The sequence below is a fragment of the Balearica regulorum genome, chromosome 25 (assembly GCF_011004875.1).
Source record: "Balearica regulorum gibbericeps isolate bBalReg1 chromosome 25, bBalReg1.pri, whole genome shotgun sequence".
NCBI classification, from domain to species: Eukaryota; Metazoa; Chordata; class Aves; order Gruiformes; family Gruidae; genus Balearica; species Balearica regulorum.
In genome coordinates this window covers 1,328,999-1,452,232 of record NC_046208.1, presented here as the reverse complement: position 1 = coordinate 1,452,232, position 123,234 = coordinate 1,328,999, and the positions used below count along the sequence as shown (strand labels likewise).

At 52.2% G+C, this 123,234-nt stretch overlaps 6 protein-coding genes across 9 annotated transcripts; 3 read left to right on the top strand and 3 right to left on the bottom strand.

Annotated features, from left to right (window-relative positions):
* Positions 1-1,617: 1,617 nt before the first annotated feature.
* Positions 1,618-24,695, bottom strand: ST7L (suppression of tumorigenicity 7 like). 2 transcript variants are annotated; one of them, XM_075776025.1, is made up of 16 exons: positions 24,381-24,693; positions 23,270-23,352; positions 21,559-21,718; positions 20,957-21,011; positions 20,167-20,282; positions 18,542-18,620; positions 17,488-17,642; positions 16,850-16,947; positions 16,095-16,209; positions 14,437-14,509; positions 13,672-13,774; positions 10,425-10,575; positions 10,187-10,279; positions 7,255-7,394; positions 2,391-2,460; positions 1,618-2,154 (listed from the first exon to the last, which is right to left on the bottom strand). In XM_075776025.1, exons 1-15 carry the CDS (start codon positions 24,577-24,579, stop codon positions 2,407-2,409), a joined length of 1,674 nt encoding a protein of 557 aa, XP_075632140.1. In that variant the 5' UTR covers positions 24,580-24,693; the 3' UTR covers positions 1,618-2,154; positions 2,391-2,406. The 2 variants fall into 2 exon arrangements, with proteins under 2 accessions (XP_075632140.1, XP_075632141.1); XM_075776026.1 differs by lacking the exons at positions 1,618-2,154; positions 2,391-2,460; positions 7,255-7,394 and adding an exon at positions 9,964-10,091 and having other exon boundaries at positions 24,381-24,695.
* Positions 24,696-24,849: 154 nt separating this feature from the next.
* Positions 24,850-36,704, top strand: CAPZA1 (capping actin protein of muscle Z-line subunit alpha 1). The gene is made up of 10 exons (XM_075776027.1): positions 24,850-25,004; positions 29,682-29,745; positions 30,007-30,058; positions 30,901-30,964; positions 32,182-32,388; positions 32,803-32,882; positions 33,307-33,385; positions 33,881-33,952; positions 34,547-34,609; positions 35,169-36,704. The coding sequence occupies exons 1-10, from the start codon at positions 24,966-24,968 to the stop codon at positions 35,307-35,309; spliced, it is 861 nt and encodes a 286-aa protein (XP_075632142.1). The 5' UTR covers positions 24,850-24,965; the 3' UTR covers positions 35,310-36,704.
* Positions 36,705-38,785: 2,081 nt separating this feature from the next.
* On the top strand, positions 38,786-46,248 carry MOV10 (Mov10 RNA helicase). The gene is made up of 22 exons (XM_075775991.1): positions 38,786-39,032; positions 40,136-40,232; positions 40,355-40,488; positions 40,581-40,819; positions 40,899-41,139; positions 41,389-41,511; positions 41,618-41,771; positions 41,853-42,007; positions 42,150-42,326; positions 42,404-42,551; positions 42,642-42,803; positions 42,898-43,001; positions 43,222-43,319; positions 43,412-43,531; positions 43,617-43,719; positions 43,951-44,074; positions 44,156-44,347; positions 44,490-44,564; positions 44,679-44,804; positions 44,993-45,081; positions 45,252-45,373; positions 45,588-46,248. The coding sequence occupies exons 1-21, from the start codon at positions 38,899-38,901 to the stop codon at positions 45,364-45,366; spliced, it is 2,910 nt and encodes a 969-aa protein (XP_075632106.1). The 5' UTR covers positions 38,786-38,898; the 3' UTR covers positions 45,367-45,373; positions 45,588-46,248.
* A 260-nt stretch (positions 46,249-46,508) lies between these two features.
* Positions 46,509-56,629, bottom strand: RHOC (ras homolog family member C). 2 transcript variants are annotated; one of them, XM_075776004.1, is made up of 6 exons: positions 56,466-56,608; positions 55,098-55,171; positions 48,366-48,523; positions 47,973-48,093; positions 47,532-47,662; positions 46,509-47,363 (listed from the first exon to the last, which is right to left on the bottom strand). In XM_075776004.1, the coding sequence occupies exons 2-6, from the start codon at positions 55,102-55,104 to the stop codon at positions 47,190-47,192; spliced, it is 591 nt and encodes a 196-aa protein (XP_075632119.1). In that variant the 5' UTR covers positions 55,105-55,171; positions 56,466-56,608; the 3' UTR covers positions 46,509-47,189. The 2 variants fall into 2 exon arrangements, with proteins under 2 accessions (XP_075632119.1, XP_075632120.1); XM_075776005.1 differs by lacking the exon at positions 55,098-55,171 and having other exon boundaries at positions 56,466-56,629.
* Positions 56,630-58,478: 1,849 nt separating this feature from the next.
* On the bottom strand, positions 58,479-67,775 carry PPM1J (protein phosphatase, Mg2+/Mn2+ dependent 1J). The gene is made up of 10 exons (XM_075775892.1): positions 67,472-67,775; positions 66,083-66,209; positions 65,228-65,551; positions 64,596-64,708; positions 63,047-63,131; positions 61,363-61,481; positions 61,068-61,131; positions 60,782-60,889; positions 60,481-60,632; positions 58,479-60,185 (listed from the first exon to the last, which is right to left on the bottom strand). Exons 1-10 carry the CDS (start codon positions 67,714-67,716, stop codon positions 60,038-60,040), a joined length of 1,485 nt encoding a protein of 494 aa, XP_075632007.1. The 5' UTR covers positions 67,717-67,775; the 3' UTR covers positions 58,479-60,037.
* A 7,657-nt stretch (positions 67,776-75,432) lies between these two features.
* Positions 75,433-95,538, top strand: TAFA3 (TAFA chemokine like family member 3). 2 transcript variants are annotated; one of them, XM_075775683.1, is made up of 6 exons: positions 75,433-75,586; positions 82,438-82,522; positions 82,824-82,939; positions 90,954-91,103; positions 92,094-92,218; positions 93,592-95,538. In XM_075775683.1, the coding sequence occupies exons 3-6, from the start codon at positions 82,825-82,827 to the stop codon at positions 93,601-93,603; spliced, it is 402 nt and encodes a 133-aa protein (XP_075631798.1). In that variant the 5' UTR covers positions 75,433-75,586; positions 82,438-82,522; position 82,824; the 3' UTR covers positions 93,604-95,538. The 2 variants fall into 2 exon arrangements, with proteins under 2 accessions (XP_075631798.1, XP_075631799.1); XM_075775684.1 differs by lacking the exon at positions 93,592-95,538 and adding an exon at positions 93,070-93,297.
* Positions 95,539-123,234: the final 27,696 nt, after the last annotated feature.

The following is a 123,234-nucleotide window of genomic DNA, read 5'->3' as shown; positions in this document are numbered from 1 at the left end:
TATTTCTCTGGTATGGATGAGGTGGTAAGTCCCCACTCCTAAGTGGCAAAGGAATGTTCCTATAAAGCATGAACAATCCTGCTAGGAAATCATAGAGCGCTCCTCCTTCCTCAAGAATCCTGGCACTTCTAGAGAGACAGGAAGATTTTCATTACATAGGCTGTTGCCAGCTATACTTTCAGCATAAGCCCATCCCCTTTCTCTTACTGTTATGTCAGGGGAGGACAGTGAAAGAAAGCAGCTCTTGGGATGATACATGGGAGGCAGCGCTTCATTTATAACCCCACACAAATGCTGGAAAATGTTCAACTTTAAAAAGCATTAGGTTGGTTACCTTATGGGCCCCTGCGGACCAAGAAGTGAAATTACATGAACACAACATATCTATTAATCACCACAATGATTCCACAGCCCCAGTGGCATACGTTCAACTGGAAAGAACATTGAGAAAATTACCTGCTCGTAGTTAGGCAACTCAGAAAAATTTGGTAGTACCTTTCTTCGTTCTACCTGACTCCTCAATGAATTCGAGTAGTTAACTTGGATTAAAGCCCAGTCGACAGAAATATACAGTGGAGAGTAACAATGGCATTTCTACCTAAACACGTGTGTTTCAGCCAGAGTTACAAATAAACTACGCTTATATGAGATCCATAGGTGACCATCCGCTTCACAGGACTTCATTTACAAGGTGAAGAAGGATTTGGAAAAATAGGAAAAAAACCCCCAAACATTCTCAGTTTTCTGTGTCAAGAGAGATTACAGATCAATTCAAATTGACCTGTAATTGATTGATTTAGGTATTATTTCAGAGAATGGAGTACGCTACAGCAAGCTTCTTCCATCCAGGATTTAGAAACCAGAATAATTTTCACCACCCTTGAAAGAAGCCATCAACATCATAGCTTACACCAATCCTTCACATAGATTAGTGAAGATTAAACACGTAAAATCTCCCTAGTTACTACAGGTAAGTGTATGTGTTTATCTGTAAAATGTAAGACGATGGACCACCTTTCACGTGCTCAGAATTAGCATTTATCCACAAGCCTGTGCTATTTTTATCACCTCCACCTTTAAGAAGCATTGGCTAACATGACTCACTCTGCTTCCTCAATACCGAGCAGCAGACCCGCATGTGAAAAAGTAGACATTTTCTCTAATGGGGGAGAGTGGAAACGGAGGTCACACCAATTACCTCAAACCACTTGGCTGCCACAGCCATCTTTTCACCTTTGCAGTAAACAAACCCTTGCGGCTGGTCCGTATATGAAGCTATTCCTTTGAAGAGCGGCTCCACATCTTGGTTCTCTTCAAGTCTGGATATCAACAACGACAGTACTTTGGAATAACACTTGAAAGTTTAGGTCTCCCAAAAAGACTCCCATGCAGATAGCACAATCGCTTTTGGCAGTTTCAGGAACCATCCTGTTCTTCAAGGTGAAGTGGTTTGAAAGACAAAAGATGCACAATTAAATCTAAAGAAGTAACAATATGAAATAGAGGAGTTTATACTACCATTTCCTTACATAATGCAAGCTTATAGGATACAGAAGAGCAAATCTGTGTTTGCGCACTATAATCCATATTAAACAGACGCTTAAGAAGTCAACAAACTCAATGTGTTAAAAAGCAACCTTTTAATAAAGAAAGCAGAACCATACTTTGCTGTTAACAAATATTTTGAAAAAGGCTTATAAAATTAAATCTAAGCCAATTATCTGGTGCATCTGCAGCTGAGAAGGAAGTGTCAATACTCCAAACATCTGCTCAGTGTGTGTCCTCCCCTTTCTTACAGAGGAAGTGCTAGCTTCCAGTTGTACAAGCAATTAAGAGAGCAATAAGATATCGCTCAACAAAAACTATTTTCTTAGATGATTATAGACTAAGGCCAAAGAAGAAATTCATAAGTTAAGCACCATTACTAACATGGAAGCCTGTCAAAGACACCAGTTTGAATAGCACAGCTTTCTTCCTAGCCCCCACACCTAGGGGTCAGCTAACCTCTGGGGGGAAGGCTCGTGCCAACGACGAAACCAAACCATCATGGACAGCACACTCCAGTCACTGGAGTCGGCTCATGCCAGAGACTGGACAGCAGGAGGACCTCGATGTTTCCCATAGCAAAGCTGAAGGCCAAAGAGTCCCAAAGCACTGGAAGAAACAGAATGCAACAACAAATCATTTCAGTTTCAAAAATGACGTCCTTTCATAGCCTCAAGGCACGAACAAAAAAACACCCTGTATCTTTCCCACAAGGCAACAGAGCTACGATCCCCTCATCACTGACGCCACGCAACAAGCTTGTAGTAACCATTAAATATTAGAAAAGACACACAAAAGGAGAAAAAACCCTGTGGGAAGCCACGGCTCCAGCCTTGTCCACTCACCCCCGGCACGGTCTGCTCAGCTGGAGGCCAGAACGCTGGGAGCACTCACCGGCCACAGCACCCGCAGCACCTAGGCAGAAGCAGGGTGGGTTAGGAGGGCGTTTCTCTGTGCTACACCTCTTCCAGCTGCTCTGAGCGCTGCACCTTCACTGTCAAACAGAATGGGAGGAGGGTAGCGCATTTTCTTGGATATTCAGGCATGGATTATTTATAGGTCATCGACTGAAATGTGTGAAAACTGAACAGACCATCCACCAAGACACCGGCCTGTGCTTCCAGACAGGATCCATATTCTAGATGCCATCTAAACAGTTCCAGAAATAAAGATTAGGCTAAAACAAATGGTGCAAACTCCCCTGCACCTTCTCAACCCATCCCCCAAGTATTCCGCTGGGACTCGTGTTATCCTCGTACAAACTCTCTTTTCATGAGGCAGCAGTGACAGGACTCATTTACTTTGAGGGTTTTACTTTGGCCCTCCTGGCTTATATCATAACCTGAAATATTACATTAAAAAGGCTTTTAAAACCTAACATTCACAGCAGCGCAGGAGCTTTTCATTGCAGCTAGCTTCTTCCCTGCCTGTTTGCGTGTGGCACCTTCACATTAAGTGCATGAGTTAAGATGTAGATTAGCAAGGCAAGAAACCTTTGCCCTTGGCATAGACACTCAGCTGTGACAGGAAACTTCAGGCTTTTTTTCTATGAAGTGTAGAACCACTCATTACACATTGGCAGGGAAGTGCACATCTCCAAACTATACACATTTTCTCTTAGATAAGCAAAAGACTCAAGTGTTTATAAATATGAAAAGTTCAGCAGCTGGCTAAAAAGTTAATTCTCCAGTCTCACTTAATGAGCTTTGGGGAAAGTGGTAGGGGGATTTGTTCAGAAAGTAAAGCAGAGTGTCACAGAAAGCAGGACTTGCCAGACAGGGCTCTGTTTAGTCCTACTTTCTGTCTCTAGATGGCTGCTATCAGCAAAATGGCAAGGAATCCTCTAACAGGGAGCTATGGAACAACCAGAATGAGAAATCTTTTCTCCTAATCTTGCAATCATAAAAATTAGCCGATTTTTAATTCAAGTCCCATGACTTCTTTCTTTGTTGTGAAAATATCAAGCAATCCATATCAAAGCACTTTGGAACATGGACTGTCTTCAGATTTTGTCCCATTCCCTGAACAAGGAAGTTGTTTTCAGTAGGATTCAGCAGGAACACTGCTGCCATATTTTTTCCAATACTTTAGTATTAACTAATAGTCGTCTATTCCAATAGCCTAAGGTTTGGACTTAAAAAATGGGACTGATTTCCTCGGAAGGTAAGTACGTTGGCTGTTCTCAGGAACTTCTGAGCAGACTACTGACAGTGCCTGCTGTCACTCTGCATCTCTAGTTTTCCTGAAGGCAGACTTCTCGGTGTCTTTATAAGATATTACAGAAGGAATTGTGCAACATTGCTTTTGCAAGATAATACACAGCTAACCAATTCTCCACCTGTGTCATTATTAAAAAATAAAAATTCATCCTGAATGCAAAAATAATGACACCCTTTTGTCTGCAGTTTCAACAGAAGTTGTTTTATGTGACAGAATATTTTTCAGCTTGCTCAGTGAACTGTCTAGATTATTGTCATCCCTTTTACATACCTCCTCCCTTCTGTCACTTATTGAGAAGATTCTGAACAGTAACTACTTAAGAAACAGAGCTGTCTCTAATGATCAAGAGCAGAGTGATTCTCCAAGAGATCAGAAACAAACAGCAAGGCTGAGCTCTTACTCACTCGTACTGCGGGTTACACGCAGCTGTCTACCACCGCCTATTCCACTGTGCCCCCCGGCACTGACTCACGGTACATCTTCCCTTCCTCAAAGAACGTTAAAACTCCGAGTTGCACAGTTGGCTCTAAGCGGAGCAACAAATGCTAAGGACTTCTGCCAGCATCAGTCCCTAGAGCCTGCAAACCCTTCCACCTGCGCACGACAGAACGAAAATCCCTCTGGCGCCTGGTCCCAGGGCCCGGCAGCGCGGAGGCAGGGCTGCCTCCCCTTCCAGAAGGAGCCGACTCGCAGCCGGTGCCAGGGCTCGGCTCTGTTGATGGTGTATTACGCTGTATATGTTGGAACTAGTAAATGCTTCATTGTGATTTTTGGCCACTTGGAATATTTTTAGCAATTTGCCAACGTTTACCCTGTGATTTATTATGGAGGAAACAAACTCAAGCACTAACAAATGAAAATATGTAAACTCTGGCTTTTCAAGTCAATAGAAAGGTATTCAACTTCTTAAAACCCTTTAGGAGGCATGCTGTTTGCTGTAGATTCAATTGCTGGAAACAAGAGTTTGATTAAGAAGCAACTGAAATGTAATCTAAGTAGTCATATCTAAGTCTCTTAGATATTTATAGTGAAAAAATCCATATACACAATACTTTCCAATTGTCATTCCTAAAACTGTGTTCTAGATTTGCTGGAAATTCAACAATTTGTTGGAAATATATTTTGTATTGCTTTCTCACTAAGGCCAAAGCACTCCAGGTATCTACCATCTAGAACTTTACTATCTCAAATTACTACATTTAATAAGTTAAATCAAAGCATCATGAAAAAAGAACTGAAATCATGAAATACACAGGGGAAAAAAATCATTTAGAAAGTTTAAAGCACTGGAATTACCTGCAGATATAACAGTAGATACAGCAAATAATTATTGTTTTATTACAGTATTCTTGGGTAGAGAGGGAGGTGTCATTAAAGAGAAGGTAAACTTCCATTTTTAGTATGAAAATCCAACTAGATGCTACTGCCACATCCCTCCAGAACACAAGACAGAATGCTTTATAAAGTGCTACCAGCCATCACAGAGTTATCTATAGTTGAAATACTGAAGCAATCTATTAATAAAATCATAAGTGTTAGTTTGATATTGAATAGCATTGTTTCTGACAAGTTTTCTGAAAGCTTCTGAAAACATCAGGAATGGGACCAACAGTACAATAATCTAATAATTAAAATAAGGAACAATATTAGTCATAAGAGTATGATTGGAGTTACCATTAATTCTACCTAAAATAGCAGAATACTGAAGATGGTATTTCCTTCCTGGCCGTCAATCTTGAGAGATTAAACAGACAAGAAGTGAATTCTGCATTACCTCAACACACTTTTGCAGTACAAAGCTGGCAGAGTGAGTGGCAAGAACCCCTCTGTGCCTGCCACCACCGTGACTTGGTTGGCAGAATGACGCAGTGACATGCATGCTTTTTGATCAGCTTTTCAGCTGAACAGACACTATCTACCCTTCCCTATAGAAAATAAGTGATATAAACATACTGTCAAATGACCAAACCCTGGGAGTTTTTTCCCCACATTTGGACATGTCACTTGGCATTCATAATGCCATTATGCAAAGCCAACTAACTCGTACAAAGTCTTTTTTGGTTCAAGAAACCCAGCAGAGAGAACTTCACCAAGCAATTCTTTGTTAGCATAACATTTGACCTTGTATCTCTTTGGAAATCATACAACTTTGCTAATGCAGTCCTTACAGAATTAATCAAGCAGATAGTTAGATCCTAGTTACTATGAACCCAGCCAATTATGAGCAGCACTGAAATTTGTCACTGGCATGTCCAACATTTTCCAACACAAAGATCAACAGAACCGTGTGGAAATGAGGCCCCACTCTCAGACCTGCATGATTTGGACATTGTGGACTAGAGTCGCTAGCAAAGCCAATGCTTTTAGGAACAAACTATTCTTAAGAGAAAAGGCTTACCTCCTGGGTCTCCATTACCTGCTGCATTAGAACAGCAAGAAAGCATAACGCCTTTCACCCTCTATTTTGACTAGTAAAGCTAGAATAAGTGATTCATTGAGAGTTCAGAGCTCTTTATGTGCTGCTCTGCTCTACTGCATGATATCCACAGTTCAATAAAGGCCAAATAGACTGCACGGCTTAGTGGCGAGGGGAAGCTGCCTATGCAGTTTCTTCTTCTGTTGAAGTAAGACAGCACAGCTTTCAGAGTCCAGGGAAAGATGACAAGGTTACAGCCAGCAATGTTGACAGATAAGCAAGGAAAAGAAACCCTAAAAAGGGCAGAGCAGAGAGGAGGAGGAAGCAGATGGGCACAGAAGGCACCCACAGGAGCAAACGGCTCAACAGCACCTATTTAGATATATTTAAAGCAGCACAGATTAGAAACACATCTAGCTAAAAGCCATCACCAAGTCCAATTTCTGCCCTTGAACAGGTACTCCAATGACAGAACCGTGGTCACTGAACACGTTCTCCAGCTAGTAACTGGAACCAGATGAGACATAAACCCATTGGTCTAGTTCCCAAAAGGTAAGTGACGGCTAAATAACTTCTGAGCCTGGCTTGGAAGTTAACAGTTACTTTGCCTCTGTTCTCGTCTGTTCCATTCACATCATACTACTAGCTTCCAGCACTCAGCAAGAGATCTGTTTTTCCTGCAGCCCAGCCTGCCTTTTACTCACTTCTCAAAATCTCTAGGCAACAAATTTATTTTCTGAGGTTCTCACACTGCAGTCTTCCGCTTCTATGAGAATAAAATCCATGTGCTCTGTGGCAAAATTTCTCTGGTGTTGAAATGCTGCACTCTCACCATAAGAGAGCAAATTAAAGCCATGGTATGTTATAGTAATAGTTCACCTTCTTGTCAAAATAGACATTTTGCCCAAATTTCAACAAGTGTTTGTCTCCAACTAGATTCTTACAAAAGGGGATAAAAGAATCCATGCTCCACAAGCACGAGACTGACTAGAGCCTACTTCACCATGGACCTCAAACCTCCCAAAGATCCCCCAAGTTACCTAAGCAAGCCCCATGAGAGACAAAATACTCACAGCTTTAGCAAAAATGACCATCAGCTCGGGGAACTGGTGCGTGAGGAGGGCAAGCATTGCCGAAAAAGAACATAGGCCTGCTGTGAAATGGATGAAAAAGGGAAGTTCCTTCTGTGGGTAAACGGAGACTTCGTGAAATGCTGAAAGGCAAAAAAATGAAGAATATTCACATTTGATAATCCAGGACAGTTTTCTGAATTATTTACACAGCCTTGTAACTCAGTTCTAGACTTCCAGGAGGAGTAAGTGTGGACTCAAGACTATTGTGCAGCAGATGTTAGGTCCCAGTACTTAAACTTCTGAAAATGTTTCCCCTACATTAAATGCTTGTCTTCATTATTAATAGTCATTACATCTTTCTCTTCCCAATCTTCCTTTCACTTGCATGGGCTTTATTTTTTGAAGCAGTTCATCAGGCTTAGTTTTTGGTAACTACTCTTTATTCAGGACAGAGGGAAGCACTGTAAAATTCACAAGCTATCAAAATCACCTACACCAATTGAAACAATTCAGGTGTTTCCAACCCTCTGAAGCAGAATCCTGTTACCTGAAGAGCACATCTCCCCATCCTATAAGAAGCTCAGCAAGTATAAAACAACCATCATGGCGCATATATATATACACACACGTATATGTGAGGTAGCTCCTTAATACTTTCCAAAGATTTCTGGTTGGTAAGCTACAGTAAATTTTTTCAGAGCAGCTGACATAGTAGACCTCAAAGAAAACAGTACCAGGACTAGGTTATAAATTCTGTACATAGCAGCTCCTTGCAATTTCCAACCTATGGTAACAAAATCAAAAGAAGGTGATTAGACGGGCTAAGGGCTGGCATATGGAGCTTTCAGCACTCCAGACACTACTACTGGTTACTAGCCGAGGACTTGTTTGGTGAATTTGCAATTACTTACTGGCTCTGAATACCTGCAGCTCTGACTTTTATCCAATGGTTTTAAAGGGATTTTAAAAGAAGAAAAAAATAGTTTCTGTAGACATAAGTAATTATGAAAGGGCTGCACACTTCTGACAAGCTGTTTTTAAAAATCTAATAAAAGCCTCAAAATGTAAGTACGCCTTTTTGTAAAACAAGAAAATACAATTGTATTCATTTTTAAACTTAAGTTTGAAGAGAAAAAAGACCCTTTACCCTCCCAGTTACTGTTTCTGAATGCTGGCAGATGAAACTACCATTACAAGACCAAGCCCAGCAAAAGTGGCTTGTGCTGTTGCAACTCATTAATGGCAAAGCGCTTGGAGTTCGGTTTGAAGTATATGATTTTGGAGCAAAACTAAGTAGATCATACGAAGTTCCATGTCTAACGCCCATCAGAGATGTTTATTTTTATCCCAGAGATTATCAGTTCACCTTCTTAATGTGCAACTAGCCCTGCTCGGCCATAATATAGTACAATAGTGACACACTGCACTGAGCAAGCAAAAAAACCACTTGTCTACTAAGGAACACTGTTATGCTCTCATCCTATGTAGAAACTCACCTGATTTTTAAAACATGGAGCAACATAATTTAGGAAAGGTCCCAACATAAGCTAAGAAAGTGTGGAAAAAAAAAAAAAACCAGGAAGGATTCTTTTTGCACTAGTTTTTCCCCTACATTGGGAAATTAAAATGAAATCTGAAACAGATAAGGACAACTAAAGATAATTCTATACGTTCACAGCCATTTGAGAATTGTTACTCGTCAGACCAATTTTTTGAATCATTACTTTGGTCAATGTTATTTTAAATAGATAAATTTTTAAAAAATTAAGTGTCAAGATTTCACGAGGAAGTACTGCAATAAAAGTGTTAAGATGATTTTATTTATGGGTTATTTTATATTTAAAACATAACAGGAATGCGCGAGTGATCGTGTTGAAATATCTGCATGTGTTGGTGTTTAATTATGCTGGGAAGTCTACAATTTAGGGTTAGTCGCTAACCAAGGAATTCCTTGTGCAATATCCTGCATAAGTGAGAAATGAGTAATTTAAAGCAGTCTGGGGGCAAATTTAAATTACACATTTTAAATATAACTTCAGGCTTTTAAATAGAAACACGTATGTGTAGTTTTCCTTTCCACAGCTGTGGTCTCAGTGGGTCTGCTGGTGCTTTTGCAGTAGCCCTTTCCAGTCCCGTGGGACTTGCATTTCTTCACAACGTACAAGTTCACCCCCAAAGGAATTCTATTAACATGTACAATTAACAGTCCAATTCTAACCGAAATTAATGCTACCTTCAAAATATGATGAGCACAGGCCCTAATGATTTAGTTTGTTTGCCTTACCTAAAGAAAAAAAACATGCAGGCTCATAATTGCACAAAGCAATCTTTAAGTAACGGGCAGCTGGAAAAGACTTACCGTTCAGTGTCAAGTGTTAGTATAAATCCATAAAAATACCTACATGGATAAAGTGTCCCAGGAAGAATACTGTCCAGCAGACTAATACGTACCAATGAATTAACGACAGAAAGCAATACATATTCTATGAAGCTATAGATTAACCAAGGATTCTCTGTCAGATCACGGACAGGTTCTGCTAGATACCTGAGCACAGGACTGGAACCATGCATTTATTCCTTGCTAAAAGGAAACAGCTCTTCTACAACAGTAGTCAAATCCATGACTGCTTTTAAAAGTACTTCAAAGAACTGGTCCATTTTGTTGTTCTCGAAGTTGGCCAAACTTAGTCTGAACGTACCACACACAGACTTCATCTTTGAAGGACTTACGTTATTACCGAATCAAGCTAACATGTACCACACACACGTCAAGTGCTCCAGGATCGTTTGGGAGGGACATCAACAAATAGCTCAATCCCCTTCACAGGAAGCTCAAACTAAAAAAATCACAGTAAGGTAAATACAGAATACCACAAACTGAACATGTCCTCAGCTTATGTTTTATTATCATTACTGCTTAGAAACCACTTACTTGGCAACAGTTCTCTGTCTGCTGTTTCTGTGCAACTCGGATAGGGATAGAAAAGATGACCTTTCTCTAACGGGTATGGGATCATCCTAAATGCTGAAAAAAGAGTGAGTGATGTTAGATCTGTATCTAAATCAAGTGACCAGCTTCTCACAAAGAGAACCAATCGTGTTTGAGGTGAATAAAGGCAGAGAGATTAGTCTACTGTACAGAAAAAAAGAAAACGAGGAGAGATACTTACTGCCTTCCCACGTACAGTGTAGCAGATTTAGAGCCCCTTCTATCCTCTTCCAATGCTGGAGGTGAAAAAAAGCATATGCTACTGCCTCACTGTCCCCTCGTTTCAGAATATGCTCTGGAGGTAGCACTAAGCTTTTCATTTCTAGCAAATACTGAAAGAAAAACGGGAAGCACGCTCGGTTACATGGAATATTCCAAAATCTTTGATTGTGAAACATAAATGATCATTTGAGGAATAACTGAGCATACCGCAGAGGGGCCAAATTCTACCTGTTTCTTCAACAGCCCAATCCTGACACAGTGCATACAGCCTGCACTCACATAGGACGTGAAAAGTAGCAAAACACACATCCGTGTATGACTTTTAAATTGTGGGTTTCACACACAACATATCAGGAAAAAATGCATCTTCAGTAAGACAAAATAAAAACATGTTCTTGAGGAATATACCTAAAGTATAATGCCACAGGTATAATACCAATGAGCTACAAGTTTGGGCTAATAAAAAAAACCCCAAACCAATGGTATTTTTGCTCATCATTTAATCACTGAAAGTTTCAATGTAGGAGGCTAAGTACTTGTTAGCTCTCAAGTATGAGTAGCAAACCAGAAAGTGTCAGTATGCTAACCAAAGGAAGAATAATAAACCAAACCCAGGAAAATCTTATTATAATGTGGTTTTGATGGACTACCACAAAGCATCTCTGATTTCAGATTTTTTCAATTTCAGTCTTCTCTCTACATCAGCAGAATATCTGATGCACAGAAGGGTCAAAGAACACAAGGATTAATCATCTTCCATTTCCCTTGAAACACAGGACATGCAATTTTGTTTTCTCATGGTACATTGAAAAAGGACAGGTATTCATTTTAACTTAGCTTTTAAAAACAGATGAGTAATTTTTACAAGAATGAAATGACAGTTTCAGCTCTAGTATTTACCTGCGAGTTGTTCTCTCCTAGCATGTAGTGTCTCATTCAATAACAGCCAAAGTTAATCCACACCTTTGATCAATGTAGCTGGCAATTCCTTTGACTGTCTCCCAAAGTGTAAGAATGCAGCTAACTCACCGATTTATTTCAGCAGATGCCACAAACTATGAGATTATTTACTAATCCAGTTTGAGGACTTAACTTTTCCCATTCAGATTCTTGAAGGAATGTAGGAGGGGTTGTGCCCCGGCCAAATAAAGCACATTTACTGCCTGGCTAGGTTCTTCTCTTAGTGCCTTGGGCCTACACTCCAGAGGGTAATATTCTTGCTAATCCTCTCTAATCCTCTTCAATTTTTTTTAATTTTTTTTTTTTTTTAACACAGTAAAGGATCACTCACACAGGGCTGCTGTGGGAAAATGGTCTCAAATATCTGACCCTTGACCTGACTCCTCCTGCTCTCCGCAGCACCCACTTTTCAACGGTACCAACTGCGCAGAGCAAGGCGAGACAAAGGCAGCAGCGGTGATGAAACCCCACTGCAAGCATTGCCACAACGTTGAACTCCACATTTCAGCTGTCTCTGCACCCATGTTACTGCATAAACAGAAAAATTCCACAGCTTGGCAGCTTTTCCTGTCCGTGCTTAGCTATAAAACAGGCAAGGTATCGGTACTGAAAATATCTTGGGTTTTGCAGATCTAAGAAAATTTTTATACACAATTTGTAAGATGTTCAGAAGATGACTGGAAAAGATTGTTGCATGCATTACCAAAATGTAATTACAGATCTCTCATTTTGAAATGACTTAATAGTACCAGTGTTCTAGCACTGTAAAATGCCTTCCTAACTTTATAAACAAAACAACCCATCCTTGTAAGAGCATTAACTCAGAGCAAAAAGAAACAAACGCTGCTTTATTTTCCTTATGCAAAATGCTGTTATGTGCAAAGACAACCACTTTCATCAGATGCAAAACAAAGGGCTTTCTGCTTTACATACTCATTATTTTTTAGTCCATGGGACAGAACAGACTGCAAATTCAAAACCCAGCTTTTCTTGCCCACTAATCCACTGTAACCCATCGGGCAAGTTACTTCAGGTGTTTGGACCCTTGTTCACTTGTTTGCTTTGACCATGAGCATTTCAGAGCTCTAGGTAGCCAGCAGAAATAAAATTTTGCCCTACCATCTAATAAATTGGTGTTTCAAGGCAATATTGTAACAAAAAAAATCATGAAGAAAACTGGATAGGTATACAACTAGAAGAGAAGATCAAACCACTGAAACCTGGAATCAGTTTCTGTTATTGTCTGTAGAACTACAGAACATATTTTGCAAACAGCTCGTTTGAAATGATATCTAACTTCTTTAAAAAGGTACATGAGGGTCCTGAAACAACTGGAGGATATACAATATAAAAGAACTTTTAGATAATGATAATGCGCTATAATCTTCTTCCCCTAAAGGCAGAGGCTAAAGAACAATCTGTCTGAGACTGTCTGAAATGAACTTGCTACGCTCTTGATCAGTCATGCAAACAAGCAGCAATTTCTCCGAGCAATTAGCTTTCTCAGTGCACATTCTATTAGACTGGACAGGCAGACAGAATAGAGCGGCTGGATAATTCGAGCCTTCACAGCAACAGTCATTCGGACTCCACGATCATTTGCAGAGGATTAGGTCCAGGACTAAGCCAACCTTCTGCATTCAAGGTTTCAAACCGAATGCATCACCAATACTAGGACAGTAAAAATATTTTATTTTTACCCAATGCTCAGTGGAATCCATATCCTGGCCACTTCAAGTAATGCCAGACATTAAATTACTGTAGCAATACTGACTTTTAATCTTGTTTACATGTGGATGAAGAAAATAAGTAACTGCAGCTCCTTCGATGACCAGAGTTCTGGAGCCATGCTTGGAAGCACAGCAGAAAGAAGTATTTTCAAATACTCTGAGTGGTTATTGTTTGGAGAACTTAATTTGGCTTCAGGGATTTTAAATATCTAAATTTATATTTACTGATGCTTACCCTTACCCAATAAAGGGCCTTCATTAATACATTACTGGCTTTTCCAGCAAGTTAGAAAATTTTGAGTTTGAGTATTTTTGATCATCCCCTATTGCAAACTACTAATTCGGGCCACCAAACACTTATGATATAAATACCAGTGTGTTTAACAACTCAATGGCTGGAGTTATAACCAACTTCAAGAAAACATGAGACTAGAAAGGCTCCAATAACAAGATGATAACGGGACTTTTTTCAGAAGACAATAAAAAGTAGTCCAATAGGAAATAAAATACTCTTACCTTTGGAACATGTGGGTTAAACTCCACAGCTCTGTGAATTGCTTCCACAGCATTAATTTCTGCTGTACTAAGCCCTCTTTTGGAGGCAGTTTCTGGGGAGAACCTGAAGGGAAAAAACCATGCTGAACAAAAGTAATAAATGCTAACCAGGTGTTTATTTGCATTGTACGCTTGGAGTTCATTAAAAATTGACTGATTTATCAAGAAAGATAAACAAACCTTTCCAGGACACAAATGTTCATGTTAATTTTGGTATCTTGACTGTCATCCATGCCCCTCTGACAAAGTTGTGTTTAACTTTTTGAAACTTCCTGTCAATCAGGTAAGGTAATTGAGTGCCCAGGCTTTTGTAAGACAGTTACAACATCACCTACTCAGAGGTAAAGCTCAAATCAGCTGTGCAAACAGACCACAATGAAAGTGAAATGCCAGCATGAACTACCACAAATATCCTGCACCCAATCCATAAAACAAAGAACTGCTGAACCTAACAAGACACTGAAAACAAAATTTATACAAAGGCCCATGTGCATACATTGGCTCTTGAAAAACATCTTCACCTGTATTAACTTTATGGATGCTTAGAAGGAACTTTAAGGTATGTTTAACTAAAAACACACACACACATATATACATATATAAATACACTTAACTTGCTCTTGGAAAGGTAACTGTGACATACTGGATTTAGATTTTTTTAATTCATATTTTTGAGCATAACCCAAGATTAGCAACAAACCACTTTTCAGAAATGTGCTTGCTTACCTTTCTGAAACAGCTCTGGCTTTTAACAGGGCTGCTGTGTAACATATTGCTGCTGATTTTGGAAGACTGATATCTATGATAAAATAAAATAATTAAGCTGTAAGATTCTAAGGCAAGACAAACATTTCAAACCCACATCCTTTGAGCTTAAAGATTTTTACTTGGGCAGACAATGAATGTAACATCTGGAACATTTCAGCTATGATTAGAAACTTTGAATTTCTTTGCACAGTCGTCTTTCTGGTCACCAGTCAGTCTGAGATTAAAAACTCAGAGTTGTAGTTAGGTGGTAAAGAATAATTCTTTTCTTCTAAACCTACCAAGACACTGAAACTGAATTAAAAAAAGAAATGCATGTATAAATACACACTTAAGAACAGTGTACTTTTTCTGTATTAACCTACAAAGGTTTAAAATCAGCTTCTAATCTTTGCCTAATTTTGCAACTGTACCTTAACACAGAGTTTTACACAATACTGAGAGACTGACTACATTTCAGACAGGTAGACAAATTTTAATGAAAACGCAGTTTCCATTCTTTTCCAGGTCCATGGGGAAAAATTCTATTAGTTGTAGGTTTTGTAGAACATCTGAAGCCAAGTTTGAGCTGACAATTATAGATTAGAAGGTTAGCACTCCACAGTACAAGTTTACTTTAAAAGCAGACAAAGTCTGGGGTCTAATTCCCAAGTACCATGTTGTGTATAGTCAGATGGCTCTTGCTTTTTTTGTAAATCCCATCCTGGGCTTGTCCATCACTTACTAGAAGTCTGGCTGTCGTGTCAAGCAAAACACAGGGGCGCTACAGAGAGTTTGAAGCTCATGCTCATTTTTCCAGATGCTTAGAAAAAAATCAGCAACTCTTCCTTAAGGAAAAGTGTTGCAATACCTGATGTTAACATAAAGAAGCACCAGGAAAAGAGCAAATGGTTTTGTTAAATTAATAAGAAACACAGAAGAATTACACAGGAGAGTAACAGGAGCAGGCTGCTAGGGTGGCCACACACAAGGGGCAAAACTCTGAGGACAATAAGAAAATAAGTATATACATTATTAACCTTTATTTGGACTTGCACAACACCTGAAACGTATGAGCTGAGATGGAAAGTGAAAGACTACTGCCATTTAAAGGACCGAAGTTTGCATGCCACTAAATCTCTATGCACTAACGTGCAGCGTGCTTGTACGTTGCTATCTCTGGCAAGCAACCGCAGTATTACAGAATCACGAGGCCAAGCCTGGAAGATGACAAAAGGGAAAATGACCATTTCGAGCTTATTTACATCAGTTACTTAGGGGGCTATGCGCTGACTGAAAAAGGCTGATGAATTTAGGCATAACCAGGGATGTAAGAGAGATTAAAAAATTAAAATAACCCTTGAATTGAAGCAAAGTGAGCTCCAAGATATCTTTACAAATTAGAAGTAACTTAAAAACATAAGGAGTAATTTGTATGCAATTTAGCTTGCCTAAATTTGACCTCATCATTCAAAACAAAAACTGACTTGCACTCTGAGAGCTCCTATTGGTTGCCGATGAAGGGAATCTAGTCAACTAGCTGAGATCATGGGCAGACGTCTGCTTCTGGATAGGCACACCTTGCCCACTTCTCTACTCCTAGGCGAAAACACCAGTATTTCCCAACGGACACCACCTACCATCATACTTTGCTAACACTGCCTGGACATCTGCATAGGCCTGTAACTCCAGCAGTGCCTCCAGGAGGTTTTCATGAATATTCAGCATGCTGAGAAGTGGAAACTCTTTCATCAGCTGCAAATGAGAAATAAATTGGGCACATACAAAATTGCACTTGAATCATGAAATATTAGCAATCAGTACAACAATGTAAGCTTTTTCAATGTTCCGTTCTTCCACAGTGTTAGAAACTGGCGTGTAAGCAGCATGAAAAGAATTGCATCATTTCTACCTTTAAGGTATCGCTTTTTTTTCCTATATTCACCTACTAGAAAAGAAGGATACTGAGGTTCATACAACATGCTCTCAGCCCAAATTTGCACATCTCCCACAGAGAGTTCTTTTGGTCAGTAATATTTTCCTATGCAAAAATAGCTTATGATACACCTTGAGCAAGTGAAGAAAAAATGACGATAAAGTATAAAGTTGGCTATTTTGACAAGTTAGTTGTTGAGGCAATCATGAAGCAAACTGGACCACAGAACTGTGAACATATGACATTATATTATATAAAAATTTAAAATGGAGACGTAGAATGTAACTAGACATAACTAGAAAAAACTGTTCTCCAGAAAAATATCATGAATTGTGATGTGCAAATTTCAGTGGAAAATAATTCAATTAGAATAATTATGATGCCAAGAAAGGAACTTTAAACCATCAATTCAGACAATGTGACTGAAAACAACAGCAGTTGCTTGCTTTTTTTACTTACATCTCTCATCATTTTTACTGCTTCTCGTATTCTTCCAAGTTTTCTTGCACACATAGCTAGTCTTCTTTTCACATATACCAATACATTGGTGTCTCTTCCTGATTAAAAAGACAAAAATATTAGTCTATCAGTTTCAATCCTTACCTCACCCTCCCTCTCTCACCACCCTTCCCAAAAAACAAACAAAAAAAACAAAACACCACAGACTTTTTCCTAACCACATGTAAAAGCACAAAATAATTACTACTGCTGTCCCAATCAAGGCCCATCCAGACCAATGCCAGCAACTTTTAACCAGGTCAAATGACAAAAAATTCTGGTTTTTTTCCACAATGTTGGGTGGAATGAAAGAAGGTGCTACTGACACACACTAATTGCTTCATAAGCCTGCTCCACCTATTCAACCTTCCAAGACAATGTCAAGAGACAACCCACAATGAATACACAGCGGAATTGCCACTTCTTTGATTCACCTGGGTACTACAAAGGATCACAGAGCACACCATGCATAAGCATAGCTAAAAGAGTAGGAACTGCCTCACTGAACTGGGAATCAAACTAGAATCACTAATTAGAACTTTAGTTTCACATTTCTGCTCACATAAAACCAAGAATTTATGTGATTCAAAAGTGCTTACTCAGCTGTGCTTCATGCTGGGGACTTTGGGAATGGCAGTTCTGAGACTTTCTGTAAATCATTTCTCCTGCTTTCAGAGCCTGCTTGAAATACTTCTCAGCGTCCACAATAGTTGTTGCTTCTTCCTCAGCAAGGAGGACATATGCAGTGGCACAACTGTAATAAGGAAAAAACTCACTCATTATTCAAAAAATATTAAACTGTCCCTCAGAATAAGTGCTAAAAGCATTAGAAATGGACAGTTTTCACTTATGTTTAATATCTAAGCTTTGACAATATTAAAGTACCAAAATATGGACTTGAGTTCAAATGGTGAGTTTCAGAAAAACAGAGACCGCTACCATTTTACAGAAAACACACATGTTTTGAGAAAGATCAAAAGAAAGAATTGGCAAATTATTTTCCTTGAAATATTAAAAATGCTCTGGAATTGTGTGGAGAGATATTTTTGTGTTTGGTTTGCTTTGCTTTTTTAAAATCAATGGTAGACATTTTACACAAAAACAACAAGGCTACACAATAAAACAGTCACAGAAGTGCATGAAATTCTTTGGTTTGCGTTATAAGAGTATTTTTAAATCCCTTACAGGAGTGGCCCCTGTGTATCTGTGAACCCCAAATACAGTTATTACCACAATGCCATCTCTGAAACACAGATGATCTCATATCCAATTTGGACTGTTCCAAGGCTGAGTAAGCAATTTGTTATTGCTACTGATACAAAGATTTTTTTTAAATCTTCCCCAAGAAAAAGGGAGAATAAAAGCTATTTTTAATAGAATAGTTCAACACTTCAGTGCAACTGACAGCCCCATGTGCAATTCTCACAGCCCCAGAAGTCCCCCTTAAGCTAGTCAGAACTTTGCTAAAAGTAAATTATTGGAACAAGAAACTGATAGCGGGCTCAGCATCACCCCACTTCATCTTTCACGCTAGAAATACAGCAACTTATACTATAATAATACAACTTATAGAGCCTGCTTGAAATACTTCTGTATACTTATAATACAACATCTTTCACACTAGAAATAATACAACTTATACTCTAAACCTACTCATTGTTCAACTCCAAAGCTTGATAGGCTGCTTTAATCCGGGCTTGCGGGTTTCTCTCTCGCCATGCTTTCTGCATAACTGTTGCAAAGAGATTGAAAGGCTGGTGAGGGACAGAGACACCGGCGAAACACCTGGGAGGCACCGAGGCAAGGCTGGCTGCTTGTGCCTCAGCTCTCCATTAACATTCACTTCCATTTTGCAAATTCCTGCTTGCTATATGATTGTTACAGGGAAGAGTAAACAAGTGATTTAATTCCAGCACGAGTTTATACCACAATCAGCAGAATCTTGCAACTTCTCATTACACCCCAAATTTAATTTAAGAAAGCAATACCACCAGGAAGATTATTCAGTGACCATTTCAGAACTCCTACACTGAGAAGCAAAGACAGCTTACATAACCAGGCAGATGTACAATTTCTAAATTGCTACAGATTTTTGGAAACATATCCCAAGACTTGTTGAAAGCTTGGCAGGAGCAATTGTTAAACACAGGTTCTTGCACGGACCTGCACAGAATTTTAATTTAAGCTTTCAAACAGAACTTCAAAGAAAACAGTGAAAGAATAAGCTGTGTCTCGCACAGGTATAGTTTCATACTTATGTATTTAGACAACTACCAGACCATAAAGGGTTAAACAATTTCTTTTTAAATTTACAAAGCACAGTTGAGTGGCGTAACATGGCAAAGCCAATTCAAGATATACTATAATAATTTATCACATTACTAGAAAGTATTCTAGGAAACCATTAAAAAGAATGAAATCTATCTATTCAAAAGGGTCATTTGAATTACAACTTGGATTGAAAACCACGGTCAGATAAGGAGCAAACAAAAGGTCAACGCAGTGACTCCAAACCCCTCCCCACTCTCCTTCCATTGGGGAAAAATGGAAATCCCAAACTGAAAACCAACTTGTAGCAAAAGAAAAACAACATACTCGGAGCTACCATGTTCTATGCAGAACTAATAGCTTTCACCCTAAATAACAGTTCTGAAAGAACTCCAAAACCTTACGTTCATGGAGTTACATCTCTGGCCTATCTCAAGTACGATAAGAAAATTGAAGAATCTATACATGTTTCTTTTGGAACAAACCCCTCTGCTGTCCAGCAAGAATAACGTGGAAAAATGTTCAAGTTTTCTTTTGGAAACAAAATATTAGTCTTGGCTTAGTAAGCGAGACAATACACTCCATTTGTGAAGCAAAACCACATCGTTCATATCAAGCATGTCACAGCCAAGTAACGCTCCCGGAACTTGACAAATTGACAATAGTTTGCACCTAGTCTGACAATAACCAGGTAGAGAAAATTTTCTGCACAAAATATGTGGAACACAATGAAAACATTCTGGAGACTGCACTATTCATTACTAAGGTTTAACTGAGACCACGTCTTTGGCTGCTGAGAATACAATCAAGGTTTTCAATATCGTACTGTTAATTATTTGAAGTGTGAGATCTTAAAATATGTCAGGATCCTGACAACCTTAAGTCAGTGGAGAAAGCACAGGGTAAAAAACCCCATCTTTTGACATAACTTGGGCTACCTCAAAGTATATAAAAAATACCCACTTCACGCTCTCCAATAGTTATACACGTTATGCATAGGACATTGGTACCTGTGTCTGAGGGCCGAAGGGCATCTGTATCACACGTGAAAAAGTTCTGGTGATCTTGAGCAGACAAATTCATGTCATAGTATGTAAGAGGCTCCTTCCCAGTCACCCACATGTACCTTTAACGGGAGAAATTTCAGTAAGAGGCGCTCCTAACACATAGTAACGCTGATACCAAGGGGGATATCTGATGTGCCTAACAACTGAAGCTAGTGCAGCAATTTCGTTGTTAATAAGAGACTGGAGCTACTAAGCAGAAGTTTTCAAGTACTACTGTTCCATAATCTGTACAGGCTGCCAGAAGGCTTCCTGCAGAGGGGAAAAACCAGTCTTTTTGATCCTAAAGCTCTAAACAACTTAGGAACTGGCTTTCTAGGAAGCAGCTTTTCCTATGAAATAATACAACGAAAGTTACAACACAGCCATATCGGTTTAATAAAAGAGAATTTAGATTCAGAATCAGTCTCAACCTCTGAATAAAGTAATAACAGCTGTAAGACCACAACTTCCATAGAGTTTTTTAAAAGAGGACGAAAGAATTCTGGGAATATTTTTCTCCTACTTTACTCTCAAAAAACCCTGATGATGTTACAGTAATATTTGCATTCTTAACATTGAAACGGCTAAAGCTTGGATAAGTGCCTTTTAAACACAGGATTGGCATCAATCACCCCTATAATCTTCCAAGTCTCAGCTGTCTCCCCGTATTACTGGAGCAACCTCTGTGAACAAGTCACGTGTATGCTCCCAATTAGTTTTAAAAATACACAATTGAAAGTAAGATAATTAATACCTGCTATACTCTGCCCCTCTGAAAAGATTGAGAGGGTTTCGCCATACTTTGCACTCTGGAGAAAAAAAAAAAAGTACTTTTTGAATTAAGAGCACAAGAAATACTCCCTTGACTTTAAAACGCAGTCATGCAAATGCAATTTTACTTTCAAAAGCCACTTCAATGATATTTTTATACAACCTGAGCATGATCATACGATCTTCTTCTTCATAAACTTCTGCCATTCCATAAATATTTTTGCTCCCCAAAATTGCTGGGGTACAAAAGCACATGGTGGAAAGATTAAACACTGCCATTTACACTTACACAATGTTTATCTTGCTCACATTCAGAATAGAAAACATCTAATCTTACTGAAACAGTTTTAGCTAAATGTGTAATATATTTTCTAAATCTTATTTTTAATAATGAACGTTTTCAATCAAAGATACATTATTATTTAGTGTGTTTTTACCATTATTAATAAAACACACTGTAACACGTAGGCCTTTCTCCAGTTCTTACAAGCACTAACGCAAGTCTCAAAGCCCTTTAAAAGCCAGTTCATGTGAACCAGCCACCTTGAAGCTTAGGGAGAGCTGCTAGGACACATCAGCCATCACCTGGCATGTTCTGCCTGCTCGTCTCATTCTCTCCAGCCGAGAACGCTGCTGGTGCTGGAGGGCTGTTTTCCACTCCGCCGATGAGGGGCCTCAGATGACTCACAGAAACCTGCTCAATGAAAGACGTGCCGTATTTTCGGAAATGCCACCACTCAAACACCTGTCACAGGAGAAAAAAGCATCAGAAATTTCCTTAGGCAACATCCTTCCAACATAAACATCAGAGACGAAGCCCAGTTGTTCACAGCAAGGACATCGCCTTGCAAATCACTATAGATGGAACTTATCTACATATAAATCAACACTAATTATCTGGTTTGGCCTGATCGCCCACATAACATGAAAGAGACTGAAAAAACTAGTAAAATTTTAGTCAAACATACATTCCTCCCTCCCCAACTCATTAGGGTAACTTCTAAACCCTTTTAGAAAGGGCCTGTATAGGGAAACTGTGCACAGAGGCAAGAACTGCAGGACGGGTATTGTTTTGCCATTTCACAAAAATAATCTAAAAAACCAAAGCACAAAATGGACAGTTATACTGACATGTCCTGCCCGTCAGAAAAGTCCAAAGACGAAAGGCTGAATTAACAGCAATTGAGTTCACTTACTAGAAATTTTGGGTCAGGAGTATTACTGTCTCTGATGCTATTAAAAATACCTGTGTATCACAGTCCTCAAGCACTACGCCATACGGTCAGCCCCAGAGCAACTTACCTGAGTATTTTCATGAGGATACAGAAAGGAGTGATGCTTAGACAAAGTGTATTCTTTGTAAAGGAGCATAACTATAAATAGTGGCTGACCAACAACCACTTTTGTCTCTTAAGAGTAAACCTACATAAAAGACCTATTACAAGCAGAATGCCTCTCCTTATATGACTTTCCTCCAATCCCTCAAACAAAACCCAGGCAACGTTACTTACAGCAAACAAGTTGTTTCTGCCACATAAGACACTTTTTTTTTTAATATTGGCTACAAGAAAATCACCTACAAAATAGATTTTGCATATTCTGCTAACAGATTTAATTGAGAAGAGACATTTTCTTTAGCTTTTAATACTGAAAATAAAGATTAACTCAAAAGATTTGTATGCAATACCACAGCCTGCATCAGGGTCAGACAATCGTCACGGCGGAAACAGCTGCGCTAGCAGAACCCACCATGCAAGTATGCTCTGCTCATTTCACACAAAGTCAGGCACATCTGTGCACTCTGTCATCTGAAGATGAGCTCAATTATTGCCTCATTTTCATGCTGAAGTGGTTAAGATAATGATAACACATGTGTAACACCCACCCACCACCACCACCACCCCCCCCAAAAAAAAATACGGTGGGAAGCTACATTCTTAACTATCTAGTTTAAAAGAGAGAAAAATCTCAGTTTTCTTTAGACAGAGAGGTCTGGAGAGTTTGTGTATTTCACATTTTTCTGTACACACACACATTTATGCATACATACATATGGACAGATATGCCTTAAAACAAGCCTGAGTTATTTTCCTTAGGCTCACCCCAACACACAACACGCATAGCAAGAGAGTACATACAATACATCAGAAAAGCTACTAAATAACAAGTTCCTTCCTAGTACAAAGGCACCCTCTAGAGTCAGATCAAAAAAGGCTGATTGCATCTACCCCCAATAAAAGCATCCCAGAGGTGCTAAAGTTATTTTTTTTTTAACAAAAAAAAGTGGATTACTTACAAATATCAAGCCAGATATAAAAGATGAAGTCACTGTAAGGGCAAAGTAGAATTTTGGAGTCAAAGTGCTTAAGAACACAGTCACTGTTAAGAGAAACAAAACCAAAGACTTAACAAGCAGAACCAAAAAAAAAATACCTTTTTATTAAACAACATTGAATGAAACATTGTGCAAATAAATAATACAACATAGGCCCAGTAACTTTACAGATAGTGCTACTTTCTAAGGGAATTCTTTCTATATGTTATTTTCTGTTTGTAAGCATCTGTGATAGTGAATTAGGTTATATACCCAATATAAAAAATTCAGTGTGAGCTCTTAGACAAAGCACCCCCCGGTTTCAACCACCTCATGGCTGGTGGACACCAACCAAAGCAATTAAACTTTTCATGGCTGATGGACCTCAACAAACCAGTGTAATGTATTATTTCATTTTAATCTAAAAGGGAAACGTATTGTTTTAATGCAGGTGTACGTTCAGTGTTAAGGACATACATTTTCCACAGAACTCTCCTTCCCGGGATTTACGGCCCAAGGCAGGAAACACAGTTTTCTAGTGCTACCCTGCCCGTGAATTTGACCCAAACCGCACACCGCCTCCGTCACCCGCCGCCAGCCCGGGCCGGGCGGGAGGGACCCCGGGCACAGCGGGCAGCCCGGCCGGAGCGCCAGGCCCAGCCCGGCCCGGGGGTGCGCGAACCCCGCTGCCGCGGCCCAGCCCCGTTCGGGGCCTCCAGCCCGGCAAGAGGCCCCCGGGGCGCGGAGCGGGTGTCTGCGGGGACACGCAGCCGGACACGACGTGACAGGCCGTGGGCTGGGGCCGCGGCTCAGATCCCCCCCCCCGGGGCACCGGGCGGGCAGCAGCGGGGAGCACTCGGGCGGCACCGGGAGGGCGTCACGGGGCTGCCGAGGCCCGGGCTGCAGCCCCAGACACCGGGGTGTCCCCAGACCCGGAGGCGGCGGCACAGCGAGAGCCCCGGGGCCTGTCCGGCCCACACCGGCGGCCCCGCAGCCCTTCCACAGGAGCGCGGCCCGGCCGCATCCAGGGCGGGTGGGGACAGCCTTTCCCCCGGCGAGCCCTCAGCCCCCCGGCGCGGCCCCCCGGTCTCACCGGCCGCCAGGCTGTCCCGGAGCCGCAGCGGCACCCGCAGCACCACGTAGAAGAGGCCGAAGCCGGCGGCCATGGCCAGGAGCCCGCGGGCCCACGGCGCCGCCGCCGCCGCCCGCCGCCGCAGCTGCTCCCAGCGCCGCAGCGCCGCGGCCGCCCCAGGGCACGGCGGCCCCCGGCCGCTCCCGCCGCCGTCCGCCATGGCCACCACGGGGGGACGCCGGGAGAGGGGCGGGCCGTGCGGCGGGGCGGGGCCCGGTGGGCTCCGCCGGCGCGGGCAGCCCGGTCCACGAGCCCATCACCGCTCCCCCGCTGGCGGGGCGCGGCCCGAACGTCCCCCCCACACCGCGGCCCGGGAGGCACGAAGGCCTCCGCCTCGCCCCCGGCTGCTGCGGCCCCACCGGCGCGGCGCGGCGCAGCCCTCCCCATCCCGGGCGGGCCCGCCCGCTCCCACAATGGCCACCGCCCGGCGTCTGCCCACAGCCGACATGGCGCTGGCCGCGCTTCCGGCCCAGCCCAGCGGCGGCGCCCAGTCGGCCGCTCCCGGCATGCTCCGCGCGGGGCCGGGCCGGGCCCAGAGCTGCCAAAATGGCGGACTTCGAGGACCGGGTGTCGGATGAGGAGAAGGTAGGGAGCGGGCTGGACCTCCGTGTGGGCTGGCACCCCTGTCCCCGCAGCACCTGCGGGAAGGCAGCGGGCGGGGGGCGGAGGGAAGGCTCGGCTCACCCGGTGCCGGCGGGTCGGCCTGAGGCCTGGCCTCGCCTCCCGGGGGCGGGCGGGCCCCCCCAGACCGGCCAGGCCGCCGCTGCCCGGGTGAGAGGCCGCCGGCCAGGGATCAGCGGTTACTTATCAACGCAACGCTTTGCATTTCGATTTCCTTATTGCCTGGGTGCAGCTGAGCTGCCTCGGCGCGTCTTTGTACGTGAAAATACAGGTTTTGCTCTTCGGCTTTCTCTTCCCAGGCTAACAAATTTAGCAGCATCTTTAAAAGGTGCTGGGAAACCTACTCCGGTCCAAAACACCTTCAGAGCGTGTTTTCACGTTTTCTGCTTGCCCTAGCTGCTGACAGCGACTTTGATGTAGATTCTACAAATTATACTGGGTGGAAGGGACTAAGCAGAAGCAAATCAAGCCATATTTTTTTTAGGAAATGAAGAAATGAACAGATTGTTTCTCTTGCATAGGAATGTGGGAAAATGACAGTCTTACAAGCAGCGCTGAGTTTCATGTAACAAGCAGGTAGCATTTTCTGCAAGTCTGTAGACACTAGATACCTACAAACGGTAGTTAAAAATCCACCGCTACTCCTCCTTACATCATAAAAATATTATGCGTAGCTTTTTCTGAAGTGAGGCATTAAGGCTTACAGATCTTTAAGGGTCCTAGAGTTTGGAGCTTGCTTTCATTTTTCTCTCAAACAGCCAATTTCAGCATCGTTACAGCGACAATCATTGTGAAACAAGCAGACAGAGCTTTAAAGGTGCGGTTCATCCTTTAGTTAATATTTTCGATTACATGAGTGTTGTTTGAAATTAATATTCCAGAACAGAATTCATACAGTCTTGAGCACATTACTGAAATCTACCTAGTGCTGTATAAACCAGTTTACTCTGTCATTTGGCTAAATTTCATTTGAACGTCTAAAATCAAAGGCATTGTTACAGTTGATGGGAAAACTAAAACACAAATAAAGCTCTATCACGTTGGCAGTTAATAGTGGTACAGGTTTGAGAGCAAAGGAGGTGAAGTAAATCGGTAATCTAGTAAGTCCGTAACAGAGCTGGAAGGAGAAGTGTAGTCCCTGTTTGTAGCCTGCACTTAGGCTGAGTCTGAGGATGAGAGTCAGTGTTGCAAGAACCTGGGGTCACTAGGCATTTTTCTCCCGCTGCATTCACCTGGAGTCTCCAGTTCTTTCAAAGCACTTGTGGAGAAGACTTGTCCTTCAAGAAGAGGCCATGCAGATCTGCGTGTGCCCAAGTACTTTGTTTGGCGGAGTAGATGGGATTTTGCTTGAAATTGGAGCCTATGTTCTACTTCATGTAGGCAACCTCGATTCAATGTAAAGTAGCTCCATGCCCAGCACAGGTAGAAAAGGATAATCGTGGGTGAGGATCTGAAAAAGAATCATGCAGTTAAGATTAGTATCCATTTTATAACCACTCAGGTCTAGAACTTCCTTTTTTAAGTCTGAGTTTACCAGTGCTTTAAAATAAAACAAAGAAATGAAAAAAATCAACAGAGCAACAAAATTAATTCATTCCACCCGCCCAAACATCACTTCTTTATTCTCTATAGGCATATTTTAGGTAAGCTAAGGGATTCATTTTAGTTTAAGGTCTAGTGCAATGTTCTCTGTTGTCTATTTCAGTTCATTCTGCCTCCATTTTACCAGCTTAAACTAATGGTTGAGCAGCTTCCCTCTCAGACACTTTCCCCATTTTAGAAACAGGAAGTTCGTTTTGCTAGTGTGCTGCGAGCTACCTGAAATGGCAGTGATGGCCAGGAAGTAGGTCAGTTTGCAGAAAGTCTTATTTTCGTGCTTCTGCAAACGAACATCCTGCCACTTTGCTGACACCACTTTGAAACAAATCAACTCTAAAAACCAACAGCAACTCAAATGCTTGACATTTAGAATTAATTACCCTGCAGCCGGTTTCCTGCACTCCACTCCTGATTTCAATAGCTTGAGTTAAAGGCTTTGCATTTTATTGCTCCACAGGAGAGGCAGGGCTAGGGATACTTCATAAAAATGAACATGGTTGCAGTGTTTCTTGTTTATGGCTGGCTTTGTGATAGCATTTGATTGAAATGCAGAATCCCTTCTGTGTGGATTTAATTTTGTTCACCCTTCCAAGTGGAAGACTGTAAAAATCTCTCCTGTAATATTTGTTTGGGTTTTTTCACAAGGATCTGTTAACGAGAACCCATTGACCTAAAAGCCTATTAAAAATGGTCCCTTTTATGAGGGTTCCATGTACCGTACAATTCTGCAGCCACAATATTGTTGGATGAATTTATAAGATACTAAATGTTACAGCTTTTTAGAGGCCTTATTCTTCCATCTGTTGAAACACCTTATAAAAGGAAATCTGTTCATCTGGGGAGTTAAATTGCAGGATGTATTCTGGTGCAATCCTCCCACTGAGAGGCATCGCGGCATGAAGTGGTACGTAATTGTAAGCGCTTTAGCACAGCGATATGCCTGTAGTAGTGCTTACTCTTGCACTTTCTTAGAGTAGCACATGGTGTCATTTCAGAAGTCTTTTCAGCCATTTAGGGCTGGCTCTCAGGAAAGTCCACAGAGGATATGAAGCAGCAGTGTCCCTCTTAATTACTGTTAGGTTATCTTCATCACCATCCCAAGTTTCTGATAGTGAAATCTAACAAGGTTATGGCAGCAATGTATCCTAATTACAGTTCTTTAAATAGTGAACATTTTCAGACAGAGCTAGTTTTAGGATTGCTGTATACTTACCAACCTTATCTGAAAAGCAGAAAATTAGGAAAAAGTGGTTTGACATTCTGTATTGTATCAATTACACAAGTTACAGACTTTTTAGTTTTCCGTTTACATTGTGTAATTAAAGGCATAAAGAACGTATTTTTTTAAATAGATGCTAATTGGGAAAACGATCTATTTTTATCTGAAGCTCAATCCATTTAAGGCAGAGTTGTTACTTGATACTGTTGGAATAAGGCAGTATACCCTTTGTTTGGAAAGGTGTTTACTTCCTTCCATGGCTTGCTTTAAATCATTATGCGGCAAACAATACAAACAACGATTTCTAATTAAAACGAGGAAGACTGTTGAGAGAAGCAAGTTACTTCCAGCTCTGGCAGTAATTCAGCTGAAGTAGTTCTTTGGTTTACTGCTCAAAATGAAAAGTAGAAAAAGTAATCAGAGTTGTAATGAGCATTGTTCTGCAGTCATCTTCAATAAATGTCTAGTTGAGCAAGAAAGGCTTATTGCACAGCTTTGTTAGCTGTGCTTATTGGAAGAAGTGTGACGTTTTTATTATTCTAAGGGAGAGGTTTAATTTTGTGACATTTCCTGTTTCAAGTCTTCCAAGATGATTCGATTCCCTTTGGTCCTGTAAAAACCATAAAAGATTTGATTATGAAAACCATAAATTCTTACTAATTTCAACAGAATCAATACCTAGACCCCCTAAATTCTAACAATCCAAGACATGTACATTGGATTTCAGAACACAGTGCAGTTTTATTACTTTTTAGAAGAGAATGGGTTTTTCTTCTGTAGCTTCAAAGTTTGCAGACATTCAGGTATTTTTGTGCCCGAATTCTTCCACTACCGTGACACTTCATGTCTGGACTGCAGTACAGTTTCCAATAAAATACTACTTCCAAGATGAGAGGAGTAACATGCCACAGAATGGCACAGGTGGTGTGTCTGCTGCTCAGGGTTAGAAGTAACCAGGGCAGCATTAGAGAATCAAGGGGGGGAAAAAAGTAAATCCCCTGCTGAAATTTGGATGGTTTCATTTGGAGGTTCTGTCTGACTTCCTGGGTTCATTTTGGCACTTTCCATCACCCCCATTTTTGTCAGTTCCCAGCTTTTCACTCTGTCTCTCCATACCGCCTTCTGTGCTCTGAGCACATCAGTGGCTTTTCAAAGTCTGTGAGGCATAATTAACTCTGGAAGCAGTCCCATGGCAGTTGATGTAATTGATTTACTGCTCCATTTCTAGAGGGATCAACCTCTCACCCTTCACACGCTGTTTGCTGTGAAGCAGCGGCATCTCCTTCAGCCACTCCACTCATCGGCAACAAACAAGTTGCATCACAGGGAATAACAGTGTCTTGCAACATATGTCAGACACTCCTTAGGGATGTGGTTGTGCTGTAGGTTACCATCTAGTTACAGTGTCACTTTTACTGCAGCTGTTTCTTATTCTTTATATACCTTGGCATTTAGGTTTCTGATTACTAGCAAGCATCAGGAAAAAACATTGTTTAGGAATGTCACCAAGAAGGATGGCTGGGCAGCATTCATATTCATTGAATAGATTAGTACTATGCAGATTGAACAGTTCACGTTTTTACAGGTGCTCATGTGAAGTTTGCACTTCTTCCTGATTACACGTGGAATTCTTCTGCTCGGTTACACTGAGTCTTGTGAGACTATTTCCATTTTGACAATGTATGCCTAGATTTCTCCGTAAATCTGGCGCTTTCTATGACTGTCAGAGTTGGTTTTGTTGGTGAATTGCTTCAGTGCAGGTTGCAGTATGTATGAACTCAGTAAATTGTGTTTAGTTTAATTACTTTTCTGCTTCATTGTAGGTGCGTATAGCTGCAAAATTCATCACTCATGCACCCCCTGGAGAATTTAATGAAGTATTCAATGGTAAGTAAATAAGGAAAAATGATCAGTGGTGTTTTCTTCATGTTTCATCTATTGTAAGAGTCTACGGCTGTGTCACAATATACTGCTTTTAAGGTTAAGAAGTGGTGAGGGAAAAGCATGCTCTCATTCTGTGACTACATGTGCTTAATGAAATGATTTAATCATTTTAATGTTTGCATTTGTACAGTTGAAAGTGAAATGCATAAAGAGAAACATTTGATCAAAAAATCCAATAACCTACCTGAACACTCTCTTCTCCAGATGTCCGGTTATTGCTTAACAATGACAATCTTCTCAGGGAAGGAGCAGCACAGTAAGTACTAATATTTCAAACACAAGTCAAATTACCATCAGTCACGCATTTGTTTTCTTACACCCATCATTCTGTGACAAAGCAAGCCATTTGTATTGAGAGCAATTTTCTGTAATTCCTTATCCCCCCCAGCAAAATACATAATGGAAGGCATGGGTGATTCTTTTTAAAAGCCCTAAATTGGAATTTGTGCTGTAGAGGCCGTGTAAAACTGACAGGAAGGCACTCTGCCAAGAAGTTTAACTGCAGCAGTGGGAATGTCTGATCTTGTTGAAGCATGATTTGTAAAGCAAGTCAAGCCTAAAATACTTAGTAATCCTTAGCCAAAGTTTAGAAAAAGAACTGCACTCAAAAAAAAAATAAGAAAAACCTTTTAAAATAGCTTGTTTACTTGCACAGGCTCATCAGTAGGTGCTTAAAGGTTATGCATACAAGCTTTTTGATGTTAAGATTTTACTTCAAGCTAGGTGACATGTCAGTCAGCAGGTCTTTACATAAGAAAATTGTTGTAAATAATAGTCTACTCATTTGTTTACCTTGCTGCTGTCTCAATTGTAGCTGAGGTGTTCCTGTTTTGCCTTGGCTTGCTCATATTCCCCCAGGCTGCCTGCTGTTCTACCTTTGAACTCTGTACTTTCCTGGTCATCACTAAATAAACCTGGCTTTAGACCTGGGTTTTTATAGCTATCGTCAATAAAAGGTATTGAAAAATCCTTTGAGTGCTTTTGTGTATTATTTGCCAAATTAAGTTGAAATTTTCTGTAATATAAATATCACCATGTGCTTATTCTTGAGTCAAAATGAATGTGCATGTACAGCTAAAGTTCATGTTCTTTTCACAGTGCATTTGCACAGTATAACATGGATCAGTTCACTCCGGTGAAGATAGAAGGGTATGATGATCAGGTAAGAAAACTTTTTACACTTGATGTTTGTATTACTACACTGTGCAAAAACAATAAAAACAACAAGATACTGACTAGTTTCATTCTACTCACAAGTTATCACCTCTCCTCCTTCCCCCCCACGTCATTACATTACCAAACTTTTGTTCTTACAGAGGCAGCATAGGTGAAATGTTCTCTTAAAGTTTTGTCTGATACTACCTAGTAACTCTAATTCATTGTTCCTTAAGTAAAGCTCCATGCTGAAGTCATTGGAGTTCTACTTAGAGTAGGAATGATTAAAGATTACTGTTTATTTAAAGCTCACTTATGAATCCTTATGTTGCTACCTGCTTATAGTTCCCACTGACAATCGGTAGTAGATTTTTAATAGGTTGTTTGGTTTGGGGTTTTTTATTATTATTTTTAATCCATTCCCAGCGACCCTAAAAGCCATATTGTATCTTTGATTATCTCAATCTAATACTATCCAGTCTATGCCAGCAAAATTATTATTTTTTCTTTGGAGAACAAGCAGCAAGTCCTTCAGGAGATAGAAAGCTGGCCTGACCATCTGTTCTATTCTCTGAGCCAAGTACTGACCTAGCTTTGCTGGTGTCCCAGATATGTTCATGGGAGGCAGATATTTGTAAGAGGGCTGTCCATAGAAGTAACTTTGACAAGAGAAAGTTAGAGTACAACCTGAGAAAAAAAAAAAGTTTGGGATGCTAGAGAATTATGGTGAATAAGGCAAAGGAGAAGGAAGGTACAGTACTGCTTTGCTGTGTACTTTAGTTTGTGGAAGCAGCCACATCTGTATACCCTTCTTGACTAGAAGGGGAGCTATTGCAACATGGAGCATGATAATAAATGGTAAATTCCAGAGTAAAATTCTTTATTTCCTTTAGAAATGGGGAAGGAAAACAGCAAACGTACCTTTAAAAGCAAACCCACCTCTTTGTAGTGTTATGTTACACTAAATATATACGTTATTATAATACTGCCATTTCTGGGACAGAAGACTAAGTGCAGTATTACTGTGAAGAGCAGAAAGTTTACCTACAACCTCCCTACAACTACTCTTAGTTGAAATTATGACTGAAAAATCCTTGTTTCTTTCTGTGATATAGCTCAATGAAGTAATCTGTTGAAACATTGGTATGTATTCAAATAGTGAAAACCACAAAACAGCACAGTTACAGCAGCATAAGCGTATCTTAATTTCAACTTATTTTACAGGTCTTAATCACAGAACATGGTGATCTGGGCAATGGCAGATTTTTAGACCCAAGAAACAAACTTTCCTTTAAGTTTGATCATTTAAGAAAAGAAGCAAGTGACCCCCAGCCCGAGGACACGGAATCAGCTTTAAAACAGTGGAGAGATGCCTGTGACAGTGCACTGAGAGCTTACGTGAAAGACCATTACCCCAATGGCTTCTGTACTGTTGAGTATCTGTCTTGTTTCACTGAGAGGTCACTGCTCCCTGCCAGTCAGTCCCTTGAGTGGACTTTGGGCTGGGCAGTGCTGTTTGAATTCTCCATCCTCACTAGCCATTTTGCTAACTTTGGGATAATTTCCAAAGAGGGTGCAAATATCTTGGTATGCACGTGATAGTAAAGATGTATTAGATACTACTTTTCATCGCTGTGACTGCCAAGCACCTCAATGCCTGCAGTTAATAAAAAGGGAGGCATCATTTGCACATATGTGCAAATGGAGGTGTTGGGCAATGTCATTTGTGGTGCATGTTGCCAGTGAGATACCACAGTAGCAAGCCTCCACAATGCTGCTGAGAACAGAAATTAAGAATGGCTTTCTTCAGTTCTTGGGCCTTTTTAACTCTTTTTCTAAATACAGGTTTATGGTAAATCTATAGATGGGCAGCAGACAATTATTGCCTGTATTGAGAGCCACCAGTTCCAGCCCAAAAACTTCTGGTAAGACTATTTCAACATAATGTCTTTTCTTCCTTTATTGGTCCTCAAACCCATCCCCTGTCTTCTGACACAGTCTGAAGGGCAAGTAGTCTTGGGCTTCCCAAGAAGTTCTGCTGCTCATGCTGTAGTGTGTTTTCCTTGCACTTCCCTAAAGCCTTCAGTGTGGCTCAGTGACCTATCCAGAGAGAAAGGCGTTAGCAGAGCTAGACAGAAACCCTCTTACATGTTCCAGAGCACAGGCACGCTGGAGCTAGTCCGTACTGAAGCTGGTTATATTCAGCTGTGCTTCAGGAATTTAATTCAATGCCATGTAAGGCACTGTAATATCGGTCATAAGACGACAGCAGAAACAACTTTTGTTAGTTTGGTTCTTTCTGTAGTTAGAGCTTTTTGGAAATAGTTTTCATGCTTTGATTGTTTTTAGGAATGGTCGCTGGAGATCAGAATGGAAGTTTACCATCACACCACCAACAGCTCAAGTGGCTGCAGTGCTCAAAATCCAGGTGAGTCACTTTTTCTGGCAATGGCAGGAGAAGCCATGTTGTGCTTCTCTTACATGTGCATTCAACTCAGAATGAGATGCTGAAATACAGCAGAGATGTCCTTCTCAAGTCAGGATGCTGTTAAACTATACAATTCAAGAAATTAATTCTTAAAACTAGTGTTTTGGACATCATCTACAATCTGGCCTGTGGCTTATTATATAGCATTACCCTATATGCCTCCAAGTCTGCTTCACTGTATAGGGCTAAAACCTATACCATGAATTCTTTTATAATTGCTCTTATTTCAACTCTAGGCGTTTACTGCATTAACATAATCTTGAACAGTCTTGACAAAGAATGAAACCTTTTAGAAAATCCATCCTGCTTTTAGTCTCCACGTAAGCAGAGAAGACTGGCACAACAGTGCTGTTGTGCCACTCTAGTAGCATTTGGGGGCTCTAGGGATTATTAAGTGAGTGTTAATGATAACCTGCGTTTTGTCTCTTCGTTCAGGTTCATTATTATGAAGATGGCAATGTTCAGCTGGTTAGTCATAAAGATATCCAGGACTCCATACCAGTTTCAGTAAGTATGCTAAAATATTTGTTATGATAAAGCAGCTATTTTATTTCTTAAACATCTTGTGAAGCATGCACTTCTATAACTACATTCTCTTGACTTTAATGTAATTTTAGGGTGACTAGCCAGTGTAGTTGTAGTGTTTAGAGTTACATGGGAAACCCAGATTCTCAGTTGCTTAAAATTAGACTGTATTAGAAAGTACAGTCTCTGTTGGAAAGCTTATCTTAGGAGTTTCAGTGAAAGAGGGCAGAATACGCTTTTCCATCTCTGCGCAAGGGAAGCGAACAGCAAGAGCAGTGTACTAAGGGAAAATAACAAGTCCTGTAGTACAGTAGAGGGAGCAGTCACAAAATCTCTATCTATACCATGAAGGTCTACTTCCTTTGTGCTCACTAGGGTGCAGTCCTGTTTCAGTTTGGAGCACAAGCTGTAGCCAACACACAGCTCTATCTTGAACCTCCCAGAGACATCCCTAGCGAAAGGAACCCAGCTATGCAACCTGCCATGTTAGCCACTTTATCTGTTCTCAGAAATCAATTGTGTAGCTGTTGCAAGTTGCTCTTAAACATACAAAAATTTATTTTTTTCCCTTTGTAGAGTGATGTCCAGACAGCTAAGGAATTTATTAAGATAATAGAAAATGCAGAAAATGAGTACCAGGTAAGATCAGTGGTTGTTAAATAAATGTGGAATCCTATCAGTGTCCATTTACAGTTAATGGAAACACGGAAAATTGACCTCTGTTTCTGGCTGAATCTGGTATTGACTGCAAGAATTACATAGAAAAGGACAGTAGTATTTGCTTAAAGAATATAGTTGTAAAACTATATGGAATTAATAATCATATAGTGACTTTAAAGGGTTACAAATGGTGCCTGGAACAAGCATGGAAGGGGAGTGGGTGAGTCTAAATATTTTCCTCTGTGACAGTTAAAAATACTGAAGAGGAAATCTGTTGGACAGCTTTTTACATTGTCCCAGCCTCTGTGCCAGGAGGCTCGCTGCAGACAAGTCAGTGAAACACCTAAGGAGACACTGCTACATTCACAGGGGAAGATTAATCAAAACCCTTTTACTTGCACACAGAGTGGTGACTGCGTTATTAATTAGTTAATAGCGTGCCTTCACCTTGCAGAAAGGGGTTTGTGGCTTTAACACCGAGTCATGCTTTCTCAGAGTATCTTCTTAGTGCCGTAACTGAATCTACTTGCCGTTGCAGACAGCAATCAGTGAGAACTACCAGACTATGTCAGACACCACTTTCAAAGCCTTACGCCGGCAGCTACCCGTCACCCGCACCAAGATCGACTGGAACAAAATCCTCAGCTACAAGATTGGCAAAGAAATGCAGAATGCTTAATGCGGAAATAAGGAGATTTACAAAATGTTTGTGTGCAAAAAAACAAATGTGGTCCTATGCCAAGTAGATGGTTTCTAAACCAGTGCAGCATTTTTCTAGGGCTTTCAAAGTTAACAGGTTTTCTAGCCTCAGAGAGAACTGTGGAACAAATAGCGTTGTCTTTGTGTTCTGTGTTTCTTGCCGCATAAACTTCCTATTGTGACTGCATTTACTGGTAGGTCATTTTAATGAAGCCACATTCATGGTTCAGAAGTATAGCAGTTTTCAGTCACTGATTGTACCGGTTGGAAAACTTCCTAGCTGGAAAAGCCCTATTGCAAACACAGCTGAGGGTGCAGAGCATTCCCCTTACCCATATACAGCACGCCAGGTACTCCAGTAAGTTTGTCAAACCTGCCAACAGCTCAAGGCGCTATGCTGCAAGATAGAATAAATGCAAAAGACAGTAAGTCTTCATATATCCTTATTACTGACCTCTACAAAGCAAAAAGCCTGCAGGCTTAGATTTTACTGTATAAAATGAGTTTACAAGATCCTTTACAGAAATCCCTACACAGCTAGCTCTTCCAGGGACGTAATTTTTTTAATCTGAAGATTTGAGCCATGTTCCCTTAAAAGTGAACATTTTTTTGCTCTCCCTTCCCTCACATATGTACGGTTATCGGACATCTGCATTTTTACAGAACTACAAGTTTCTGTGTTGAGTCACTGCTGATCCATGTAGGCTGGATGGTGATTAAAAATGCAAATGTCTATGGAATAATAGGTATGTTGTGCTTTAATGCTTTGTGGCAGGTTCATAGAATTTGTATCACAGGTGTATGGATGGATAGTGTACAAAATAAATAAACTTGCACCAAAGTGAGAGAAAAACCCTCTCCATTTTGTCTCAATTGTGGCCAGTTTTTGTCATACTTAAAGGAGATTTTGGAATTAATCTTTTCATTGCTCTCAATGCTTGCTCTATGTGACTTTGTTTTTCTTGCAAATCAAAAATTGCAGTCCTGAGGGGAGGATGAAGAGGCATGCGATTGCCTTCTCTCAGTCAGAATTCAGAACATGGATGCGCTGCAAAGTGAAACCCCTTTGGTGAACTCACTTTGCTTTCTTTGCACGTGATTATCACTGGGCCTTCTTGCAGGTTCTGGTTTTTAAACTGGCTGGTGTCTTCCTGTTTTTAAATACATGAAGCAAGGGATTGGGAAGAGAGGGATTGGGCTGCCTGTGCAGTACACTTCAGGTACAGTAATTCCACAAAACAAGCGTGTCTATCCTTTGTGAGAAGTTTTGTCTAAATAAAATATATTTGTATTTGCTGTTGAGACTGACCATTCATCCTACAGGCATCCTCTGTATCGAATAGTCGCGTAGAAATACACCGGTCTTTGTTTTAAAGCAGTTTGTGTCTGTTCTTTCATGGTCTCGCTTCTGTTAACTCCTGCTGAAGGCAGATCTACAGGTCACACCCCGAGAGCAGGCGTGGTATTGCAAGCCCACGGGTGATGCTCCCAACCTTGTCCAGAGACCAGGGAACTGGAGGCCAAAGAACTTTCAAATTACAGTCACGCAGCTCTAATGAAGCGCTTCGCCCAGGGAAAACAGCAGACAAGGTTATTCCGCTCATCGTCCGGGTCTTACTCTAACACCTACCTCGCCTCTTCTACTCGGCTTGTGAAACACTTAAGTGCCGGGTGCGCCCTACGCTGGACAATGCAGGACCATCTTCTGGAGGATTTGCATGCCACTGTGCAAAGAGCTGCTCAAGGACAGCTCTGCTGCCAGCCGGTGTTTGTGGAAAGGGTTTCCTCCCTGCCCACAGCGCCCGGAGGAGATGAAAGGTTGTGTGGATGAGCACCTACGGTGCTGTGGCTGTGGTCCCATCCAGACAAGCACTGCAGCAATTCCAAGAATGTGAAGCTGAAGCAGGGCTGAGATAAGGCTGTGCACACAACCCAGCTTTTATCTGCCTCAAGGCTAGTCTTTTCTCGCTCTGGGTTAATTACACTGCAAGTAGTTCACCACCACTTGTTCTAGCCTTAAGACCGTTTCTATCTCTATGTCCTTCTCCAAATCTTCAGCTAATCATCCTTCAGGCCACCTCATTCCCTGTCTACCTCCTGGCACTTCTCCCCCACCAGCCTTCTCTACAGCAGGCTCAGCTGTCCCAGTCCCAGCCCCTTTCCAGCTCCTATTTCTTCCTTGGAAAAGCAGCACTTGGCCTGGCTCACCACCACTGGGACACTAAGCAAGTGCCAGCCCAGGAGGGACACATGCCCAGAGGCATTCTAGTCCTTAAAGCCATCGGCTAGTGTCTGCTGGAGACCAGAGGCTCCAGTGGAAGCTGAGGCCAGCCCCAGAGATTGTTGGGCTAGCTCTGTTGAAGGGTACAAAAGTCAAAGCCTGATCCCAGATGAATCACAGTGAGCCAGGGAAGGCAAAGCCAGCCCAGCCCAGAGCTGCAAGGTCCTGCCAGCCCAGAGACAACAGCCAGGCTACCCAGCTGCCCCCCCATGGAAAGAGCTTTCCTACCTGTTTGCACAATCAAAGCTTAAAGTTCCAGGATTCTGCCTGCAATACATGACAGGCTTACAAGCAACTTCTCCAAAGGCAACATCCCCACTTTTCAAGCCTCAGAGCCCTCCCACAATCTGCAAGGGGCCCAACACCATCACAATTTTATCAGGCACCTCCAGATGGTGGCAGGTCATTAGCAGAACTTGGGTCAGAGGAAGAGCCACCCAAGCTAAGGAGGGAGAAAACAGCAGACTTACCCCAACATCCTTAGCCACAGACAAGGCGAAAGCAACACCATGAGCAGCGCCAGGGTCTTGAGCCATTTTACAGAAGCAGATCAGGGATCAGCATCCTCACTGGGCAGGTTGGAGGATGAAAGCACAGGGAACCACAGACAAACATGGAAACCAGCTGCTGCTGCTGCTGCTGCCCTATTTATAGAGCAGCGGTGTGAGCTCCAGGAGCCCCTCATCATTGGGTTCAGTGGTGCAAGGCACCTGGGCACCTCTCCTGCCCTGACAGCAGCGCAGGCAACGAGCCGGCAGCCTCTGCTCCCTCCCCGGGGACGATCAGGGCTGCAGGCCTGGGGGCACCAGACCCTTGACACTCGACAGCTCGGCTCCCCCCGGTTTGGACACATGTCCGTCACTTCTGGGGTAGGCCTGCGAGTGGGGGGGGGGGGTGTGGGTGTGCACCCCTCGGGGTCCCGGGCTGGGCCAGCCCCCTCCCCCCGCTCCCTCCCCGCACAGAGCCAGGGCAATTCCCGCAGCCGGGACCCCCCGTGGGGCGTGGGACCCCGGGCGAGGCTCCCCCCAGCCGGGCACGGGGCGATGCTCAGGGCGGCGGGGCCGGAGGCACCGGGCAGGAGCCGCCCCCCCCCAGTCCCGGGCGGGCGGGCCCGCAGGGCGCACGGCCCCTTTCGCTTTCGTTTCTCCTTGCGGGGCCAGTCTCGGCATAGCCCAGCCCTGCCCTGCCCTGCCCGACACGGCACGGCACGGCACAGCCCGGCACAGCCCAGCTCGGCACGGCACAGCACAGCCCGGCACGGCACAGCTCGGCACGGCACGGCTCAGCCATGCCACGGTTCAGCGTGGCGGAGGCCAGGCGGTGGGGGGATCAGTTCGTGCAATTCCTGCAGGACACGGGCCGGGAGCAGGAGAGCCGGCGGGACACGCTGCGGAGCATTTACACCCAGGAGTTTCGGGGCAGGTGAGAGCCCTCGGCCAGACCCCGGGCAGCCTGGCCTGGGCCAGTCTCCCCCCAGCCAGCAGCACCCGTTCCCCCGGCCAGCACCACTGGGCCCTGGCCAGCATCACCCGTTCCCCTGGCCAGCTTCACTGGTCCGTGGCCAGCACTGCTGGGGCTTCACGGGGGGGGGGGTGTCAAGCCAGCTCCAGGCAGGAGCTGGGTGTGAGGGTAGCACTGGGGAGCAGGTGGGGGTCTTCAGGGGCTCTCCATCCCCTGCCGGGGTGGGATGGAGGACCTTGTGCTTTCCGAGCAGCTTGGAGACACCTGGACCAGTTAAATTAAACTGCAGGGGCTCCGTTCTCTCCAGGCGTGGGGAACACAGAATGGCATCATTGCTGGGGCAGTCCATGTCCCACTGGGCTGTGGGTACAGTGAGTGGCAGAGCTGCCTCCCTGGACACCAGCCCTGCGTGCCCCCAAGCCCCTCCATCTCGCCACAGCCCTGCTGGGATGCTCCCTGCCTGCAGGGACTCGCCGGGAGCCGTTTGGGCACAGCCTCGGGCACCCACTGCCCATCATGCTCCTCGCTTCACCCCACTGACATTGGTCATGCTGTCCCCTGTGCAATGTCACCACTGTTAATCATTGGCAAAGCCGGGGTTCAGCCCACTGCAGGCTGCAGGAAGTGCCCTGGGGTGCAGGAGGAGGCACTGTGGTCAGAAGCACTGTGGCTGTGCCTTGGAGGAGCCCCCATTTGCACCAGCTCAGGCCCTGAAGGATCTGGGGACAGGGATGCATCCCTGCCCCGCTGCCACCTGCGTGCTGGCAGGGACTGCACAGCCAGACGGCGATGCTGTGGCACTTTGAGTGACCACGGCACACCTGGAACAGCCATGCCACAGCACGGAGTTGCTGGAGCATCCAGCAGGGATCTAAGATTTACATGGGGCCAGTGAGAAGCCCCAGTCCTTCTCCCTCTCCTGGTGCAGAGGGGAGTCATCAAGTGCCCCTCACCCCAGCCTCGGTGCACCCTCTCTTCCCACTCGCCTCCTCTCAGCTGCCTGTGCCCCGGCAGCCCAGCCGTGCTCCACCCCACGTAGAAACCTCTCTCTCTCATCTGTGCAGGACTGATACAAAAATTCCCAACTTCGCCTGTGTCTTGTACGCGCTGAGGGTGACCCGCTGTGCCCAAGTGCGCGGGGAGTTAGTGCACTTCAAGAAGGTGAGGGAAGCCCCGGGCTGGGGCAGCGCAGCAGCTCCCACACCCACCGGGACCGGCTCCGCGGGAGCCCCCAGCCCCTGGCAGGACTCCGGGGCCACACTGATGCTGGCTGCTCCTTGCAGGAGAAGAGGCGTGTGGTGGTGGCAGACCAGTACCGGAGACCCAGAACGAACACGGAGGTGTTGGTGTCCTCATCTGCCTCAGACCAGCAGCCCAGCTCTGATCCGCAAGTGCCCCAGAGCCGTGCCAAGAAGTGGTATGACTGGCAGCACCCTGCCCACACCTGCCCTGGCACGGCCCCGGGGACCCCCACCCCAGCTGGGAAAGCCTGACCCTCCCTTCCCGCAGGGCTGAGTTCATCCGCGGGAAGCATGGGGTGGAGATTGTCTCAGAGCACGACCAGGACAATGGGCACATCCGCTTCCCGGTGGTGCCCGGCGAACCCCGGACGGTCACCATCCTGGTGCAGAACCACGGGGCGGAGGCCGTGACGCTGCGGCGGTGCCAGCCGCGCCAGCAGTTGCGGGAGCTCTCCTTCGTGGACAAGCAAGGAGTGACGCAGGGTCAGGACCTGCTGCTGCACCCAGGTAGGGTCCCGTCCCCTGCCCCGCACCCTGCCCCACCGGAGGAGATGCAGGACCCAGCTCTAGCCTCTTTGTCTTGCAGGTGCCATGCACCCCATCCAGGTGCAGTGCCTGGCCACCTGCAATGGGTATTTCTATGCCGTGGTGGTCTTTGAGTTCACCAAGGAGCCGGACGAGCCCTTCAGCATCGGGCGCTCCATCGCTGCCATCGCTGAGAGCCAGCTGGCCAAAGACCTGGGGCCCTCGGCGCCTTTCCGGCCTTACCAGGCCAGCCTCCAGCGCCCTGTCACCGTCATCACCGAGGACGGCATCCCCCCTGACAGGTACGTTGCAGGGCTGCCTGCTGCCATCCTGCGTGGAGGGCCCTGGCCTGTTCTCCAGCTGGGACAAGGCTCAGCTCCTTGGGACCCGGCTGTGGCTGTCCAGCACCCCGGGACAGTGCTTCACCCCCGTGCGATGGCTAGTGATGGCAGGGTTGGGGACACCCTGCTTGCCAGGGCCACGGGTGGTTGCAGCCCCGGGGGGGAGCTCAGCCCTGCAGTCCCTGCGGCAGCACTCTCCCCTCTGCCCAGCTCCCTGAAAAATGAACTGGAGAGGGAAATCCCCCTGGGCACCTACCAGTACCCGAAGAGCCTCAAGGACACGATCCTGCTCGGACCCAACGCCAGTGCCAGCTCCAGCTGGGCTGCCATGCGGTGAGTGCCGAGGGGTGGGGGTAATGCCGCCCGGCCCTGCACCTCCCACCCGCTGCCCCTCGGCCGAGGTGTCCCCTGGGCACGGTGACGTCCCTGCTGCCCACAGGTCGCTGCTGGAGGCTCCTCTGCAGGCTGGGAACTATCAGGAGAAGTTCCAGCTCCTGTTGCACCTGGAGGAGATCCAGATGGAGGTGGACATCCGGCGCTACGACATGCAGGACGTGAGCATGGTGCAGGACAGGGCGCTGCTGGTCCTTGATGTGCGTAGGAGGAACTGGTGGGGTAGGAGGGGTGCTGGGGCTCCCAGGGGTGCCCAGCATCACACCGGCGATTCCACACAGGTGCCCGGTGTGGCCGAGAACCGCCCGTCCGTGCTGAAGGGTGACCACCTCTTTGCCCACCTGAGCAGCGAGCGGGACCACTCCCCGCTCATCCAGTACAAGGGCTACGTGCACGGCGTGGAGCTGGAGAAGGTCAGGCTGGGCTTCTCCTCCAAGTGAGTGGTGTCTGGCCCCAGCCAGGCTGGTGGGGTCCCGGCAGCCCCGCTCGGACGCGCCAAAGGCTGGGCACGGGCTGGGAAGGGCCGGGGAGGGCGTGGGGGAGCGTACCCATGCCCTGCTCACACTGCTCCTTCCCAGGCTGCAGAAGAAGTTTGTGAACAACCTGAAGTTCGACGTGACCTTCACCTTCAGCCGGCTGCCGCTGCAGGTCCAGCACCGGGCTGCAACCCTGGCCATGCGGCACAGCTTGTCCAGCCTCCTCTTCCCCTCTGCCTCGTGCCACAAGTCCCTCTTCACAGGCACCTTCCAGCCCCGGTGAGTCCCCGTGCCTGCGGGGCGGGGGGGTTCGGGAGGGCATGGGGACCCGGCACGCTCAGCCGTTGCTCCCACAGATGGTTCGACCGCAAGCTGCAGGCGAACGAGGAGCAGTGCAGAGCCGTGACGCACATCGTGACCGGGATGTCCAGGCCAGCCCCATACCTCATCTTTGGCCCCCCTGGGACTGGCAAGACGGTCACCGTCGTGGAAGCCATCAAGCAGGTGAGTGACCGGTGCCCAGGTCCAGCCCTGGGCATCGCTGCCCACTCTGGCCCGTGGGGCTCAGCACCATCACCCCCTCCTCCCACCTAGGTATGGACATGCTTTAAGGACGCCCGGATCTTGGCCTGTGCCCCTTCCAACAGTGCCGCAGACCTGCTGTGCCAGCGCCTCATCAAGGACATCGCGCCCCGCTACATCTACAGGCTCATGGCCAGCTCCAGGAGCTACCAGGATGTGCCTGCTGATATCAGGGTAGGTCCCCACCCCTCCATCCCAGTACCCCACAGCACGTCTGGGCTGGTGGCGCCCAGGGAGAGCAGGATGCCACCGAATGCCTGTGTTTCAGCCCTGCTGCAACTGGGATGACGAGCAGAGCTGCTACGTGTATCCGAGCAAGGAACACCTGGGGCGCTACCGGATCCTCATCACCACCCTGGTGACAGCGGGAAGGTCAGAGGACCTGGGATTGTCCCCACCACCCACAGCGGGTGGACCTGGGGCCTGCCTTGCAACCAGGCTGAGGGCAGCCCTGCTGGGGTGCGGTGGGGGAGAGGGGGTGCGGAGGAGGGCGGGCAGCGGGGGGACCCCTCCTCTGCAGGAGGACAAGGGGAGGAAGGACGGCCAGCCAGGGCAGGGATGCCGAGGCAGCCTCACTCCACCTCTCTCCCAGGCTGGTGTCAGCCAACTTCCGCCCAGGGTTCTTCTCCCACGTCTTCATCGACGAGTGCGGCCAGGCAGTAGAGCCAGAGAGTGTGGTCGCCATCGCAGGTGAGTGGTGCCTGGCTGCTGTCATGAGAACCGGTGTCTCGCCATGGCACGGGGACCCCCCTGCCCCCCCACTGAGCTCTTCCTCTGCCCAGGGCTCCTGACTGCCATGGACCAGGAGACCAACCCCAACGGGGGGCAGCTGGTGCTGGCAGGAGACCCCCAGCAGCTGGGCCCTGTCCTGAGGTCGCCGCTGGCCATCGAGCACGGCTTGGGTGAGCGGGGAGAGGGGCAGGAGAGCTGCCGGCACCTGGGGGCCAAGTGGCCTTGTGGGGAGCCACAGGGTCTCGCTGGGTGCAGGCACCTCGCTGCTGGAGAGGCTGATGCTGCACAACCCCTTGTACAAGAAGTCGAGCGGAGGATACAACCCGCAGTTCGTCACCAAACTGCTCTGGAACTACAGGTGGGGATGGTGCCAGCGTGGGGACGGGCACAGGCAGGGATGGGGCTGCTCTGCTGAGCGTGGCTCCATGCAGGACCTGTGCTTGCACCCCGGGCTCCAGCTCCCCAGAGCCTCGTAGCACCCCAGCCGGTGTGGGAGAGGGGAGCGCACCCCCTGTCCTGGATGCACGGTACCCGGGAGGGTGCTGGGGCCTCGTGACACCCACCCTGGGCACTGTCCTGCCTCTGCCAGGTCCCACGAGGCCATCCTCAAGATCCCCAACGAGCTCTTCTACGACAGCGAGCTGAAGGCCTGCGAGAGCGACGAGTTCGATGTCCGGAGTCTGTATTGCGCCTGGGAGGAGCTTCCCAAAAAAGTGAGGGGGGCAGCAGGGAGGGGACGCGGGGAGGAGCCCTGAGCCGCAGGTGGAGCAGAGCCCAACGCTCTCGACCCCCAGGGCTTCCCCATCATCTTCCACGGGGTTTGTGGGGAAGATCGGAGGGAGGCCAAGAGCCCCTCATTCTTCAACACGGCTGAGATCGAGGTGCTGGTCCACTACCTCAAGAAGCTGCTGCAGAGCCGGGGCAAGGGGGGCTGCCCCAGCGTCTCGCCCAAGGAGGTCGGCATCATCTCTCCCTACAGAAAGCAGGTGAGGGGCACGGCTCTGCAGGCAGGGGACGGGCAGAGACGTCCCCAGGGGACAGGGGGCACTGGGACGGATGGGCAGCCCCGGGGCTGGCGTGCGAGGACAGCTCTGTGGTGGCTGGACCATGCTGCATGCCTCCCCCCAGGTGGAGAAGATCCGGAAAGCCATCACCTCCCTGGACCCCGTCCTGCGGTCGCTGCGAGACATCAGCCTGCTGAAGGTACGGTCCTGGGCGCGGAGGGGAGAGGAGCTCACCCCACTGTGGGCAGAGGGAGCCCCGCCAGCCCCAGCCCCAGGGTGCTCCCCGGCCCCTCACCTGCTGTTCCCACCCCAGGTGGGCTCTGTGGAGGAGTTCCAGGGCCAGGAGCGGCGCGTCATCCTCATCTCCACCGTGCGCAGCTGCAGCGAGTACCTCCAGCTCGACCAGAACTTCAAGCTGGGCTTCCTCAAGAACCCCAAGGTACCGCTCTGCCTTGAGCAGACCCATCTCCCTTGGCACCCCCCGCTCCCCTCCGGTGCCCCGCAGACAGGCAAAGCTGCTGCGGGTGCTCGGTGCCGCGCCAGAGCTGCCTGCACCCAGGTGAGGCTGGGGAGGGGGCTGAGAGGCGCCGCTGCAGAGTAAAGCCCCCACTCTTGTTCTCTTTTCAGAGGCTCAACGTGGCCATCACCAGGGCCAAGGCTCTGCTGATCGTGGTGGGTAACCCGGCCGTGCTCAGCAAGGACCACCACTGGCAGAGGTGAGCCTTGCCTGGCCTGCCTGCCCTTCCCTGCTGCCTGCCTGCCCTTCCCGGTCCCCTGCCTGCCCTCCCCTGCTGCCTGCAGGCAGCGCCAGGCCATGCCCAGCAGTACGGAGGCAGTCAGGCCAGTGCCACCTCCTGCCCACGCTCCCCTCGCTCTGCACCCGCAGGTTCCTCAGGTACTGCAGGGACGAGGGCGGCTACACGGGCTACCCCTACGAGGACGACAGCCCAGCCGAGGATGGCCTCGCTGCCGACCTCCACGCGCTGCGCCTCGACAATTAGCAACGCGGTGAGCAGGGCTGGGAGCTGCCGGCGGAGCCCCCGCAGGAGCGGGGTGAGCGGGGTGGCATAGCTGGCCACGCTCCACCAGCACCCTGGGGCAGCAGCACGGCCACGGCCGAGCCAGGGCGCGGGTTCGTGTGTGCAAGGGGTGCAGGGAGGTCTTAGGTGCTGCGTGTCCCCTCCCGAGTGAGGGCCAGCTCTGCCATGGGGTTTCTCTGCAGGAAACCCTCCTGGGAAAGGAGGAGAAGCCCCGTGGAGCTCCAGCACCCCTCAGCCCGCCTCTGGCCCGCAGCAGCCGCCTGCTCTCCCCCTGCCTCGGCCCCGGGGTGCTCAGCGCGCTGTGCATCCCTACAGAGATGGGGCTGAGCCCGCCGGCAATGGGGTCCTGCAGGCCTTCGCTGCCAGCGAGAGCCCCAGCATGGACCGCAGGACAGCCCGGGGCAGACGCCCCCCCCTCGCAGAGCGGGACCATGCCGGCGCTGGAATGGGACCACTCTCCCTTTTAAACATTTTTTGGCACAGCTGTGGAAAGCCCATTCTCTGTGAATGGTCTCACCATTCAATGAGAGTCCGGCCTCCAAAGAGCATCACTGGGTGCGCAGGGCAGCTCAGTGCTGCCGCAGTGGGTGACTGGGGTGCAGGCAGGGACCCAGCCAGGTGCAGGGCGGCCGGGCTCCCCCACCAGGCAGCTGCCTGGCCCGAGAGCTGGCACGGCTGCACGGGCACACTTCACTTTATTAGCCCAAAATAAATGTTTAGAGAAAAATGTTGTATTGATGTCAAGTCCTGGGCTCTGCTACCACAGCTGGGGCTGCCGGAGCAGGGACGGGCTTGCTGCAGCCCTGCTCTGACCTGCTGCAGGATGGGGACAGAGGGGGACAGCTCTCACGGTGACTGCGGTGCCTGTTGCGCCAGGGCTCCGGCAACACGGACCGGACATGGCCAGGGAGCTCCTGCCCAGCCCTTCTCACCTAAGCTGCTCCCAGGCTCTTACCCAAGGACGTGGTGACGAGCCCTGAGGCAAGAGGGGCTGGGGGCCAAGCAAGCCCCCCACCCCACAGCGCATGGACCCGGCCCCCGGGCAGCAGCCCGGGCCAGCGCAGGGGCACGAAAGACAGCCAGAAGGATCCACGTGAGCAGAGTTACAATTACCGAAATACCAGTTTGCATTTATTCTCCCAATTACGCAGTTCAATTTACTGGTGCTAAGTCTGTGACCGATGCAGACTTGAAGAAGGTGTTGCTGGCAGAGCTGGGCAGAGGTGCTGCCCCAGCGCAGGTCCCGGGAGCAGAGCGCTTCGCTCGGTTCCCCAGGCAGGCGGCTGAGCCCGGCTCTGCACACAGACGGGGCTGAAAACTGCCCTGAGCAAGTCTGTATAAAAAGCTGGTGTGTGCTGCCAGAGGGGAGCGGGCAGAGCACCCAAGGGCCCAGCAGACCCCATGTGCGAGCTGCGAGCAGCAGCCAGCGGCACCTCCTGCTTCTGCAGCACCTGCCCGGAGCTGGGGAGGGAGAGCGAACATCGCGGCAGTCCCCGTGGGAGAGGCGAAACCAGGGAGGTCAGTATAAAACGGGGTGACACAGAGAGCTACGCAAATGCCCGGCCCATAGAGAGCAGCGGGGACTGAAGGCACTGGTCCCTCATGGCCCTGGGGTCACACAGGGACACCCCACGGGCTTGGGTGGCAGCTCTCGTGCGGAAGGTTCGGGGCAGGTACTGGCACCATGAGATCCCGCTTCGGCCGTCTGCCAGCGCTCCCTCCCTGCGCGGCGCAGGGCAGCCGGGTGCCGGCGCAGGCAGCTGCCTCCTGGCCTGCCAGGCTGCTCACAGCAGCGGGCAGCCTCTGCGCTTCTTGTTCTTCCGGACCTGCAGGCCTGCGCGGGTGGCCATCTCAAAGACCTCCCGCACGCCCTCCTTCGTCTTGGCCGAGCACTCGAGGTAGCCGAAGGCATTGATCCTGTTGGCCATGTCCCTCCCCTCCTCTGGCTTCACCGGTTCCTAGAAAGCATTAAAAAAAAGGTGTTCAGGAGCATTGCCAGAAAACAGCAGCAAAAAGCGCAGGGACTGCCCTTGGGGCATCCAGCACGGCAAAGGGGAGCCCCAGCGAGGCGGCGCGGGGAGGGACGGGTCGCTGGCCGAGGCAGCAGGACCCAGGGCTGCCCCCACCTGCTTCATCTTCGCCAGCTCCCGCCGCGTGTGCTCGTCGTTCCGCAGGTCCTTCTTGTTCCCCACCAGGATGATGGGCACGTTGGGGCAGAAGTGCTTCACCTCTGGCGTCCACTTCTCAGGGATGTTCTCTGCAACGAGCACGCATGGACCCCCTGAGCCGAGGGGCTGTTCCCCCCTCCCCAGCTCCCTTGCAGCTGCAGGAACCAGTATCAGGCTTTTCCCACAGGAAGGGGGGGGCTCGCCCTCCTCTCCCATCACCTCCACCAAGCCAGCAAGTTCCCAGCATTTTTGTGAAGCACACACAAAGCCAGGAGATGGAGGGGAGGGACTGGCATCCCCCAGAGGGGCAGCACGGGGGCTTCCCGGACCCCCGGGGGGTTTAGCAGCAGCACCCGGTCCTGCAGGAGCCCCAGGTCCCCCCTTGCTCCCTGTTCCTACCGAGGCTATCCGGGCTGTCGATAGAAAAGCACATGAGGATAACATCCGTGTCCGGGTACGAGAGCGGCCGCAGCCTGTCATAATCCTCCTGTCCCGCCGTGTCCCACAGGGCCAGCTCCACCTGGGAGGGGACAGGGACGTGGCTCAGCAGCTCGCAGACGGCTTGGCAGGCCAGGAGCGAGCAGGTTTATCTTCCTCACTTAGAGCTCCAGCCTTCCTCAAACCAGGGCAGGGTCAGGGTGACCCAGAAACGCGGGAGCCGCGGGGCTCCCCCAGCACTGCAGGCGCACCCGAGCCGTGCGGAACAACCCACGCGGCAGCGCCGGGCGGTGGCACTGCCAGTGCGGGAGCGAGGGGATGGGAAAAGCTTCGGCAACCCGCGATGGTCTGTACCTGCTTCCCGTCTACCTCTATGTCGGCAATGTAGTTCTCGAACACAGTCGGTACGTAGACCTCGGGGAACTGGTCCTTGCTGAACACGATCAGCAGACACGTCTTTCCGCAGGCACCGTCTCCCACGATCACCAGCTTCTTCCTGATGGCCGCCATCGCTGTGGGGACAAGAGCGGATGAGCAGGACAGAGAGCCGCAGGCAGCCCATGACCCCGGCCCCTCCTGCCCCCCCCCCGCGCCCCACAGTCTCTTGCACAACTGCCCGTGAGGGTACCGGCTGCACACACCCGCACACGCCAGCGTGAGCAGCCGCTGACCAGAGGCTCTCCCAGCTCCCCAGTGGAGCTCCCACACCTCCAGCGCCTGCACACCGGCTCACAGGCACTGCAACAACCAGCCCGACCGGAACCGTTTCCATCCATCACCGCAGCCGCGACCAGGAGAACCGTCACACCGACGCCCCAGCCACGGCACGCGCCGGTGGCTGCACGTAGGGACCTCCTGCAAGATGACGAAGCGCTCTGCCTCACCCACCCCGGCCAGCCCACCCCTCCCGTGGTGGCTTTCTCGCTGTGCCACCACCCCAGACAAACGGCTTTTCTGACGACCTCGGAGTCGCACACACCCGTTGGTTTTATTTCAGATTATAAATTCTTCACGGCAGAAACTGTACTCCAGGTTTCACACAGGCGCGCTCACCGGCTCCCAAATAATCCGATCAGCAGCAGGAACGCGCCAAGCCGAGCTCTCGGAGGTCCGGGCAAGCGTGACCTGCGCATCTGGCACCCAGTACCGGGCTGGCCCCATCCCAGCCCGTCTGACAAAGGAGCCTTTGCCACATAACCGCTGAGAGCCGACGCTGGCACCGGCGGCGGGAGAAGCTGCCAGCCATCACTCAGCTAACAGAGCCAAAATCTCGCAGTAAAGTGGGCTGCTTTCTGCCCCAAGTGAAAAGGATGCAGTCCTGCAAGGAAAACTATGCCTTCGCATCCTCGAGTTTCAAAAGGAAATTACAGCTGAGCCTGGGAATTGCCCGGGACGATGCCACGGAATGCCTGCCGGGGCGTCTGAACGAGGCACGGGAAAATCAGTTGTGGTGGGATCACATCCCTCCCCAGGCCCAAAATCTCTTTCCCATCCCCAGTTTCCCAAATGCTTCAGTCCAAAGAGCCCGACGCACTCCCTACGCACCCGCAGCACATCAGCAGCTCTCCATCCCTGCAGAAATCCCGGGCAAGATGCACGACGACAGCTCAGGGTTTAATCCCTGGAAAAGCACACGCTGCTCCGCGGGCTGGGGGAAATTACAGGCGACCAGAACACCACTCACGGAGGCAGGGATGCTCCACGTCCTCCAGCCAGCCCTGCCCGTCTCCAAACCCCCTCTGCGCGGGGCGGCAGGACTGGAAGGGGCGGGTTGTGCTTGAAGCATCGGGGAGATTCAGGGGAAATAACCGTGCGGGAAGGATGCACGCGCCCGTGCTAATGCACCGAGCTGCAAGCGCGGGGAGAGGATCACGCCGGGGATGCCCAGCCATCGCAAGCTTTGCATTTAACCGGGGCGCCGACGCTGAGCCTTAATGAAGGCCTTGGCGCCTGCCCTCTCCCGGGGCGATCACACGCGAACCCTCCTCTGAAATAAAAGGAAAGAAAAGAGAAAAACCCGAGTAAGGCTGCATCATAATTAGCTGCAAGTGAAGGATTAAGAAATTAGACTCAGTAGCTGACTTGCATTTCAAAAGCGGGCTGAAGAGAGCTCCTCTCATCTGCATACTTAGCAGGTCACCGCTAAGCTCCTGCCTGGAGGAAACCTCCCCAGGGCTGTCACACAAACCCCCCAGGAAGTTTCATGCACCATCCCAGCTCTAAAAAAAAAATCCAACCGCCAGACTGTGTGGCTGGGGCAGAAGAGAGAAAGGTTTCACCCAAATCTGGAGCGGACCCGCCACAGCCCCGGATCTTTGCAGGTTACAAGCAGAAGCAGGAATGGTTGGTGGCCGCTGAGCGCTGTGGAGCCGTTAACAAAAATAGTAAGCCGGTACTTGCAAGGTGAGAAGAGCGAGGATGAAGGGCTGCGCCGGGCAGGATCCGGCACTCCTCACCCAGGAGCCTCGGCGGTAAGCACACATCCCGGTGCAGCAGCCTGTCTAGATACAGGGCGAGCACATCTCTGCAACACTGAAGTTGAAGAAAAAACTCAAGGTGTCCAAAGGGTCCCGCTGCCAGGGGCTGAGCAGGGAGGGGAAACCCCCGGCACGGCTCCTGTCCCCGTTCTTTGGGCCCTCCCACCTGTCCCAGCTGGGCCAGGGACACCCGCAGCCCCACGCACGGGCAGCCGGCCGGGAGCTCGTCCCAAGGAGACAGGACGTTTGTGTTATGGAGGCAGAAAAAAGGGGCTGGAGGAGTCTGCTGTCTCCTGCCCACTTGAGGAAGGAAAGCTCTCGAGGACATTGTATCCCTGGGGACACAAGAAATGCATCACCCCTGTTGCAAACCATCCTTCTTGTCTGACCAAAGGCTCATCCTCTCTCCAGCCACCATCTCCACAGCACAAGGAACAAGGAGAGGTCATGGGCAAAAAAATCTATTTACTTAGACAGAAAGTTCCTTTGCCCACAGCAAAAAGTGATTTGCTGCTTTGCAACTCCGTATCTCAAAGGCAAACGGGGGAAGAAAGGTGGTGTGGGACGCGCCGCTATCTAATCCACACAACGCAGGAGACACATCTGCAGCGCAAGGAACAGCGGATGCCCGGGGAGACAAACAGCCCGCTCCCAGCCAGACATGGAGACCTGCCCGTGCCCAGTCTGCCAGACATCGCACCTAAACAAAAAACAACCGGAGCGGCAGAGCGCGGTGCTGCAGCCAGCCCCGCAAAGCTGCCAGCTCCCCGCTGCCGGCTCCCCTGCCCGCACGCCGTCCCGGCGAGGGGGATGGCAGCTGCCTGGACTCTTGCTGCAGAGGCAGCCAGGCGGGGACGGGGCGGGAGGAAGCAGAGATGCTCCAAATCAAGAAGAGTCACCGCACTCAGAGCTCCTTCCCGTGGCCTCTGGCGTCCACCCTGACCTGGGACGGCTCCGGGACCCGGCAGCTCCCGAGCCCGGCGTGATGCCAAGTGGTGACTCAGCAGGCAGAGGCACTGTCCCCACCCGAAATCTCAGCACAATTCATTCCATTACTCACGAGAGCGGCCCAGAAATAGCCCATTACTAATCTAGAGCCGGTGTGCAAAGGCGAGCGGGGAGAGGAGGCTCTGAGCACCGTGTGCCTCGGCGGCCGGCTGGGCTGTCCCCATCCATGCCCTCGCCCCGCGAGCCAGCCGGCATGACACCAATGCCAGATGCCGGTGGCACTCTGCTCGAGGAGAAATTATCTCCTCTGCCAGGGGATGCCCTGTCACTCAGCAGGACGGGGCCAGTCCCTGGGACACGGGAGCCCGATGCAAAGGGCTTTGCGCTGTTCCCAAATTGCGAGTGGATAAAAGACGGTGGGAAACGTGAAGACAATTTGAGGAGGATAGCTTTACTACAACTGACAGCAGGCCAAATGATTAAAAGGACACAGCTGCCCACATCGGCCATGGAAATTCCAATTTTAAACTCTGCTGAACGTTAACCACCCTGAGTTACGGCAAAGGCTGCCCAGCCACGCTGGCAATCCAACCCGGCCCGTACAGCAACCGCGGTTTTCGGGCGTGAGCAGCCCTTTGGGTGCCTCACTGGAGATGCCTCCTGCTCATTCACGGAGATAACAAAAGGGAGCAGCAACCTTATGCCGGCACCTCCCGCAGAGCGGCACTGCCAAACCCCGCGGGGCTCCCGCACCCGACCCTGCACCCGCTGCTGCGGGGCCGCACCGGGACGGCCGGGGGTTTGCTCTGCACCACCGCCGGCAGTGTCCACCCTGATGGCACCAGCCTAATCCTGAGCAGGCAGCTCCTTCAGCACACCACGAAATAGCAAAAATGAGACCAAATTGCTCTGCTCTACTTTCCAAGCAGCTACTCTAAAGCCATCACCATAAAACCAGCCAGGGCTCCAGGACAGCCCTTGCGTTATTGGCCTCTCCCAGCTTTGTGCCTCAAAATGTGAAGTTCCTGCTGAGCAGGAAACGGGGAATTCCTCTGGCAGCAGGACGCGTCCATCAGCTGGCGTCTGCCACGGGATCTCAGGAAATGGCAGAGAAAGACGTTAACGCTTTGAAGAAGGGCTCAAACTAGGACAGCAATCTTTCAATGAACCTCCTCGGCGAGCCTCGAGCTCCCCGAGCCTACAGAGGGGTTTTGTTCTAAAGCAGAAATTCCCAAGCGCTGCTGCTGATGGCCCCACCCCGGCTGGAACCGTCACACCACCTATCAGCAAAACCAGCTGAATTTCTGCTCTGCCCGCAGCCCTGGCCGGAGGCGCAACCCCGAAGGCTGGGCAGGGCAGGGCTGGTGGGGACGGAGCCGTGCTGGGAGCAGCCCTTTCACGGGGACACCCCCAGCGCTGCCGGCGTGGCAGGGCCAGCTCCCCACGGGCCCCGGGCACCCCAGATGTCCTAGTCGAACAAAACCTCATCCTGAAGGAGCAGAGGAGAGCGGAGCAAGGAGGAGGGTCAAGCCTTGTGCAGCTGCTAGCATTGCCCTGCTCCTCTTGGCCAGAGCCAGGAGAACAGAGCTGGGACCCCTGTTCCTGCCTTGCAGAGTTGCCACCAAGCGTCTCCTTACAGGCTGCCTGCCAGATGATTAGAAAATATTTCTCTGTCCCAGCAGCTCTCCGGTCACTCCCCTCAGGCTGGAGGCTCAGGGAACAACCAGCCCCTTGCACGCAGCCCCGTCGCCCGCCCGGACCCCCTGGCATCGTGACACAACCACAGAAGGAAAAACACCTCTTTGAACAGACCGAGATCTTCCTGGCATTGCTGTGGCTCCGGCTTTGCTAAACTTTTCAATGGTTTAACAAACAAAAGCATCCGAGTGCTCAGCTGGACTGTTTTGATTTAACTCGCTCGGGAAGGAGCTGGGCTAACCCAGCACAGACCGGGCTCAAGGCGAGAACAGCCACGAGGCACGTAAAAGGATTTCAAAAACCCCAAAACGCACGCCTTCGGCTCAAGCTGCGCAACCTGTAACACACACAAGACCTAAGGCAGCTCGCAGCATCCAGAGAGCACAAAACACCAGCAGGCAACACAGAAAATGTTTTCTAACCAGCGCAGCCAAGGACGAGCTGTCTCCATTTCTAAACATGGCCGTGTGTGTGCACAGGGCTGCCGCCACCGCCCCAGCACGCCAGGCGAGGGCACCTCGGGACAGGGCCCCGGAGAGGCACCGCCGGGCAAACAAGAGCCACTTTGGACAGCCCTGGGCCACCACGGGCACTGCCAGAGCCCCGGGGGTGCCCCCCTCCAGCACCCCCCCGGAACAGCTCTCCTCCCGTCCCACCACCAGGTCACGGCTCCCATCACCACAAGCAGGGTGTCCCACCAAAGCCTGTGTCCAGGCCACTGCCGTCCCCAAGCTAAAGTAACGGGAAGGGGGTTGGAGGTGTTTGGGGACAGAACGACGGAGGCGCACGGGCCATTTGCAGGCATGGCCAGCAGAAAGCCCCGCAGGGGTGGTTCACAACAGAAATGGTTTTAGCTGGTCGGACCTGCTGGCACAGCTGGTGCAATGAAAAAGAAAGTAAACTTCCAAATTAATACCTGACAGGTATGCCCATCGAGGGGAATTTAATTTGCTGAGACATCTAAACCACAGCCAAGGTAGCACAGGACAAACGTCCTGGCAAGTGTCTCGGGTATCAGAGGGACTTTTATACAGAAGCAGAAGAAAGTTCCAAAAAGGGCTTGAAGCGAAGAGCAACGCCAAAGGGAAATGCAACGGCCAGGGCAGAACTCAGGCTCCGAGCTCCTGGGCGGATCGCAGCTCCAAGACGATCAAAGTGGCGCTGGTTTTGGCACAGCAGCATCTGCAATTTCACGCTCGCGCAGCCCCCCGGGCAGGCCAAGCTCCGCGTTTCTGCGTAGCGCAGAGGAGACCAGCCTCCAGCCCTCGCTCGCGCCAACCTCCATCGCTGACACCCAGAGCACGACCCACACCCACCAGCAACGCCGGCTCCCGCTGCTCAGAGCCTCCTCGTCCCACCGGCCACCGCTGCCAAAACTACCCAGCACGGAGGAAACTATATTTATCCCTGGCAAAACTGCCTGAAACCTTCTTAAAACCTAGACCTGCCGCATCCAAATGACGAGCCATCATCAAAAAGGAGCTCAAACTCAGTGCTTAAGTTTTAGATCTTACCTTTTTTTTTTTTTTTTTCTAAAACTGTGAGCTATTCTTGGGGTTACGGCACGCTGCGGCACAGCAGCAAAATGCAACTGCCCAGACCCGCAGCAGAGCAGCCAGGCTGGCTTGTTTTCATTGCTAAATCCCACAAAAACATCCACAAGGAAAACAGAGAAAGGGACATGGAACAGAAGAATTTCTAAGCCTAAACAAAGCTTGAACCACAAGTGCTTGAGCTTTGTGGGAAAACTCTGCCTGCCCTTACCTCCTTTTCCAAAGGACATCATGCCATGTTCTTATTTTACCTCCCGCGGAAGTGACAGCCTCCCCAGACTCACGGCAGTACAAGTGTCTCGCTGAAAGCTTCAAATAACACACCACAATCTCAGCAGATGCCTGCACTTGTGCAATGCCTGACTGCCGCTGCCCCAGGGCCAATCAATATTTGCTAATACATTCCTTACTTTTCATGTCAATACGCCTCTCCAGTGTAAACAGCAAGTTTAGGAGGTGAGCCTGGTTAAACGCTCCCGATAACCTGTTGGAAGACAGTGACTTGGCTTATTTTCCACTTAAAAAAAACCCCAAACGTTTCCCTGGGGAAGCTGTAGCCATCAGGAACATGGATTCAATTGAAAGTCCATCAAATCTCACGCAGCCTCTACCTATTCTACTCGTAGCTGAGAAGGAGCTGAACATAAATTGAAACTGGTTTTGATGCCAAAAGGCACTTGGAAAAATTAAAATAAAATGCAACTGGTCTCAGTGAAATACAGACAGCCAAATCCGCTACCTCCTCGTCTCCGGTTTCACCTGAACACTTTGCTGGGGATGTGGCAGCGCTGCCGGATTCCCGCTCCCAGCCCACCCCCCCGTCCCCCCGCACAGATGCGCCCCGCGAAGCAACCCCGGGGATCACGCTGCCGTTTTCACGGGGGGGCGTCAAGAGGCTGATGCCGGATTTAGGGGGTTTGGCGGCCGCTGGGAAGACTTGGCTGCCAGATTGTTAGTGCTGGAAAGGGCCGCGCAGTCATGGTTTTGGAATGCTCCCTTGCTCCTAAGACATTACACAATTATTTCTCCTCCCCGCAAGCCCCCCTAATATAAATGTTTAAAAATGAGCTCAGCAGTAAGCAAAGGGAACTTTTTTCCTTCTTCTGAAAAAAAAAACACAAGAGCGGCCGCTCCGCGAGCAAGGCTGCGTACGGGGACGTGCTGGAGCGGGGGCTGCGGGGAGGGATGGCGGGACGGGGCAGCAGCCCTGGGCTCTCACCGCAGCCTGGCCCGGGACAATCACTGGCTGGGAGGCTGCGGGGAGCCCTGTCCGGGTGACACCCGTGAGTCGGGACCCACAGCCCTGGGCCGCCCTCAAGGGACGACCGCAATGGCTGAACCACCGCTGACCCATCCCTGCCCCACGCCCAGGGACCCCCACCCCATCCCAGGCACACCCATCCCGTCCTGTCCTGCTGCACCCCTCCCAGACGGCTGGGGCATCGACTCCCCATGCCCTGCACCCCCAGCACTGCTCCGGACCCCACCCCAGCACCCACCCTACAGCCCAGTTCCCCCGGACCTCACCAGTAACCCCACACCCCAGTTCCCCCAGACCCCATCAGTACCCCCAGCTCTGACCCCGCACCTTACCAGTACCAGTAACCCCACACCTCCAGCTGCCCAGACCCCAGCACTGACCCCAGCCCCCGCTCCCTCCCATCCCAGCACTGACCCCACGGCCCCATTCCCCCCGCTCCCAGCAGTGCCCCCCCCCCGCCGCCCCGCCGCTCAGCTCCCCCAGACCCCCCGCACCCCGAGCCCAGCCCGGCCCGCACCTCTCTCCGCCGCTGCCCAGGTCCCGGTCCCAGCTCCAGCCCCGGCCCCGGCTCCGCAGCGCTGCTCGGGCGGCACCGCCCCGTCCGGGGGCCGCCCGCGGAGGGCGGAGCGGGAGCGCTCCCAGCCGACCCGAGCCGAGCCAACCCGAGCCGAGCCGACCTGACCCGAGCCGTGTCGACCCGAGCCTAGCCCACCCGAGCCTAGCCGATCCGAGCCGAGCCGAGCCGAAAGGCGGTGCCGGGGCCGTGCCCCTTCCCCGCGCAGCCCCCGTCCCGGCTCCGGGGACCCCCGGGAGCTGCCGCTGCTTCCCCGCGGGCGCCATCCCCGGGCTGGTCCCAAGCCGCCGGGCAGGGAGGTGCCGCCCGCCTCAGCCAGCCTGGGCTCCCCGAAGGGTTTTGTCCCGGTTTGGGTTACCGACGCCAGGCAGGGAGAGGGGCGATCCCGGCGCTGCCAGGAAGGGCTGAGCTGCTCCCAACCCCCCTCCCGGGTCGGCCCACCCCGTGTTTTGCCCCCCAACCAGGAATCCTCCACCATCGGAGCGCTCTCGAGGAGACGCCTTTCCTCCATGAGCATCAGTTATGGCAGCGCCAAGAGCCACCGCTGGTGAGGGAAGGCAGATCCCAGCGGGGCCCAGCAGCCGAACCCCATCGCACCCCTCCTGCATCCCCCGCGTGCTGCCCACGCGGCTGCTCGCTCCTCGAGGAAGGCCCCGTTTCCCACCACAACAGGCACAGCGGGGGACGTGCCCCGTCCCCAGGATCCTGAGTCCCCTCTACAGGGGCAAAGGGGGGCTGTGGCGCATCGGGCCCCGCGCCGAGATGACCCCAGTGCCGCAGGCAGGGGCTCGGGCTCTCCTTGCTCACCGCAGGCAGCCGACAAGGGAGGATGGGGTGGCTGCTCCCCCCACGACGCCCCAGCTGCAGGGCTGAGTCCCTGTCGCTCAGTCAGGGAAAGGCACCCCAGGGTCCTGGCCCAGACCCAGGCTCATAAACTGCTGCTATTTTAACGGCTCAAAGAGAATTTTTCTTAATTTATCAAGCCCCAGGCCAGGAGCTGGTTCCAAAGGAAATGTTTCCTTAGTAAAAAAGGGAACCACAGAGGAAGCTTTAAATGGAGCCTCTGCCTCCCTGCCTTATGCAGCAGCTCCCAGGCAGTGACCTGGAAAAGCAGAGCCAGTTCTCAGCCCCCGGCACGCAGAGCACCGTGCCAGGGGAACAGGGCTGTGCAAACAAATGTGGGGGGAGCTGGGGTGTGGGGAAACCGTGTGTGAGTGTCAGGAGCACCAGGGGTACCGGGTGGCAGTGAGGGGGACATGGGACAGCAGGGATGCTTCCAGCAGGCAGCCCACCCTAGAGGCAGTGGGTCGCTGCTCCGGGATGCCTGAACTCCCAGAGAGGGGCACTGCCTCTCCTGCGCAGTCACGTCCCTGGGAGCCACAACCTGCAGAGCTGCACCCTCCATCCACAGCCCACCCAACTCCCCGAAGGAGGGACCCCAGGGACAGGGCAAACCATCAGCCTTTCTTCCCCTCCGCTCCCTGTCTGTGTCCGGGTACTGCCTGCCCCGGGGAGCAGCCGGGGGGGTGGGGGGGTACCCAGGCGGGCACCTGCTGGTTTTCGATCCTCATCGGAGCCCAATGCAGCGCTCACCAGCCAGGTCCTGTTTCAGGTTACTGACCCACCCTGCGACCCTTCCCCACGAGGCCAGCCATCCCCGCTGCCCCCAGGCAGCCCGGGGAGCTGTGACCCCCCCGCCAGCCCCAAACCCAGCCAGCAGCCCCCAGGCAGCACCCCACAGAGACCGGCAGCACGGCAGCGGTTCCCACTCCCCGTGGGCATGGGAGGGATGTTCCGTGGGGTCTGGCCAGTGCCAAGGGCAGAGGGACAGCAGCTCACATGGCTCTGCCCGGGCCTATTTGCTACCAAGCCTGCCTACATAAATTAATCAGAGCTAATTGGCTTTTAGGTAAGTCCTCTTTGCAGGAGCTCTGCAAGAAAGACTTTGAAGTGGGATTGCAAGTGGCAAATTCTTTATTTAAACACACAGTGCTACGCGAGGACAGGCTCGTATCGCCCGGTATCGCTCCCTTCTCCCTTCAGCACAGAAGATGTCAATAGGTTAAAATCTCGCTGGATAACTTTCACTTCCCATTAAGTGCACCCAGTTTATTTACATCTCACTGATTACAAGAGACAAACAACATTCACCAGAGGTGACACTTGACAAGAGCTGACTGCACCCAGCCACAGCAGGACACAAACCACCGGTGCCACAGAGTCTTTCCAAAACAAGGGACCACGGCCCAGCTCTCCCCATAACCACACTGCCAGGATGGGACCATCCCTCCCAGTTTGGGAGGATGCAACGCTCTGCAGAGGTCCAGAAAACGCATTCTCTGGGTCAGAGGTGTGTGTGATGCAAAATAAGATCCTGTGCAGAGATCAACTGTGGCTACAGCTCTGCTCAGCACCAGCTTTGAGATTATTAAGAAAAAGGAGGGAGTTGTCTTCCCCCCCCAGTCACAACCAAGCTGCTTTTATTGTGGGTTTCCAGCCCTCAGCTAAGCAGATCCATGCAGCAGGTTTAAGCTGTTAAGCTTGGCTGAATAGGGCTGCTCTGTGTGCAACTGCTGCTCAGCAGTGGCCAACTTCGAACCGCTCAAAAATATAGACATACATTCCCATCGACTCCCCACACCAAGAAAGGATTTAGACATTTTCCAGCTCAGCTCTCCAGTTCATAATAAATAATTGGCTCCAGAAACACAGCAGTGATCCAAGGCATGAAGAGGGGTGGGGGCAGAACCCGTGGCGCAGCCAGTGCAAGCGCAACAGCTCATTCCTTCGCAGGGGCTCTTGGTGCGCCGCAGTGACCGAGCACTGCCCCATCCTCCCAAACCAGAGACTAAGACGAGGTACGTGGCTGGGACGGAGGCCACGCAGGACCACGAGGGGCCGGAGAGGGCAAGCGCAAAGATGGGATGTCAAGTGATGGGGCTCGCCCACCGCCACACCATCCACAACCAGCTGCTGGCAGGGCTTCACCCCAGGCCACGGCCCGTCCTAGCCCCAGCACCCAGCCCCAACAGCAGCTTTGGTGTCACTGGTGCGAGTGTCACAGGGCGGGGGGGGATGACAGAGGAGATGATTGCAGCAGCAAGCACACGCTTCTCCAGGTACGAGTGCCCCCACCAGCCCAACGGCCATCGCACGCTGCTGGAACCAGCGCACCCGGCTCCAGAGCGAGGGGCAAAGGACGCACTGAGAAGCCAGGGAGGATTTTGGCTTTTCACAGCAATCAAGAAAGTGGCAGCACAAAAAAACATCCCTCGACCTCAGTCCCTGCTCTCTGTCCAAGGCTTCTCCGTCTCCACCCAGGGCTGGGATGCAGCAGGTGGAGGGGGATGCTCTGGGCAGGGGCTGGGGCAGACAGAGGCTCCAGGTTTCTTACTCTGCTCACGGTCGGCTCAGGAAACAAGTGCTTGAGGGAGAGATGGCTCTGAGGCAGCACCGGTGTCCTGCTCGTCTCCGTCCAGGCAAGGCGAGCCCCTCTGCCCCAGGGTCTTCGGTCATCACGTGTAGTTGCCCGGACCACCCAGAGGGATCACGAAGACAGAGATGTCATCGCCGGAGCCCAGCTTGTCGTTGGCCAGCCGCCAGCCCCGCTCCTTCAGCACGCCCCTGGACCGCACCACCAGCTCCTGGGCCACCATGGTGTACCTGGGGGGCAGAGCACAGCAGCTCAGCAGCGACCCCAGATCCTGCAGACTCCCTGATGCAGCATGCTGCGGGCCCTGGCAGGGAAGAAGCTGGAGGAGCTAGAGGTGCAGGAAAGGGTCCCTCAGAGAGGAGAGACCTGAGCTCAGACACGCACGTCCAGGGGAGCATTGCACGCTGTGAAGGAACAGCACCAGCCCCGAGGCCAGAGAGACTTGTGGCCACAACACTGCTCCAAGGAGCAAGGAAGATGGTACAGAGCAGGACACGCTTGTCCCCCTGCCCGCTCTTGGCTCACCTGCATGGGTCGTTGGGCTCATAGCTCGTCAGCACCTCCATCACCACGCTGGCCACCTCCTTGTCATCAGTGACATCCCAGAGCCCATCGGTGCCCAAGACCAGGACATCGTCAGGGCAGTGCTCGTACTGCGTGAGGTCGTAAACCCTGACCTGGCGAGCAACAGGGCAAGACGCGAGGGTGAGGGGCAGAGAGGCAGGAGACTCCCACTGCATTGGGTGCACCACGGATCTGGTCACCCCGACCAGCTCTGGCCGTTGCAGAAACCCCTGGGCATGGAGCGGCCGGCAGCCAGGCTCACCTCCGGGAAGCAGGACAGGAAAGGCTTGATGTGGATGTTGGAGCTGAACACCTTGAGGTCGTGATCTCCCAGGCCACGTGTGACCCCAATCGTGGCCATCACCCGAGCCTGGAGAACATCAAAATCAGAAGAAAACTTGAAGCCACTTCATCTCCACCTCCATTCCCAGCTGAGAATGGGTGGCATTGGAGCAGTGACAGCACTAGCAAAAGTGGGCTGGAACCCCCCAATTCAGCAAGGGCAGGCGGGAAGCGATCCCCACACAGCTCCTGCCACAGGACTTCACCTTTTTGCCTTCCCCATAGATAAGTGGAAACTTCAAATCATCCTCTTCTATCTTTTTGTAAGCCCTGGTTAAAATAAGCCAGAGACAACGTGTCAGCACGTCAAGGCTTCCAGCACCTCCCCTGCCCACTGAGGACACAGCATCCCCCGGGACAAGACCCCTTCAAGACCGGGGTACCCAGCGTGCCACAGCCCCCGCCTGCGGGAAAGGATGCTGGAGCTGGGCAGCCGGGCGCAGCGAGACCCCAGTGCCCCCCGCCTCGGCACAAAGCCTGCCAGGCGGGTTGGGGGGTTACCAGCCATTCATGTTTTGGTCTCTGTACAGCATCTTCTTCCCCAACTCCTTGGGCTGAATCCTGCGGGGAAACTCGAGGTGCGTGAACTCCTTCCCCAGCAGCTCAGGCCTCAGGAACGCCTGCGGGAAGAAGCGGCGGCTCAGCCGCAGGGCTGGGAGAGCCAGATCCGTGCAGCATCGCCGGCCGGCACCGCCTGCAAATGCCTCGCCGGGCACTGCGGCACGGGACCCGCCAGCCTGCCGGGACCTCGGCTACAGCATTTCACAGTGGGGATAACATCGGACGCTCCGCTGCAGCTCGAACAGGAGGTGGTAAAGCAGCTTCAAACCACTGTCTGTGCTATGCCTGAAGGGGAGACGAGCTGAGGGCAGCCATGCCAACATCCAGCAAAAAGGTGAAGCTTTTGCATGGAGAGTTTTGGGAAATAATGATCTCCAAAAGGGATCAAAACCCAGCAAATTCCAGGAGAAGCTGGAATTTGCCCAGGAGTCAGAGCTGCAAACCTCCCGGGATCCCAGGCTCAGCACAGGGCACTGCACTCGCCCGAGGAAAAGAGCCGATGGGTCTTTTCAGAAACCATGTCCCGGCTGCGGCCACAGCGAGGGAGGAGAAGCAGCACCGGCAGCCCCAGGGCCTCCTGGAGCACAGCGTGCAGGGGACCAGGAACAGGGACAGCCTTGGAAAATGCAGATGGAGGAAGAAAGAGCTGAAAGAAAGGAGGAGATCCCCTGGGAACAAAGGAGGGTTTGGTGCAGAGGCACAGAGAGCCCCGTCCCGCTTCGGGGGGGCTGACCGTGGGCATCGTGCACCAGAGCAAGCGTGTGCCTGGCCCCCTGCCTGCACCCTGCCCATCACGGCCGGCTGGAGTGGATCCCGCTCACAGCAGTTTCCTCCTCTCGGTCATTCAAAAATAGATTCAAGAAAAAAAAAGGCCTCAGTGTTTTTCCAAGTACGTTGCAAGCCAGGAAATCGCATCCAGCAAGACCTCCTCCAACACAAACGCCTCCTCCTCTGTGCTGCCGTCAGAGAGGTCTTTATAACCTTAAAAAGTCTCCCTGTGTGGCACACGGGGGTTTGGCCAGACCAGGCAGGAGAGGAGCTTTCAGGAAGAAAGCTAGAAACCCGCTGGCACACGTCAGCTCCCTGCCTCCCCAGGGAGCAGCTGGGGAAGAAATTAGGACTCGGCGTGAGCGCTGCGGCTCCTTCAACCGTGCGAGGGAGCACAACGGGTGGTGGGAGCAGAGCCGCGCTCCTCCCGGTCGCTGCACCGGCCAGCCCCGTACTCCCGCAGCAGCGGCGGGCGGGTGCCCACCCCGGGCAAGTGATGCTCCCCATTCCCCAGGCAGGAGCAGGACAAGATGGACCAAACTGGCTCTGTGCAACCGTACCAAACCAGCCCCGTGCCAAGAGCCCAGGATCTCCAGGTCGTGGCCAGGCTCGCAGGCAGGGCCCCTCACGCTGACCCCGCAGCAAACCAGGGCTCCACCAGCCACGAGATGCCCCAAGCCGGTGAGCCAGGGCAGCTCCCCGTGTCCCAGTGCCTCTCCCCAACCCAGCGAGCTGGCTGGGATGGACAAGTGCCGTCAGCAGGTCCCAGCCATGGGGCTGCCCTCGGCAGGCAGCGAGGGGGGGGGCTGGGAGGGTGGTTCAGCAGGAATGAGGTTAGAAGAAAGGTCTTTCTTACTAAAAACTGCAGCCTCTGCCTCTCTGTCTCTGGAGTAAACTCCCTGGACATTGGAATGATTTCCCCATTACGGATGATAATGGCCCTGCAATGAAACATGGAAGGATGAGATTAGCGGAGAGGAGACGTGGTGAGGGAGCTAAGCCCAGCTCTCTGGGGCCGATTCCCTACCTGGATGCCCAGGCAGTGCAACCCCTTCCCCCCCGCTGCCTGCCTTCTTCCCAGCCCCAAGCTGGGGGTCGGCTTGCTGACTGGGCTGCAGCTAACCTCCCCCAGCAGCAGGGCATGCCTCCCTCCTGGGCAGGGAGGAAGAGAAAATGGAAGAGATGCGTGGGGCAGAGGGGAATGAAGCAGAGGAAACCAAAGGACAGGATATGGTTAGAAAAGGAGCAGCACAAAGGTGGCGAACCCTCCTTTAGAGGGGAGTCGCACACGGGACAGGCAGAAACGGCCAGCAGCAGGACATGGGCGCAAGTGCCCAGTGCACACCAGCACTGTGGCTCGCTGCTGAGGCCGGTCTGATTGTTCGATGTGTAAAAATAATAAAAGTCTGATTATGAGATGTTTCTGAAGGTCATGGGGGGATTGAAGATCTCCAACACTGGTGGTCCAGCCTAGGGCTGCAGGTCTCCTCCAGGGACATAGGACCTGGCTGAGCCCTGCTCTGGCAGCGTCTGGTGCTCAAGGAGGGGACACAGACCCTCACCCAGAGGCACGGTTACAGCCTCGGGACCCTGGGCATGCTGCCATCCCGCAGGGACAATGCCCAGCTGCTGCTGCCATGGAGGGACCCCGCACCTAAAAGTGGAGGCACAAAGGATCGCCTCCTCCTCCTCCTCTGTCCAGAGCTGGAAGCACGTCCTCCAGCCTCAGACAATTTGCAGTGCCTGTATTTGCTGGCCTGACACCGCTGGGGACAAGCTAACCCTGCAGTAAATACAGGGCAATTCAAACCAGCTTCAAGCTCGGCTGAAGGTGGACTTGCCTTCCTGCCCTTGCTCGGGGGGGTGTATGAACACACCCAGGTGCGATTACAGCAACACACCCAAGGAAATGCATGTATCAGCCAAAATCCTTGGGCTTCAAGTTCCCACAGGACTCATCTGCACATAGATTTGCGTGTCCTTCTCCTGAAACAGTTCACAGTATGAGGCATGCCCTAAAATGACTTCCTGCACATTTTTGAAAGCTTTGCTGAGGGCAATTTTCACTCCCCAACTCACAGCCCAGGCCAGCGCTGATCCAGAGCCATCTGGGAAGCAGACGGAATGCTGCCGGGAAGGAAGGGAGCAAAGTCCCAGATTTTGGGAGGTGATTCTGCAGCCCCCACCGTGCACCAGGCAAACACAGAGATCACAGCAGGGCGTGCAGGCAGGCAGGCAGGGGGTGGCTCTGCCCGCTCCTGCTGCCTCTGCCCTCCCCAAGACAGCCCAGCCTCAGGGATGGAGCCGGGTGCTCCTCACTGACCGCGCCTCCAGCATTGCCCAGCTCTACCAGGGTGCTCCCCAATTACCGGGCAAAAGGTGGGAGCTGCCCAGCGGGGCCGTACCTGCTGTCACCTGCGTTGGCCACGTAGAACTTGCCCAGGAGGTAGACGGCAGCCAGGGCACAGCAGCCCCCAGACAGGTGCTGGGACACCCGCTCCCGCTCGATCTGGTCATCCTGGGGAGACAGAGAGCAGCTCCAGGCAGGGCAGGCAGCCCCATGCCAGCAAGCAAAGCTGCAAGCAGACAAAACCAGCGCCTGGCAGCACCTCGGCTGCTGGCCGAGCTGAGACTCTGCCCCAGGTGGGGAGCAGCGGCCAGCCGGGGCCCGGGCACCTCTCCCCACGCTGGGCGAGGGTCCTGCAGGGCAGCTGGGGACATGGCTTCACCGGGGCAGGGGAGCAGGCAGGAAAGAGCAAGACAGGAGGGGAGCAGCTGGGACTGCTGGAACAAAGTGTAATGAAGCCCTCTGCGCCCACACAGGGTCAGAGCCCAAAGCCTCTGCACCCTGAACCCCCCAAATACGGGACAGCATCGCAGTGCCCTCTCTGAGGCTGTCCTGCTGGGAGCCCTCCTGCAGCCCCCTCCTTGTTGCAGAGCTGCCTTTTGCCAGAGGGGACAAACCAATGCAGACACAGACAGCGAGAGATGCTCTCGGGCGATACCTGGCCATCCCCGCAAGCGGGGATTCGCTCACCATGTGCTTAAAGGCGTTCTCGATGGCACCGATCACCAGGCTCTCATGAGAGACTGCTTTCTCCAGGTGAAACCGTGGCACAGCATCATTGGGGACCTCCCCGTTGTCCTCGGCGAGGGGTACCCGGCTCGGCTCTGCGGGGCCAGCTGTCACATCATGTGGGAGGCAGATGGGAGGTGGGGAGGGGTCCTGCAGGATGTCCACAAGGTCCCGGAGCTGCTCACAGATGTGGAGATGGAGCCTCTTGGATGCCATGACAGCAGCACTGCTGCCCGCATGGCCATCAAACAAGGCCCAGTAGTGGAAATAAAACCCCTTCCTGTCCTGTGGGGAGAGAAAGGAAGGTTAAGTGACCCTGCGAGGAAGCAGACGGGACGGGGAATTCAGAGCAGCTGGGGTCACCAGCTGAGAAGAGCGACATGGGGCTTTGCCTCCGGCTGGCAGGTCCCAGCCCAGCGCAGGCAGGAGCGACGTGGGCAGCTGATCAAGGGTGTCCCGACACGGCTGGTCCCTGGCTCGAGCCCAGCCCTGCGTCAGACACCTCGTGCTGCCAGCAGCACGTCCCTGGCAGCCGTCTCCTCCAAAGGAGAGGCGTGACGGGGCCAGCGTGGCAGCCACCTCCACAGCCCGCCGGGGCAGGTGGGCCAGAGGTCTCCTCGGGCCAGCCAGCCCTGGGGTAGTCCAGTGAGGATGATGGTAGGAGCTGGCAGGGAACAGGGGCAGTCGGCCCAGGAACCAAGGGAATCCGCAGGGAAGCGGTGGTTTGCACACATCGCCACACGCCCCATCTCACATCCTGCCGCTGAGCATCCTCCCTCTCACGTCCCTGCCCGCGCACGCCGCCCTGGCTCTCACCCTGTCCAGCTCCCCACCGCCTTCCCTGGATGGCAGCCGGCCCCTCGGGCTGGGCCTTCTCTCCACAAACACCACCTCACAGCATGCCTGGTCCTCGTTGTGCTGGCTCTTCCCTGCATTTATCACCCTGCCGAGAGGAAACAAGATATAAACGCTCTTTCTTCCACACCGCGCTCCAGCAGAGGCCACCCCGCAGCACCTCGAACCCCTCGACCCTCATCCGTGTCCCCGGGGATGCTCTCCGCAGGTCCCAGACCAGTTGCACGGGTTGATCTGGGGCTGGTGGCAGTACTCGCTCCCATCAGCACAGCTGGGTCCAGGGGAGAGCGGCCATCCAGGCACCCACCGAGGGAGGTGACCAGAAAAAGCTGGTTTTGCTGAAGGTCCCCACCATTGCCCCGAGCAGAGCGATTGCCTGAAAACCTGCACCAGCCTCAACGCACACGCACCCAGCCGGGACTCACAGCCTCATTCGTGTCCCATCGCACTCAGCACCTCTCAGAGGGAGCAGGTGCCTCAGAGAAGAAGGGGAGAAGGAGATGAAGATGAAACCAGCAGAACTTTTGCAAAAAGATTCACACTAAGTTTTCACAGCCTGTGCCGGCACAGCAGATTTCAGGCGCAGATTGCAAAACCCGCTCATGGGAGGACGCTGCAAACATGCACCACAGGGTGACCTCTTTGGGCACAGACTTTTCAAGCGATTTGCAGAAAGAAGCCTTGGGAGATGGAAGAGAAGCCTTGCTGCTGAGCAGAGGGTGGGTTTTGCTCCGGGTGCTCCTACCCTAGTACCTCCTGGGCCAAATCAACATCTCAAAAAGCTCCCTAGGATATCAGGAAGATCAGCTCGTGCAAGGGATGCGGGAGCGGACTGACAGCACTGAGCTGCAAAGGTGGTCTTCAGAGCCTGACCTTCCCCACCTGCCTTCAGTTAAGGGTGAAACTTGCAGTGAGTAAAAGGAGAAGAGAATCAGGCCCTTGAATGGGAAGTCGAAATCAGGTCCCAGTCCCAAGACAGCTTCAATTCCCTCCTCCCCCCCCGAGTCCTGCGAGAACCGCAGCAGTTCCTTCACCCCTCGGTGTCAGTTCCCCATCAGTGACACCGGGTATTGTGCAGATAAGCGCAGAAAACAAAAAAAAAAGAGTAGCTTGAAACCCTCGGGGATGGGTAAGAGCACAAACCCACGCTGCCGGCTTTCCTATCAGCAGGCATTTAAAGAGCAAGCTGCCTATCTGCTACTTCTGAAGAAACAAACGCAGCTCACCGCCGGCTGGCTGCGACCCAGTTTAGCTCCCAAGGATCCCGCTTACGAGCCGCTGCCAGTCCCACCCTCCCCGGGCCGCAAAAGCGTCCAGCCCCGGTCCCCAGGGTCCCCCGGCCCCGCTCACTCGGCGTAGCCCGTGCTCCAGGGCAGGCGGCGGCGGCCGTCGCGGGGGCTCTGCACCGCCCGGCCCCCGTGGTCGTCGGCGCGGCGGAGCTCCTCGGCCGTCAGCTGGAGGAAGGCCGGCCGGCAGAAGGAGGAGTCCGCCGGCGACCCCCCGTCCCCGCCGGGCTCCGCGGGGGGCTGCCCGCCCGCCCCCGCGCCCAGCCCCGCCACCAGCTGCGCCACGGCGGTGCGCACCCGCAGCAGCATGCCGAGCCGAGCCGGGCCGTGCAGAGCCGGGCCGTGCAGAGCCGAGCCGGGCCGTGCCCGCCGCCCCGCCCCGCGGCCCGCCCCGCTCCCCCGCGCCTTCCGGGGGGGGAAACGACACACAGACACCGCCGGCGCGGCACCGCGTAGCGCATCGCCCCGCAGTCACTCGGTGCGCAGGCTGGGACGGCTCCCGGCCCGCCGTGTCCCCCGGCCCCAGCCCGGGCGCAGGGACAGCCCCGAGGGGAATTTCCCCGAGGCGCCGCCGGGAGCTCGCCGCTGTCCGCCGCAGAGGGATGAGCCAGAGCTGCGCGGCGGCCCGTGAGAAGCGGCGCTGGGAAAGACTTTTACCGGCTGCAGGAGGCAGAGGGGAAGCAGGGAGATGGGTCTGTGGGAGAGACAAGGCTCGCCCTGTCCACGCGTGGCCGTTCCCCCTTCCTGGTGCTTGGCCGGCAGAGGAGCAGATGCGTTTCCTGGCTGGATCTTCGCAGGGCTCCCGCAGAGCCACCTCCTCTGCTAGAACATCCCCTTCCACTGACAGGGGCTTTGTCACTCTCCCTGCGCTCATCAGCAAAACCCAACCCACTCGCAGTCATGCCAGGCTGTTAATAAATAGCCAGCCTGCAGAGGAGCAAGGAGTTAACGTGAGGACCGAGAGCTGAATTTCTCCCTTCCACTGAGGCTGCTGTACTCCGGCACTGATGAGGATGCAGATTTAGCTGACCCAGAACAACAGATTCCCCACTGGCTGGGAGGAGGAGATCTGGCAGTTTAAACAGCATCACTCACACAGCCCGACCTCAGCACCTCCCTGTCTCTGGGTTCCTATGACAACAAAAAACACAGTGTGTGCCTACTGTAAAGTAAAATTGAGGCTGTTTCCTAAGACTTGTGTGCCCCGGTGCTCTCAGCTCTCCAGAGGAGCCATTCATTCCTTTCCACACGGGGCTTTTGCACTGTAAAGGTCCAAGCAGAAGCAGGGCTCTTACTACCAGCTCTATTAAGCCCTCCACGCTTTAGCCACCTTCTTCACACAGAGCTCTTTCAACTGTACCAGACTATTAAGATGACCCTATTGAACCTATCCAGTACTCCCTTTATTCCCAGCTTCAAGTTATTCAGCAGCCTGCCTTTTTTCAGGTCCTCACACCTCCAAACTCACATCTGCTTTCCCACTCTGCTTTCTGCTGCCTGCTCGCACGCCCCTATTTGAAGCTGCTCCCTCATTTCCTGCCTTGCCTTGCACCCCCTGCTCACCTGCCTGGCCCAGCTGTTGCTCGGTTCTAATTAAAGTGTTTCCTGATAAATATGTCCCTGCTCCCCCACTATAGGTGTTATGGGGCTGAGAGTTGGAGAGTGTTAGTGCTGACCTGTACTACTTTACATTGGAAGCCTCAGTAAGATGCAGGTAAGTTTATTAGCAAGCATGTGTACATTTCTTTATTGCGTTTCATGTTAGTGGGTCAGATTCTCATCATAGCTTCTTGTCATTAATTGTAGTGATCCCTGAGCTCCTATGTAAGCTGCTCTGTTGCCAGTACCAAGCTGCCCAGGTAAGAACATCTCTCTGTTCAGGGCTTTTGTCCTTCTGCCCCCTCACAGGGACTGTGCCCCCTTCCCCAGTAGGAGCTGTGTGGTCTTGTGCCCTGGGGTGGGCTGCAGCCCCCTCTCTCCTCCTCTAGCACCGCCGCCCTCCAGCACCCCTTGATCCTGCTGCCGGGGTCTGCCCAGGGGTGGGCGGCTGGGGGGTAGGAAGGTGGCCGGGGACAGAGGGGAGCTGCAGGGAGCCGAGGAGGCGCTGGATGGCGACACAGGCTGCGCTACGGCCCCGGGAGCCGGCCTGTCCCGGCTGCGCCCGAGTCCCCGGGAAGAGCCGGGCCGTGCTGGGCAGGAGAAGCTGCGGCTGAGCGGACAGGCCAGCCCGCCAGCCCTCCTCCTGCCCCTCTCTTGTGAGGGGTGGCAAGGACGGAAAGTTTAGCTGCCTCGGAAATAGCCGAGTACAAATCGTTTCGGAATTCAGCTCAGTGCAACTCCCTGTAAGCTGCTCTGGAGTTTCTCACCGTTTGGGGGGCCAGGGAGACCCGTGGTTTGGCTGAGTTTGCAGCCCTGGTATGTGCATGTGGGTTACGCAGCTTCACATATTTCTGGCGCTGGCTCCCCATCCTTCTCCTCATGGCTTTCTGGTGTGTGTGTGCTCTGGCAGCCTGGACCCCTGAGGGGCTGGGGCAGTTGGGAGCCCTGGGGCTGCCCCAGTATAGCTGGGAGCAGCTGTGCCAGCCTGGGGACCAGCACCCCTCTGGTCCCTCTCCAGCAGCCCTGAGTCCTCTCCCTTGGCTCCAGATGCCTTCCCCCTTATGGCATCTCTGCCCTGCTGCCAGTCATGCAGGGGGGTCTCAAATATTATGATTGCAATATCCTTTGTATTATTAAGGTTGAAAATCACCGGATACTGCTGGGAATGTTTCTCTCCTCTGTAGGGCTGCCAATCTACCCTGTACTGCTGAGTCACCAGGATGCTTTCCTTGGAAAGAAGGAAATGGCACTTTTCAAAATGACTTCTGGGTAAGACTGATCCTGTTTTGTATTTGTTGTTTCCATTATGTTAAGCAAAGTACAGAAAGAATGGTCTGACACAAAAACACACTGCAAGAATGCTCCCTGAAACAATGCAGTGCTGATAACTGTTTTCCAAGAATGAGGGCTATACTTCCTCCTACTCATCCTGCTTGCCAGTTCAATGGGAATTTTCCCGGTCTGGTGCTCCCCTTCATGAGGCTGCCTGGCACAAGACCTGTGCAGGTCATAGACTGAGTCAGACTATGAGCTTGTGGAGGCAAATGCCAGTAAATGGCTACTTCAGATGCCAGTGGCACAGACCTTGCCCCTTCCCACCCCTCTAGGCTTCCTGCCTGTGATGCCTGTACCTTCCCTGCCTCCCCATCTCACCCAAAGGGTCCCTCCCTGCCTGAGCACGGGGCCAGGTGCTCACCCTCCATGGGAATGGCTTCACGTGAGCCTTCAATGCTTTATTTGGCAGACTTGCTGTCTGGTGTGATGCCTACCAAAGCCCACCAGCTTTCTGTTTCCAAAGTCAGCCCTTCTCCCCCAGGCTGTGCTGAGGTCTTTTTAGCAAAATTAAATTGCAGCAATTCCCCTCAATTGGGTGCAAAGCTGGGGAGACTTTCTCCTGCAGCCTCCAGAGCTGTTGGGATTGTCAGGCTGACTTAAGCCCGGGGTTTGTACGTAGCTCAGCATCGTTTGAGGATTTCTGCTGGACTGGACAGTGGGGTTGGTTTCTCCCTCTTCAGCTGGGTGCTTCCCTGCCCCACAGCTCCAGGGAGAAGATGAACTCTCATGTCCTCCTCTCCCTCCTTAATCTCTGAGAGTTTGCCTATGCAGAATAGAGGGGATGTAAGGTTATGACATCATCTCTGTTTCTAGACAAAGCTATGCAAAAATGGTAATGAAAATTATTCCTTTTAATCTCTAGATGGGGACCAGAGGAACAATTTTCAAAGCCCTTTTTAAATGAAACGCTTTATTTCAAAGGAGTGGATATCTTAATTCCTTTCAAAAAGGAATTTTTCTTTGAGAAGAGCAGCCCTTTTGCTGGTTCTACCTGTCTCTGTGCAGGACAAGAGGAGCTGAACACCCCAGGGCAGCAGCCGTGCATGTGTGAGAAGGCTGTGCGTGGGGAGTGCTGGCACTGGGACCAATAACCCCCTGCCAGCCTCCTGCCATGATAAACACAGATTAAAAACTGGTAACACAAGAATTAGGCTTAACTTACCCTATTTTGCTTCACTTCTCATGCAACTGCTTAGCATTAAAAAAAGCCTTTCTAAGTTTCGTCATCTGGCTGTGTTGCTGAGCCCCAAAGGAGGTAGGATGGAGCCAGGGATATTTCTTTGTGAAAGAATGACATGTTGGTGGCATTTAAGCCAGAACAGAAGTAAATTAAACATCTAGATCATAAAAGTACCAGAGGATGTTTTAAAATAGGCTCTTTGCAATGGTGCATTAGTTGGCTGCACAGCTTTACTGTGTAATGAGCAATATATTAATTTATAATTAGTGTAATACAGTGAAGCTCAGCAAATAGCTCTGTGCACTCTGGATAATTCATCAACAGAAGCAGCAGCTCTTAATGGTTTCCAAGGTTTGCCTGTCCCCTGTAATTGGGAAGTTCAGAATTTATTGTTATTTCTTTTAAGGGGTAATTTGATTGCAACCACACATCTTTATTCCATGTCTGTTCCTGCTTGAGTGCAGAAAAGCCTTTGGAGCGTTGCAGCTCAGGGTACGTGACCTCTCTGCAGGTTGTTGTAGTTGGTTTGCAGACCAGATGACCTGGTGGTGGTGCAGATTTCCTGCAGGCTTTTATCCTCCCTGCTGCAGAGGGGGAGGTCAGCAGGTTATAACCTCCTTGGGTCACTTGGCTTGTGCCCCTCTGCTGCTACCCAAACTGCCTTATCCCTTTCACATCGCCCGAGGGATCTCCATGCTGAATTCTGCTCTTCATGGGTCTCCTGTTCTCATATAACATCACCTGACAGTAGAAATACAGAAGGACAATAATAGATGTAGGATAATAAGGCTACTTGGAATTTATGGAGCCTTTGGGGATTTTATTTTTCAGTTTGGAAGCTCAGACTCACATCCCAGAGGGTGCAGGGACCCTGAACAGGACTTGTCCCTGCCTGTGCAGCAGGCTCCCCCGAGACCCTCCCTCCTGTACTGCTATTATCAGGCTGGGAATCTGCACTGCAATTCCCTGTTGTCAGCGAAGTTCTGAAAAGAGAACAAAATCCTGAGCTGGGGACTCTGTGCTGAGACAGCCTGGAACCGGGACCTCGTCAGAGGAAGTGGATAAATAAGCTTGAATTTTAATTCACTGAAAACAGAGTGGGACAAACCTTCCCCAGGAATACAGTGTTAGGAGTTCTGCTTTTTCTAGCTTTAATAATTTGTACACCTCTGCCTATTAACAGCTGCAGAGAAGTCGCTCGCACTGTGGATTTAATGTCTCCTGGTGTGCCTATCTGCCTGGGCATAGCCATCTAACCCAAGCCCTTGTCACAAAACAGAGTTTTCTTCCTGAAGAAAAGTGGGTTGGTCATCTAGAGAGGACAGAAGGGTTCCAGGTATGTTGACAGGCATCCAGTCTAAGGGGAAATGAGTTCTTACGTGGTAGCAGGAGTGTTTATCACTAAAATTTTTCTAGTGCAGTTCCTTTCCTTGCCAAACCTGTTTTCTTAAGGATACTAAGAACTCGGGGTTGGGGTTTTTTTTATTCTTCCCCCAGTAAAATAATGGGCTCCTTGAGGAGTCACAGCCAGGGAAGAGCAATGCTGAAGGCTGCTGTGGACAGTCGAAGAAGTCAGGGGGAAGGAGGAATTTCCATGTTTGCTTCCAGTGGAATTTAAATGAAACCACTTTTACTGAAGTCTTAATTCTTGCCCTGCATTGAAAAGCTGTGATCTGGAAAGCAGCAAGTTTGTATTTCTGTACCATTACATCAATAAAGAGCTTGATTTTTGTAGGCTTCCTTATTGAATAATCTGGCCTAATTTAATTGGAATTTGGCTGGTGTGAAAGGTAGTTTTGATTGCATTTGCTCTTGATCATTTCCATTAAAACTTTGTGATCTGAAGAGTAATATGTTTGTATTTACTTATCATAGCAACAGAGACCTGAATTGGCAGACTCTCTATCAAATTACCTGATGAGTATAAACAGTGGATTTAATTTAGTTTCATATTGATTCTTGCCATTATTATTAAAACCCTCTGATCTGAAGAATGAGGTGCTTGTATTTTCTTAATATCTTATTACTGGGGTTTCAGTTAATCTTGCAGAGCTTTTCCCTTTTCTTTTGAGCAACCAAGTCTAATTAACTGGAATTTTACGTATGGGGATTTTGACTCTAAAAAGGGGGAACAAGAGCTTGGTTCCCTCAGATAAAATAGCAAAGAAACCTATTCTTATCACAGGCTTCTTAAAACCAGGAGTACTTTCCCCTGGCTCCTTATGTGCATTTTGGGGTGATTCTTCCCTGGGGAAGAGGCCAAAGTCTTGGGTCCCCAAGGAGCTGGTGGGTCACCTCGGGGTGTTTGCCGTTGGGTCTGGGGGTGGCTGTGCCAGGAGGGACCGTGCTCAGGGGAGGCTGTCAGTGGTTGGGCAATGCCTCTGCTTTCACCAGCACTAATTGTTTTTACTGATCTGAACTACAGATGTTATAAATCAAACTAGGATTAAAGAGGGACAAGTCTGGGCTTCTGCTGTGGATGCATGAAGGGAAGAGAAACCTTCCTTGGGGAGGAAACCTGTCTCTGCCCTACATCCTTTCCCAGAAAAAAAAAAAAAATCAAAACAGCTGATGTGAGGTGCTGAGAGGCTGTGGTTTGCTCTAAGTGGCTTGCAGAAACTGGCTTGGATCAGAGGAAGGAAAACAGGTCAGAAGATGAGGCTTATCAGAGGTGTGGAGCACCGGAAGAGCAGGAGCCGTGATCTGGGAAGCAGGACAGGCTGAGACCTGGCCTGTGCCAAAGCCATGGGCGAGGGCCCTAGGTGACAGCGAGAAGCCCGGCTTGGTGGTGGCCCGCGGTGTCCCTGGGCGCACAGGGAGCGAGCTGCTGCTCCAGCCACTCTACGGGGCTTGTACGAACCTGGGGGCCGGTGGGTGCCTGGCGAGGGTGGCCTGAATGTGGTGCTTTGGTGGGGCTTTCAGCGGAGCCCTTTCCAAGGGCTGGTGCCCGGGTGAGGAGAGGGGGATGCATGAAGGCTTCAGTGATCTCATGGAAAGAAAAGGGCTGGGAGATTTGCAAACTGCCTGCATGGGGTTTGTCTGAACAGCTGCCATTGATCTGTAACTCAGTCTGGTCTCAGAAATCGTTCAGTGCTTCCAGCCGAGTGGTGGCTTGAAAGGCCCAGGAGTAAACTGTGAGCCCTCTCCAAAAAACAAAGCTTTCATCGATAGGCAAACAGTTTTGAGTAAAGCAAAGAAAATGAGTTCTATGTAATTCCAGCCTCTTGCCTCAGCTGTCCTGGCAGCAATTGTTGTGAAAATTCAACCCTTGCTTTTGCTGTTTGTTGGCATTTTACAGCCTGTTGCTGCCCGTTGTCACTGCAGCATGTGCAGAGCCGTGTCCTGGGGTGCCCCAGGAGGGGTTTGTTGGGCCGCTCTACAGCTGCTCCGGGGAAACAACCGTCCCAGGCTGGACCCGGTCTGGGTCCCTGCGTCAGCCTTGGGAGTCTCCTGCGGAGCTGGGGCCGGGTCAATACCGGTATTTCAGCAGTTCTTGGCTCCGGGAAAGCTACGAGTTTTTGGGGGGTTGACACCGAAGCCAGGCTCCTGCTTTGAGAAGGGGAGCGCTGCAGGAGCCGGGCCGGCAGGCAGTCTGTCCGCCCGTCCCCGCACACCGCTCGTTGCTTGCCGGGGCCATCACGCCTTTTTGGGGGGAGAAAATTGGTTTTCAGGTAAATTAGCCGTCTGACCAGTCCTCCCTACTGGCAACGTTAATGAGCACCGGGACTAATTAGGGCGGAGCAGCGTCCTTCCAGGAGGGATCGGCGGTGGGGTGGGTCGGTGCCGAGCCGGGTACGAGCCGGTTCCCGGTCCCGGGGCGGCAGCGGGCGGCAGGCGGCGCTGCGCCCCTTCCCGGGCACCGGGGCCGCTCGGCTCCGCGCCCGCCGCCCCCGCCCAGCCCAGCCCCGCACCGAGCCCCGCCGAGCGCTGCCGGCGCCGCCGCCGCCCGGCGATGCCAGCGGCCCCCGGCCGCAGCGGCCCGCGGACGCGGCGCTGATCCGGCGGAGCGGGCGGACGGCGGCCATGGGCAGCGGCGGCCCCGGCCCGCACGGACGGCACCGGCAGGTACGTGCGGCCCGGACGGAAAGTTTGGGGAGGGCGAGGTGGGACGGGACACCCCCCCCCCCACCTCCCCGGGCCGGTGCCGAGCGCGGCTCAGCGGCAGCGCCGTCGGGGCCCCGTGTCCCTGCCCGGTCCCCGGGCCTGTGCGAAGGGACGTAGCGCCCGTCCCGCTGCGGGCTGAGCCCGGCCGGGGGCAGGGCCGTTACCGGGCGGGGAGCCGGAGCGGGGGGAGCCGCCGGGCTCGGCGTGCCCGCGGGCAGCGGCGGCACCGGGGGCGCCGGTCCGGGGCTCCGCGACGAGGGGTGCTCCTGGCCCGGCCCTGCCGCCGCACCGCGCTGCTCGGGTGCAGCGTGTCCCGGTCCCGTATCGCCCCCCGGGCGGTGCGAGGCTCCCCGGTGGGGGGGGGGGGGGCTCGGGCGGGTCTTTGCAGTAAGTTTCTCCGTGTCGGCTCCTGCCGTGTGCTCGGTTACAGGTGACTCCAAAAGAAGAGGTCACCTCTGCCCCCTGCCCACCCTGCGACGGGGGGGGGGGGGGGGGGGGGGGCAGCGCCCGCGGGAGGGGGTGCTCGCCCCGAGGGGGGCCTGGGTCTGGCCACTGGGTCTGGCAGGATCCTGCTGCGGGGCTGAGCTCTGGCCAGGGGTGCTGTTTAGTCCTGGTGAAGCAATTCTGCCAGCCCTGCGAAGCCGCTTGCGGTTTCAGGAGGCAAAGCGCTGCCGGAGAGCTCTGAGGTTACAGCGGCCAAAAACGCTTCTTCACCATGGAAAGGGAAATCAAGACCAACCATTGCCTGCCTTTGGTGCAAGCTGTCCCCTGCAGCCAAAGCTTTAGGCAGGATGGGATGGGATGCAAGGTTCAGTCTTCCTCTACTTGGTTCCTCTCTGCAGTAACCCCTTTGGTTGGGGTGGACTTGCTTCTGGCTGATGCCAGGCTGGAGTGGGGCAGGGGCACTGGCATCCTGCTGCCTCGTGGCGTGGCTTGAGGGGTGCAGGATGGGGAGTCGTTTGCACGGGCTGGGTGTCCCCCTCACCTGTGAGAGGAGGCTCAGTGGTCCGGAGGACAGCATGACTTGCACCAGTCCCATTCTGGAGAGAGGCAGGAGCAGATCCATGCCGTGGTGTTGGGCAGGGAGCAGGAGTCCCCTGCTCCTGCCGGTTAGCCATCCCTTTTGATACAGGCTTGGGAGACTGTGCAGTGTGCAGGTACCTTTGTCCTGGGAGAGCTCGTCTGTGCTAGGCCACCCACCGCCCAGCAAAGAGCCTGCACAGGTGAGGTGACGTATCTCCTGGGGAAATAATTTGAGCTGTCAAGTCCTCTGCTTTCCTTCACTGACAAGACTGAGCTGCTGTTGACCTTGGGTTTCAATACCCCTGATGAGTGGCCACACGCTGCCAGAGAGAGCGTCCTGGCACTGCGCGAGCCTGAGGCTCAAGCTGTCAGCAGAGCTGACCCTCAGAATGCCAGCGGCGGTGGGGCGGTGGGATTCACCAAGCGAGGGAGCAGGAACAGGCCCATGCTTGGGTGGAATTAGAGTTAAAAACTCTCCTGGTCACCTTGGCTGGGGAGAAAACGCTGCAGACACTGGAGGAATGAGCAAGGAGCCAGAAAGAAATCCACATAGAGGAGAGGAGGAGAGAGCATGCTTGGGGGAAGGAGTCCTCTGCATTTCTGTTTGCTCCCCTGCCATCTTTTTGCCAGGTCGGAGGGCATATGCCTCATGTTGCCTTCACTAGCACATCTGTGGGGCTGGACTGCTGTAAGTGCACCCTGAGTAAGAGCTAAAATGAAGTGTGCAAAAGGACTCGGCTCAACCTGAAGCTCTGGGGCTCGGGCCAGGCTTCCCTGCGGTGGGGTTTCCCTTTGGGGAGGAGCAGTGCAGCGTTCAGGGCAGTACGGAGCATAGGAGGGTGCAAGAGTTACTGCACGAGGCTCCCATCAGCGCAGCTCCGAGCGGACACGCCAGCCTCTTGGGTGCTGCCCCCAGCTCTGTGGTCGCGGTAGCTCTGACTTCCCAGTTCTGCCTGTGCTTGAGCATCCTCAGTGCCGCGGAGGGAGCTAGGAGTTAGCCGGTCTGCTGGCCTGCACTGCTGAACCCCAAGGTGCGGAGGTTGCTGCTGTTGTCAGCTTGTGCTCAGAGGATGGCAGCATCTTGCTGACCAGCTTCCCCAGGGACCCAGAGCCGCTCACAGCTTGTTCCCGGGATGGGCAGCAGCAGAGTGTCTCGGAGGCGCTGGGCCCATGCTCAGCCCGTGCATGTCTGAGCGTTTCCTCCCCTGCCCGGGGTGGAGGATTCAGCACTCAGCTGGTTTTCCAGCCTTGGGGGAGAAGGGAGATGCCCTCTGCCAAGCCTGCCCTGCTGCTTTTGCCCTCTCTTCGGCTGCTGGAGGCAGAGCCGTACTGGAGCTTGTGCCGTGCCTTCCTGGGGGAATGTGGGGGTGTCTCCTTGCTTGTCAGGATCTTTCAAGGAGGCGTCAGCTTCTCGGGAGACTCAGCAGCCTCTCCGCGCTGTTGCCATTGCCTGTGTGCAGCCCACGGAGCTGTGCTTCGGGGTGAGGGAGGGACACAGAGCAGGCAGGGTGGTCTGGGGGTCCAGGACCCCCTCTCATATGAGGTGGGGGGGAGTCGGCTCAAACACTGCTGTTATGAGGTTTGCCAGGTAGCCGCGCAGCACGCGGGGATGTGCAGGATCGTCACGGGGCTGGGGCGTTCAGCCTGTTCCCCAGTCCTGCGCAGTGGGGTGTTTGCTGAGAAGGTCTGACTTTTCGCTTCAGGGAAGTATTAAAACAAAATTGCCCCCTCCAACAGGCAGTGTGACTTCCCCAACATCATGGGAAGGTTTGTGTGCCCGCTGGGCTCTGGCCAGGTTTCCTCCCCGCTCCCGGCACTGCGGACCCCTGGATCGTGCTCTGTTGCACCAAAGCCTGCGCCTCTTCTTGCACCAAACGAAGGTGCCCGAGTTCCCAGAAGTGCTGAAACAGCAGCAGTATGAAAATAGCTTTCGGAAAACTGGCAGAACTGTAGGGCCAGATGTGCACAAAGGTTGACAGTGTTGGAGCTGCGGCAGGGAGGGCTTGTGTCGCTCAGCACAGAAAACCAGCCAATTTGCCAGCCTCCCCCACCTCTCTCAGTTTCTTTTTTGGGTGGAATTCTGCTAACTATAATTATCCAGCTCACACGGACCTTTGCAAACAATGCGCCAGACTTGGAGGACTTGGAGCATAATTTGGCATGACAGAGAGTCCCTCATTAGCTCCGTGGGGCACCGGGCTGCTTTCCAGCCGAGCTGCGGAGGAGCAGTCTTGGCTGGAGGGTCGCAATTTTACGTGTGGTTTTAATGAAGAAGGAGGAAGAAGTCTCTAGCTCCTGTGATCGGCAGAGTGGCCGGGGTCTGGGCTGGTCCCGGTGTGCCCGTGTGTCTGGGGGAGCCCCCGGTGCGGGGGATGGCTTGTGCCCCTGGGAAGGATACGGGCCCGTGCAGAGGAACAGTCATCTCTTCCATGCTGGCTACAACCAAGATTTATCTTCGGAGAGATCCAGGCACTTTGCAGTTACCTTGGGTCCCAGGTCAGACCCAAAAGGCAGAAAGCAGCTAACAAAAAATATTAATGAAAAATCTGCAGAATTCCAAGCAGAACATAACAGAAGAGAGAATGCTGATATTTTCAATCAAAATTAAGTGCTTTGACGTGCCAGAACGCCACTCTTCATTTCAAAATGACATTCCGGGCTGAAAAATTTCAAGTCAGACCAAACATTTGTAGTTGGAGTCTCACGATGATGGAGGTTGATAACTGTCAAAATAACAATTTCTGCGAAGCTGTGTGTTCTAATGGGAGTGGGCGTGTGAGTGGGAGCCCTGAGTGCCTGTGCCGGCATGGCTCCGGGGAGGAGCGTTGCTCCGATGGCCGCTGCCGGGGATGGTGCCTCTCGGCCTCGCGCTCCTCCGAACCCCGTGCGCTCTCCCCAGCCGCCGGCTCGGCTCCCGATGCTCGGCGCGGTGGTTTCCCTTCTGAGTGCGCTGCGGACGGTGCGGGCTGCATTATTGATAACTCTGTGATTTATTTATGCTTCCTTGCCTATATCAAACAGCTCAGCCTTTCCGAGCTAAATATAGTTTGCAGCGGGACCGTGTCCCCGTCCTGTGTGGGATGGAGGCGGCCAGCGGTGCGCCTGCTTTTTTGGTCCAGCTGAGAGATCCGGGGACGTCTCCTGGGGCTTGGCTGCTCTGCTGGGAGCTGCACGGGACGTGTGTTGGTGTCAGGGGCTCATTGCTGCAAGAAAAGCAGAGGCTGGCGACAGCCTCGCGTCTGCTGTCCTCACATCTGGGTTGCCAGATGCGCTCCTTTGTGGGGCAGGACGGATGTGTGCGGTGGCACGTGTCCCAGCCCATCCGGCACCCCCCCACGGGGTGTGGGGGGGTGTGTGTGTGTACACGGGTGTGGAAGGGCATCGCGCCCCGCTCCTGGCTGGCTGCAGTGCTGATGGCCGATGCACGCTCTGCCCCTGGATTTACGTGAAGGGCTGAGCACCCCTAAGAGGGCTGTTGACTTTTTCATTGAGGAAATAGTACGTGTTTTAAGATGGCATCAATATTTACGTGATGGGCTGTGACATCTCTGAAGGGACTCCGACAGCGCAGGCTGTTGTGTGAAAATCGCCGTTCTGAGGAAGGCTCTTGCAGAGCAGATTCTGCTGACAGCCCCGCCGGAGATCGCCTAAATACGGCTTTTACGCCAGGAAGTCGGTGCAGTCTTGTCACATCAGCTCATGCCCGCTTCAGGGAGCGCTGGTTTTCTTCCACGTTAAGCCATCTCGGGTTCATCCTGGTGACGCAGTAGCTCGGGGGGGGGTTTGGGGCTGCCTCTGCCCCGGGGCGGCGGTGCAGGTCTGCGCAGCTCCTCCGATCCCCGAAGCACGGGGCGCAGCCCGAGTGAGGGTTGTGCCGGAGCAGGATCGGTCCCTTGTCACCTGGCAGGCAGGGATGGAGCCAGGAAAGGGGAGCAGGACGCCCACGTGTCCGTGCCCTCCCCGACCACGCTTGAGTCTGCTCCTGGCCAAGCTGACTATCCCGCAGCGTTAATTAGGAGTATTTTCTTACCTCTAAATTTCTTTGCTAGCAAAAAATATGTGTTTCTGTCATATACCTTTCTTTTTTTCTGGGCAAATGTCAACACTTTTGGTGACATTTTCTGTTTGTGGGGTTTTTTTCCAGCTGGGAGAATCAAAATGGAAAATATCATTTTAAATCAGCATTTTGGAATGAAACATTTTTCATTTTGAAATGTCAGTTTAAAACGGAACAATTCATTTTGAAATGCTTCAAAACAAGAAATGCCCTTTTACCACCTCAAATCACTTTGTTTTGATTAAAAATGTCAACGTTTTCTGCTCTGGCACTTCATTATGAGTCTGTTTCACTGTCTCAGCCTGGTCCAGAGCAGATAGAAATCTAGAAGATGGTTGAAAATTAAAGATTTCTTCTCCCAGCAAGCCCAGGTTTGTCCGGTGCCCGGCTGGCATCCCGCGCTGCCCTCTCTGCCTACGTCGGTCCCGGTGGGTGCAGGCAGCGGGGCCGGTGCAGCGAAGCTTTCCGGGGAGGGGACTGCGGGTGCGAGCCTTGCACAAGGCAGGGGCAGCCCAGGCACCCACCCCCCGGCCGTGCTCCCGAGCCTTGGCGGCGTCGCCGCTTGTCTTCGTGGCCTCTCGTTAATAAATTATGATCCGGCACTGAAGTTTTATGGGGGACACGGTTATTTGCCCTGGACCCGGTTAGGTTTCGGCAGGCGATAACGGAGGCCGGGAGGTCGTCGCTTCACCCGGCAGATGCCGAGCGGAGACGTTGCTGTCGGCGCTCGTGCTGCTGCCTGCAGAGCCCCGGAGCCGTTTTCAGCTGCGGGGCCACAGCTGATAAATAGAACAGAGAACATATAAAGCAGTCAACAGTAAAATACCAAGTCTTTGAGGATTTACATTTTTCCTTAAGGGCTCCAGGTGATGTAAAACTCGCCTCCTTGCCAGCACATCCTGCGTGGGACGGGGTGCCGGCAGGCAGTGGTGGTGGCACGTGGCTCTGGTGTGCACAGAGGTGCCAAGCAGAGGTTCCTGGGGGACCGGGTGTGTTCAAAGGTAGCGGACACAGTTTTGCATCTGTGTGATTTATGAATTTTGCAGCCGTACTGAGAGGAGAAGCAACCCCAGAACAAGGCGTTGCTCTGGGACAGCGGGGTGCGTGTCCACCCAGGCATCGGCTGCTCATCCTCATCATCCTCAGCTCCCCGTGCAGCGCCGGCCCCGCCGGGCAGGAGGGTGGCTGGGCCCCGGGACAGCCCGTGTGGTCCGGCCGTCTGTCGGCGAGTGGTCTGAGAAGTGCCCAGCCCCTGCGAGCCAAACCTCGGGCGTCACTGCAAGGGACCTCGGTGACGCGAGAGCGATAACAGCACGTAACCGCACACGGGGAAGGCGATACCTGGCATGACTCACTGCTGAGTTACTCTGGCTCTTCCCACACGCCCTGGGTCTGTATTTGGTATTTGTGATCTGCGTTAACAACGTACTAATAACGTACTATAACGGGCCCGATGTTGCGCTCTCAGTAGTAAAAATCAGGAGCAGCTCCTCCGAAGCGGATGGAGTCACGCTGGTTTTAAGGGGGTGAGCAGGGTTACGGGCTGAGTTCCCGGAGAGCTTTTGGCGTGTGCGACGGGCAGGCGTGTGCTCCTGTGCACGAGAGCGCGTGCGCTGATGTGGGGCCAGCCGAGCCCCGGGGCGTCCCCAGCTGCTCCCAGGGGACTCAGCCGTTCGCACCCCCAGGTCCTGACGGCAGGTATCGCTACCCGTGTTTCTCTTTCTCCTTTCAGATGCGCTGATGTCTGCCCCATGCAAAGCCCTGACCCACCCGAGGTTGGCAGATACGCAGGTGTTAGTGTGAAACCCCAGTAAGAGGTAACTATCGCTCCTCTGTGCTGCTGCTGCTGCGATTCCTTTCTGTCCTGCTGCGATGGCCCCTGCTGCTGAAGAAGTCCGAGCCCGTCGACGGGCAGCGGGTGAACCCCGGGTGCGTGCCCTGCCTCCCGGGGCCGCGTCCCCACAGCTGGGCTACCCCGGTCCCCGTGACAGCACGTGTTTGGGGGCCACACCGCTGCATGCAGCATCGGTGTGTGGGGGCTGCACCTCCCAACCCTCCTCAGCCTCTCTTCCTCCGCGCATCTCTTCTTTTTTTTTTTTTTTTTTTTTTTTTTGATAGAATGAGTGAGAGAGACATACAAAGCCTGAGCAAATGGGTTTTCGTGCTCACTCTCTGCCTTACCACGCTGTGGGGAAGACTGACACTGGCCTCCACCCATCACCGAAGCCATTCAGGTAGGGGAAGCCACATCCTCGTTGTGCGCGTCACGCTTCTGTGCAATCGCCCAGGGCACCCGTAACGCTGGTGGTACCTCGGGGTCTCCATGGGATGCCCAGGGTGGGGGTTACGGGGGGGCCGAGATGTTTGGTGAGGGTCTGTCCCTCGTTCCTGGGTGGGAGGATGAGCGTAGGTGGTCTCGGGTCGTGGCGTGCATCTCTGGGGACCACAGGCTGATGGCCCAGGGGACCTTGGTGTCCGTCCCTGTCACTGGGGTCCAGGCGGTGAGGAGGAGCGTGCCGAAGGCGAGGGGCAGAATCCAGCAAGCAGATGCCGAGAGGCACCGCTGTTTTTTCTCCGGTGCCGCTGTGGCGGCTGTGGGATTTGCATTTCGAGTGTCCATGTGTGCAGGAAACTCCCGGGGCTGCTCCTCGGAGACAGGCAGGAACCTGGAGCCGTGCAGCAGTAAAGCTGTTCCTTGGAGTTATGACTTGTAAATACTTAATATGGGGCATTTAAAAACTGTTGCTTGGTGAGTCTAGCTGGTCTGAGGAGCTGAAAAGCGAATTTCTTCATGTCTGTAGTAAAACCTGAGACACATCTATGTTTTCAGGTTATTGCTGAGGTAATTCTTGGTCTGTGAGCAGCCGAGCCATAACTCTTTCCGTCAAAGTCTCAATGAGTGTCACAAACCACACTTACTATGCGATGGATACTCTCCATTGTAGGCTTTCATTAGAAATACAAATTTTCAGCCCTCTGGTCGTGAAGACCGTCTTGAAACATGGAACAAGTATAAACTGATGTAGAACTGAAAGTCTCGCTGGAAAGCACAGCCTTGTCTCGGGGGTGTTAATTTGTTATTCCCAGCGGTGGCTTCGAGATCCCCCTCTGTGCGTGCGCGTTGGAATGGAGGTTACGTGAGCCCGCGGTTGAAGTTGATCTTTGGAGAAGAGAAGCGGCGGTGAACCCTTTGTACCCATCCTGCCTGGCGCGGGAGCCCGACGGGCCGTGCTGGCGTCGGGTGCGGGGGGGGAACGTGGTCCTTCTCGTGGGGTGTGGGGGGAGGATGGCGTGGGGGGAGCTGACGTTGCTGCCGTGCTGGCGGAGTTGGGCGGCAGAGGCGAGCGCTCGGCATACGGAGCGATCCCGGGGAACGCGGCGCCTGTGTCTCGTGCCTGTGTTTGCAAAAGAAGGTATTGGAGGGTTAATTGGAAACTGGCGGTGCTCTTGCCTGACCCCACACCTAACGCTGTCCTATTTCTGTCATTTTTGCCTGACAGTTAAAGCAGTTCTAATCCTGTAATCCCCATCCTCATCGCTTAAAACCAAAACGTGTCTTCCGGCGTGACTCCCTCAACCAACCAGTCAGCGGTTACCTGCCTTACCCTCTCTCTAACCTGTCGCAGGTGCGTGAGAAGATAAAACTCCTCAGTCATCTCTGGAATGAGTTTTTGGTGCCAGCTCAGGACTCCCGGGATACGGGCTCGGGCACTGCCCGCAGCCGGGCGCTCGCCCGACCTGCCCGGTCCCCGGCAGGAGCGGTTTGCAGGTTTGAGTCAGACCTGGCATTAATAAAGCACCGACTCACCTAGGTTTAAAGTGCAAATGCCCAAGTGTCCTCGCGGGGTGTGAATGAGGTATAAATCTCGCTCCATCCGGGAGGAGACGGGCTCGTGGATTCACGTGCTCGCAGGCAGATTGCTGGGGATTTTTTGCTCACGCAGACTTATCCGCAGTGGACCAAATCTCGTACTTTTTATTCAAGCAAATTCTAACCCACAGCAAAGAGGGGGTTCCAGGAGCAAATACTTAAAAGTTCGACCCCGCTCTGTGTCTGTATGAACATGGTTTCTCTCTGGATTTCCGTCAGCTCAAAGCAGGAATTCACAGCCTGCTTGCTGAGTTCATGGGCTTTATTTTCCTGTTGTCTGCCCTGTGCTTTTGCTTCATTTGGGACAGTTTTTGGTAAAGGTTATGTTTGGAACGCACTTTCATAAGGTTGCATTCCCAGTTGCAAATGATGTTTTTGTCCTAGGAAGCCCGCAGTTATATTTCTGGATGCGGAGTTGAACTGGAGGTGGGAGCGGGGATAGCCGTACCGCTGATGCCTGCCGGTGACCCCCAGAGTCAGAGATGCTGATGGATTGTGTGCAGAAAAGGGCAGGCACATCCAGGGCTTGCGGCCATTCAGAGCATTGTGTTTATTCGCAGCTAAAACCAGGCACGGCACTCAAAAATGAGGGATAGCAGACAAAGATCTTTAATTGTAACGATCCGGCCACAAGGTTTCAGAGCCCCCAAACTCATGAATTTCTTGGAGAGAGAGCCTGGGTGCAGACCCTCTGTTAGCTGTCCAGGGAAGCCCTGCCCTGCGAGCATCTGGCTGCAGAAATGAGATTTAATCACTTGTGCTGCCCCAGCACGTGGGGAATGCTAATGTGTCCCGGCAGAGTGGTGCTTCCCGGGGTATGTGGTTGGATTTAAATAGCCACATGAATCAAGTGCAGAGATTAAGTCATTTGGAAATGGAATAGGAGACTCCTTGGTGAAGAATGATTCACCAGCAATTTAATCCCCCGTATAACGTGGTGAGCTCTACGTGATGAACAAGGCTTGCTTGTCTGGATACAGCTCTTGCAAAGGTGGCCCCAGCATCTTCAGATAAACCTCTCTAATGCTGATAATCAAAGTGCCATCTTTGCCTTCGTTCACTTTCATCACTCATCCCGGAGCAGAAGTAAAGACATTTAGTCAGCTGGGATTTGCTTTTGGGAAATGAGGTTCTCTGAGTGAATGGAGAGCACTGATTTCTGATTATCTCGTAAGAAGAGATTTGCTGGTCAGCATGTCGCTGCTTGGAGTGAAGACAGCAGCTCTGTGGCATTTATTTGTGAGATGCTCCTGCGATATTCCCTCTCGCCTGGGGAAGCGTTGGTTCCTCCATCATGCGCAGCCTTTACATCAAGATGGAATATTTTCCTAAGCCACCTTCTCTGGATGAGGCAGAAGCTGCGCTGGGTGTGTGGGAAGCACCGCTCGGTGCTGCGGAGGAAGGCAGGTTGTTTGGGGGGGGGGCTGTATCCCCTAGCCGCAGCGTGCCCGTACAGGTTCATCTGTCGCACAACGGCAGAACGCTGTCAGCTGCTCTCGACGCAGTCCGGGCATTTGTTTTTCTGCCTTGCAAGAAAAGTGAAGTGATGGGATTTGCACGAGCAGTTCACAGATGTGCAAACCCCCCCCCCATATGCAATGAAAGGGGGACAGAGCATGATCTCGAGTCTGGAGGTGACAAGGTAGTAAAAAAATCCCAACTGACGCGCAGTGATAATGAGCAATAAAAACAAGCCCGCTTCTCTCCAAAACCCTCTTAAATAATACATACATCTAAGGCAGTAGTGATTTTGGGACTTTAATTATTTAGTGAATATTAGTAGTAGAGTTGTTGCGGAGCCCGGAGTACAGATCGCTCACACCACCGGCTGCCGGGGGCTGCCTGCGAGCCGCTCGTCCCCCGGTGCCCCCGAGGCTGTGCTGCCCTCCGAACAGAGTCCCCGCCGGGCACGGGACCTCTACCTCCCTCCCGGGTTCTGCGGGGTCTCTGCTGTGCTGCTCAGGGCACCTGCACCCATGTCACGCACAGCGTTTCGGTGCCCAGGAGGAAGGGGGTTTGATGCAGAGGGTTGGGCATTGCCTGGCAGTTCCATGCATTCAACTTCTCTTCGTTTTACAACTCTCCACCAGCAAGCGGAGCGATATTTTACGCTGAACGTGTGGAGCAATGCCCATGACATACAAAATGTGTCATTTCACGTTATGCCATAAAAAACCCGTGTTCTGCTGCTCACTTAAAGGTCAGCCAGAGTAGGACAGCTTTTTTACTTTATTTTTGCATGCAGGATTCAAAAGCCTTGTGCTCTTACAATGCTTTTATGGTTCCATGAGATAAGATTTTATTTTTAAAAGGGTTCCAGCGGGGAAATACCAGTTAAATGGGAGGGAGAAGCGTGCCAGAAGCGCTGGAACTTATCCCAGGCTCTCTGTGGCTTTCCTGCTCTCAGTGTTAATCACACCATCCATCCGATTTGCATTTTCGGTCTTATCTGGTACAAAGTTTCCTGCTGCTCAGCGAAAGGAGCAGCACCCACGGGGAGCTCCGGAGGAGCCCATCGCTCTCCCTGCGCTCAGGCTCCAGCTCCCTCCTGGCTCTTCCCAGACGTGTGACATAAAAGCCCGGTGTGGCAGGGAGCCCCTCGGCACGGGACCGCTCCTCTCCTCTGCAACAAGGAAAAAAGCAAAGTCTCTTGCTGAAGTCCCGGGAATCACCGTATCCCATGCTGAGGGATTCCTTTGCGTCGCTCGGATGTCCGGGTCCGTGGCACTTGTGTCTGGTGCGGGCGAGGGGCAGGAGAGCGGGTGAATCTGGTGCGTAGGGAGCCGAGATGCTTTACGCCAAGTGGGGCGGCTCTTGCTCCTCTCTCTGTGGGACTGACCTGCTCAAACACAGCCCACAGCTCTGCTGCGAGCTGTCGCTCAGGGAGGGGACGCAGGGTGCCCTGCTGCCACGCTTCCCGCTGGGGCTGGTGCCTGGAGGGGTCTGCACTGGAGAGAAGCGCCTGGGGCAAGTTCCCAGTGTAATTGTGCCCCAGGGCAGGACATCGGATGCTCACAAGACCTGTAGGCAGATGAAGGGACCGGGTCTGGGGGGGGTCCACGCTGCTCCCCCCCAATTCTGCCGTCAGCTCCGCTGCGGGGCTGTGCGTCCCCCCCGCCCCGGGGACTGGGGGGGGCTGGTGCCTTGAGCCTGCCTGACCTCCGTGGTGCGTCCATCTTTGAGCTGCTCCCAGTTTGAATCCCAGAGCAGAAGCAGGCGGGTGAGCTGGGACCAGCCTGCTCCTTGGCGGCAGCTCTTCCCGGGGCAGAGGCGGCTGCTCCTGGCGCTGCGGTTTACTGCCCGACCCTGCTGGCAGTAGCTGCCGGGGCTCTGACTGGCTCTAAGCTGTATGCTTTGAGGGAAAACAAAGACTTTCTGAACCTTTCTCTTCGGAGGCTCGCAGCTGCCCTCCGTGCTCCCTGTACAAGGGCAGACCTGCACCCCGGGCTGGGTCCGACAGGGCTGGAGCACAAAGCGAGAGCATCTCTTGTCACCCATGGGTTTTGCCTTCCCTGGGTGGCCTGCCCGCGAGCTGGAGATGGACCGTGTCCGTCTGTCCTGGTGGGAGCATCTTCCTTGTGTCTGCAGGTCTGCCGAGACAGCTAGGGTCCCTTGGTGTGACTGGCAGGGACACGATGGGTGCCCACGGGCTCCGAGGCTGCGGGTCCGGCACCGCGCTACCGCCGTGCTCAGCCAGCTGCAGTGAGGCAGAGGAGAGGGGAATTTGGCTTTATCTCCGTGCTGCACCTTTTTGAGCAAATTAAAAGGGCTTTGGCATGTTAGCAAACTCTTGCTGCATGGCTGTAATGAGCGATTTCTCAGTTCTGTCTGGCTCTCCCTTGGCTGAACCTTTTTAAATTAGCTGAAAATGAGAAGCCGGAGAGCAGAAGTGAGAGGGAGCAGAGGGGTCGTCTGGCCCTTCCTCCTGGGAAGAGCTCTGCTAATGAAGCTTTGCAGGGAGGCTTTTATAAAAACGAGTCAAACCCACAAAGAGGCGTGAGCACTGAAGTTGGAGGGGATAAAATCCCCCGTTGCGGGGTGGAAGGGGGTGTCTGTGTCAGGGTGTGTGGGGTGGGTGAGTCCTGGACCACAACGTGGTGGGAATGTGGGTTCGTGGTCAGCCAAATCCAAGGACCTCTGCTTATTCCTCAGATTATTTGAAAAATCCCATTAACCATAAAACCAGGGCAAAACAGTCACATTTGTTCTGTAATGAGTTGCTTTCCTTCTCACTTTCACCAAAGTCTACCATTTCTGCATACAAAGAGAATGGAAATTATCATTAAAACTGAATTATGATGGCATTTAAAAGGGAGGATAAAATTTATGGCCAGAGATGCTATTACAAAATACTTCCAGGATAGGTAATTGTGTAATTATTATGGGCAGAAATGAAAGTGATGGTTCATTAAAAGAAAATGACCATGAAATAACAATAAATAAAGCCAAATTAAAGCCGTGGTAATTGCATGGCCCATCCTGCCGGCGTGCCGGCGGGTGCAGGGCACAGGGGTGTGTGGTTTTCGGCCACGGCTCCCGACGGAGCAGACCACGAGGGACGAGCAGTGTTGTCACTGCCCACGTTCACATGAGGATGTGATATTCCTGCACAGTCACGAGTGCGTCTCTGCTCTGGCCCCAGGTGGGCATCGCTGGAGAGCGGATCCTGGGGCAGCTCCTCGGGTCCTGCCCTCCTGTCTCCCGGCCGGTGCTCACACGTGGTGGGAACAGGAGAAGGACGAGCACTGCTTTGGCTGGATGCTGGCACGGCCGGCACAAGCCAGGAGGTTGCACTTGGATCAGCATTTCCCAGCAGGGATGTGAAAAGGCGACTGCAAGGAAGAGGGATTTCCCCCAGTGCCTGGGGAGAGATCTCATTTCCCTCGGCTTTCATTTGAGAAGGTGAAGTGGCGGCTTTCCAAAAGCTCCTGGAAGGCAGGCGGTGTTTGCTGGTGAGCACGGGTACCTGCTGCCTCTCCCCGGGGACCCACGGGAGCGCTCGTTGTGTGGCAGGTCAGCCGGTCCCCTTCGTGTGGCGGTCCCCGCAGAGCCGGGCAGGGGACGCTGGCACAAACCTGCGGCACGATCTCCCTGGGCCAGCCACCTCGCTTTGTGGGGTCGGGGACCCTCCTGGAAGCAGAGCTGGGAGCTGAGGCTGGACGGGCAGGTCGGCAGCTGTCGGTCCGAGCGACAGGCAGAGCCGTGTGTGCTGCGAAGGGGCTGAGGGTGGGCTTGTGCTCCTGGGTACCGCCAGCAGCACGCCACGCTGCTCCCCACAGCCCTGCACGTCCTGCTCGCACCCTTTACCGAGCCTTTCCTCCCGTGGCTGCCGAGGGCTCCCGCACGGCTCTTGCCCCCATCCCGGGGTATGGAAGGGGCTGGGGCTGAGCTGAGGACACAGAGCAGCCGGGTCTGATGCCATGATGGATGCTCGTCTGCATGCTTGTCGGGATGGCACGCTGCAGAAACGCAGCTTCTGCATCCTCTGCGCAGCCTGGCTCCCGCTTGCTGCAGAAATAAAAGCCTGCTCCCGGTGACCCAGGGGATGTCTCGGTGCGTGGCTCCGCACTCGCGCCTCCAGTGCTCATTAAACAGGACCTGCAGGGATCACCCGCTCTCGGGTCATGGCACTGAAGTCTATCCAGCCCTGTTTCGCTCATTTGTATTGTGCTTGTGTGGGCCATTACCTAGCGAAAGTCATTGATTTGCGATGCTAACTAGCTTCTAAACCTGGATCCCAGGGGTGATAAGCCAGCACATTAGTTTTCTTTCTTCCTTAATATTTTAATGGGACTGGGAGGAGGAACAGCAGAGCAGCCCGGATTTCTGATGAACACCATGACATTTCTGTGTCACTGCAGGGTGGCAATGCCTGGTCCTCCCTTCCTCCAGCCAGACGATGCTGTGTGATGGTGAGATGGGAGCGTTGGTTTTAGCTGAAGTTGCAGGTGGTGGTGCTCTGTTTGAAGCCAAAGGCAGCACAAGGCACCATCCCCTCTTGTAGCAAAGCGTGCATCTCATTGTCAGCTGCAATTAACTGAGGCGCTCATTCATTTCAATAAAGCTCTTGGCTTGGCCGTGGCAAGAGGTTATTAATTTGTTGGGTGGGATGGGTGTGAGGGCTGTTAGGAGTAAGAGCTCAGGTGCTGGAAGCCTGGAGCAGGACCAGTGCTTCTCCTTACGGGTAGGTTGGGGAGATGCTGGGCAGAGCTGCATGTATATCAGCAGCAGCCCTGGGGCAATTGCTGGAGTTCGGGCTCTCCCGGTGCCTCGGTCGTGGCACGCACCGGCAGTGCTGCCCGGGGCGGTGAGCAGGAGGTGGTCTGGGGGCTCCGGGGCGCAGCCCTGCGTGACGGCGGCTGTTTCTCCTCCTGCAGTGCACGTAGAGCCCGGCACGTGCGAAGTCATTGCAGCTCACAGGTGCTGCAATAAGAACAAGATCGAGGAGCGCTCCCAGACGGTGAAATGCTCCTGCTTCCCGGGGCAGGTGGCAGGAACAACGCGGGCGGCTCCCTCCTGCGTGGACGGTGAGTACCCCGTGGCTACAAGCCGGGTCCTGTGCAACCCCCCGACTGTGTCTTACCGGTCAGTCCGGCTGGTGTGGGCTTTCTGAAGAGAGGAGACCTGCCCAGGGGCTCCTGCAGAGGGGGAGAAGGAGCATTTTGAGGACACTCTCTGTTAGCACAGCCGCGTTACCCCGCTCCGTGCGGCCCCGGGCTGTGTGCGCCGTGGGTGGGTTGTGGTGCTCCAGCAGTTCAAGCTGCTCCATCGCTGTGCTGGAGCCAAGCGCTGCAGCATCGGTCCCTGCGTGTCTGCTCGCCACACTGCTGCAGCCAGAGGCAGGGACGTGACTCCAGCCGTGCAGCACCATCACCTGCGAGGAGCACTAAGCAAAGCTCAAGCCATGTATATTTTATCGAATGGCATCATGTGGCATCACCGAAGAGCTGATGGGAGCAGCTGCAGCTTCTGCCAGCGCGGTATCGATTTGCTTGACAGCCGGTGTCCTGTGAGCACGTTTGGGTGTAAGACCAAGAAACACCAGGATGAATTGTCAGGGAAGGCTTTCTTTGTCCCAAACGGTTTGTGTGTCACGGTTCCCAAAGATAGGGGAGCCCCCTCTGTTACCCACATCGGGTTACAAGAGCCTAACAAAGTCGAGTAGCAGTAGACGGTCCCTTTGCCTCTGAGAGAGGAGCCTGCAGTAGGTTAGTGACCAACGCCGGTCCCCCTGCTCTGGTGGGGACTGAGGACGGGGCTGTCATCGGGTGGGGAGAGAAAGCAGGGTGCTCCGGAGGCGGGGGGAGTCAAAGGATGCCGGGCAGGCGACCAGCGGCTCCTCCGCAGTGTCGCTGCCAAGGTGCGTCGTGCCAGAGAGGGGCCGCACCTCCCGCCCTGCCGTCCCGCACCTCCCGGAGCCAGGCAGGGCTGGCAGCCTGTCCCCCCCGCTGCCGGCCCAGAGCAGCCTCCCCAGGGTTCTCCGTGCCCCGCGCCACTGTCGCCCTCCTCTCCCCCAGCCTCCATCGTGCTGCAGAAGTGGTGGTGCCAGATGGAGCCCTGCCTCGACGGGGAGGAGTGCAAGGTGCTGCCCGACCTCTCGGGCTGGAGCTGCAGTAGCGGCAACAAAGTGAAGACGACCAAGGTACGTCCCCTGGCAGGGTGCTGGGGGGAAGCCCGGGGCAAGCAAAACCCAGGAAAGCGTCCCCGAAGAGTTCTCAGGGGAAAGGGAGAGCCTCGGCTTCTCCAAACCACGCGCCGTTTGTTTCGGATGCAGAGCTGAGGGTCTGGGCTGTGCTGGTGTCACCGGTGCTGGAGGGGCCGGCGGGGGTAGCGCAAACCCCGAATGGGTCCCACGGCTTTGCTGATCGATAACTCCCACGGGGAGGCTCGGGAGGAGGGGGCTGTGTGGCTCAGCCCGTGAGCAGACGTGTTGGGGATCTTTCCGTACGAGCCCAGGGCTGCTCTGCCGTCCTGGCTGCTCCCCAGCATCTCCCCGCTGCTCCGGGGCAGCAGGTGGCTCGTCCCAGCCGAGTGACACAGCCCTGAATCCGTCACCGCTCCTCCGTCTGAGGCAATCATCTGTGACAGAGTGCTACATGATTATTATTTTCATGGCTTGCTGAATGCCCCAAAGAACAAGGTATAATTAAAATTTTATCAAACTCATTAGTAATTACATATATGCCATGGTTAATCAGTTGCATAATTTTGTAATCATTGTTCATACTGTTGAGTGCAATTATTCCTTATGCTTTAGTTTTTCTCACCCCACATCCCCTGCCATAAAATTATCGTATTAAGTGATGTTGGGATTTTTTTTCATTATTGCTATTATTTTTGTGCACAGAAAGCACTTTCATGCTCAACTGTTTTTATGGATGTCCGAGAGGTTCCTCTGGCCCTGGGCATCCATCATTGACTCCTAAATGCAGCACTACGTTTAGCTCATTGTCTTTTTCCCATCTTAATATCGTTTATTTATTTGTCCCCCAGCTGCTGACTTAGCCCAAAGCCTCTGCTCCGGCTTTGCTGTCCTGGGCTCTCACTGGGGACCGTTCCCGTCTGCAGGACCCCAGGGCGTCCGCTCTCCTCCCTCGTCCAGCAGCCCCGACCTCCGTGGCCATCCTCCCAGCACCCCTTTTGGCTCCCTTGCCATCCCTTAGGCAGGCAGCGTTTTGGAAAGGCAGATTTATGTTTTCAAAAGGACTTTGGGTGATTTTGGGTGACTTTGGGTGCCCCCTTAAGAACTATGCCAGGGGATTTGCCCCTCCCAGACCCCCAGTGGAAGCTGTAGCCAGAGCACAGGGTTCACAAACAATCCATAAACTGAAATTTGGAATGACCACCCCATTAAACAAATGCAAAGAGCAAATCGGATTTGCATCTCCTGAGGCTGCTCGCTGACAGTTTGCGGACGGGGGAACGGGCTGGATGTGTTGGGTAACTCACCCCCTGCAAACAGATTGACCGTTCCCATCAGCAGGCGCCTGCCCCACTCTTCTCCTCTGCCCGCAGGTCACACGATAGCCTCCGTGCAACTCGGCGGCACGGACCAGCCTCCGTGCGGGTCCCCGGTGCTCTGCAGAGCCGTGAGCAGCAGGATGTGGCCCAGGTGATGCCTGCAGAGTCAGGATGCTCCGGGGCTGCTGTCCTGTGTCTGCTGGCGGGACCATGCCAGGTACCGGATCAGAGCATCTGCTGAGCGCTGGCTTCCTTGGAGGCTGCAAGTATGGGACCCCGGCAGAGCTGCAAGACTCCTGTCACTCCACGGTCCCCTCCTGCCCCGTGGCCACACTCGCTGACCAAGAAACGGGCTCATTTTCCCATCCTCTTAAATAAAATACTCCAGTCATGTAAGAGCTGTTGACAATACAGAGACAGACAGACAGCGGTCCTCCAAAATGGGCTTTATTCTGAAATAGCTGAAATTATTGCTGTGAGTCGCCTTTCCCCATCTCCCAAGACGTTGAATCAGGGTCGCCGTCAGGAATTGGGAAGTCAATGGTTGTGTGAACCCTCCGGTTTGGCTCACGGCTCCTGGCCCGGTGGGTTCCCAGGAGCGGGCACTGAGCTCCGGGCCTGACCTGGAATCGCCCCGGGGGGCTGCTCCGGCCCCGGAGCGTTGTGCTTTCCCTGCCCCACCGCCCGGCTGCTGTGACCATGTGTGGCTGACGCGGCGGCGTGGCCGGGGGTGTCTGACACCCCGTCAGTCCCCAGAGATGGTGAAATGTCTCCATGGAGCATGCTGCTGGTTTCTCCTTCCTCAGTAATTGCATTAATCAAGCTGCGAGTTTAATATCTGTTCTCTACTGTGCAAGTCCCAGGCACCAAGTTACTGCTTGTGTTTGCAATCGAATTTCAGAATAACGTGCGGGGGAAGCCCTCTTCTGCCTGCGGGTCTGGTGTGCCTGACACTGTGCAGATGCCCAGCCAGAGACCCAGATCGAGCCAGGTTTTGTTGCATTCATTCAAAATAAAGAAAAATGTACCATCTCCTGGCCCTGAGCTCGTGACCTTCTCCAGGATGCACCGTTTCCCCTGGCTGGGCAGCTCGAGGGGGAGAGGATGGGAGCCCTGAGGTCCCGGTGTCGGCGGGGCTGGGGACACCGGGGCTGCCGCACTCGCGGGGCCAACGGCACGTGGCCTGAGCAGGAGCATCGCTGCGGGGAGCGGGGCCAACGCCTCCCCGGGCACCCCAGCTCCGTGACCCGCACAGGGGGATGTGCTGGCTCAGGAGGGACGGGGGGGCTGGAGCCCGTGCTCCGGCTGCCACCGGCAGGACTCATTATTTAAATGTTTTTGTAATGGGGTACGTCATACCTGCTCCAGATGTGATGTAAATAGCGGACTGTGAAATAATAAATTCATTTTAATCTCTGCAAAGGATCTTTTCATTCAGCAGCGAAGGGAGGCTTCGGGAGTGCTGCTCTTGCCCACCAGATCCGAGGCGGAGGGGCTGGTGGCTCTGCCCCGGCCGTTCTAATCCCAACCGGCTCACGCGACGGCAGCCGCTCTCATTACTCCTGCAACTGTCTAATTCTCTGGCTCAATAAAACCTTTTGGCTGAGACTTTACACTCTCTAATTACACGTTGCATTAAAAAGGCATACTCTTTCATTTAGCCAAACCGCAGAGGAACAGTTCAGGTGATGCTCAACGGGCCGATTTTCGTCTCGATTTCACTGACATTGCCGCAGGGATGCGTCTGCCCATGTCTCTCCCGTTTCCACACGCCGAGATCTGATCGGTGACAACCTTCTTGGGCGGGCAGGTAGCTGTGCCTCGGGGCCGTGGCTGCTGATGTGCTGCCGGCGCGGGCACAGCGTTCGTCTCGTCGTGGCCCCTGCATGGCTCAGCTGCTGGGTTACCCAGCAAAGGGCTTTCATTTTTTGTAAAGTGTTTGGATACGCTTTTTGTTACTACCCGTTGCACTGGCTGGAATGGTTTGAAGAGCAGCAGTGGGCAAAGTCCAGCAGAGGAGGAGCCGGCAGCTGCCTGCGGCTGCCTGTGCGCCCATGTCCGACGTCGGGACATTGCTGATGGAACAGCCCTGGCTGCGTGGTGGCTTTCTGTCCTGGGGCTGGCACAGCTGAATGACCAAAAATACCCTTGAAATGGCTTTCCTCCATCAAAGGAGTGAGATGAGCCAGGGCCCCGAGTTATCCGAAGAAGGGATGCACAGCAGGAGCCTCCTTCCCTGGGGAGGAAAGACTAAGATGGACAAAAGATACAGGAAAAAACCACCGTCAGCTTTCTGTACCTCTCCTGATGCAGAGCTATATCTGGGGGGACATCTTAGGAGTTAAAAGCAGCAAATGGAGAAAAAAAAATAACAAATTCAGAGTAATTGGCAAGAGATTGCTCAGCATTGAAAAAAAAAGAGGATCTGTCCTCGCAGAGAGGAACGGCAGGACTCATCCCCTGAGCACGGGGCAGCGCTTAGGAGGAGGGAGGCGGAGGGACAGGATGGGACAACTTGTGCCCCGCTTGGGGCCAGTGCATGGGGCGAGGGACAGGGCTGCTGGGCTGGAACAAACAGCCGGTCATGCTCATTTATCGAGTGCTGTTCACAGCACGAATCATTTACCCCGCTGCTGGCAGCTGACGGCTTGGGGAGCGCAGGGGCTGGTGCGGGAGGCTGGGCTGCGTAAACCAGCGTTTCCCTCCTGCCCCTTCGCTCGGCAGGAACCAGCCTGGTGGAACCCCAGAGCCCCCGGGCTCGTGCCTCCAGCCCCGACACGGCGTCTGTCAGCAGGAGCTGCTGCTGCCCGGGGTGAGGATAGAAGAGCCGTGCACCCCATGAGACCGAGGGGAAGGGGCAGGACCTGGGGATGGGAAAGGGTTAAAGGGAGCTGTGCAAAGGCAGCTGGGGGCTGCCCGTTCCCCCCACCAGACCCATCCCTGTTAGTTCAAGGGATTGCTGGGCTGGAGGCTGGCGAGCTCTGGCTTGATCCCTTCTTTCCCTCCCATATTGACTGCAGCCTGGGTGAGCCTGTACTTGAGGGAAAGAAGAATGCCCAGCTCTGGAGGAGAGCTGAGAGCCTGTTCTGGCCAGCAGAAGCTAATTAACTCCTAGTGATTCTAGAGCACAGTGCATTAATTGCTCCAGGGTGCTTTCCTGAGAGCTGCCCCTGTCCCTTCTCCTTTGCATGGTGGCTCCCACGGCTGCGGTGCAATGTCCCCCCCAGATGCCACCCCCTCCCCAGGCGCCAGGGCCAGTCTCTGTTTGTACCGTCCCCTCCTGGGAAGCCTGTCCCCACCAAGAGCATCAATTGCAGAGTGGAAGCCTGTTATTTCTAATAACAAACCCTGGGCTGCTGCTGGGAGCATCCCTGCTTGGCTAAGCATATTCATAGCCGGCTCATAATGTGAAGGATCCACTCTGCAGAAGTGTTGAGCTTGACACCTACATTGATATAAAAACATTTTATTCTCTGCATAATAGCCACCCTTAACGCTTATTTTTCACTTACTGCAATACACGGTTTAGTGAGGAAATAGCCCCTTGGTGTCTCTGCTGAGTGCTGACCTCGCCTGTTGTATGCCGCTATCACAGTAAAATACACAAATATGGAAAATCGCTGCTCCCCTCCTGGCAGGTAAATGCTTTTCAGAGGAAAGCGCTGCAGCCTGCAGTAGTGCTGGTTTTATCTCCCGTCTCTCAGGGGAAGGACGCTCCTGCCATGGCTCCCAGCACTCCTCCCTCACGCTCTCCTTCTGTATTTTCATGCTTTCCTTTGGCCGTTCAAACAGGCGGCGCATTTCTAGCAGGAGCATTAAGCCAAGGAAGAGGCTGATGGAGACAGGAACGTCCCTGCTCCTGTGGCAAGGACCTTGCGTGATGCTCCGTGTCTTTGGTCCCTCGGCGGGATGGTGCCACCCCCCGCTCCCTCAGACACCCCGTCCCCTTCTCTCCACGTGGGACCACGCTGCTGGTCCCTGGAGGGCAGAGAAGCCCCCGCGGTGCATCGGCAGCTTAGAGACCCGGGGATCCCGGCCAGGAGCAGCACCGTGCCCAAATCCCCTTAAGCTTGGTCTTGGCACGTTAGCGCGGTAGCCGATGGGGAGCTCGCGCAGCAAAGATTTGCAAGTTGCCGAAGGGGCGATTAGTCAGAGGAAACTGTCACAGTTAAGGTACTTTCAATATCATCTCCCTGGGTATTATAATTACACCCCACTCAATTAGTCTTCAGAAAAAAAAGCCTTTTGTATTAAGGCTTGGTAGAGAATTATTAGAGAGTGAATTAAAAGACAAGGATTCCATTTTACTTCACAATAATAAAGGCATAATGTATAAAATACCCAAAAATTACAAGCTGACTAAATTTAGAGCTGTGCTAGGAGGTGAAATGAAAGGTAAAATGAAACCCTTTGAGCAGCTACGATGTGCAGTACAAGGGGGGTATTATCTGAGAAATAAGACGGAAACATAATTAACCACCCGGCATTATGCTGAAAGATGGCAAATTGAAACGGGAGACAAAATTAGGTGAAATTGCAGAGCAGACTCGTTTATTTCTGCTTTATAAATCAGTGCTACCTGTCAGCAGTAACGCAAAGCCGTTCTGGAGCAGAAGCTTTCAGGGGGATGCTGCTGGTGGGGACCTCACCTCGTCCGAGCGGGGACTGCTGTGCTCACACCTGTACCGTGAGCCACGCGGCACCGTGGGCGAAGCCGATGCCCCCCCAGAGCCAAGTCCTTGGTGCCCCGTTCCCTCACCCGGCCGGCGGTGCGTGCTGGCCCGGGCTGGTCTGTGCCCTTCCCTGAATGGGTTTGCTTTCCCTGATGTTTTGCTGCTATAACCAGTGCCGCCCTCGTGACTTCTGCCAGCGTCGCTCCTACGTCACCTTGCCAAGGAATGGCGTTCCGTGGCCTCTTCCAGACCCGGTTTAGGGTTGGAGGAACATTTCCTTTCACTGGCTTTAAATTTCCTCCTCTCAGGCTTAATTGGCTCCCTTTCCCTGTAACGGGAAGAGGCAGAAGTAACCTCTGCCACCTCCACCCTCCTGCTGTCGCTCAGTCTGCTCCTCTCTGGCCGTTTGGTTTATTGCTGTTTTTACAATGAATGCAAACAAAGACAAGAAAAAGTTTTGTCTTTTCCAGAAGCAGCAAGATTTTCGCAAGAATCTCCTCAGCTATGGGAAAAAAATTACTGTGCAGCTCCCGTGCCATGTTTAGAAATGTAGAAAAGCAAAATTGGGTTATCAGATGAGAAGCAGAGTCCATCTCGTTCAGCCTGTGTGATTCCAGCGGGGGGAAGGTACGTGCAGCAGGTCTGGCAATAGTGTGCCGGTGTTTGCACGTGAGAATTGGTTCGGTGTTTTTCTAGTTTGCTAATACCTTCCAGGAAGAGACTCTATACGGTTTTTCTCTCTCTGTCATGCTGTAAGTAGATATATCCCCGCGTGACCGAGGGGGCTGCGAGGGGGCGAAGCGAATGGCTCGGTGTCCACACGTGCTGCCCCGTCCCGCCGGCGCTCAGGGCCAGGAGCAGAATGTGGCCACAGCCCCGGCTGCTGTCAGGCCCCGCTGTCAGGACATGGGGACACGGGGCTGTGGGCACCTTCCCCGTTACCTCACACGCAGTGGGACTCTATTAGAGCCACCAAGATAAAAATATAACTGCACAGTGTTTGCTCTGGTTAATAAACTATGATGGAGCTTTTTGAAGCATTAGATGGCTCTTCCAAAAATGCGTCCTCATGTTTTATTAAAATGTGCATTTGTGGAGATGTTCTTAAAGGGGTGAATAAAATATTCATTCAGATGTTACTGTGCAATAAAAGCAGAGTCAGGGCGCAAACCACTCTGCTGGGGGTCACCTGCAGACCTGTCCCTGCTGCAGGCAGCCTGGCTCCTGCTCTGCCCCAGGAGGGTCCTCGGGGACGGTGACCCTCGCTGCCCCCTTCTCGGGAGACCCCAGCCCCGTCTGGTGGCTCTGGTACCACTGCAGAAACCTCTTTCTTCATCCAGCCCTGGAGCAATCGGTGCTGAACAGGGCTGCTGCCGGTTTTCCTTGCATCCTCTCGTCTGCCCGGTGGTTTTAGCTGCGATTTGGTTGCTCTCCCCTGGGACCCAGCAGCCCGGTGGGTCCGGGCAGGCGACAGCCCAGCGGGGACAACCCTGGCGAGGTGTGAAAGCCAGGAGAGCATTGGCAGCACAGGGCAGCCAGCATGTCCTTTGCACTTGGCTTTGGGAGGCCCGCAGGAGATTTCGGCTTGCCAGCGGCTGTGATTGCTCCAAATATCAGCCCAGACCCATCCCTTTGTCCTGTATCCAGGCAGGTGGGACAGCCTGGGAACCGCTGCAGAGGTGGCACCGCACCGCAGAGCAGCGCCCGTGTCCCACCTTGCTGCAGGCGAAGCCCCGTGCCCAACTCCCCTCCCAAGGCGGCAGGAAAAGGCAGGATCCCCAGCCCCACGGTCGTTGCTGCCTGGCAGCGCTTCGCCCTCGTCTCTTCTCCCGGGCACGGCTCTAGCTCCAGATTTGGATCCCTGCACATCGGGAAAAGCTAGACACTCTCCCTCCCCAAGCGAAAGGCGCGTGGAGACGGGGAGGGGGGGCTTGCACGGGCATCGGCTCATTCTGGGCAGACTCCACTTACCGACTGCATCAGGGATTAGAGTCTCATTGTTATAAAGTGATTTCTAACCTTGTTTTCCTGCTGGGGGGACTGCAGTGGCCAGAGCAGAAACAGTGCCTTTGGCTTGGGCAAAGCAGCGAGGGAGATTGCAATTTAATTTGTGCGTTTCCCAGCTTGTTGTTAATCTCCCGATTTACTGCCGGTATTTGATTTCTGTAGCATTACTTCATTATAAAGGGATTAGCTAAGACCATAGGTCTTCTCTTTGATGCTCATCTGCTGGGGATTACTGAGAAATTTTGTAGTTAGTTAATGGGTCAAATAGGTAAAAATGGAAATATGTGTATGATTTTCTTGACGTTTGCAGGAACATTCAATCTGTGATCTAGCACTTGCTCTCTCCTGGCCCGTTCAGCATTGCCACTCCTGCTCGCTCCTTGCTGGTGCCCGTGGGCTGTGCTGCTTGGCCGTGGCACCCCTTGGCCCGGGCGGCTTCGCTCTCCCCATCTTCTCAGAGGGTCTCCTCTCTCCAGGGAGTGTCAGCTCCGTAACCCCGACCTGCCCAGCTCACGCTGGTCGCTTGCTGCAGCCGCAGTCCTCGGGAAACGGTGTTTGCCCCCACGTGCACCAGCCTGGAGAGGGTACCCAGGGTGCTCCAGCCACGCGCTGTCCCGTGCCGGGGCTGTGGGTCCTGGGAGAAGCTTCAGCATCGCTCAGCGGCCGGGCTGATGGGGACGGCGGTGGGCAGGCAGCGGTGCCTCCGGCCGGCAGCGTGCTGAGCGTGGTCGGGAGATGCCTCGAGCGGCGTATAAAACCCCTGCAAAGCATGGTTCCAATTTTTCCTGCGCACATCAGTGGCAACAGAGGTTAATATAATATTAGCAGGTTGACCTGAATATAAGTAAGTCAGACATCCCTAATAAATGCCTGCTAACTGAAGCCATGGACAAATTAGCATATGTTCCATTGCCTTCTAGCGATGTGCTTTGCCCTGGTCCCAGCTTCCCCACGCATGTTGGGAGCCAACTGCGCCTTGAGTCCCGTGGAGCAGGACTGGCCACCTCCCTCGCCGTCACCTTCTCCTTGAGAGAGCCCTGAGCTGGACCAGTGCACCCAGCGCTCCGCAGTGCTCCCCGGCCCAGCCTGGTCCTCTGAGCCACCAGGAGAAAGGTTCTATGAGCAGAGAGATGCATAATTGATTTATTGGTAACAGGATATACTGCACGGAGCCAGGATCAAGTAACGATCCAATTAAATACTTGTGGCTGCATCCATATTAGTGAGCTCTAAGTCAATCAATTATTTAAATACATTGGGAATCATGTCCTGTGATTATTAAAGGGGCCGAAATCATGTTGCATTAATGACAATAATAAATATTGGGGACACTCAGTTCTTTAAGAAAATGATTCCATGAGTTGTGAAATCTGTGCAGGAGCTGCAAGGCTGGGAGGATATGAATATGGATCAGCAGAATTATTACACATACCAGCACCAAGGGACAAAATTAAAGAGTGTTTAAAATTCTCTGCAAAGACAAAATGTGGAATGTGAAAACTTTTGCAATCATTTATAATAATGAAATTTTGATTGGAAAGCAAGGATCATGCATAAGTTATTGCATCAGCCCTCCGGGCTAAACAGCGTGTAGAATCGGTGAATTCGGTTGAAAACATTTTGGCTTTGCAGCGGCAGACGTGGGGGTGCCTGAGCCGGCGGGGAAGCAGGACGGGCGATGAGGCTGAGCAGCGAGTGCTGATGGGGGGGTTGGATGTGCAAAATGAACTGACCTGGAGGAGGAGGAGGAGGAGGAGGAGGATGATGAGGCAGTGACCCCCCAATTAGAGGTGTCTTTCTGAAACATCCTCCGGCGAGCGCTCGTGGCACTGGTGGCTCGGCCCCATGTGTGCCATGCAGAGGAAGGGAATCTTTCTTCTGTGTTTTCTGCTCTTACATAGTGGGGAAAACAGTATATAAATTATTTAAGCGGGCAGAAGATAATTAACTCTAATCAATCTAGATTCTGCCCAGGTTATAGCTGTGCAACAGTATTAATCTTACTAATTACTTAATATTACTAACACAGTTTTCAGTGAGTTCAACAATGCATTCAGTGAATCTGGCATTGAGTAATAGATGTAAAGTGATTGATTCGGAGTTGAAAAGCCCTTCGGTACTGCAAATCTGACCATTTTATTAATCAAATTATCACTCTTAGGGCATTCAAGAAGTAGCAGCTCAGTCTCGCAGGGAAATTTTTTCATTACACTGATGGGGTTATTCTTGGATTGCATTAGAGAGGGTGTAATTTCAAGAACATTAAGAAAGAAGAGAAGAAGAGTTTAGACTAAATTAACAGTATCTCTGATAAACAGTTATTTAGATTACAGGGTGAGGTTAAAAGCCTGGGTTTGATCGATGGAATTGGAGCTTGCATCCAGCTCCATGGTGATCCACCTCACCGGAGGGTTTGGGCAGGATCCATCCAGGCATCTGGTCAGAAACCCAAGCCCTCAGCAATGCTTTCCGTCCCTTCGACGGTGCTTCCGCTCGTGCACGGCTCCCGGCGTGTGCCGGGCTCTGTCTGGTGCCCCTGGCCTGGAATGGGCTTCTGAGCATCCCTGGCCATCGCCGTGAGATGCGGCCACCCTGCAGCTCTGCCAGGCGCCACGACCTGTGCCAACGCGCTGCAGACGTGCGAGAGAGGAGGGAAAGGGTCCGGCCGGGCTGAATTAACGCCCCGGTAAACACCAGCCGCCGTTTTTAAAGCCAGTGGACAACTTGGTCTGTTATTTTCCAGTCATTCCATCGTGCAAGTCAGAGAAGCCTAGGGAAATGAAAAGGTGAGAATGCATTATTGATTAATTACTTAGTCATCTCCAAACAGTTATTGAGCATGGCTGTGACTTTGACAAATTACTCCTCAATTTTTGTGACTGATAAGCAATTTGATTAATGCAGTTTTATGATGCTCCTGTCAGAGGGTGACGTGGACTCTGATTCCAGTGCCTTGCAAAAGGTGGTGGTGGCATGTTTCCAGTAATTGATGGCATTTGCAAATGGTTAGCCAAAAAATAATTAAGCGGTGTGATATTTTGTTTGAAAGGAACACGGGGTTAATAAGTTGAGCTGAAGGTGGAATATCAACTTTGTGTAGTCATAGTGACAAGTGAGCTGGTGCCATCGCCATGCAGGGCGGCCGAACCCGACCATGTCAATGTAGTCCCCGCTCACGAGATCGACGTTTGCTGCGGCTGAGGGAGCACTGGGGGCTTTCCCCACGCAAACATTCACCCTGCGGTGCCCTGGCACGGGGGGGAGCCCGGGCAGACCCCCCTCCTCGTGCTTCAGCCCCTGTCTCTGCCCCTCTCCGGACTGATACTGCTCCTGGGAAAAGGCATGTGTGTGGGCGTAAGCGGAGCAAACCTCCCATTTCCACAAGGAAATGCTGTTAAAATCCTTTGCAAGAAATAGAAGATTAACCACCTGTGGATGCGGTGCCTGGCAGTCCTCACCTGCAGCATCGGTCATTTTATCTTTAAATCCTCAAGGGTTAGCAACTGAAGAGCAGGACAGCGGGGCCCGGAGCGGACAGGCTGTCTCTCTAACAAATAGCATCAGGGATAACAGGGAACATTAGATGCTGCAAAAGGCCATTCTTGTAGACCAGAAGGCAAGTGGCCTCATAAAGAAGGATTTCACACTATTTAAACAATAAAATCCCTGCTGGCTGCCTGGGGAAAATAGCCTTTTACCGTGGAAAAAACTGCGATTTGAAAATAGTGACTGCCAGACACCGTCCCAGTAAAGGCTCATTGCAAAGGGAAAAGCCAGATGAGCTGGTGTAATAACGGCCACTTCATGGACATTAATTACTTGTCTGCAGTCCATCCCAGCCGAGTGTCCTCTCGTGCTGGCAGCTACCTGGGTGCAATAAAAAGCCACAGCAGAAAACCTGGCTGTGGGCACAGACCGAGCCGAGGGTCTGCGGGGGCAGCCTGGGACGGGGAGGGGAGCACCGGGGACTGTTCCCGTGCCCCCCTCCCTGCTGTGCTCCCCTGCCCACCTCCTGGCATTCAGCCCGGCCGCTCCTGCCCTGGGTTTGTTGCTCCCTGGTTTCCACCGTGAGGTGGGAAGGGTAGGGCAGGCGGGTGAGGACCCCAGTGCCCGTGCGCTGGCGCTGGCAGATGCTCGGACAGGTGGGTCCGTTTCTTCCAGGACAGAGCTGCTGGTTGATGCCGCAGTTACCACTTTCCAATTTATATTCCTAGAAACGTCCATCACTCATCGCCTGTCCAGTGGTTCTGCTTGTTTTCTCTCCACAGTAATCAATAATTTGCTTTTTAAACAAACTGGCTTTCTGCTCCACTTAGAACCATTTCCCTCTGGTTCCGCTCAGTGCTCCATTTACAATGTCGTGTGCTTAGCAAGCTATATGTGCTTTGCGTTTTTCTCACCGAGCCCACGTGCAAAGGGTTTTTCTTGCTGCTCGTGCTCATCGCTGGGTTGCTGACAACGCTCTGGCGTGAGCTGTTTCTGCACCTCTGTCTCCCTTCCGTTAGCGCCTTTTCCATTCGAGACCTCGTCTGGAGAGCTGACATCCCAGCGCTCTGCCTGGAGCGAGCAATCAGGGACCGTGCTCGGGGAACGGGGACTCTTAAAGGTGGCAAGACTAGTAATGAATATTTTAACCGCTTTGCTGGAATAAATTCAGGTTTAATGAAATAAACTGAAGCCAGCAGCCTAGTGCTGCAAAATGAGAACAGGATGGAGCTTACCTCATATCATAATGTCCCAGCGGTGAGTTTTTAAAGAAAAGCTGTGTTTCAGGCAGAACAAGCTCCAGCCGTCAGATGGTTTCCCCTGCATCGCTTCCGAACGCAGCACGGCTGCCAGGCTGCCTCGGAGCCGGGACCTGGAGATGTGCCACCAGATGTTGGGAATGAAAGAGAACAAGCAGATCTGCCTCTAAAAAAATAAGCCGCTGTTATTTGGGATGGGGCCATGGGACTTGGCATCAGGTTCCCTCTTCTATTAATCAGTATTTGTGTTGGTTTTAATTAGTTTTGATTGCAGTTTACAAATGTAAATATGTCTCCCATGACATCTCCTTCACCTCCTGGGAATATGAAATGAGTGTTTAGTGTAACAGCATCTGAGTTATGCACAGGAAGGAAAACAAACGGAAAAGCTCCGTGTACATCCCCAGCGCCGGTGCAGTTTCTGGTGATCTCCATCTCAGCCTGTGGTAAGCGCCAGCCAAACAGAACGGGGAGAAGAGCCTCGAAAGGAGAAGGGAAACCCATCTTGAAGGTCCTTCGAAGAAGTGTCTGATGCTCCGAGGAAAGGTCCAAGGACCGTCCCTTTGCCAACGTGAAGTCTGCAGGAGTTATCCATCCCGTCGCACTCAGGAGAAGGAATCATGGCCGTGCCACGCCGTGGGGGCAGGAGGAAGGTCTCCCGTGGGTGGGGGAGCAGCCCACCACCGCCACCGACAGTGACATGAGGGCCACCGGGCTTAGCCCTTGAGGCAAGCCGGGAGATCCCTCGCCTCTGTTAGATGAAGGAAAGCTTCCTCACTAGGAGATTAATGCACTTGATTCACCACCCACAGGGATATCATCTTTCTTATTAGTGTTTGCCATTTTATAGTTTAATTAAGGTCACACAGTGGGCCTGTAAATGACATCTTAATTAATAGCCTATGATATCTGCCAGGGCCAGCCAGGCTTGCTGTAGAGTTGGTACCCCAAGAAGAGAGCGAGAACAGAGACACGAGGCCGGCCTGCGGGCCTGAACCTGCCCGCGCTCACACTGAGCCAGCCCGTGCGCGCGCAAACACCAGCAGCATGGCGGCAAACGCCTCGGTACGCGCGCAGGGCACGGCGAGGGGCCGAGCTCTTGCCTGTGGGTGCTGCGTGCCGAGGGGGGGGCGGGTGGGCAGGCTGGTAGGAGGGTGCACCCCCCTCCTTTTCCCTGCCTGCTAATTGGCGTCATTAAGCCCAGCGACAGGGCCAGCACTGGCTGCGCTGCTGCTCTAGCCCAGCCCTTGCACGCTGCCACGGGACTGCTGAGCGCAGGGCGCGGTGCCGCCAGGGCGAATGCACGTAGGCTGGTGGCAAACATGGGTGTCACCCGCTGGTGAAGGCCGAGGACACAGCCAGCCCCCCTCTCTCACTGAGGCGAACGCTAAGGCCCAGCGAAAGGCATAACCTGGGTGTGTTTGCACGTTCAGGCTGATTTCCTGCGAACAACCGCTCTGCTGTAGAGGTGGGGATTATTGTTAGAGCCCGGCGCTGCCTGCGATTAGTTCCTGTGAAGAACAGACAAATTAAAGGACCACAGATGACCTCTTTCCGCTCCGGAAGGGAAGCGGGAGCTTCTACTCTGCTCATGAGTAGAAGAGCGAGCCAATGCCTGTTCTCAGCGTCACCTTCGCATCCCTCCCTTCGAGGCAGTGTCCCCATCCCACCTCCGCACCGTCCCCTCCGCAGCGCTGATCTGTCACGGTGCTCATGCCCTCCCTGCCCGACGTCACCCCTGCCTGCCCAGGGCTGATGGAGCACCTCAGGTAATGATGGATTAATTCAATCTGCCAGCGTTCGGAGGTCAGGGAGCAAGCGTGGGGTGCCTCGGAGGCACTCGCAGCGCCAGTCGCTGGGTCAGGGCAGCATTTGGGCAGCTTCGTGCCCTGCTTGATCCGTGCTGGAGCTGCTCCGGTGATGGAGGAGCCTGCCCGCGGGCTGACTGCCCGAGCAGTGGCTTTTCACACCTTCCAGTATTGCCTCTTTGGTGGTTATTTCCCCTTTTGCCCTTTTCCGGGCGGTGCGGATGGATGCGAAGGGCTCCGAGCTCCCGCTGGCTCCTCGCCCCTGATGGCAGCACCATCCCAGATTTACACCTCGGCGTTTACTCACAAACCATGAGATAATGCAGACGCAACCTCACCGGCCCGTAAATCGGGGTGTGTGATCCGACGACGCGCTTGCGACTCAGCAGTGTACCCAGATCCATCTCCTGTGATTTATGACTCAGCTTTGTGACTTATTTCAGAGTCAGTCATAGTTCAGAGCCAGCCTATAACTCAGACCCATCACGTATTCATCAGTGACACAGGACTTGGATAACTCGGGGATAACTTCAGAATTAATTGTGTTACTTATGAAGTTGCTGACATGACTTATAAATTGCCACATGGTCAATAAATCAGTGAGACACCTGCGAAATTCATCATATTTTTTTTCAGTCAGAAACTTCATATGCCTTATAAATCAGACATTGGAACAGCTTATTGTGCTTGAAACCCACACTTGGAAAACAGCTTTTTGGGGAGAATATATATTTATGGAATATCTGTCCCAAACTGCTTAACAGGGTTAAAGAAAACATAAGGGCAAATGAAAGTGGAATGTGTGAAGGAAAAGCGCGCATCACCGTACCGTACCACAGCGTTTGTGCTGATGCAGCCAGCGTTGCCCTGCGCCCCGAGCTGGCTGGGTTCTGTACGCCGAGACACGATCCTGCGCACCGATGCCGGATGCTCGCAGCGCGGGGAGCACCTTCGCTCTCTCACACCGCCTCTGACGCTGTGACCGGGGCAGTGGTGGTGGAGTGGTGCTGCGGGGACGTGCTGGTGCTGAGCATCGTCGGGCAGGACCACAGCAGCGTTACGGTCAGGGCCAGGGGCACGACGCACGGGGTTAAAGCCCTCATCCCGCTCCGCATTGCTGGCGGCCAAGTGCATCCCCCAGCAAAAGTGAATGAAAGAACATTTACCAAGACCCACCATGGCAATCCACGTGCAGCGTTCAACCTGCTGAACTTTCACCATCGTTATCTGTGCACAAGCGATGAACTGAAGACTCACCACGGCCACGGCTGAGGGGTTGGGGTCGGTGCAGGGCAAGGCGCTGTGTCCAGAGCCCTGGGGACGGAGTGGGAAGATGCACGTGGAGATGACCTTTATATTTCTCAGTTTTGCACACAAAATACATCCTTTCTCTGTTTTGTGCTTGTTTAAGGCATGTATGACAGAAACACATAAAGGCTGAGGTTTTTCCAGTGTAGGATGAAGGTTTTCAGGAATTGCCAGGACTCACAGGGACACACGGGTCGACTCTCCGGAGCTGCAGCCCGCGAGCTCAGTGGTGCTGCCTGCTGCTATTTCCATCAGTCCCCTGCTCAGAAAGTGTAACAAATATGCTCTTAATGATAATAATCAATACATTCGATGAAGAATCGGGTTTTATTTAATGTGCAATTCACTTAGAGCCTGACACATCTATTTAGATTTATTAAAGCAATTCTTGTACATTGACTCAGTACTGATTGATTCTTTGAAATACATTTTAGGGGGGCTTTAAAATCCCAGCAAGATAGACATTTTCTATATCCTGCATTTAAACTACTACAAATGCAACATGTTCTTATCAGTAGGTGTCCCTTTAGAATACAGAATCACCCTATTTTTGTTCTATATAAAATGCATGGAAGAGATTATTCAGGATATATTTAAAGGATGGGGGTTTTTAATGAATCTGTGGACAATTTACCATAAATTACACATGGAAATGTAAAATCTAATCAACTAGTTGCATAAGCACAGCCATATGTGCAGGAGTTTCACTCCTGAAAAAAAAAAAAAAGCAGCAAATTAAATGAATACATTGGAGATGATTTGAATACATCAAGCAGATTTTTAAAGTATTTCCCTAAGAAACACAGCCTGCACAAAGCCCTGTCACTAATAGAATGGGAATAGTTGCCAGTAAATATTTACATTAGCAGCTTTTGATGGAAAAACAAAACTCCAGGCAAAACATCTAAGGTTTCCCATCAGATGGGGCTCTGAGACTCGCTCTTTCCTTGCTGCTCTCCCCAGCGCAGCGGGATCCTCAGGCAGCTCTGCCCGGCTCCTCGCGGTGGGACCCCCCTGGGATCCCTCCCTGGGATGCGGTGGGCTTTGGAGAGGGGTCACCCAGGCGGGCAGCAGAGAAGCGGAATTACCCCGATCTCCCCGCTGCTCCGGGAGCGGGCGCTGAGCCCGTGCGGTGCCGGCCCGCACAGCGATGGGACACGGCCGTGCAGCCCCCGCCGCCCTTGTGCAAGTGCTCGCAGCCAGAGTTGGGTCTGGGGTTGCTCCGTGGTTTTCATCAGACCTTGGCCCAGCGAAGTGCACCAGACCGCTTCCGCTCCTTCCCCAGAGGAAGGTGAGGGCTCACCGCTGCAACGAGTTTCAGCGCCAGGAAAACTTCCCATCTAGAAGCACACACCGACCAGAGAAGAAACAAATGCTTGCAGGGAGCAGATGCAAAAGATGAAGCCACAGCTGGAATAAATTCATGAGATGCAAATATTGACAGCAAACTTTTTGCAGCCTACCAGGCTCCCCCGGTGCCGTGCATGGGAGCACTCACAGCCGAGTCTCATTTTCCGCTGGCAGTCAAGGCGGAGTGGCCGTCCCCAATTCCAGCTATCAGCATGGCTTTTTTAGGGGTAGAATAAAGGTCTGATGATAACTTAAAAAACCCCAGAAGCCATGACTCTGTAGTGATGTGCTGCTTGGTTTCTATGGGAACGGGCTGAGCTGGTTGATTAGAAAACCACATGCAGAAGAGACAGGAAAAGCAGTGAGTGGTGCTGCTGATGCAGAGATTAATTGGTGTGACTCAGGCTGGGCTTTTATATAATTTGCAGCCATCCCAAAAGGTGCCTCAGCGCCTGAGTTGGGATGTAATGAGGAGATGTTCACAGGAGAACAATCTCATCACTTGTTGCAATGATTGTAGCTCCTACTTTACAAAAAAAAAAAATAAAAATGGAGTAGGTGATTTATTTTTGTCTGCTGGTTTCTAAATCACCTGTAACTTCACTCGCAAAGATCGGTGCTGAGGCACGGGGAGCATCTGCTGCCGGTGGGAAAGGGAAGAGGCTGTTCCTCCCCTTGCCCTTGCTCAGCTTTCTCTCACCAGTATTGGCCACAGGTTAAAATGCATTTTTTTTTCTCTGTGGGAGAGCCTTCCCAGATGTGGAAAGGACCTAGACAAGCCATGGGACTGCTACATCCCAGTCCTGGCGGTGTGTCACATGCCTCAAACCCACCCATCTCTCCTAAAAAGGATCCCTGAGCTACAAACCTCCCTGCTGTCAGCGTGGAGATGCTCCGGCACCGCACCAGGCGGATGGGAACGGCTCTGGGAGGCAACATCGTGGAGAACGATGAACTTTTTGCTAATAACCTGCTTGTAGGTGAGGAGGCAGACCCGGCGTTTTAAGTATTTTCCTTTGGCAGGGTTCAAGTCCAGGCTGAGCCAGTCAGTGTTGGAACTGTCTGCCTATGTGGAGCCTTTGGGGAAGACAAAGCTGCTGCTGGGCTCCGTGTCCGTGCCTTTCCTGGCCCGGTTGGACACAGGTTCTGCAGGTTTGGGTGCACTTTTCAGGATGGTGCATGGGCTGGGAGGGTGGTGGAATATTTGTGAAGTGCGTGGAAAATGCTCCGCTTCAGTCATTTAGAAATAACGAGTACAGCTACGGCATCATTTGAAAAGAAAACACATCTGGAAACCAAAATTAGATCCAAAGCTGAAAGATAAACTCTGTTGTAAGCACTTGTAAGAAAGAGTTTAAGAAAAGGATTAAGAGAGATTTGTTGGGTCTCTGAGACAGAGGAGCTCCATCGGTAAATCTGATTATCAGCTCTGCGTAGTGCTCAGTGATTTAAAATGCCAAAAGGCTGATGCTGGAAATAAAATGGATTTTGAGATGCACGGCCGTTGTCCCTGTGGAGCTGGTGGTCATGGAGGCTGGGTGGTGCCCGATGGGGTGATGGCCCCATGCACCTCTCCACGAGGTGGCTGGGTTCCCTCGGGAACAGGGCCCGTTCCGCCCCTCCTGCCCCGGGGACACGTCATGCCTCCAGGTCCTGGGCAAGAGGCGGAACCGATGGCGGGTTCATTTCCCCGGCGTTAGCTGGTGGATCGGTGAGGTTTTCATCCTCTTCTTAATGAACGATGCTCAATGCAAATCAGGAGATATTACTTACGTGTCAGTGGCTGTTGAATTATTCATTGGTGAAAAAATCACCAGGGACCAGCCAAAGGAAAGCGCAATAAGCAATTAACTGCCTTCATTGGTGCTGCCTGCCTCTCATTAGTCTGTATTCATATAATCAATACTTTTTCCGAGGGATGTAGGTGGTTCAGAAAGGGAGCAGCGTGCACGAGCCTTGCAGAGCGCAGCGTAACTCCCGCTGGTGTTTCCTAGAGAGCGGAAGAAGATTTCTGTTTGTCCCTGTACGACTTTGGTTCTTTGGGCTATTTTTTTGGCTTTTTGTTATTTGTTTTTAAAGAATTTCTGGTTTCTGCCAGCGCCGAAGGGAGCAATGCCATTCGGCAGATGATGTGCATCGCCTTTCTCCCCTCTTCCTTGGAACCCCTCGCTTCTGCACTGACCCTGCTCCAAAGCCGGCCCCAGCGCTGTACTGGGGGTGTCCGAGCCGTCACCCCCCTGCAGGCCGTGGGGCTCGGGCACTCTCGCCCCGCTGGGGCAAGGCAGGAGGGAGTTCTGCTGTACGTGGCACGTCTGCCCCAGGCACTGACGTTGCTTTGTGCCAACTTCTAAGGGTTCTCCCTGGGGCCAGAGGGAACCTCTTAAGCCCAGTTGTTCCCTGTCATCGGCACCGTTGCCTGCGAGCCTTTGTGGAAACCCATCAAACCACTTCTAAGAAGTACAGTGGATTATTTTTTTTTTTCCACTGCCATTGGAAGAGTTTTACAACCCAGACCCACACTGCTCTGAGCTTAGAAACCTTTCTGTAATTTCCAGCCTGAATTTATTCCTGCGTTCGTACCTCGTTACCCCTCTGCTAACACTGTCCTTTCATTTAGATAGCTCTCCTCCTTCCCTGGGGCCAGCCTGCACAGATGTGTTGGGCTGAATAACATGGCCGCTCTCAAGTGCCCCCACCCCAGACCGACTCTGCGGCGTGGGACCCCCAGGACACCCTCAACCCCTGCTCTGCTGCGCTTCCCGCTATTGCTCCCTCTTTGCAGCGGCAATGCCAAGGCGAGCGGGCAGAGCTCTGCCTCCGCTTCACCTGCCTGAGCACCGCGTCTCCATCGGCATCGCTGTCCCATGGGGTCCCTCGTGCTTTCCCTTCCCTGTGGATCCCCCCAGCTCCTGAAAGATGAAATATGGACCTCGGGGCTCAGGTGAATCCATAGCAGCTCATCACATCACTGTTTCCAGTGTCTGGGTGTTGGGTTTTTTTTTCTTTTTCACAAGGAGAAATTCTTCTCATGAGTTGGTTAAACATTGGCGATCAATAGAAAACTGGTTTTAATTAAATTTACATACAAAAAAATTGGTTGCAATTACAACAATTAGCATGCTGTGGAAATTGGGTGTGTAAAGAGGACAAAATTGTTCTTGCAAAGAAAAGAATGGAAAATTCACGGTCCCACAGAAATAATCTCCTCAAATTTGTCACTTTGACTTCAGTCCTGCACTTTTAACGCATGCTTGGCACCCCAAGGGTTTAGCTCACTTGCTGAATGATGCCACATATGCAAACACTTGCATAAAAAGGATAAAAAGAAAGAAACCAGAGCTGCAGGAGCTGCTTCTGCTTTGAAGTCCCCTGTTTTGCCAGTTGTGTTTTCTACCCGTTAACCCTCTGGTGAGAGGTACCCATGCTTGCTGGAAAATCGAGACCTCTTGGAGAGCTGAAATACTCCTGGGCACTTAATTACGGAGGGTTCTTTTTATTTAGGATTGAGAAGGAGGGGGAAAAAAAAAAAAGAAACAAAATACTTGTGATTTTAACCTAAAATGCTTTTGCATTCTTGGGGAGCGCAGCATGTCCCAAAGCAGGTAGGTTTTGAAAACGACGTTTCGCAGAGAGAAAACAGACGTTGCTGGGAATCACCAGGATCGACACTGTCAGATCACAGGCAGAGGAAAAAATGTTCAAAATTCTGTTTGATCTCGTTACAATTTTACATATTTTATTGGTCCTAATGAGACAGGAAAGGAAATAATCCAGGGCGGTGTAGTAAATGGGGAGAGAGGAGACGGTAAGTCCACGGATGTTTCTTGGCCTGTTGACACGAGGGAGAGCCGCTATCAGTTCTGTTACCAATTTATTAAAACCTGGCTTCCTCCTCTGCTATTAAGACTCGTAAAATTACACATCCTCTTCCTTCTCTGCCTGTTCCCATCCCCTGCTTCACCTTTCTGTATGAGACCTACAATTTGAGTTCATTTTCTACAGCGAGCAGCATTTATTTGTAATTTGCTCAGCAGGTTTTGCTGGGGAGAGCCAGAGCTCAGCCCAGCCCCGTGCCGCTCGGCTGCCCGGATGGAGCTGGGACACCCCACGTGTCCTTGTGTCCCAGCGGGTGACAGCAGCCACCACCCAGGGTGCATCGCACGTGTCCCTCGTCAAGCCTTATTGAGCAGGAATATCGCAGTCAATAGTAAATGAAGTGGATAACAATTGCATTTATGCCTGTGATTTAATTAATTTATTTGGAGTTATAAGTGCATCCGTCCGGTGTTGGCCGCCGACACCAGCAAACGCTTCGCGGTGCCTTGCCAGCCCGCGTGCCCCAGGGCTTCCCGCAGGAGGAGCATGTAAAGTCCACGGTAAAAAGAAATATGTCTTAAATTCAGTATGCGTTAACTCATCTGCCTAGCAGAAAGCATATTGTCTGGAAGGCTGTGCCATCTCCTGATTTAGTTAATAAGGGCAAGCTAGTTAAATAAAACTCAATAAAAATAACATTTAGAGAGGCAGTGCTGTCTGACGGGCTGTGGGAGGGCACGGGGCTGCTCGGACCCTCCCCGGTTGAGCTGGGCTCAGCGGGGAGGGAGGGAAGAAGTGGGGGTTCGGCGGCTGAGGCTGGATCAGATGCGTCCCTAATGTCTGCTGCGCTGTACTCATCACCATTTCAGAGCAGCCCAGCTGCAGCTCAAAGCCTCCCGCATTCACAATGCGGCCTCAGTGCAGTGAAACAGTACTTAGAAGTTACATTTCATTCAGAACAACCGTAGCCTGAACAAAATTACTCTTAAAAAATGCAAATGAACTGCAGTTTCTTTTCATTTTTCCCCTTTAACTGCAGTTATTCTGTCGCTGGTGGATTTATGTAGTTTGGCTGCAGGTTTTAATTGCTGTTTGCATACACAGCGGTGTTATATACAAGCACTAAAAGTGTATTTCCATTTTACATCCAAACCTGAACCACTGCAGAAAACTTATTGGTATGTGTGTTTTGATACCAGCTACATCTTAATCTGCCCTTAGAGCTGCTGAGGAGAAAGGACTAAGTATATTTGTTTTATTTTAAGCGCTTTGTAAAATACCCAGTGAAGCAGAAAGGAAACCAGTACCGAGTCGGAGGCCACACAGGACACGGAGGCTCTGTTTGACTTTGCAGCTCAAAGACAAGACAACAAAAACTTGTGTTACTCCGTCGGGATGCGATGAGCACCCCCACGCCCCTCGGCAGGGGCAGCGGGACATGCCGTCCCGTGGGTTCACCCCCGTGCCCTGGTTTGGCGGCCGCCGAGCCCCGGGGACAGCAGGGGTGGCTCTGGGACCCTGCCTGCCGCCCCTTCGCTACGGCACCAACCCCGGGGCTCCTCCGAACACCCATCCACGTTTCCTCTCCAGCTCCACACGCCAGCCAGGTGCCTTTCTTCCCTTCTTTTTCTTTTTTTTTCCCCCCCTCTTTCTTACTCCCCGGTTGATCAATTATTTAACACATTTCATCCCAGTTCGGAGCTCCCTGAAGTGAGTTGTTTTAAATTAAATACATTTCTCTTTGAGTCAACTGGAGTCCCTGGGAAATTTTTAGCTCTGCAAATGAGCTCATTTGAATTTTTGAGGTGTACCTGAAGCTTGCCTGTGTGTTTCTTCTTTATTTTTATTATTTCAAATCTCATTCCACTTTGTTCTAGGTTCAATCTTTTCCCTGCAGCAGTGCCCTGTGCGCTGACTTATCTGAATAATTTCAAAAAGAGTGTATTAAAGGGCCCAACATGAAATTTCCTTAGAGAATTGCTGTGGGTTAACCGTCTGTATCTTATTGTGCTGGCTTGTTTGGAAGGCTTCTAGCAACCATCCATTATAGTTATAAGGCTGAATGATGACTACAGTTACACTAGAAAAAAAAAAACAGTAAAGAAAAAAAAAAAGAAAAGCATTTTCTATGAATAACTGCGCTGTGGTATTTAAAACACTATTGGCTGCACGCTTTTCAGGCAGCCTGTGCTGAAAAATTCATTTCTCCCTTAATAACATTTATATCCCTTGTATGATGTGGGCTTTCTCTAATCCTCTAAATATGTTTGGAGGAGACAACAAAAATACGTAAATCACACTACAGATTATGGCTCCCAGTATGGAAACTACCCCTTCATCTTCCCGTGCACGCAGGTAGAAAGAGGTGTTTTTACAGCTGTGACACCAGCAGAGAACAGCCTCCCGTCACCTCTCCTGTCCCAGCAGGGAGAGCCCCACCGGCCGGGGGGACAGAGACCCCGGGACCCCCCGGGACACCGGCGAAGGCAGCGGTGCGAACAGACCCAAGCGAGGGGGGACGGGCAGAGCAGATCGGGGGGGTCTCTGGGGCAGGAGAGCTGCGTGTCAGCAATGGGGGTTTGATGGAGCCCCAGCTCCGGAGCATCCACACTCCTCTCCCTTCTCTCCTCTACGCTGCGGGAGGCCGGCTCCATCGCACGCTGCCCGGGGTGAGGAGCTGAGGGGTGTGCAGCAGCTGCGGACCCGGGGTCCCCGAGGCCACGCACTCTCTGCCTCCTCCTCTTCCCACACAGCCCAGGCAGGAGGCTGCTGGCGCTGGCAATGCCCCGGCTGCTGGCGGCGACCCTGAAGCACCATGGACACAAATACGTTCAATAAAAATGATGTAATGAGTAAGTAAGTCACCGCGCAACTCCCGGGGATGATGACGACGGTGAGGTTTCTCGATCCCTCAAGCGGGTGAGGGCAGCGCCAGGCTCCGACAGGTTTTACTGCCAAGGTTGCTGAACAACCTGGAGGCTTTTATGTGGTCTGTGTCCAGCAGTGCCAGCGGGAGGTTTGTGCATCCCCCTCCGGAGCGAGGTGCCGGTCCCCAGGCGGAGCAGCGGCCAGGCAGGGCTGCAGAGGGGTGCTGCGGGGGGCACCCAGCCTGCTCCAAGCTCTGCCCGCAGCTCTGCCCTCACCCCAGAGACACCAGGCACCTCCCCAGACCCCCCCAGCACTTGTCTGGAGTGGATCCTGCAGCCAGCGGGAGCAGGTTCCCAGGGCCCAGGGAGCATCCCAAGGGCCGTGCCCCGGGCTCCTCCAGCCCCCAGCTCTGGCTCCCAGGGTGCACGGCCCCGCATCCCCCTGGCTTCACTTCCTTTGGGCAGAGTTTTAGGGAGACAATAATTCAAGTACTATAGGCCAAATTCCTGTACCTCTGTACACCGTTTTAGCTGAGGAGTAACTGCGTTACCTCCCATGGAGACAGGCTCTGAGCCGTGCAGCCAGGGAACAATTTGGCAGGATGTGTGCCTATGTATTTTATTATACCCAGCATGGAAATACTCATCTCCCAGATCTGTAAGAGATAAACCCTCCCAAGCACGGAAGCTAAGCTGCTTTGCCGTGCTCCTGGCAGCCAGTTGGGTCCGTGCGGGGGACAGTTCGTACCCCACCAGCTCCCCGGGGAACACCACGCACCCCTCTGCCGTCCCCGCTCTGCGAAGGGGCTGAGCTCCTCACAAGTGTGATACAGGTCTGTTATCACCGGAATCAGTTCTTCAAAGGACAATTTTCACTAGCTTTTAAAGATGGTATTGAAACAAGATATATAATTTATACCTGGATCTGATCCTTTATAATGCAAATATGCAGTACTTCAAACACCAGCTGGTTCTCACTCGCAGGGGACAACGCTTTAACCCGGTGCTGGAAATGACACTTTTACCCATCAGGACAGTTACGTGTGTCCTGACCATTTCCCTCCCGTCCGTCAGCTCCGGTTCCTAGGTCTGGGGCAGGGAAGTGGTGCCTTTGCTCTGGAGGGCATAAAGAATGTCACTGAGGTGACAGCAAAGAGTTTTAAGCCTAAATCAGCAATAAAATAAGTGGGTTCAAAAGTCACTGGCTGGGATTTTCTGAGGAGGCTACAGGCAAGACTTGGGCAGCCAGTTCAGAAAGCGTGACGGGATCAGAGTCGGGATGATGTGCAGGACCACGTCTCCCGGTTCCTCACGCTTACTCTCCACTGCCAGAGGATTTATGAATGGGAAAACATTTCAGATATGAAATTGCATGTGGGAAAAGTTTATTATTTAAAGCAATGTCAGCACGAGGAGATGTCTTTCTGCTTTGTTGGCTTTGGCAAAGGACTGTGGGGATGTTGTGGAATGCCAGGGTGATATTTCTCGTGCAGAAATGTTGGAAAGAAACTGCACAAAAAAAATCCTGTTGTTTTAAGCAGAAACAGAAAGATGAGAAAGCCATCACCTGCCCCTCTCGCTCGGGCATCAGCAGTGGAAAAGGTGGGATAGGCAGGGCCGGCTCCGGGTGCAGCGAGCGCAGCTGGCACAGCTGGATCTCCCTTTCCCACACACAGCGGGCAACTCCAGCCCACCGCGCTCGGAGAAAGACAGACCGCCGTTCCTTATAAATGCTGCAAACACACTGGAGAATCCAGGAGAAAAGGAGCAAAGGGAAAAAAATAGCAGGAAAATAATCCCCGGCATGGCAGAAAGAACAGCAGCTCGAAGGGCAGCGGGCCCGGAGGGAACCGCTCAGCGAGCTGAGCACAGAGCAGGATCAGAGCTGGAAGTCCCATCAGGATGGAAAAATGCCGAGAGGGTCTGGGGGAGCGGTGGACCCTGCACATCTGATGGTGCTGCATTAGTCCAGTGAGCCCGTGAGCCGGGCAGGAGCCTGTTTGTTCTCACATCTGCATTTATGTCTCACTTCAATGAAAATTTTCTCCGGGAATGAGTCAGATGATACCTGGTTTTTGCAGGACACACAAACCGCCTGCCTGAAGCTCTGCTGCTTTTCCCTTTCCCTCACAAAAAGCCAGACAAGGGTTAACAAAAGCAAAGCCAGGCAGGTTTACACTGAAATCCCCCCTGCAGGTCCCCAAACAAAAGCTGCAAAAATGCCATGAATAAATTTCTTCCTGTTTGGCTGCTTTTCCAGTGTTAAACGGACTATTTATGTGCTTTTGTTACCCCAGCAGGGAGAGAGGTCTGGTGTGTTTACAGAGTGAAGGGAGTTCAGTCTGCCTTCTGTTGTGGTGTTATTTCATTTTAATCATTACTAGTTTAAAGATCCAATAATCATGGGTAAGCCTGAGTGAACTCTTGTTAAAGCCACCGGGCAAATAACCAGCCCGGCGCTGGCGGCTCAGCCCAGGCAGGGACCTGACAGGGCTGAGAAATTGCTTCCGTCTGCTCTGCTGCTTTCTGACACTCAAGGAAACGCATCTTTTGATCCGCTAACAGTCAAAACTCAACTGTCCCATTGAAAATTTAGAACAGCCTCATTTCTTTCAAACAGAATAATTTGCAGTTTGTTCGGAGGTTTTTTTTAAGCCAAGCTGTTTCCTTGCTTATTATCTGAATTTGCCATTTAGATAAAAGAACTGCCTCCTTTGTTCAACAGCGGTTGTGGGCTTACTGCTGCAGCTTGTTCTCGAGAGGAAGAAAGACCAAAAACCAGAAGAATATCCCAAATAGGCTTCTGCCTCCAAAGGGAATTGCACTGTCACGCCTGGACCCGTGGGTTTTGGTGGCCGTGTGACCTCCCCGTGCGTACGAAGGAGAGAAGGAGTGTGAAGCCCTTGGGATTAAAACAAAACAGCCTGGACTGTTTGGCCTCCACCCCACAACGCTGTCAAAACTAGGAGGCGATGGGCAAGAGCATCTTCTCAGCGACGCTGATCCTTTGGTTGATTTGGAGGCACCACCAAGGTCTGCACATTGGGAAGGACCATACGCTGGCGGTGCTGCCACGGTGGGCATCCACAGGAACAGGGAATCGCTGTTTCGGAGGCAGCCGTGGGCCCACGGTGCAGGATCAGTCCTTTGGGATAGGGATGGAAAGGGCTTTGTCATTGCTGTGGCGTGTGGCGCTTTCTCGGCGCTCGCTGCCACGCGGGTTTCCTGCCGCGCCAGTGGCAAAAAACCCCTTTTCCCAAAGAATGCAATCTACGGTTCTTTCTCAAAATACCTAGAAAATGGAGTGTAACTTATGGAAGGAAAAAAAAATGCCTGATGTGTCATTTTATGAACATACTTTGGGAGAAAGAAAGAGGTTACTTTCAAATAATGAGTTTCATATTTTGATAACAGGGGCTGTTAATTAGCTCTGGGTGCCGCTGCTGGCAGACATCAGCTTTAACAAGAGTGTGAAAACTTACACTTCTGCAAGTCTTTTAATAGCCCCGTTAATATGACACTTGGGAGGAGGGTTTGTGCAAGGAGTCACAGCAGTCTCAAAGAGAATCAGCTGAAAACCGCAGACGAAGAGGGAGGAGGGCAGCACGTGGGGCTCCCGCAGCGCAGAGCCGTGGGCCCCTCCGTGCCGGGCACGGGCAGCCGGGGGATGCTCTGCCGCTCGGTCGTGCACCGACAGCCTGAAGCTCCTGGACCGTGCACGGGGAACAAATGTATAGTGAAGGCAAACCCTCGGGTGGTGTTTCCCAGCTAGTATTTCCCCCTGCACCCATTTCTAGGTTATTGCTCTTCCTTGGAGCAGAGATGGGTGGCAGCGGCTGTCCATCCTCACAGCCTTGGGAGGACTTTGGGGCAGAACTTCAACTGCACAGAGGCATCCACGTGCTGAGACTTACTGGAAGTAATGAGAAGAGGCTCCATTTTATAATTTCAGTACGCAAAGCCCTCTCCAGGCTGCAGCTGTTCAGAGCTCCAACAGCAATTCACAGCTCCTGTGTTTTCTTGGCTCCCGTTTCCCATCCCTGACAAACAGGAGCCCCTGCTCTGTCGGCGGCAGCGGGGAGGCAGGCAGCGATCCTGCGCCACGGACCCATTGAGCAGGGTTAGGAGCCAGCTCTCCTTCCCCGCTCCTCATCCTCTTACTGCTGAGCTCAGAAGGATCCAACTGCCTTATTTATTTATTTATCAGTCAGTCATGAGCGCAGAAGATGCCTTTGAAGCTCTCTTAGTTATCTCTCTGGCTGGCAAAGAAATATTGCGCATCTTGGTATTTTATTCCTTTTGATCTCACTGCCGTGATTTTCACTAGCCCTGCCAAGCCACTTGCTCGAGCCTCCATCTTTGATGTAGGTTAACAATACCTTCCACAGCCCTTTGATGCTCCTGTAATATCGCTTTTACGTTTTTCAGCAGCAGAGCGCATCGGTCCCGGTTCAGGAGTGGGGCTGAGCCGCTCTGACCCCTCCCTTGCATCTCCCCCTTCGCCAGCGCCCACGGGCAGACCCCGGAGCAGGAGTCCAATCTGGACCAGTTGATGCTCCAGCGGCACTGGTGAGGGGAGCAAGTGGAAAATGACCCCCGTTATCACCCACAGGTAGGGAGTTTTAGCAAATACAGCCCTGAGGTCCACACCTCCCACCCAACTCTGCCAGGGTGACACCCCTGCTCCCCACCACCTCCTCCAGCGAAGCCCCAGGCTCTCCTCCCTCCACCCCAGGACCCCGGAGTTTGGCAGCTATTGCCTAAAGGCACATGAGAAAATCCCCCCGCTCCGGGCGTGCCAGGTCCCAGGGCGAGCAGCCGCAGGGCGACAACTAATCACCACCCCCGAGTTGAGCTACGCAGAGCTGCACCCCAGGACCCCAAAAATGGGACCTTCATCATCCTTGAACAACAAGCGTTCAGCTTTTTGCCCGGATGCTTAAGGGGAGTAGGACCCGGAGTCTTTATTCAATGTTAAAATCGCACGCGCTGTGGCTTGTTCTGTGTTAATTGTTGCCACTGCTGAGCCGGGGGTCACCTCTCCTCCTGTTCAAACAGCCATTAAATGTCACCTGAGGAGTCCATAACAACCCAGCTGCCTGTTATTTAATGCAAAGCTTGTCCTGGTGTGCAGGCGGTGATTGATTCCGCTTCCTTACGTCAATATTTTAATTAGGACTGTGTTTTCAGGGTTAGGTAAATTCGAGAGGCGAGCAGTCATGGCTGGGAGCTGCGCGTCCTTACTCAGGAGGTGCCGATCAGCCGGGCATCGCGGAGCCCGCCGCCCCGTCGGGAGGGCACGTCTGTGGGATTTCCAGCCCGCCACACCTGGGGCAGGGCATTAAAGGGCTGGGAGCGGGGTGCTGGGCTCAGGGTGCTGGTCTCAGGGTGCCTCGTGGTTAGCAAGTGCCGGCCATCCAGGAGAGCGAGCTGCCTGCGGTGGGGACCCTCCGTGAGTACGGCTGAGCAGGGCGGGAGGGGAGCTGGGTTCCGCGGTCGGCGGCGATGCCGGGGCCGTGCCTGCGTCCTCGTTCCCGGCTTCACGGCTCTTGGCCGGCATCTTGTTTAGCTGCCTGCCAGCACGTTCACGCTTTAGCCAATGCTTGATGTTTAATCTAGCTGTACTCAGGCAGAGGTGCTGGCGTGATAAATGTCTGTGTACGAGCCTCTGGCAGTCCCTGCTGAGCTCCTGCAGCCCTTCTGCATCCCTGTTCCCAGCCCGTGCGGGGCTGCTGTGGCGCAGGCAACGTCTGGCAACATCTGCCAAGGTCGTAAACAGTGACAACAAAAAATACTCAAACAGGCCCAGAAAAGCCAGAAAATATACGAGGGTGACAAATGTTCTCAGAGAAGCCTGTGATGATACGGCAAGTACAAAAGGGTCTAATTATGCAAAAGCATCCCTTACCTCCTTAGGAACCTTGGAAAGGGCAACGCGGTGACCGGTCTGTGCTGTGTCCTCAGACACGTTGGTGTTGGGTTTGGGGACAGCAGCTCCCCTGGGATCAAACCGTGATCGCACCAAAACTGGGGTCCAGCTGCGTGCCGCAGCGTGTTGGGAAGCTGCCAAAGGCACGGTCGAAGGGAAACCCCAGGATCTCGGGGGACTGAACCCCAATCCTCCTGGTAGACCACTGCTACTCGACCATCCTGTCTCCTGGCTTTGAGGTGCGGGCAGAAGCCGGCAGGAGAAGATGCCCGCACAGCCCCCGGAGCGGTTTGTTGTCCCTTGCTCTGCGTGACGGCTCGCCGTCGTGCTCGCTGCTGGACGTGCACGCCGGGATTCTCTCCTACTTTTTTATGGAACTTCTTGGTGTCTGCAACCATGCAGCTACAGCCTGATTTTCAGTATTAATTAAGCATGGTACATTCATACAGGACGAAGTGTTTTGCTTATGAGTAGGTAATTTATAGACCGATAGAATAAAGCCATAGACTATTAGCATAATGTTGCAAATAAAACATGGCATAGGGTTTTTATAAGGCTCCTCCTTGGGGTCCTATCACCTAAATTACAAGAAAACTCCAAACACACAGACAGAAAACACACAATAAAAGTTATTAAGCATCCAGAGCAGCATTGCGGGTTGGTGATGACTTTGGTTTTGTCTCAGGATTCTGGGCTGTAGTGGGCCGGAGCGCAGCATGGTTTTCCATGGCTGCATTGAAGAGCGTTACAAGCCCGCTATCAGATTTGGTGTGCTCCCTCTGTCTGCCTGATGCCTTCGCTTAAATTTAAGATTTTGTGTGGACATGTGATATTTTTTTTGTCTCCAGCTGCAGCAGGGTCACTGCTTGACACAGAGACACCTGGCCGTGGGACGAGGGGACCCAGGGGACAGGAGCCTTGGGATGAGCCTGGGGGGTCCTGGTCCCCTGCCTGGCAGTGTCAGCATGGCATTTTGGGGGGCTGCAGAGGGTCTCGCTCCGTGGGGCAGCCCTGTGCCTGGGCTGGTGGCATCTATGTCGAGGAAGCCACTGGCCAAAGCTGCTCCCGTAGGGTGTCTGGGCAGGACGGGCTCCTGCAGAGCCGGTGCAGGGTGCGTGGGAGGCAGATGCTGCTGTGCCTCGCAGATGATCTCTCATGCAAATGCCCTCCTGAACGCTGCAGAGCTGGCTGATC

Coding starts and splice junctions, on each gene's coding strand:
- RHOC (XM_075776004.1), bottom strand. Junction 48,094..48,365: donor TAGAGGTAGACGGGAAGCAG/GTACAGACCATC, acceptor GTCCCCTCCCAG/GTGGAGCTGGCCCTGTGGGA. Junction 47,663..47,972: donor CGACAGCCCGGATAGCCTCG/GTAGGAACAGGG, acceptor TGCTCGTTGCAG/AGAACATCCCTGAGAAGTGG.
- TAFA3 (XM_075775683.1), top strand. CDS start 82,825: ATGAGTGAGAGAGACATACAAAGCCTGAGCAAATGGGTTTTCGTGCTC. Junction 82,940..90,953: donor CCATCACCGAAGCCATTCAG/GTAGGGGAAGCC, acceptor CTCCTCCTGCAG/TGCACGTAGAGCCCGGCACG. Junction 91,104..92,093: donor GGCTCCCTCCTGCGTGGACG/GTGAGTACCCCG, acceptor CCTCTCCCCCAG/CCTCCATCGTGCTGCAGAAG.
- ST7L (XM_075776025.1), bottom strand. CDS start 24,579: ATGGCGGACGGCGGCGGGAGCGGCCGGGGGCCGCCGTGCCCTGGGGCG. Junction 21,719..23,269: donor TTATATCTGGCTTGATATTT/GTAAGTAATCCA, acceptor CTCCTGTGACAG/GTGTTTGAGTGGTGGCATTT. Junction 2,461..7,254: donor TGGTCATTTTTGCTAAAGCT/GTGAGTATTTTG, acceptor GCTTCTGCCTAG/GTGCTGCGGGTGCTGTGGCC.
- CAPZA1 (XM_075776027.1), top strand. CDS start 24,966: ATGGCGGACTTCGAGGACCGGGTGTCGGATGAGGAGAAG. Junction 29,746..30,006: donor ATTTAATGAAGTATTCAATG/GTAAGTAAATAA, acceptor TCTCTTCTCCAG/ATGTCCGGTTATTGCTTAAC. Junction 32,883..33,306: donor TTCCAGCCCAAAAACTTCTG/GTAAGACTATTT, acceptor GATTGTTTTTAG/GAATGGTCGCTGGAGATCAG.
- MOV10 (XM_075775991.1), top strand. CDS start 38,899: ATGCCACGGTTCAGCGTGGCGGAGGCCAGGCGGTGGGGGGATCAGTTC. Junction 42,552..42,641: donor TCGTGGAAGCCATCAAGCAG/GTGAGTGACCGG, acceptor CCTCCCACCTAG/GTATGGACATGCTTTAAGGA. Junction 44,075..44,155: donor GGGAGGAGCTTCCCAAAAAA/GTGAGGGGGGCA, acceptor CTCGACCCCCAG/GGCTTCCCCATCATCTTCCA.
- PPM1J (XM_075775892.1), bottom strand. CDS start 67,716: ATGCTGCTGCGGGTGCGCACCGCCGTGGCGCAGCTGGTGGCGGGGCTG. Junction 65,552..66,082: donor GCGGTGGGGAGCTGGACAGG/GTGAGAGCCAGG, acceptor CTCTCCCCACAG/GACAGGAAGGGGTTTTATTT. Junction 64,709..65,227: donor AGAACGCCTTTAAGCACATG/GTGAGCGAATCC, acceptor CTGTCTCCCCAG/GATGACCAGATCGAGCGGGA.